This window comes from Lampetra fluviatilis, chromosome 46, assembly GCF_964198595.1.
Source record: "Lampetra fluviatilis chromosome 46, kcLamFluv1.1, whole genome shotgun sequence".
Lineage (NCBI taxonomy): Eukaryota > Metazoa > Chordata > Hyperoartia > Petromyzontiformes > Petromyzontidae > Lampetra > Lampetra fluviatilis.
The window spans coordinates 1,374,515-1,504,745 of record NC_136320.1 but is presented as its reverse complement, the minus strand read 5'-3'; the positions used below and the strand labels follow the sequence as shown (position 1 = coordinate 1,504,745).

At 49.6% G+C, this 130,231-nt stretch overlaps 5 protein-coding genes across 7 annotated transcripts; all 5 read right to left on the bottom strand.

Annotated features, from left to right (window-relative positions):
• Positions 1-5,298: 5,298 nt before the first annotated feature.
• On the bottom strand, positions 5,299-9,235 carry LOC144947590 (uncharacterized). The gene is made up of 3 exons (XM_078876802.1): positions 9,224-9,235; positions 6,165-6,271; positions 5,299-5,946 (listed from the first exon to the last, which is right to left on the bottom strand). Exons 2-3 carry the CDS (start codon positions 6,237-6,239, stop codon positions 5,527-5,529), a joined length of 495 nt encoding a protein of 164 aa, XP_078732928.1. The 5' UTR covers positions 6,240-6,271; positions 9,224-9,235; the 3' UTR covers positions 5,299-5,526.
• A 31,289-nt stretch (positions 9,236-40,524) lies between these two features.
• On the bottom strand, positions 40,525-75,411 carry SPEF2 (sperm flagellar and cilia associated 2). 3 transcript variants are annotated; one of them, XM_078876887.1, is made up of 34 exons: positions 75,141-75,411; positions 74,202-74,304; positions 73,226-73,478; positions 72,647-72,817; positions 71,973-72,113; positions 70,146-70,222; positions 69,112-69,232; positions 68,480-68,668; positions 67,813-68,000; positions 66,339-66,501; positions 65,083-65,302; positions 64,326-64,414; positions 63,612-63,683; positions 62,590-62,693; positions 61,564-61,850; positions 60,064-60,118; positions 58,607-58,776; positions 57,339-57,506; positions 56,450-56,545; positions 54,989-55,110; positions 53,885-54,012; positions 53,021-53,159; positions 51,970-52,107; positions 50,012-50,377; positions 49,567-49,726; positions 48,692-48,808; positions 47,860-47,998; positions 47,221-47,450; positions 46,171-46,277; positions 44,363-44,545; positions 43,631-43,708; positions 42,633-42,803; positions 41,996-42,136; positions 40,525-41,192 (listed from the first exon to the last, which is right to left on the bottom strand). In XM_078876887.1, exons 1-34 carry the CDS (start codon positions 75,196-75,198, stop codon positions 41,025-41,027), a joined length of 5,112 nt encoding a protein of 1,703 aa, XP_078733013.1. In that variant the 5' UTR covers positions 75,199-75,411; the 3' UTR covers positions 40,525-41,024. The 3 variants fall into 3 exon arrangements, with proteins under 3 accessions (XP_078733013.1, XP_078733014.1, XP_078733015.1); XM_078876888.1 differs by having other exon boundaries at positions 61,573-61,850; XM_078876889.1 differs by lacking the exon at positions 51,970-52,107.
• Positions 75,412-78,051: 2,640 nt separating this feature from the next.
• On the bottom strand, positions 78,052-85,154 carry LOC144947641 (thioredoxin domain-containing protein 12-like). Its single transcript, XM_078876875.1, has 7 exons — positions 84,118-85,154; positions 82,029-82,092; positions 81,490-81,542; positions 80,517-80,590; positions 79,726-79,789; positions 79,370-79,450; positions 78,052-78,433 (listed from the first exon to the last, which is right to left on the bottom strand). Exons 1-7 carry the CDS (start codon positions 84,197-84,199, stop codon positions 78,384-78,386), a joined length of 468 nt encoding a protein of 155 aa, XP_078733001.1. The 5' UTR covers positions 84,200-85,154; the 3' UTR covers positions 78,052-78,383.
• A 93-nt stretch (positions 85,155-85,247) lies between these two features.
• On the bottom strand, positions 85,248-101,701 carry NADK2 (NAD kinase 2, mitochondrial). Its single transcript, XM_078876874.1, has 12 exons — positions 100,933-101,701; positions 99,372-99,460; positions 97,507-97,595; positions 96,510-96,591; positions 95,048-95,131; positions 94,306-94,442; positions 93,262-93,349; positions 92,848-92,943; positions 91,557-91,612; positions 91,064-91,117; positions 90,025-90,148; positions 85,248-88,546 (listed from the first exon to the last, which is right to left on the bottom strand). Exons 1-12 carry the CDS (start codon positions 101,311-101,313, stop codon positions 88,408-88,410), a joined length of 1,419 nt encoding a protein of 472 aa, XP_078733000.1. The 5' UTR covers positions 101,314-101,701; the 3' UTR covers positions 85,248-88,407.
• Positions 101,702-102,563: 862 nt separating this feature from the next.
• LOC144947639 (transmembrane protein 8B-like) lies at positions 102,564-123,474 on the bottom strand. Its single transcript, XM_078876873.1, has 14 exons — positions 123,206-123,474; positions 120,932-121,121; positions 118,378-118,585; positions 117,465-117,598; positions 116,382-116,486; positions 114,878-115,059; positions 114,286-114,572; positions 113,484-113,577; positions 112,112-112,232; positions 110,669-110,814; positions 109,969-110,147; positions 107,270-107,416; positions 106,573-106,689; positions 102,564-106,281 (listed from the first exon to the last, which is right to left on the bottom strand). Exons 1-14 carry the CDS (start codon positions 123,267-123,269, stop codon positions 105,949-105,951), a joined length of 2,307 nt encoding a protein of 768 aa, XP_078732999.1. The 5' UTR covers positions 123,270-123,474; the 3' UTR covers positions 102,564-105,948.
• Positions 123,475-130,231: the final 6,757 nt, after the last annotated feature.

Here is a 130,231-nt window from a genome sequence, read left to right as displayed (position 1 = left end):
CACTCTGATGTTGTAGGAGAAAACATTTATTAAAAAGTATATTTTAATTAAGTAAAACGTGTTGTCTATATTTATTTAAAGTTGCGCATTTTGATGTGACATCACATTTCTCAAACCCCCCCCCCTCGTCACACATCGTCACAAATGTCTGACCCCCCCCCCAGGTGCGTGACGTCATTTATGGACGACCCCTTAGCAAAGGTACACTTCGTGACTCATTTCTGGGTCGAGCCTCAATTCAAATGCGGTAATAGGCACGACTTAGGAGCAACGTCAACTCTACAGCAGTGCCGGATGAAGCTAGCGCGGGGCCCGTAGTATGTTATAAAGGGGCCCTAAATAAAATAAAACAAGTATATTAAAACACACATTTTTTACTTGCACAGTAAAGTTATTGTATTTTTTCATTTGCTATACAGCCAGATAATACGACAAATCGCTAACCTAAAACACCCAGTCGTTCATAAAACTTGAAGGCGGTATAGTACTATAGTCATTGAGCAAGTGCAGAATTACTGAACCGGAATTGATATCTTGAAAGCATTTAGCGCGGGGCCCTTGAAAGGGCAGAGCTTTGTGACTTTACAAAATAAAGGTCACGGTGGCTCAGATATGTTAACTACCTCGCCTGGTATACAGGAGGACATGGGTTAGACCCTGACGCCTGCTGTATATTGGGAGTTTGCGTGTCTCTCTACCCGTGGTCTCGTGGATTTTTCTCCGGGTCCTCTGGTTTCCCCCCTCCACATTTGGAATCAACATCACGCGTGTGGAGTGTTTGGCAACTACTATCATTTTCCATAAGATAAGCCAACTTCGTTGAGCTATCACTCGTGATTGCCAGGTGGCTTCTGAAAAAGAGCTATATAGCTTAGTGGGCCTTACCTAGTAAAATAAAGAGTTTACTTTATACTGGTAGGAACCTACTGGTTACACCAGCCCACAGGGGATTATTGTGTCCGTCGTGCAGGTAGGGGCTGGGTGGGGAGGGTGGGGCTGGGCAGGGAGGGGAGGGTGGGGAGGGGCTGGGTGGGGAGGGTGGGGAGGGGCTGGGTGGGGAGGGTGGGGCTGGGTGGGGGGTGGGAGGGGTGGGGCTGGGTGGGGAGGGGCTGGTCACCCCGTGGTGCCCTTATAAAACTCAACGCACTCACAGTCGGGCATATTTGCGGAATACACCACGGGGTGTATTCCGTTGACCCTGCAGACCATTGACCGAGCAACCCAACGTTCCTACCAGCTCCCTGCGCAGGAATGTGTTACATCTGTCCCTCCAGATAAATATAATAATGTTAAAGTTTTTTTTTTACACATCCCATCCGCATGACTGTCAACCCATACGATTTGCTCAGTATTCTTGTAAAATGAATTGAGTTTTCAGGTCCATACGGCGTACAGCCGTTTCACTACGGGCAAAAACATATGTCTTTGTGTTTCTCCCCTTGTGATGGGACTTTGTAGGATGAACGTTGTGATTTCTAAGGGCACGGAGTGACCAATAAGGTCTTAATTGGTCTGTAATAAGGTCGGCATTGATAAGGGGTTGACAGGTATGCACCCGCCACACTGCGTTCTGAAAGTGCATAATTTCAGCAGCATTGGTTCATACTCTTTGGGTTTTATTCGGTAAAGTCACGTAGGTAAAACATAAAATAAAAAATAAAAACAACTAAAAAATAAAAATAAAACAACTAAAAAATGAAAACAACTAAATTAAATCACGACGTTTCGGGCGCAACACAAGAGTATGCATCCTTGCAGTCACGAAAGCTTCAAACCTAGAATCAATGCCCTCTACGGGGAGGATTTTCACTTATCTGTTAGAGCTTTTAACAGACAACGAGACAGGAAGTCGCAGCTTATCGAGACGCTAACCTTCCTCAAGAGATGCCGCGACAACAAGGTAATACCCATCGCTTTCACACTCACATCCGTTGCTGTCACATCGTTGCCTCCCAGTCGACAGCCCGCCCACACACTCACCATGGCCCCTCCCTCCATCCCCCGCGACTATATCATTCCTCGTCGCAGCCATCTCTTAGACACACTTAAGCGGTTGTGCTTTCGCTACGTTGTCCCCACCTGAAGAAGGAGGCTTGTGTTGCGCCCGAAACGTCGTGATTAAATGTAGTTGTTTTTATTTATTTTATTTTTTTAGATGTTTTCATTTATTTTATTTTTTACCTACGTGACTTTACCGGAAAAAAAACCAAAGGGTATGAATCCTTTCAGTTACGAAAGCTTAAAATCTAGAAGCATTGGTTCAACACAAGCAAAACTGGGTTTCAACATGCAATGTCGCATCAGCAGCTTGAGCACGCCTTGATTGAACCAATACAACTTGGCATAGGCAAGAACCCTCTGCAGAGCAAGGACTGTGCCAATGAGACGCTGTATGAGATGGAGCGATGGAATCAGCTTGCGTGCAGGACGCCGGGTGGATTGTTACATCGAGATGGTGATTGGCTTGTCGAGGACACATCATCAAGCAGTGGGTTGATCAAGGCCGATTGATTACGACACTTGAAACGTCAACACGTCAATAAAACGGCCAGGTTCAATGTTTCCAACGTTTATTTTTTTGTCTTCAAGTGTTTATAAATAAATACGATATTCGTATGAGTTGCCATGATAATGTAATTATAAAGAGGTCCGTATTTAACACACGTGGCATTATTACAGATGCATCAAACAAAGCGAGGGGTGGCTCAGGAGTTAAGAGACACCCGGAATCGCTAATATCCTGGGTGAAGTACAGAGGTCGCAAACGGGTTTTGATTCCTCACCCGTACCCGGCCGCACCAGGGTCGCAATCGGGTACCCATACCCGTACCCTACCCGATACCTGTCTACCCGTACCCGGCCGGTATCGGGTAGGGTACGGGTACGGGCACCCGATTGCGACCTCTGGGATGAAGCCATGTTGCAGGCGCGGGTGGGTTGATTCTAGGAACTTGAATTGTGAGAAGAGACAAGACGTTGGGAAATGAGTGACAAACGGTGACTCACCAGTGACTCACGGCCTACCCGTACCCGTACCCGGCCGCACCAGGGTCGCAAACGGGTACCCGTACTCGGCCGGGTACGGGTAGCCGGGTATCGGGTAGGGTACGGGTATCGGGTACCCGGTTGCGACCTCTGGTGAAGTATAGTCAAACAACCCCAATGACTGACATGGCGTGGGGAGGGCCTTTGTCCAGCCCCGCAGTGACAAGAGGTCTTTACCTACATACACTCATACATATCACGTGTCCTCTTAATCATAGACGAAGTGAATGTTGCTCTCAATTTAGAACAATATTTATAACTACGTAAAACATATAATTCATATTCTTGCTTCTTTCGGTAAAGTCACGTAGAAGGGAAATAATAAAAGAATAAAAATATGAAACAATTAATTTTTATTGTTGTATATTTTTATTATTTTATTATTTCCCTTCTACGTGACTTTACCGAAAGAACCAATAATATGAATCCATGCAGTCACGATAGCTTTAAATCAAAATATAATTCATACTTTAACTTGTTGGGTTAGGCTACGTAATGATCTGCCCACATTTCTGCTGGATAAAGGCCGGATCATTATGTGGCTTAAACTAAAAAATCATGACGAATACATTTGTTGGCGAAAACCTAAGGGTTAAATGAAACATGCATAATACAAAAAACCTAAGAAGACTTGATGCAAACATTTCATCATACACAGCTCACCAGAGGTGTGGACTCGAGTCATGTGACTTGGACTCGAGTCAGACTCGAGTCATGAATTTGATGACTTGAGACTCGACTTGGACTTGCATAACAATGACTTTGTCCCACCTATGAGATGTGGACTCGAGTCATGTGACTTGGACTCGAGTCAGACTCGAGTCATGAATTTGATGACTTGCGACTCGACTTGGACTTGCATAACAATGACTTTGTCCCACCTCTGCAGCTCACCAAACAATTGACTTATTTACCAAAGAAGCAACCGTGCATTGACTTATCCATTGATAATAATATTCGTAGGCTCACGATGCATTGCATCATCGAGTTGACGTTTCAAGATTTCCGTACGTTGAATTTCATGGATCCATGTGAGACCCCCTGCAGCCGCTCGTGGAGTTTTTATTTTATTTAAAATAATAATTAGCGAGTTAAATCGTGGACCTAGATGATGACAACTCATCAAATCGCCGGGTGAAGAAGCATTACAGATGTTATATATAACTACACACACATGTAAAATTAAGAATAATATATAATTAAATTAAGACTTATTTTACAAAAATAAATTGTATCTGTCACAATCAAGCAATATTTGTGTTGATATTATAAGACAATAAAAAAATCATTGCAATGAACATCGGGAAATGTAGTGCATTTCTATAATCTCAGGTGCGATATCTACACTTTTCTTTTCGACTTCACATCACACACTATCTTTGTGTTCATTTAATTGAGCTAAATCTAGCTCCGAGATTTGGGTCACGTAACAAAATTTTCTCTTAGTAGCAGAGTAGGTGGATTAGTACTGCTCTCTTGGTGTGCACAAGAGGTCACTCGGAAGACTCTCACGTAGTTCCGTGATAACTCATTCCACGGGACATTCTCTTACAGGGTATGATGATTGACGTGGGCAGTGCGAGTTCAAAATGGACACTCCATCTCTAACTTTTCACTTGGGTTGCCACATTTTCAAGGAATCAAACCTGGACACACAGGATGCCGTAGTGGTGAGACGTTAACTCCCTCGCCTCGTATGGAGAGAGGTTGTAGGTTCGATCCTGACCCTGACACTTGTATATTTGAAAGTTTTATGTTCTCCCCGTGGTCGAGTGGATTTTTCTCTGGGTCTTCCAATTTTCCCTCCACATTTAGAATCAGCACTTTTGTTGAGCTATCATTTGTGGCCAGGTCACTTGTGAAAAAGAGTTACATAGCTCAGGGGGTCTTAACTGGTAAAATAATAGTAGTTATGTTTAGTTTAATATTTCTCAGTCAGCCGAGTAGACCTAGGCTGTGCAGGACACCGTACAGTATTACAATTCAACACGATACGAGAACCAGATTTATATATAAATCAATTCCTACCACCACCGAAACACAGGTGCCAATTCCCTTTCAGTCCAGTTACAAACAAAATATATGTTTAGATGCATGTCATTAGAATTATTTTCAGCAGCTCTCCCGCTATATTTTTCACCTGATGACGATTGCTTGTGTTGCGATCGAAACGTCGTGATATTGTTATTATTTAGATTATTTGATTATTTTTATTTGTTCTATCTACGTGGCTTTACCGAAAGACCCAAAGAATATGAATTCCTGCAGTCACGAAAGCTTTAAGTCAAGATGTCATTAGAAATTTGCTTGATCACCATTGTCACCAATGTTTCATCTCAAGGGTTTTTCCAGGTCAAACGTTCTTAAATAAAATAACAAGCCGGATCGGTGGTAACCCTGTCTCACGCTGAGGCCACACATGGCATCAAATTTTGGAGAAACGACACCAAATTTGATTTCAATTATCTAATCCCCGTCCTCTCAGTCCGAATCCTCCTCGTGTTCCACCACCACCATATCCGAGTCTTTCACGTACTCATCCTCGATGAATCCATCCTCTGTGTCGTCTGCCTCCACTCCCAGGTGAGTGGGAACCGTGCCCTCAAACCCTCTGTACCCAGGGATTCGTTGAGACCCGCAGAGCCCCGAACCTTGACCTTCATCCACATCTTCCTGCTCGTCGATGTGCTTGTGTCTGTAGCTGGAGACTCGCGTGTGGTAGCGCCACGCTTTGGAGAGTAGCACCAGCAGCAGGGAGAGGCCCAGGGCCGAGCAGAGGACTGCCACCACAGGGTGCCAGGACTTTGACGCGACGGAATTTCCCCCTCGCCCGTGCACGTTGAGGATCACCGGGGTCGGCGTGGGGCTGCGCAGGTAAGGGGGGGCGCTTGTGCAGTTCACCTGTCAATTCAAGTAATCAATCAGCGTTGTGGTTAACGGGTAGCAGAAGAACAAAATCACCGGACTGCAGATTTTTGGGTAAAGCAGAATTTTGGGGAAAACCAGAATTTGGGGTAAGCCAGACCAGCTAACTAAAAAAATCATTCTATTGGCTTCAAAGACCTGCGTGTTATATTATCATAACTAAATTACATAGGGGGCTTTGGGCAGGCACAGACCTTGGATGCAGGCTCGGCACAGCTTACAACCGTCAACAGGAAAGCCCATGTCGCCAGCAGGATGATGTTCTTCATCTCCACAAAGTCCCAGCTCTTCACAAGGCACTCTGCGAAGGCCAGAAGCGAGGAAGCAGACATACATTTATTTGAGGATGAAATGATCATGAGCGCAATTGTGGAAAATATAACAAAATAAATCAGCACACAATTCGCGTCCTACAAAAATCTGTCCCTCCGCATGAAATGTAAATTCATATTTTGTACGCATTCCATCAGCCACACGGCCTTCTGATAGTGCATGATTTCAGCAACATTGCTTCAACACAAGCAAAACCTAGACCAGTTTGGACATTCAGTGTCTCACAAGCAGAGTCAGGCTCGCTTGTAACAATGTTGGTGAACTACCGGATGTGCATAAGGCAATCTAACAAAGCAGGTGAGAGACAAATTCTTGAAGAGCCTAAATGAGTCTCACGCATCTATGGCTCTCTAATGTGTTTTTAGGTAGTATCGCGTATTGTTCGAAATTATGTCTGACGTTTTGCTCCAAGTGCTTTCTCAGGAGCTGCATTTTCATAATTGTTTTCACGAATTGAATTTGCTTCACTGAATCGAGCTTCTTCGGAACTCAGCTTATCTGGTGAATGATGGCTTCGTGTGGGAGGAAAGGGACTTTCCCGGAGAAACCCCAGCAAATAAAAAAAAGATCACGACACAGATGTGTTCACGATCCCACTTGATGTACTGCCATCTCCTGTCCACCTCGCGGCCCGGCGCGATTGGGAGTTCCACAAATCTCCACGTGTCGATCCACCAATCCTCGCCTCGAAAACAATGGATCACAGACGTACGAAGACCTTCTGCCGGCAGGAGCATCATTGGCCAAGCAACACGCCTGTACTTAAAAGACACGAGTTAAATTTCGATTTGAAGCTTTCGTGACTGCAGGAATTCATCTTTTTGGTTCTTTCGGTAAAATCACGTAGAAAGGAAATAATAAAATAATAAAAACTAAAACATAATAAATTCATTCTCACGACGTTTCGGCCACAACGCAAGCAGCCGTCCCCAGGAAAAAATTCTGAGGACGGCTGCTTGCGTTGTGGCCGAAACGTCGTGAGAATGGTTTTATTATGTTTTATTTTTATTATTTTATAATTTCCCTTCTACGTGACTTTACCGAAAGAACCAAGAAGAAGACACGAGTTACATAATGGTAATGTATTAACCAAGCTTGAGTTAAGATCTTTCATTCATTAACAGTCAGGTTTTTTTTCCATCAATTGTCGTTTTTTGTAACTTTTTACGACGAACTTGTTTCGGTGTTTCCTGTTTCCTTCCATGCGAAGTCAAATGCTCATTCGTGGGATTCCTTGCCCGAACATTCCAATGGTGCAGGACCCTCCTTAAAGAGTCTTGAGACTCAGTGGAGCTTTCCTGGGTCAAGGGCATCATTATTATTATTATTGCAGTAGACTCTCGATTATCCGCGCGCGGTTTATCCGATCTGTGTATTAACCGCGCGCCGGAGACTTTTACATCAATTAATAACTCGTGGATTTTCCCTTGGGCCAAAATAATGAATCTAAAAACAGTTATACATTGTTATTCTTGGAAATATGTATCGCAAGTCACATGCTTGAACCGAACTCATTTTTCTTAACTTAAACGTAATTTATACCGATATTGGTGGTTTTTGGCATAGAGATCCGCGTAAAATTTATTTTTTGGGATTATCCACGATTTTAAATAATTCTCAGCCCTCCTTCCCGTCATTAGCGTGGTTAATCGAGAGCTTACTGTGTTAATATACCGTATTGGTATTTTCTCCATATATATAAAAGGCAAAGTTGTGATTATGTGTGCCTGTTCAAAATGTTTAGCATACCTCCCGACATGCAACAAACTTGAAATTTGCCATGTGGGTACTTTCCAGACTGTACACCATGCACAAATTATAAAAATACACTTTTGGTTTATGTGGAGGGGGGGGGGGCTCAATAATGCATATATTTTTTGTACGGCAAGTGAGCTGTGACGTCAAATCTGTCACGTGACCCGCGCATGTGGGAGCGTAACGCATTGTAGTGTAGCGGTTAGCGCGCTGCGCTACGAACCCGGCGACCCGAGTTCGATTCCCGCTCACGGCCACCACCGGTGACGATTATTTGAACCGGTCCTGGGCCTCCCCTAGGTCGACTCAGCCTCAAACGAGTAACTGGTGTGGTGTGTGAAAATCGCCACTAGCTTTCCTACCCGAAGCCGGGTAGGAAAGCTAGTTAAGAATAATACAAATACACAGATCCCCCGTATAGTCTTAACAGACTACTGCATTGGGGCAAGTGCTGTCAGTAAGCAACTAGCAAGGCAAGGCACACGACAGGGTTGGGTGGTCAACACGAATCCCGGCCGCTTTTGTCTCCCCCAGTCCTGAAGTTTACTACACACTGCACGAGGTGCTCATGTTATGGCTGAGTCGACCTTGGGGAGGACCAGGCACGGTTCAGATACTCGTTACCGATGTTGGAAGCGAGCGGGAATCGAACTCGGTGGACCGGGTGTGCGAACCACCGCGCCACCGCTGCATAAAAGACAAAGACCCCCCGTATAGCCTTGACAGATTATTGGGGCAAGTGCTGTAAGCGTGCGCCTATTGAGGCCGACACGGCGCACGAAGGGGTGGTGTGGTCAACACCACGCCCGGACGTCTTTGTTTCCCCTGTGTTGAATCTTACCGCATCAGCTGCTCGTTTAAGTCTGAGTCAATCTAGGGGAGACCCATGACCGGCATCACGAATCCCTCATCACTGATGTTAGCCGTCAACAGGTGAACTGCGCTGGATACAATACTTGAAGGGTGGTGGTGATGATGATGATGATGGTCGTGATAGTTATGATGACAGCTCCCCGATGTGTTTTCGGGTTGTACCGTACGCGCGTTGTTCGGGCACGATGTCCGACGTTTCGCTCCACGTCCCGGGAGCTTCTCCAGGAACTGAGCGAAACGTCAGACAGCAAGCCTATAACCACGAGATGACGGTGATCCATTGCTGACGTACCTGGTTACACTGGGACGGCGAAACACCGCTGATGAGCCCCAGAATTCGCGGAGCGACGGATGGAAGCACAGTCGCTGTGGATCAGGAGTAGAACAACGAACGGAGATGGGAACAGAGGCACAGGAAGACAGGAACGAAGGAACAGAGAACACGAACGGAGATGGGAACAGAGGCACAGGAAGACGGGAACGAAGGAAGAGAGAACACGAACGGAGATGGGAACAGAGGCACGGGAAGACGGGAACGAAGGAACAGAGAACACGAACGGAGATGGGAACAGAGGCACGGGAAGACGGGAACGAAGGAACAGAGAACACGAACGGAGATGGGAACAGAGGCACAGGAAGACGGGAACGAAGGAAGAGAGAACACGAACGGAGATGGGAACAGAGGCACGGGAAGACGGGAACGAAGGAACAGAGAACACGAACGGAGATGGGAACAGAGGCACGGGAAGACGGGAACGAAGGAAGAGAGAACACGAACGGAGATGGGAACAGAGGCACGGGAAGACGGGAACGAAGGAACAGAGAACACGAACGGAGATGGGAACAGAGGCACGGGAAGACGGGAACGAAGGAACAGAGAACACGAACGGAGATGGGAACAGAGGCACGGGAAGACGGGAACGAAGGAAGAGAGAACACTAACGGAGATGGGAACAGAGGCACGGGAAGACGGGAACGAAGGAACAGAGAACACGAACGGAGATGGGAACAGAGGCACGGGAAGACGGGAACGAAGGAACAGAGAACACGAACGGAGATGGGAACAGAGGCACGGGAAGACGGGAACGAAGGAACAGAGAACACGAACGGAGATGGGAACAGAGGCACAGGAAGACGGGAACGAAGGAACAGAGAACACGAACGGAGATGGGAACAGAGGCACGGGAAGACGGGAACGAAGGAAGAGAGAACACGAACGGAGATGGGAACAGAGGCACGGGAAGACGGGAACGAAGGAAGAGAGAACACGACCGGAGATGGGAACAGAGGCACAGGAAGACAGGAACGAAGGAACAGAGAACACGAACGGAGATGGGAACAGAGGCACGGGAAGACGGGAACGAAGGAACAGAGAACACGAACGGAGTTGGGAACAGAGGCACGGGAAGACGGGAACGAAGGAACAGAGAACACGAACGGAGATGGGAACAGAGGCACGGGAAGACGGGAACGAAGGAACAGAGAACACGAACGGAGTTGGGAACAGAGGCACGGGAAGACGGGAACGAAGGAACAGGGAACACGAACGGAGTTGGGAACAGAGGCACAGGAAGACGGGAACGAAGGAACAGAGAACACGAACGGAGTTGGGAACAGAGGCACGGGAAGACGAGAACGAAAAGGAGAGAACACGAACAGTAGACGGGAACGATTGGTTCAAAGGACGAGATCAGAGGAACAAATTGAGGATTCGATGAACAGAGCGACGGGAACAACTGAGCAGAGAACACGAACGGAACAGGGACAGGAACAGCTGAGCAAGGGACGCGAAGAGAGGATCAGGAGGAGAGCGAGCAGAGCGACCGGAGCAGATGAAAGACGGGGAGTGGAGAATGTTTAATTGTGAATCGGACTTTGCTCCTTGGCAGCACCAAACATCTCAGCTGTGTCAACATCGCATGACGCGGTCACTCATTGACACGGAAGTGATAAACACTGCCCCGCGAAGTGAAGTAGGCATGCAACTACATACAGCTCCTCCCCCCAAATCTACTGTTGGATGAAGACATCCTAAATCTGCAGGCATCTCTCACTGCCCTGAGAATTACGCGTTTACTTTGTGTTGTGTATTGTAGAGTTTAGCGTCGTACGCAGATCCACGTCCAACAAGGAGGGTCATTGCCCCTTATAGAGATTCTATAAACATCTGGCAGTTCATCGGCATTGAAGCGGTCGCGAGTCTGACTCTGCTGCTGATGATGATGGGACACGCTGAAATGTCGACAGCGGTCCAGAGTTTGCTTGCGTTGAACCAATACTTCTGAAATGTCGCAACTCCCAGAACGCCTTGGGGGCCGTCCATAAATGACGTCACGCGCTTTTGGACAATTGTTGACCCCCCCCCCCTTCGTCACATGGCGTCACAAAAAGTCAGACCCCCCCTCAAATATGACGTCACAAAGCTCTGCCACCCCCCCCCCCCCAAATAAAACATGCTTCAAATCGCTTTAAACTATTGTCATTGTGGTGCGTATTTAATGTGGCGCTGCACTCTGATGTTGTAGGAGAAAACATTTATAAAAAAAGTCTATTTAATTAAGTAGAACGTGTTGTCTATATTTATTTAAAGTTACGCATTTTGATGTGACGTCACATTTCTCACCCCCCACCCCCCTCGTCACACATCGTCACAAATGTCTGACACCCCCCCCCCCTAGGTGCGTGACGTCATTTATGGACGGCCCCTTGTGACTGACGGGGATGTGTAAACCACACAACGGGCGATTTTCACGCGGATGTAAAGAGACAATGATTCTTCGTGTGTTCATCTTCTTGGTTCTTTCGGTAAAGTCACGTAGAAGGGAAGTAATAAAATAATAAAAATAAAACGTAATAAAATAATTCTCACGACGTTTCGGCCACAACGCAAGCAGCCGTCCTCAGGTAAAAACCAGGTCTGTCGAGTCATTCAGACGCTGTCTGAATGACAGCGTCTGAATGAACCAAGAAGATGAATCCCTGCAGTAACGAAAGCTTTAAATCTCCGTGTGTTGTTTTCCTCTTAATCAATGTTGCCACTTTGTATTCTGCCCGGCGACGTGAATGATTAATGGACTCTACAAATCAATCGTCGCCCTTCCCCCGCTGCCAACAAGATGACAGGGCTCCTCCTCCTTCAACTACTCACGAGACTCGCTGAACCTTGCTCGGGGTGGGGGGGGACACAAGCATTAAAAACAAATAAAATACGGAAATCATGATTACATTTGCGAGCTGTCGTCGAGAGGAGGTGGAACAGTAGGGGGCGACGGTTGACACTGGGTGGGGTCGCCACAAATGAACCACCCATCCATATAGGGCGAACACTCGTCCATATAGGGCGGTCACCCATCCATATAGGGCGGCCATTCGTCCATATAGAGCGGCCACCCGTCCATATAGCCGCCCCTATATGGACGGCCACCCGTCCGTATAGGGCGAACACCCGTCCATATAGGGCGGCCACCCGTCCATATGGGCGAACGAGGCGGTCACCTAGGGCGCCAAGTTAAGTGGGGGGCGCCAAATTCGCGGGAAAAAAGAACACCGTCATAAGAAAATACAAAAAGAATAACGAAAATGTCCTCATTTCAATTCGCGTGCGCGTACAGAGGGAATATGAATTATAATACATTTCTGACAATAAATTGGTTGGACAGACGGACGGACGGAAACACCGAATAAGTATGCCTCTGTTTAAAAGACAATACACTTACAAAAAAAACCATTAAACGTAAAACAGGGGAACAAAATGTTTCCCACTTTACCAAAAAAAACCTCAGCCGAGATCTGCCTTCGGGGTTTGAGGGTGGGGGGGGGGGAGCCGATTGCACGGTTCGCCCTCGGGTGCCAGTTGCCGGCAAGCTCGTCTCGGGCCGCCCCTGGATACAACTCCGCTGTTGATCTCATCAAGGAGTCTTGAACCAACATCAAGCGAACTTCGCTCATCCTCGCAGTAGCAGCAGCAGCAGTGGGGACGGCGGCTTTTGGCTATCGCCGTCGAACAAAGACGGAGGTCACCGCTGTATCGCGTGGCGCTTTCGGATGCGCTTCAGCGGGCCGTCTGGAACGCTCTTCTCTTTCCGATATTATGAAGCCGCTAGGAGCCACGCACTTTTAAATCATCTCGATTGCAAACTCATTTGTTTAGAACTTATTTTTGCGTTTAGTTTGTTGTCCTTCCTCCGCACCTCCGATTAGCACGGTTGGCTACGTACGGTGCGATGGAAGTTCAACGCACGTACAGAGGGAGGGGGGGGTGATACTCGGTTTGATAACGATTTACATAAACCATTGGCAATGTGACCTCAAAAATAAAAAATTCAATCAGTGTTTTATTATCTGCTATGATACATGGTTCAAGAAACACCGTGAATATTCACGAAATATACGCAGTTGTACTGTACTTTCTGTGCTACCACGACGCGCCTGTGCTCCCCGCTTCCGTCAACCCGCACTGACCAGCGTGGTGAAGTATGACCAACGGAGATGTGCATGCTTAAGAAAAGCACCCAACACATTCGTCAGTGACACTGCTTCGTAGCCTTGAAATAAAATCTATTGGAAACACACAGGCGGCGATGTTTCGGGCAGTGACCTCCCACATTGCGCAAGAGCGCAGTAGCGTGGTCAACACATCTACGCCTCTATATGAGGAAGTAAACAGTTAGACTTCTTCACAAATCTGGCTGTCGCCTGATGGAGCCAGTTGTAATTACTGGCGAAACGTCGTACTCAGATTGTAAATGTTGTGGCTTGGCTCTCCAACACACCGGTTAGTGCTGTACTAGTAACGAATTGGCCACGTTCTGTTTACGTGACAAACCTTACTAGTTGGCTGTGTCGGGTGGTGGCGGGTTTTAACCACACATCTATATATTTACGCGATCTAACCCAAAAAAAACCTCTATTATGGATGATATTGGTCTCGAAAGCCTACCACGTGTTAAAGCAGGGGTGGGGAACGTCCGGCCCGCGAAATCATTTGGCCCTGCCAAGGCAACCGCAAGCGGGACTCGAAATTAAATAAATCTAGGAGCAAACCTATAAAAGCAGTTGCGAGTAGCAACATCATCAATACCAGCTAACATCACACGCCTCACCCAAAGAGAAGCAGTTCCAGCCATCACATTAGAGGTTGAGTTAATTAAACGTTTGACCAAATATAACAGGCAAATGTTTAAGTTGCTAATTTTGTATGGCCCGCGAATGATGCTATAAACATCCAAATGGCCCTTGGCAGAAAAAAGGTTCCCCACCCCTGCCTTAAAGTGACACCTCTTCAGAGCCACCACACGTCGCTTGCAAGGAAGGGGATCACGAGACCCGTGACGGAGGAGTCGCAGCTTAAGGCGGAGAGACGGAGCGATGATGGAGACGCGGCTCGCGGGATCGTGACCACGTCTTGGGCTGGTGGCTACCACGTTCAAGTTCAAGTTCATTTATTAGGTATAGCCCTGTGAGCCATTCGGCTCTTGAATCGGGTGCAACCGCAACAAACAAAAAACAAAAACACGAACAAAAAAACATCTTAAAGTGAATATGTGACTGAGTGCAAACAGAAAATCCAAGAAAAGACAGAAAAATATTGCAGAAAAAAACACCGTACACCAACGCTGTGTGCAAAAATCCCAGTGGGATGCAAGTCAAACAACCAACTACAACCACAAGACAACTTAGATTAAGGCCATCAGTCTAACTCTGTACTACAACAACACAAACATGGCCAAACCAATACACTTTTCGAAATCACCAAAATAAAGCCATGAAAGCAATGAAACAGTAATCATAGGAACTATGACGGAATTTTCACGTGGCTCGAAGGCCCTCATCTAGCAGTGGAGTTTATGTAGTTTCTCTCTCTCCCTGGTCGCGTGGATTTTTCTTGCGGGTGCTCAAGTGTTTCCCTCCACATTGAGAAACATGCGTTTCGGGTATTTGGCTACCGCTATACATTTCCAGACGATGAGCCACTTCGTTGAGCTATCATTTGTGTCCAGGTCGCTTCTGAAAAGAGATATATAGCTCAGTGGGCCTTTACCTGGTAAAATAAAATAGTGAAAAGTTTTGTTATTTTGGTTGGCGGATCACGTGGCTTCGAGGTGCCAGTACGGCAAGTGGGAGCGTGCGTGTGAACCTGTCAGTGTCACGGAGCCCTTGGATCGTGGCCGATTCGGCACCGCGTCTTGGGCTGGCGGTTAGGACCTGGCTCGGATGCCCTCATCCAGCAGTGGATTGGACGCCACGGTGGCGAGGAGATGTGAACTCCCTTCGCCTGGTCTGCAGGAAGGCGAGGGTTAGATCCTGACCCTGACGCCTGGATATTTGGAGTTTGCGTGTCTCTCTCTCTCTCTCCCCGGGGTCGCGTGGATTTTTTTTTCTCCGGATTTTCGGGGTTTTTCTTCCAGATTTAGTCAACATTCACGCGTTTAGAGTATCTGGCTGCTATAAATGACCACGTGATAAGCCACTTCGTTGAGCTATCATTTGTGGCCAGACCGCTTCTGAAAAAAGAGCTACATAGCTCAGTGGACCTTATCTGGTAAAAAAAAAACCCACTGTAGTTTAATAGTTAATAGGTTGTACGCCAACGTAGGATATATTTTTTGGGAAGGGGTAGCAGGGGATGGGGGGAGTCCTGGCAGGGTCACCCTCCCCCCCCCCGTCACCACCTCTCTTGTTTACGTGCCCACGAACTCTTGGACTGTTCTCGCCGCAAACCACAAACCCCAACCGCCAGACCTCCCCCAAGTCTGGGCCTCCTGGGCCCCCATTGTGAAACCCCCATGACAACGCCCCCCCCCCGTAGCCCCCACTAGCACCCCCCCCACCTCCCACCGCGCCCTCCCCCCCACAAGCCTTCAGGCGGGACTCAAGTGTCCAGATCATTGTTTTTGTGGAAGTTGCGTCAGACTAAGCCAGGGGATGGGGGGCGGGGGGGTGGTCATTGGGGTCGCGGTCTCAGAGATATACATTGGGGGGGGGGGGGTTGGAGGGGATGGTGGTGGGGGGGTAAACTCATTCCCTAATTCGTACGCTTGTTGATTTGATTTATTGCTTCGGTCATTCGCTCTGTGAAATATTCGAAAGCATGTTGACCAATGGGTGTTTTTTTTAGGCTGAAGCCACGTGCTTGCAGTTTTATGCCAATGTTCGAGTCATTAACCCTCCACTATCCGACAAGATGTCCACGCTTACAGAAATTATCATTATTCAGAATCTTTGTTTATATTGGAGGAGGAATCCGATGAGCTATGAAGCGCTTTTGTCACATGTGTCCAGTATGGGCGGGTCAGCGAGTTACAACAGCGAACAATACAAAAGATGATTAGTGACACGTGACGATGTGTTTAATAGAATTCTCCATCCACCCACTTAGCCATTCATCCACTAATTCACTCACTCCTGCATGCACTCACTCGCCCACTCATTCACGAGCATATTCACTCATTCACGCATCCACCCACTTAGCCATTCATCCACTAATTCACTCACTCCTGCATGCACTCACTCGCCCACTCATTCACGAGCATATTCACTCATTCACGCATCCACCCACTTAGCCATTCATCCACTAATTCACTCACTCCTGCATGCACTCACTCGCCCACTCATTCACGAGCATATTCACTCATTCACGCATCCACCCACTTAGCCATTCATCCACTAATTCACTCACTCCTGCATGCACTCACTCGCCCACTCATTCACGAACATATTCACTCATTCACGCATCCACCCACTTGCCCATTCGTCCACTAATTCACTCACTCCTGCACGCACTCACTCGCCCACTCATTCACGAGCCTATTCACTCATTCACGCATCCACCCGCTTACCTATTGAATTCACTCCTCTCTCGCTCATCAAGAGACACCTGGGCTAGGCATCTAACCCGGCTCTTCTCTCGTCAGTTGAGGTCGCAGTGCGCTGTTCAACCAGCTCACAACCCAGTCCCCTGGCGTCGGGAGCGGTGACACTGCTGAAGGTGCAGGCCCACAATCAAATTCTTATATTGAAGGGCACCCCCATTGCCAGCTGTCCCTGTGCGCCACGAGGTGACGCGGCAGCTAGCCTGTAGGCAGGCATTGGTCTGCCGGTAGGGGGCTACGATTACCACGTGGTCCAGCTGAGGCTCCAAACCCCCCGCAACAGGAGCAGTTGTCCTTGCGCGCCACGAGGCGAGTCTGTATCTTTTTTATTTTTATTTTACTTTTATTAATTTTAATTTTTTACCTACGTGACTTTACCGAAAAAACCTAAGAATATGAATCCTTGCAGTCACGAAAGCTTCAAATCTAGAATTAATGCCCTCTACGGGGAGGAATTCCACCTATCTGTTAGAGTTTTTAACAGACAACGAGACAAGAAGTCACAGCTTCTCGAGACGCTGGCCTTCCTAAAGCGATGCCGAGATAACAAGGTAATACCCATCGCTTTCACACTCACATCTGCTGACAAATACTGTTTTCTTGGAATTTCTCTCACTTGATACAGCTATCGTGCTGTGACGGTTCCACCTGAAGACGGAAGCTTCTGTTGCCTCCGAAACGTCGTGATTTGTATTTTATTTTTATTTTACTTTTATTAATTTTAATTTTTTACCTACGTGACTTTACCGAAAAAACCTAAAAATATGAGTCTGTATCTGCCTTGTAAGCAGGGGCTAGTCTGCCAATCGGTGGTGTGATTTGCTACGTGTGTGCCTGAGTAATCCCAAATGAGGAGTTTGCAGGCAACCTGTTTGCATTTGGCAAGTTTGGACCGTGGCGTCGGCACACGATGGCCCAGCTCTTGCGAATTACGCCACGGGATCTTTAACGTCCACTGCGAGCGAAGCATGGTGAACACACTCCAGCGTATAACGTATTCTAGATTTGAAATTTTCGTGACTGCAATGATCCATACTCTTTGGTTCTTTCGGTAAAGTCACGTAGATGAAAAATAAAAATAATAGTAAAAAAAATAACATTAAAATAACTAAATTAAATCACGAAGTTTCGGAGACAACACAAGCTTCCGTCATCAGGTGGAACTGCCATTTATTATTTTTACTATTATTTTTTATTTCTTATAACGTATGTTTTGTGCCGCATGAGACAAGCCCTTCGTGTTCATAATCGTACACCGGCTTCCCCAAACCCCCCTCGCCCCACCGCTCCATTCCTCCCCTACCCCCACCTCCCCCTTCACCCCCTCCCCCCCCAGACACTTCAACCACGACTCAAGATTTTGATGTGAAAGCCCCAAGCCAGCCCCAGACCTCACGCGTGCGTGTGCGGCTCCGTGATTAGCGGTGCAGGAAGCACGTGTGCTGATGGGACTGTCACTCACTGGCAGGGGGGGATGGGGGGGGGTAGAGTTCACTCAGACCACACATCATCGTCAACATCGCCATCGTGATCATTGTCATCATCATAAGCATTGTCATCACATCCATTGTCATAATTGTGATCATCATAATTCTCGTTATGATCGTCATCGGCTCATCATCATTGTCATCGTCGTCACAATCCTTATCATGGTCATTGTTATCATCATTGTCATCGTCGTCACAATCATTGTCACGGTAGTCGTCATTCGCTAATCCGAATAATAATCAGCGTGATTTGATCATCATTGTCACTGCAATCGCTTTCATGATCGTCATTATCGTCATTGCCATCATTATCATAACTGTGACCACGTCGTTGTGATCACAATCATCATTATCATCGCTATAATTTATCCAAGCGTCGTCATTAACCACAACTATTTTCACCGTAAACATCATCAACAACATCGTCACAGTAATCTGCGTAAACTTCGCAATCACGATCGTTATCATCATCATTCTGCTGAAAGCTCCGTTGCACTGACGTGTTCACACACGTGTACATACACACACGTGTACACACACACGTGTACACACACACACACACGTGTACACACACACACGTGTATACACACACGTGTACACACACGCACACACACGCACACGCGCACACGCACACGCACCCACACACACGCACCTACTTTCTGTACTGCAACGTCGAGGCCACGTGATTCACCAACGTAAATCACTAAAACATTTTTTTTGTATGTTACCAGGTAAGGCCCACTGAGCTATATAGCTCTTTTCAGAAGCGACTTGGCCGCAAATAATATCTCAACGAAGTGGCTTATCGTGTGGAAATTGATAGCAGCCAAATACTCTAAACGCGTGTTCCACGCGACCACGGGCAGAGAGACCTGCAAACTCCAAATATTGAACCGACGACCTCCTGTATACCTGGAAAGGGAGTTAACATTTCGCCACCGTGGCGCCCCACGTCGGCGAGTAGCACTGCAAGAGTAACCAGGAGGCGCGTGGAGGTGGAGCGGTGGCATTTGGCAATGAATCCGACGGCGGACCTGAGTTCGATTCCAGGCCACGGCTAACAATTGGACGAGTGACTCCTGAACTGGTCCTGGGGGCCCCGGCTCCCCCTTGCCAACCCGTATCGTGCTGAACAATGAACCCGCGGGGAGGGCACGGCGGGGAGGCCTCTATCCACGGACAAAAGCACCCAGGTACTAGAGATTCCTTCCACAGCACGGACAACGTAACTCACTCTTTGGTTTCTGCGATTCAATTTCTCACGGTGCAGTATTGCAGGCGAGAACTGAAAGGGGCCCGTATCTCCCAAATTAACACGGTTAGTTATGTACGGCGTGAAAGAAGTTCAACGTACGTACGTACAGGCCGCGATTGTCTCATTTGCAAGAGTGAGAGAGTGAGTGAATGTACGAGTGGGTGAGTGAACGATCGAGTGGGTGGATTTAAAGTTGATTTTGTTGAACCAGAGGAGAACTTCAAGAGGCTGGGATAATGTCGCATTTGCCCAGAGTGACCTGGCGCAATAGTCTGCAAGTAGGGGGCGATGATTGCCGCTGTGTATACATCTCAACTGAACAATTTGCAGGTAACATTTGAATTTGGCAATCATTGGATCCTGACGCTGGCACACAATGGCCTATACTCTTACAAATGACACGGGGGAGAATTTCGATTTAAAGCTTTCGTGACTGCAGGGATTCATCTTCTTGGTTCTTTCGGTAAAGTCACGTAGAATGGAAATAATAAATAAATAAATCCATTCTACGTGACTTTACCGAAAGAACCAAGAAGATGAGGGAGAATTTGTTTTACGTATAATTACGGTCATTGCACACCGCGATATTAATCAGAGCGGCCGCTGGGTTCGAACCGCGAACGCCTGCAACGAGCGATGAACGCGCTCTCGCTGGCTGCCCGTGTCGCACACACGCGACACGGCAACGTGGTCCGAATAGGCCGCGAAGTCGCTGAAATATGACACGGGGAAAGAGACGAGCGCGCGTGTGCTTTTTTTTTCAAAGTGTGCCCTGAGGTTTTGCGAGCGAGATAAACACAGAGGAACCGCAAACCACGAGCGTATTCCTTCATCTACCCCCCCCCTCCACCACCTTCAGCGTACCCACCACCACCACCATCATCATCACGAACATCATAATCATCTTTAGCCCACGTATGGTCCAGCCTTCGCTGGGTCACTCCGGTCGGTCGCTCGCTCGCTCACGGGCGCCTCTTCGTCACTCTTGTATCGCTGCCATCAGTCTGGGTGACCGTTCCCTCGGAGCTTCGCTCGTTGATTCCTCCACTCGTGTTCAGGGCTTGGGTCTATACCAGACACGGACTGTCTTGTCTCATCCACGACACTGTGCTCAATCACCACCACCACCACACTGCAGGTCACAGCACTCACCCACTCACTCGTCCACTCAACTCATCACACTGCGCTCAATCACCACCACCACCACCACACTGCAGGTCACAGCACTCACCCACTCACTCGTCCACCCAACTCACCACACTGCAGCTCCCAACACTTCTTTTTCTGCTTCTTCCCTCGCTACTACTCGGCTTTTGAATTCTCTCCCCCCAAGTCTTTCCAGCGATAACAATACTATTATTAGCAACAACCTTGCTGCTCAACTTGAAGAATCGCATTCGCAACCCTTGTCAATTGCAACTTTAATACGGGGGTAGTGCTGTTTGTTGCTGGCCGCTCGGTGCTTTGCAACGTTGGGTCCTGTGCTCCACAAGCGTTATCATTTAAAAATAATTTTCGCCAAATAGAGCAACCACCCACTTCCCCATCATCCCCAAGACTTGCACAAGAGCACAGGTTTGGATGTTCGTCGGACCCCTGGAGGATTCCATTGATTTCCACGTGACCTCCGTGTGACGGACTGCCGACTACGACTACCACGACCCGCGAGACCACCACCACCACCACCATCAACCACCATCAACCACCACCACCATCAACCACCACCATCAACCACCACCACCATCAACCACCACCACCATCAACCACCACCATCAACCACCACCACCATCAACCACCACCATCAACCACCACCATCAACCACCACCACCACCATCCTCCTCCTCCACGCCGGGCCATCCCACCCACGCCGCCTGCATGGCGGGCAGCCCGGTGTGTGTGGTGGCCGCGTTGTGGGCCCTGGGGCCACTGCTCGCTGCTGGATTCGTGGCTGCGGCGGCCTCGACCGAGGAGGACGGTGAGAGCCACCACAACGCGCGTTGAAGCCTCCCCCCGATCCTCCCAAGTTGACCCCTAAGGCCCGTGCAGTATCGATAGTTCAATGTTAATGGGTTGTGTTTTTAATTGAGGGACTGCGTCTGTGTGTGTTATCTTGGTGTGGTGTGGAACTGTTTTGTCGGTGTTACTGCTGCCTCGCCCAAGCTTGATACATTTTACTTGTATTATTTATTTCTACTTAGTGACTTGTTTACCCTTTTCTCTATGTTACAACTCATTATATTTTTGTTTTTATTTTGCTGTTGTAACCTGCTGACCCGCCCATACTGGAACATCTGTGAAGAAAGAGCTTCATAGCTCATCGGATTCGTTTTGGAGTCTAAATAAAGATTCCAGTGAAAGTTGATTTTGCGTTTAAACCGGGTTGAGAAAACTCAAAAGAGACGAGGAGAGGAGTCTCATTTGCAAGAGCGGTTTAACGATGAAGCGAGTGGGTGGGTGAGTGAGTGAATGAGTGGGTGAGTGAGTGAATGAGTGAGTGAATGAGTGGGTGAGTGAATGAGTGGTTGAGTGAGTGAATGAGTGGGCAAGTGAGAGGGTGAGTGAATGAGTGGGTGAGTGAGCGAATGAGTGGGTGAGTGAGTGAATGAGTGGGTGAGTGGATGGGTGAGAGGTTGAGTTCATGAGTGAGTGGGTGAGTGAATGAGAGGGTGCGTGGGTGAGTGCGTGAATGAGTGGATGGGTGAGAGGTTCAGTGAATGAGTGGGTGAGTGAATGAGAGGGTGCGTGAGTGAGTGAATGAGTGGATGAGTGAGTGAATGAGTAGGTGAATGAATGAGAGCGTGCGTGAGTGAACGAGTGGGTGGGTGAGTGGATGAGCGAGTGGGTGAATTGGTCACGTTCATTTTGCTTAACAAATGTGAGAAACTCAGGGAGACCTGGATAAACGTTTTATTTGCAACAGTGAACCTGGTTCGCTAGAGATGACAAAAGTAAAATAAATAAAAACTGCAGCAAATGAAGCAACACATCAATCCGAGCACGTGCTTCTTGCTGCGTGTTCGGGTTTTACCGCGTGGGTGCCGACGTTCCTGACCTACAAATCATATAGCCCTTTGAGCAACAATAAAAAACACAAGTATGTTCTCAGCTATGAAGAAGGGCTGTTGCCCGAAACGTCACCTATTACAATAATATGTACGGTGGGGGTGGGTTATTGACGAACGTGTTGAGCTTTTGTGAATTTCGCTCTCGCACCGCTTGCCACCGCAGTATCGCAGACACGATTCGTGTGGTGTCGCGACCAAAGCGCAGCCCCTGCAATTGCCCCCCCACGCCATTCTTATCAGTATGGTTCCTCCATCCTAGAGGGTAATTGGCCTACTCTTACCAATGGCGGAGCCAGGATTTTCAGGTAGGGGGCGGGGGGCAACCCCTCCAACAATGAAAAATTATAGGAGTTGTTAGTAAGAAAGACTTGTCCCTTGCTTTTTATTCGATGCGTGTGGGGCGATGGCGCAGCCATCGATCGAGGGTCGAATTCGAACCGCGTTGTGTGATCGGCATCGCGCTCGCTGAAGCTGTTGATGCCTTCAGGGAAGTCGTGTGCTGTATAGGCAACTGCGCACAATTCTATGAGTCACTTATAACTGCTTTGCCGTTACCTATTGCCAATTATAGACTCAGACCATCGTCCTATCATCTCATAGAGTCCCTGGCACGTAACTACATGCTATACAGTGGCAGTGGGGGTCGCAAAATGCCGATTTATTATTAATAATAAACACCAATGATCCGATCGAAATTAGGGATTTCGATCAGATCATTGGGGGGGCACGTGCCACCCGCCCCCCCCCCCCCCCCCACTGGTTTCGCCGAACATCTTGAACTTAGGTGGGAGTTACCGCACCCTTTACAACCAACAACGAAGACAAAGATCACGCCATAGCCATCGAACAAAGACGGTCGCTGCATCGCTCCGCTTTCGGATGCGTTTCTGCGGCCGTCTGGAATGTTGTTCCTTCCGATATTAGGATGCCACTAGAGCTATGCACTTTTAAATCTCTCCTCCTTTCTTTATAATTGCTTTTGGGTTTAGTTTGCTGTCCTTCCCCCTCACCAGAAACGCATCCGAGAGTCTTTTCTTGGATTTTCTGTTTGCACATAGTCACTTCAAGATGTTTTCTTGTTCATGTTTTTGTTTTCTGTTTGTTGCGGTTGCACCCGATTCAAGAGCCGAATGGCTCACAGGGCTACACCTAATAAATGAAACTTGAAACCTCGGATTACCACGGTTGGCAACGTACGGTGCGAAACAAGTTCAACATACGTAAATACACGGGCGCCACGGTGGCGAGATGTTAACTACCTCGCCTGGTATACAGGAGGTCGTGGGTTCCATCGTGACCATGACGCCTGCCTATTTGGAGCTTACATGTCTCTCTCCCCGTGATCGCGTGGATTTTTATCCGGGTCCGCCGGTGTATACCTCCACATTTAGAAACGCGCTTTTAGAGCATTTGGCTGCTATACATTTCCACATGATGAGCAACTGCATTGAGCTGTCATTCGTGATAGCCAGATCGCTTCTGAAAAAAAGCTATATATCTCAGTGCGCCTTACCTGGTAAAATACAAAATAGTTCATAGTCTTTTCGTTTAGCTTCTACAAAAGTTCTTACCTGGTTTTTAGACAAAATCGAATTGACACCGGGAGACTCTCCGCAGGCGGCGGGGTGTGTGCCATGCTCCTGCGCGCACCTGGTTGCCTGACGCGCCGTGGCTTCGACTTCGAGTGCACCTGGGATCTGCTGCGGCCCGACCTCGTCACCACCAGCTTCACGTACCACTTGTGAGTCGACGATTCCATCCACGCCACTCGCCGTCAGACGCCGCCGCCGCTTGCGAGCGACCCGGCGCTGGAGATTGTCCCGTTTTTTTCGACGCGTGGATGATTGCCCGAATCGTCGCCCGTTGTCTTTCATTTATTTTAAGGCAGAGCTCAAGAACTCGCGGCCTAAGCCACACTTTGAACCACACATTTTTTTAAATATTGTAAATTCCCCTAAAAAGATCATCCCGATCGCGCTGTCAGCACCCACATAACGAGACGAGGAATCCGTTCGGATATCTCTCGGAGCGGTGCGGAGCCCTTCTTCGTGTTAGTGAATGGCCTGCGGAAGTGGATATCACAAAACTACCTCCGAGAACCCTTCGAATGACCTCTGCGCCCACGCGCAGTCAAGGGCAGAACTTTCGCACCCGCTCTGCCATATGAGAGTAATGTTCGTCGGACGACGGTCAAACTCGCGATGGTTTTTTTCTCAGAGTCGTCATTTTTAGCCAGATAAAATTCAGAACCCAATTGAATTCCGTGCTTATTGTTGCGTGCAGTCATGAGGTGAACCAGACTGAGACGTGTAAATTGTCTCGCGGGACGATGCGAGGCATGAGCCGCATTAAACATTCCGCATCAGTTCCGTGCTTCCCGCGTGGTTACGCGGTGACTTGCCTCCCGGTGACATTTGCCACGAGGAGACTTTTTGAGGTCCCCTTTGCTTTTGAAGCAACGCTGACCCCCCTCTTTCTTCCCTCCCCCACCCCAGTGCTGGGGAGCGCCTCAATAACTGCCACGTGACCGTGCAGCGCCGTGTCGACAACACGAGCGCCAGCTACGCCTGTGCCATCCCGGCTCGCCAAGTCTCCATGTTCCAGGACCTCGTCATCGAGATGAGGGCCTGGCACGGCCAGGCGGGCTCCTCGTGTCGGACCAGGAGCACCGTGCGTGTGGAGGAGGCGGGTCCGTACCACCACCACCAGCACCACCACCACCACCACCAGCACCACCACCACCACCAGCACCACCACCACCATCACCACCAGCACCACCACTACCAGCAGCAGCACCACCACCACCACCAGCAGCACCACCACCAGCACCACCACCAGCACCACCACCACCACCAGCACCACCACCACCAGCACCACCAGCACCACCACCAGCACCACCACCAGCACCACCACCAGCACCACCAGCACCACCACCAGCACCACCACCAGCACCACCAGCACCACCACCAGCACCACCAGCACCACCACCAGCACCACCACCACCACCAGCACCACCACCACCACCAGCACCACCAGCACCACCACCAGCACCACCACCAGCACCACCAGCACCACCACCAGCACCACCAGCACCACCACCAGCACCACCACCAGCACCACCAGCACCACCACCACCACCAGCACCACCAGCACCACCATCAGCAACACCACCAGCACCACCACCACCAGCACCACCACCAGCACCACCACCACCAGCACCACCACCAGCACCACCACCACCAGCACCACCACCACCAGCACCACCACCCTCTCCCCATCTCGATAACTCACCTCCACAAACTGACCTCGCTCGAATCGGGCCCCTCTGCCACCACCTCACCTTCCCAAACCCGCAGTGATTGTCCACACAGCCCGAGTCGCCGCGAGTGTGCGCGGGGAGCGGAGGTGCAGCGGTTAGCGCAGTGCGACACGAGCCCGGGCAGGGACACGAGTTTAGTTCCCGCTCACGGCCACCACCAACAACAATGACGATTATGTGAACCGGCTTCCCCGCGGTTGACTCAGCCTTAAATAAGTACTCGCCTGTTGCGGTGTGTAAACATCAGCACGTGGGAGACAAAGGCGGCCAGGCGTGGTGTTGGCCACCCACCCCCTCGTAACTCCCTCGCCTGGTACACAGGAGGTCGTGGGTTCGATCCCGACCTTGACGCCTGCTGTATATTTGGAGTTTGCGTCTCTCTCTCATCATCATCACGGTGGCTAGGAGATGTTAACTCCCTCGTTTGGTATACAGGAGGTCGTGGGTTCGATACCGACCCTGACGCCTGCTGTATATTTGGAGTTTGCGTGTCTCTCTCTCTCCCTGTGGTCGCGTGGAATTTTCTCTGGGTCCACCGGTTTTCCCCTCCACATTTAGAATCAACATCACGCGTTTCGAGTATTTGGCTGCTATAATTATCCACGTAATAAACCACTTCGTTGAGCTGCCATTTGTGATAGCCAGCTGCACAACTCAGAGGGACCTTATCTGGTGAAATAAAAAATAGTTGATAGTTTATTCACTTTGACGCATTTTGCCCCAGACTCTTCTTCCTTGTGCGGTTGCTTAGTACAAGTCGCCCCCCCCCCCCCCCCGTGTGAGTCCAGTCCACACAGAGCCCCCCAGAGCTCTCTGGGCCAGAGACACGGAGTGGCCGGGGGAGCTGAGGGCCGGGTGGACCCCGCCAGAGGCGGACATCATCGTGACGTCCACGCTCACCTACCAGCTCTCCTACTCGCGGGAGCGCAACCGCACCAACACGGTGCCGCCACCACCTAAGCCACCACCACCACAGCCAGAGCCACCACAGCCACCACCACAGCCAATACCACCGCCACAGCCAATACCACCACCACAGCCACAACCACCACAGCCAACACCACAGCCACAACCACCACAGCCACCACCACAGCCACAACCACCGCTATCGCCACCACCACAGCCACCACCACAGCCCCTACTACTGCCACTACAATTACCGCCACTACCACCACTACAACCACCACTACCGCCACAACCACAGCTACCACCACCACAGCCACTACTACCGCCACTACAACCTACCATCACCACTGCTACCGCGACCAACAATAACCACCATTCGCCACCACCACCGAGAGACAAAGATCTCCCGAATAGCCTTAACATCATGTTGGGGCAAGTGCTGTGAGTATCTATTAAGGACAGCACGGAATTCGAGGAGGGTGGGTGGCTAGCACCACAGGTACTCGTTTAAGGTTGAGTTCACCTAGGGGAAGCTCAGGTGCGGTTCAGATTATTCATTACCGATGTTGTTGGCTGTGAGCGGGAATCGAGCTCGGGTCGCCAAAGTTGTAGCGCAGAGTACTAACCGCAACACTTCCATCACCGCCACAACCGCAAGTACCACCACTACCAGCATCACCACCACCAGCACCACCACCACCACGACAAGGCTACAGCGTCGCCCGTGCAATGAGGAGGCCAAGGTAAACGCAGTTGCCTACGTACGATGCGAAAGAAGTTCAACGTATATTCACAAAGAGGAATGGAGGCGTTGGAGGTGGCCCAAGTGACACCGTCGACGTTGAATCGAAACAAAATGGTGTCTTCCCCATGTGGGGGAGCTGGGCCCGAGGGACAGGATATAGGACGGACGTAGACTACTGGAATGCCGGACTCACGCCTCTCCATAAACCTCACCCGAACATAACCCGAACACGACACAAACTTCACCCAAAGTACGACCCAAACACGATCCCAACTTGACCCCGTATATAACTCAAACTTGACCCCAAGCATCACCCAAACCTGACCAAAAACCAACCCCCTCCCACACTCCCCCCCAACTCCTCCGGATCGCAGACGGTGCAGACCGGTGCCACGGAGCACCGTCTACGGGGGCTACGCCCCGGCATCCCCTACTGGCTGAGGGTCCGGACGGGTCCCGACGGGGAGACCCTGCGCGGGTCCTGGAGCGAGTGGTCCCAGCCCGTCATGGCCACGCCACGCGCATCGCCTGGTACGGTCCGTGCGGCTGGTACAGCCGGTGTCGAGTGGGTACAGCCGGTGTAGCGGTGTGCGAGGCGTACCGGTGTGGTGCGTGCGGTGTAGCGGTGCCTGCGGTGTAGCAGTCCAGTGTAGCGGTGCGGTGTAGCAATGTGGTGAAGTAGTGTGGTGTAGTGATGCGGTATACCGGTGCGTGTGGTGCAGGTGGGTTCCATCTGCAGTGCGCGACGCGTGACCTCCGAACCTTGCTGTGCCACTGGGCGAGTGTCAGCCCGGGCAGCAACTACTCGCTCTACTACCAGGACGAGTGAGTCCTCCCCACCACCACCACCAACACAACTGCTACTTCCACAACTACTCACCCAGCGGTAGAAATGGGTACAACCACAATTAGTCCATCGGGGGGACTCTCAAAGCGTGGGTTGTTTCCACGTCCTCCAAGGTGCCTTGCCCTGGCCAGCGCGGGATTTGTTGGCCAAATCTAAGAGGGTTCCGTAGAGCTCCCTTCGAGTGGATGGCCCGAGCAAGCAGGTATGACGACCGAGGCTTGAAGGGGGGGGGGGGGGGGGGATAGGGACAGAGCCGAGGCAGTGATAGCCGTGGAGACACAGTTCCAGCGGGGGAGTGCAGGCTGGATGTGTGGGGTGAGGAGGACAGACAGAGAGAGAGAGAGAGACGGTGACCGAGCACGCAGGCGGCATGGGAGCGGGGAGTGGGGAAGAGCGCTCGTTACAAAAAAAAACAGACGCACGAGAGAGAAAGAGAGAAAGAAAGCAGAAAAGAGGAAAATATTCCGTGGCTGTTATTTGGTTATTTTATCGAGGAGAAGTCGGACGACCGTCTGGGACCTGCGATCGGAGCAAACGTCGCACGTGAAATTCCCGTGCGAGCGAGACGACTCGTCGCACGGGGACCGCCCTGCGCTTTTGCCTCCACGCCCCCCCCCTCCCCAATTCGCCTCTTACCTCCGCCGTGTGCTGTGGCCACAGGGAGCTGGGCTCGGAGTGGAAGTGCGGCTCGGAGTCGGCGCGCTGGGGCTCCCAGGAGGAGCCCGGGTCGCGCTGCTCGCTGTCCCCGCCGTCGCCGCTGACGCGCGTGCGTCTGTCCGTGCGTCAGCGCGACCCCCCTCGGCACCGCGTCCTCATCACCGAGCCCTTCTGCATGGCCGACGTCGGTGGGTGGCCGCTGCGTTCTCGCCGGATTGAGCCAATGACCCTGGGACGACACAAAACGTCGGCACTCCTATCGTGTTTCTTTTTTAAATCCTTTATATTAAGTTCACTTGCTTGCTTGCTTGCGCGCTTACGACCGTGCAAATCTTTCGGTCGTTTTTTAACCCACTTCCCGTGATCCAATCGAGCTGACATTTTGCACACAGACTCGTTGTGCGTGACAATTTATTTTCGTGAAAATTTTTTCCCCAAAATTTTCCACTTTTTAGGAAAAAAATAATAATTCATATTTAATTTAAAATACCAATGTGATAAAAATGAAACTCTTACTCAAGAAAAACAGAAATGAATAATAAAATAAAACCGATGCCACGCATATAAAGGATTTATGGTGTGTGCGATTCGCTTGTTGCTGTTACTGTTGTGACATTTTTCGATTTAAAGCTTTCGTGACTGCAGGGATTCATCTTCTTGGTTCTTTCGGTAAAGTCACGTAGAAGGGAAATAATAAAATAATAAAAATAAAACATAATAAAATAATTCTCACGACGTTTCGGCCACAACGGCTGCTTGCGTTGTGGCCGAAACGTGACTTTACCAAAAGAACCAAGAAGATGTTGTGACATTCTTACCGCCCGTGCGTGCCCCTACTCGTAAGTGTCAATCCGTACGGTTTACCCCGTATTCTTGTGCAAGGAAACTGAGTTTTCAGGTCCATACGGCACTAAAGCCGTTTCAATACGGGCAAAAAATAATTGTTGTCTATTTGTTTGTGTTTCTCCCTTGTGATGGGACTTTGTAGGTCCCTTGTGATGGGACTTTGTAGGTCCCTTGTGATGGGACTTTGTAGGATGAACGTTGAGATTTATAAGGGCACGGGGTGACCAATAAGGTCTGAACTGGTCTGTAATCAGGTAGGCACGCATAAGAGGTTGACAGGTATGCCCTCCTGGACATCTGCGAGAAAGAGCTTTACAGCTCATCTGATTCCTCCAGTCTAAATAAAAGTTCTGATTCTTCGGCTGCTTTAGGCTCCACTCGGTGTGGGAAGATGGCTTCGTTTCTGTAGGCAGGCCGATCGCCGCACGGCATCGCACTTGTCTTCACCGCCATTCCCCGCGTCGTTCTTAGATCCGAACGGCGCCCTCCTGGGGGACCGCACGAATCCCCAAACTCCACCTGGCGGGGTCCGGACGGAGATGGGCGGAGGGGAACTGAGACTGAGTTGGTCCGAGTCCGGCTTGGGAGCGCCAGGCTGCGACGGAGGCCCGGACCAACCGTGCACGGTGAGGTGGAGGGAGGGAGTTTGTGCTGTACCGTGTAGTGGTGGTGGTGGCGGTGGCGTCTCGTTCACTTCCCATCCCAATCAAATATTTTGGTGATTTCGAAAAGATATGGGTAATCTAAATTGTATTATGGTTGTTATTGTTTGACTTGCATCACACTGGGATTTGTGCACACGGCGTTTTTTTTGTTGGAAGATTTGCTGGTTTATCCAGGATGTTTCGGTTGCGCGTCGTCGCTTTAAGATGTTCTCCGTTCATATTTTGTTTGTTGCGGTTGCACCCGACTCAAGAACCGCATGGCTCACAGGGCTATACCCAATAAAATTAAACTTGAAAATGTCCCGCACCTGTAACGTCCCCCCCCCCTCCCACGCCCCCCCACCTCCCACGCCCCCCCTCCCACACCCCCCCACGTCCTCCCCCCTCCCACTCCGCCCATAACTCCCACGGCCCCCCCAGGATGTGCGGCTCGGGGAGGGAGAGGGGTCCCACCTGCTCGAGGGTGCGGTGAAGGGGGCCGAGTCACGTGGTCTCCAGGCCCCTGACCCCTCCGAGGGGGTCGACAGAGCGGGCTGGCGTGGTGGATGGGGTGGCAGTGGAAACACGGTGGCTGTGGTCACAAACGCCTCTGAACGGCCTGGTGAGTAAGCCCACCGACTTAGTTGTGCGTGTGTTCAACTTCTTTCGCACCGTACGTGGCCAACCGTGCTTATCGAAAAAACTAACCAGCCATCTGATAATAAACATTTATTTTTTAATTGTGACAATTTCAATAGCGCTGTAAACTAGAGGCCGACCGACATTCAGTTTCGGCACCGAAAGTTGGCAAATGGCCTCTTTCAGCAGTTTCTGTTTCGGTCGAAGCAAAAAAGTAAACGTTCGGTTTACTTTCGGTTTCGGCCGAAAGTCGATTTTAAACTTTCGATTTCGGCCGAAACCAGAAATTCAGTTACGGTCGGCTTCTACCGTAAACACTGCAAGGGTGCGTGTCACGGCTTCTCGCTCACCCACCGATAACTAGTGACAAACCACGCGATTATGTATAACCAGTCGGATAGCTACTAACCAGTTCGCGCCTCCCTCACAGCCTCCAATTCAACCAGCCCACCACACAAACAGGACAAGTGAGTTGCCTCGGCCCAAGTCGTGCGCATGATGGCAGCGGCATGGTAGAAATGTGGCTCAGGAGATCCGATGTCAATGTCGAGGTCTGCTGGCCACGATGAGAGGGCTTCAGCAGAGAGAGTTCTCGTCACTTTGCTCTTGCGCCTCCTCCGTTGAAGGAGCGCAGACTCCAGGACAGTGGTGTACTATGTGATCAATAGCCCACCTCTGTGCTGGCATTTCATGGCCACCTCCCAGGCTAATCCTACAACACAACGAGAATTCCAGGGCAGTCTTCCATACCTGCTTAGCTATCCGATATGCTGATTGGGATGTTTGGCCAAATCCACATCCGGAGTTTTCCTGCGCATTGGGAAGAGAGCGGAGAGCTCGGAGAAATCCCCCACGCTCAATTGAGGAGATTAACAAACCCGAGCATCCGGGTTCATAAACCTCCTCGCCGCATTATCTCCTGGCCACTTCGCAGCCAAGTCAGCCGGTTGGAGAGTCCCACAAGAACCCTACGCGATCCACCAAAGCAGAATCAGAATATGTATTAATAGCGGAGGAATCCGATGAGCTATAAAGCTCTTTTTCACAGATCTCCGGTAGGTGCGGGTACGAACGTTACAACAACAAACCAATTTTTCGATTTAAAGCTTTCGTGACTGCAGGGATTCATCTTCTTGGTTCTTTCGGTAAAGTCACGTAGAAGGGAAGTAATAAAATAATAAAAATAAAACATAATAAAATAAAATAACTCTCACGACGTTTCGGCCACAACGCAAGCAGCCGTCCTCAGGTGAAGAACAGGTCTGTCGAGAAGACAGAGTCTATTTTATTACTTCCCTTCTACGTGACTTTACCGAAAGAACCAAGAAGAAGAACAACACACCAGTACAAAGACGTGACAGTAGTGCCAAGTACAAGAGAGGTAAACAAATCACCCAGACACATACAAATGCAACGAAACCATCCCCATCCTACCAGGCAAAGCCACGGAGCCATTTACTTATCTTTCAGAAGCGGCCTGGCAACAAATGATGGCTCAAAAAAGTGGTCCATCATTTGGACTTTTATAGCACCGAAATCATCTAAATAATCTCAATGCGTGACGTTATTTAGATTATTATTCACAGGCACCGTGGCATAGCGAGTCGATCGCGGCCACGTCGGGGGGGGGGGGGGGGCACCGACCCTGGGCGGTACTGGGGCCGTTCTCAGGCCAGGTCCATGTCGTGTTGGAGCGGCGATGACTTGCGTCGATCCCGTCCCCCCACAGGGTGGACGCTGGCCTACGTGATCCCGTTCGCCCTGCTGATGAGCGCAGTTCTGGTCGTTATCAAGGGCAGGATGAGGAGGTGAGATCCCGGACTCGGCGAGTGGATGAGTGAGTGAGTGGATGAGTGGGTGAGTGCGTGGATGAGCGGGTGAGTGAGTGTGTGAGTGAGTGGATGAGTGTGTGAGTGGGTGAGTGGATGAGTGGATGAGTGTGTGAGCGAGTGGATGAGTTGGTGAGTGATTGGGTGAGTGTGTGAGTGAGTGGATGAATGGGTGAGTGGATGGGTGGGTGAGAGAGTGGGTGAGTGGATGGGTGGGTGAGAGAGTGGATGAGTGTATGAGTGAGTGGATGATCGAGTGAGTGACTGAGTGGGTGAGTCAGTGGCTGAGCGGGTGAGTGGATGAGTGGGTGAGCGAGTGGATGGGTGGGTGAATGAATGGATGAGCTAGTGAGTGAGTAGACGAGAGAGTGGATGTGTGTGAGCGAGTGGATGGGTGGGTGAGTGAGTGGATGAGTGAGTGAGTGGATGAGCTAGTGATTGAGTGGGTGAGCGAGTGGATGAGTGAGTGGATGCATGAGTGGATGAGCGAGTGAGACGTAGTTTATTGCCGTGGTGTTGCTCGTGCGCTCGGTGTCGTGGTTGATGTGGTGTTTATCGTTGTTGTGGTTGATATTGTTGAACAATATTATAAAAGGAGGAGCATTTTAACCATTTAGGTAGCGTGATAACAGTCGATGGTAGAAGGGTTGCGTAATATAGCTGATTAGAAGAATAGCACTGGCGGAAGATACGTTTGAGAAAATGGGATTTTATATTACTCCTTGGTTCTTTCGTTAAAGTCACGTAGGTATAAAATAAATTAAATCACGACGTTGTTACAAGCAGCCCTTTTGCCCACTTCAGCAATTGTTTCTCGCTGTGGTTGTCCCACCTGATGACGGACGCTCGTGTTGCGCCCGAAACGTGGTGATTTAATTTATTTTATTTTCTACCTACGTGACTTTACCGAAAGAACCAAAGAGTATGGATCCCTGCAGTCACGAAAACTTCAAATCTAGATTGGGATTTGATATTCAAAATAAGAAGTGATGAATGGCAACGAGAATTAGACTACAACTGCGGTGTCGCGTCTATAGCGCCAAGCGCCGGGCGGGCGAGGCCACGCCGAACGCGCTGGAAACGCTTTCGATGGTCGTTGATGTTGTTGCGGATGACGATGATGATGAACCTCCCAACAGGATCAAGCAAAAAGTGTGGCCCGCCGTTCCAAACCTGGAGTCCTCCTTTGACGAACTCTTCACGGTCTTCAAGGGCAACTTCCAGGTACCAGAGCGTGGAACGATCCACGGCCATAATTACAACGATCCTCGCGCGGACATCTGTGAAAAAGAGCTTTAGAGCGCTTCGCATTCCTCCAGTATAAATAAACATTCCGATAGTCACAACGCATTACACTTGCAATCGCAGCTGAGACACGTGTCCCTTCTCCTGTGTGCGCTGCATCCCTGCGGATATCTGGTGGCAGAATTTTCGCCAGAACAGGGAGCCCGGGGTGGGGGGGGAGGGAGGTCAGCGCAGACGTCGCAAACGGGTTTTGATTCCTTACCCGTACCCGTACCCGGCCGCACCAGGGTCGCAAATGGGTACCCGTACCCGGCTGGGTACAGGTACCCGTTCCCTACCCGTACCTGTACCCTACCCGAAATGAGTGACAAACGGTTACTCACCGGTGACTCACGGCCTACCCGTACCCGTACCCGGCCGCACCAGGGTCGCAAATGGGTACCCGTACCCGTACCCGGCCAGGTACGGGTAGCCGGATATCGGGTAGGGTACGGGTATCGGGTACCCGGTTGCGACCTCTGGTTCAGCGCTCCGCTTGTTGACGCGCATCGCGGTTCGGCCTCCAGCTCCTGACCGTGCCGCCATTCGCCACGAACAGAACAGGCTTCTTTAAGCACGGGTACAATAGTCGCCCCTGAGTCTGTTCAATGTAACTTAATTTTGCAGTTGCGAATAACAATCTGCCGACTCACAAGATAGGGAATGTAATTGTTCAACGTCGATTTACGTTTGCGCTAAAATTTTAGGTTTCCCATGTGGCGATGCAGCTCTTGTTGAGCTGAATTCTTATTTTCTTCATTGCTATCCACACCTCCGATTAGCACGGTTGGCTACGTATGGTGCAAAATAAGTCCAACATACTTAGATAAAAAGTTTATTTGGTTTTCTTTTGTAATTGTAGTGACCCCGGTTAATCGCGCTTGCAAATGACTCATCTTGGTCTCTATGGAGTTCTCATCTTGTTAAACAAAATCAACTTGAAACTATAATCAGGAAAACACGACGATGTCAACTTGATATGAACACCGACCTTCTAGTGCAGTCGTTCCCCAACCATTCTGGACGTACGGACCGCTGACAAAATTGTGGGCCACCGTGCACCAATTATTATTATACTAGCCGCTTGTTTACCCAACAAAGCCTCACGGAGTCTCAAGACTGTTTTTCAGTCGGGTCCTGCCAAGTTCACCATTAGGGGGGACGATGTTGCTATGTGTAATCCCAAATTAGTAATTTGCGGTGGAATTTACCAGCAATGGGATGTTCCGCCAATACCAGTCACATTGTGTGGGGGTTTTGTTTCAGCTATAGGAGGACACTGGCCCCATGCAGAACGTGGGGGGGCGGAACGTAACAACTCCTCACGGCAGCAGCGCCCCGCTCGGGAATTGAACCGAGGGCCTTCTTGCTGTGACGCACAGGGGGCTTGCAATGTGCCCCTGGCGACTTTAGCGCTGTGCCCCCGGGCGCTTGTAATGTCGCCCCATGATTTGCGCCACGTTCTCTGCGGTCGCATGCCGGGGGCCTCTTTGAATTTCCCGCTTGCTTGCGAAGGTGGCGATCGGATCCGGCGTGTCACGGGTCGTGCGGTTTCCAGTTGAGTCGCGTGCTCTGTTGTTTTCGGAGGCGCGGGTGGTGTGGGAGCAAATCGGCACAGCGGTCACTGCTCGCGTTTTTCCGCACAGGAGTGGGCGAGGCCCGAGAGGGGCGGGCGGATCGCGGTGCGGCCGGCGTGCGAGGTGGAGGAGCGACTCATCTGCCTGGTCGAGGTCGTCTCCGAGGGAGATCAGAGGGAGGAGCAAGCGGAGCAGGCGGAGGAGGGAGAGATGGACAAGCGGGAGGAGGTGGAGAGGCGGGTGGAGGGGCGCCTTCCGCTCCACGCGTGGCCGCGTCGCAAGGCGCAGAACGCCTACGTGCTCAGGGGAGGAGACGCGGCGGGGAGGCAGCAGGCGGAGAGGGAAGCGGAGCTGCTGAGCCCGGATTTTCACGGTTACGGTGACGAAGAAGATGCCGGCGACGATGGTGGTGATGGTGATGATGTAGCAGATGCGGTAACTGTTGATGAAAACGAAGTGGGTGCCGCACACGATGATGATGATGACGACGACGATGATGAGGACGACGATGATGATGAGGATGATGCTGATGGACTTCACATTGCAACTGCTTCTGCTGGAGATGACGATTATGAAGATGCTGCTGATGAGGATAACGTTGCTGCCGCCGATGAAGATTGCAATGCTGCTGTTGATAACGAAGATGCTGATCCCACTGATGTTCGTGGGTATGATGCTGATGCCGTTGCTGAGGATGATGATCATGATGAGGATAATGATGAAATTGCTGGAAATGAAGATGCTGACTCTACATATGATTATTATGCTTATGTTGAAGATGTTGCTGATGACGATGACGAAGCTGCCGTTGGATCTGTTCATGATGTAGGTGCTGCTGCTGCAGCTACTCCTGATGAAAACAACGATGACTACAACCACCACCATCGCAGACCCACGGAATCGAGATCCGAGCCAGACGGTGAGGTCTCAGAAAATCCCAGAATTCTCCCGGTGCCCGGCAAACGCAGCCAAGACCCTTACCCAGGAGTCCAACTGCTCGCCCTCCGCTACGAGCGCGTGTGGTGGGGCATCGGAGGCGGGCAACCGGGGCTCGGATGCCGACGCAGCCCCGTCAACTCGCGGGCAGGAGGAGGCGGTGGTAAAGAAGGAGCAGGAAGATCGGCGACCCTGGAGGTCGCGGGGTCGCAAGAAATCACAAACATGGCGTACGTGATGCGCAAAGAAGCAGGAGAAGCCGGGAGTGGTGGCTACGTGAACGCTACATGAGTGCGGGAGGCAGGTCGGTTGCGGTGCAAGCGTGGCTCTCCTTTGGCTGGCGTGCGCCATCGAGTGCCACGATCACCGTTTTTTTTTCCCAGCGTGCACCGTCACGCGCAATCAACGAGCCAAGTCGCGTGTACGTGGCCCCGTGACGGCTGTCTCCACCTCACACTTTGCCGACTGACGCCGCACTCGCAGTGGACGCGTCATCATCCCAGGCCCCCCCCCCCCCCCGGGCCTGCTCGGCACACCCCGAGCCGGATTCGGACGTCTCGTTCGGCCACCTGATCACGGTTTGCTTCCGGGCTCGGCACGGCAAATATCCGGTGGAAAACCACCGGCACCATGAGGAGTCCCGCGCTGACTCGGCTCGGATGTGCCAGTGGAAAAGAGGGTATATATATGAGCGTGGATAAAGAGGCCCTTTTAGAGTGGTTCTGCGGTGGTTATCTTCCAGAGAACTGTTCTTAGCCATAAGGAGGCGCGCTGCTTTCTGGGAGAGTACTGGACAGCGAGCATCATGTCACGGTGTTCGTAGCCTATACTGAGGATATTAGTAATATTACGTGGGTTTTCATGATTCGTTTTTTAATGATAGTGTTTATTTGTTGATAAATGTTCACTCTGCTATTGATGCGTATTCACTCCATCCACTACAACTACCGCCGCCACCACCACCACCACCCCCAATCTAGCATTTAGAACCCATTGAAGGGCGGTGGAGTAACGGTTTGGACAGTTATGTACACAGCTCGGTTTCAATCTGACACAAGGATCAGCGGACTTCAGATGCTGGCCCCCTCGCAGACCAAGATACAAATCTCTGTCGGGAGTCCGAACGCCGCACTCGTGATATAAAAGGCTGTTGTGTCCCAACTTGTTGTCGCGAATACGTTTGGTTTGTGTGCATTTAGATTTTGCGTTTCCCAAACATCCAATCACAACGGTACTGTTACGCGTTGTGTGTACGGAGTTGGAGAGGGACGTGTTGCGTTGTTACGAGTTGCGCGTCGAACTTCGCGAGAAATGCAAAGCACTGTACGTGAATGCTCGCGACCATGAGTTTTTGTTTCGCGGGCTACGTGAATGGATTTAGTATGAAGCTGCCTTCAGACGCTGTCTTTCCGACAGACCTGTTCTTCACCTGAGGACGGCTGCTTGCATTGTGGCCGAAACGTCGTGAAAATTGTATTTTATTATGTTTTATTTTTATTATTTTATTATTTCTCTTCTACGTGACTTTACCGAAAGAACCAAGAAGCTGTTATAACGTTGTTGGTGATTCTGGGTGGAACGACAACATTGGTTTTTCTCTTTGTTAAGCTAATGATGCATCGTGCGCCAAATCGTGTTACTTTGCATCCCAAGTCCCAAATGTTGCACGCATGATTTTACGTGTGACCCTGCGAGCACAGGAATGAGTTTTTGCAAGTGTTTTAAAATAATAACAACGTACAAAACCATCGGTTCAGGTCTCTGTCATTATTTTTCATGGGGGAAAAAGGAGAAACGAACAAAAGGAAGGGAGACACGGAGTGTTGCTCACCAGTTAGGGCTACGAATTTCCACAAATGGAAAATTGTATCTTTCACAAATGGAATATTTTAAAAACCTCTCTGTTGTGTGGTCTCCCGGAATGGAACCGTGGAACATATAACGCAGGCTCGACGCCCGATTCACCAATACGAGTGACACCCCACTCCGTCACTCCTGACACAATCATCTGGCTCAATCACCTCAATGTACAATTACGGCTACTGCTCTACACCAACATTAGCCATACGATGAGGAAGGGCTACGATGTTGGAACAGAGAACACGATGGTAACGGAAATCATGAAAAACCATAAAACAGGTTTTGTTGAGGTTAGATCGTGTAAATATAAATGTGTCGTTAAACCCGCCACCACCCGACACAGCCAATTAGTAAGGTTTGTCACGTAAACAGAGCATGCCAATTCGTTACTAGTACAGCACACCGGTGTGTTGGAGAGCAAAGCCACAACATTTACAAACTGAGTACGACGTTTCGTCGGTAATTACAACCAGCTTCATCAGGTGACAGCCAGATGAAAAACTCGTCCAGAGCTTTTCTACTTGAGCACATGCTCTCATGCAACGTTGGTCCATATGGTCTTAGAAGCTGGTGGAATATAACAAACATATATACTCTTATCCATAAAGATTTGTCTCAATTCAATGTGGATAAGAGGACATCCGCAATATTTCACCCATCATATAAACGTCGTGCTGTTAGTGACAGACTATGCGTGCGACAGCAGAATAATGGGGGTGCGAAGCATTGTCGCCAGGCCGAGGGAAGCAAGACCGAGACGATTTAGCCACGTGGTGCGGAGTGGGGAGGGAAACGTAATGAACAGAGTGTTTAACAGAGGTGAGAGGAAGGAGGGCAAGACAGACGATGAATTGGAGAGTGGCGATGAAATGGATGGAGAGTGGAGATGAGATGGTAGGAGAGGGAGAGTGAGAAAGTTGGGAGAGGGAGAATGAAGATGAGGATGAAGGATACAAAAAACGAAGGATGTGAAAGTGGATCGAGTTACAACAACAAGGGATGGGGGTTATGCCTTCCGCAGACAGGAATGGAGAGGGGAAGCCGAGCCAATAGCAACGTCGGAACAGCAGCCATGAGAAGTAAGCATGCTGAGCTTAGACATTGGATTCAATTCTTTATTGGACACTGGATACAATAACATTTTTTTGGAATAAGACTGTAGCGCCTGTTGTATGGGAATGATTAAAATATGATTTGATATGTTACGAGGTTACCTACTGCTCTTACAATACGCTGTTACCATGAGTAAAATATGCATGCGTGGGAACGCAACCACTGTAACTGGGACCAGTGAGATCACAATTTAAATACTTGTCTCGATCAGCGGTGGCCAATACGTTGATTGCGATCCACGGGTGGATTGCAGAACATGTGTTGTGCATCTCAGGACAAACCAGAACACTACCATAAGCAAACAACAATTTTCAGTACGGATGATAGCAAACAAAAAAAAACCCACGACTAAGGATTCATTGAAAGAATACAAGATAATAACGTCTACCAATAGATGGGTGCTAGTACTTAATGTGTTATACTCTACAAGGGTAATTGTTGGTCATAGCTTTCTGGTGGATTAGCAGATCCGCCAGAGCGCATCGCACTGCTTGGTGGATTGGCCAACCTCTGCTTTAGAGTGAGACCATTTTTATGAAGAGTACCTGAAGGAGGTTGATTGCAATTCCAAAGAAGATTAGTTGTAATCTCAAAACAAAAATCCAATACATTTAAGAGAATGAGTTCTAAATTTGAAGCTTTCGTGACTGCAAGGATTCATACTCTTAGGTTTTTTCGGTAAAGTCACGTACCTACTAAAGTCACGTACCTACGTCACGTACCTACGTGACTTTACCGAAAAAACCTAAGAGTAAGAGAATGAGATTTGAAAAGCAGTCTAATTTCAATGAATTATCGATATAAATAATTATCGCGCCTGTTGCACCATCCTACATTTGGTTACTCGAGAGTTAAATGCTTCCTGTCTATCAAACCCGAATATAATCGACTCTCGGTCATCTACGATAGTGCAAAACACACGTAAATTAGACCATCAAAATATATTAATTGTTTAGCTACGTAGAATGGGCGGGGGAGGGGTAAGAACATTGAATGCGTCGTCTGTTTTCATTGCTTCCTAAAGATTGTTGGTTTTACTTGCCGTTCTGAAGCCGATCGCAGGGGCACAGAGTCACGGACCCCCAACGATTGAGGAGCAACCAACAAAATGTGCCCACGTAAAATATTAAGATTTTTTCGCATGCGCGGTTAATCTGCGGCATGGATAATCCGCCCACAGGTTAATTGAATTTAACTGCATATGACATATGTTTTAGGGTAGTACATTCGTCGGGATGAGCAAATCATCCCTGACCACTAATTTGAATTTTAAAATCAAGCTGATCATTTCTTCAATCAGTGGATGCTTGATTAGTGCCTGGAAGCGAACAGGCTCTAGGTCTTCCGATCCCAGATCTCGGAACACCTGAACGATGTGTTCCTGAAACGATAAACGGTTTAAAGTAAGCGGCGTAAATGGCTAACACATAAATCACATTAGCGGTACACGCTGCACATGTTAGAGTAAATCTGGCAAATGTCTGTTGCGATGTCCTGCAGCTCTTGTGAGAATAGGTGATTTTGTTGCCGCTTTAAAATCGTCTGGCAGAGGAGCAGGCGCGGCATATGAGCAGGAGACAGGACCAACGTAAGAGAGAGCGACTAGGCCACTCGCCTTGCATGCGGCACGAGCGATTCAATGGGTGTGGCTATGTAAAAGTACAGGGACTCCCCTACTTACGAACGTCCGACTTACGAACTTTCAGAGATACGAAGAAACCTGTCCGCATGTCCAGCTGTCTGTTCGGACTGATAGTCGTAAATTCAACCACAGCGCAATAGATGGCGGAGGTGGCATCTACTTCTGCAGAACGTGAAGAACCAGTGTCATCTACATCTACAGGAGATTATACAACTTTTAAAGCCATTCCCCGTGTTTAGTGTACATGCCGTACAACACGTTCTGAATTGGAGTAAAGTTGAACTTACGAACAGATTGACTTACGAACAGACCTCTGGAACCTAACTCGTTCGTAAGTAGAGGAGTCCCTGTAGGTGGGACTGACGAAGACAGGAGGGGCTAGCAGCTCACCGTGTGTCTCGGTTGAGCCTCCCAGAAACTCGCTGGCTTCAACTGTGTCGCGCGGGAGGCACGCAACGGATCCACTCCGTGCATCGTTAAACAAGTCCACAACAATCCTAAACACGCGTCGCTGACGCCCGGCGAGCGAGTTGTGACGATACCTCGAGGTACGGGTGTGCACGTGTCTCGTTCGGGTGGCTGAAGCGATGGGTGTCCTCGGCAATCGCCCCGGCGTGGTGGAGGACCGTGAGCAAAGCGTCCAGAGAGACAGATTCCAAAGGCCCAGAATCCAGATCCTCTGTCTGTGAGAACCCGGCAACACACAGCTCTCGAACAGGGTAATGCGTGCACGTAATTACACATGCACAGCCCTGTGTCACTCCGCACCCTGAGGGTCATGGGGATTATATCACCGTACTTCACCACTGCTGGATAGTGCGGGTTGGTCGAGTTAGGCAGCATAGAAGTACAATACAACGGATATTTCTGTACTGCCTTCCCTCTGCTCTCCACCATGTAGCCCCGGAGCCTTTAACAACAACAACCTGTTCTGGGCAGCTATTACATCCTGTTAATGCATAATGGTCACCCGTCCAGCCAACATGCAGGGTTAAACCCGCTTAGCTTCCAAGATCTTTCGAGATCAGGAGCATTGCGGGTCTGAGTCTATGCACATCACACCCACGGACACACATCCTTTGCATCTTGTAGACAACCGTAATTGGAATGTAGGGCCACATTGCAAATACAGAGTGCGCTGATAAATCGACCCGAGCCATTGCGATGGCAACACATTACCTGGGGAGGGGGAGTAGATGGATCCCCAGGCAAAGCCATTGCTGCTGCTGCTGCCGCCGCCACACTCAGTGCTCGATAGAAGCCATCCTGTCCATCTTCACCACAGGCCAAGTACAGCAACATGCTCTTGTAGTCTATCTTCTCCCCTTGTCCGAGCAAGGTAAAGAGGGCCTATACACGCACGCACCACAGGTGACTTGCCAGAACAGATTGCTTGTATGCATGTTGAACTTATTTCGCTGATCGGAGGTGCGGAGGAAGGACAACATACTAAAGACAAAGGAAGGAAGAGCATTCCAGAGGGCCGCAGAAGCGCATTTAAAAGCGTGCGATGCATTGGCCGTCTTTGTTCGACGGCTAGCCAAAAGCCGCTGGGAAGATAACCGGAGTTCGCGTGATGATGTATGGCTCCTTGACGAGATCAGCAAGGTATTGTGGTTCATTTGTGGCAAGCACTTCACTTTATAGAACCTACAGACTGTTACGCAGAGGGCACAGAGCGAATGAGACCATGGGGTTTTAAAGTGAGTTTAAAGCAAAATAGATCTCATGGAAATGGGCAGGACATGTTACGAGAGCAACTGTAGAGAGATGAGAGAGAAAATGAAAGAGGCCGAGGGAAGGGAAGAGAAGCAGCGGAATGGATTTCAAACAACACGCAAAATCGTTGAAAGCACTCGACCTTTGTGCATTCTGCGAAATACTGTCAGGATTTCCTGAAGAAGAGCATTGTGAGCCTCACAAAGGCTGAGTGCTTTTTACACGTTTCTGTGTTTTTTGGTGTCGTTGTTGTTGTTTGAAACTCATGGTTTTCTGGCCTGAATGATTGTTCTCTTATGACAGGTTTCTCTAAATCATTTACAAAAATCTAAGATTTCGGAGGCCACTAATGGACAGAAGCAATTCAGTAAATTATGGACTGGAAGAAAATAGGGGAGGCATTTACACAGCAGTGGGAAGTACCAGGATGACAATAATCATTTCGTATAATAATGTACCTGTTTGAGATTCCCCAGCCGATCGTATAAGTCACACTTATTTTCTGTTGGCACAGCATCTTTAAACCACAGTTCGATCTGTGGGGCAACACACCAAAACTCTTACTCCTGACATTCAATAATAGTATTAGTGTTAACAGCATATTCTCAGGTAACAATTGAACTTAGCAATACCATAATAATGCAAAGTGTTAGTCTCACGAACTAACTATAACTAGTTTTATTTTACCAGGAAAGGCCCACTGAGCTATATAGCTCTATTTCAGAAGCGACCTGGCCACAAATGATAGCTCAACGAAGTGATTTATGTGGAAATTTATAGCAGTCAAATACCCCAAACGCGTGTTGATTCTAAATGTGGAGGGAAAAACCGGAGGACCCAGAGAAAAATCCACATGACCTCGGGGAGAACATGAAAATTCCAAATATACAGCAGCAGGCGTCAGGGTCAGGATCGAACCCACGCGCTCATGTATACCAGGCGAGGTAGTTAACATCTCGCCACCGTGGCACACACAAATCATAAATACATTTAAATTGTTCTCATACTACACACAAGCAAAACAATTCTGATATATGTGGGAAACGGTATCTCTGCTCACATTACTCCGAGGATACGCTGTACTCTGCCGATCGTTTTGAAGCGGGGAGGGGGGGGGGGCATTTGGAGAGTGAAGGAGAAGAGTGGGTCGAGACGTGGCAAGAAATAGGGGACAACAGAGGAGCACATGCCTGGTCGTACTGCTCCTGAGTCAAGAAGCCGGAGCTTTCAGGGTCGGCTTTCCGGCAGGCTGCAAGCACCGCAAGCAGCTGGGTCACCGAGGGCAGTGGCCAGGGCCAGGCTGCCAGCACCAGCAGTCTGCGCCAGTCCAACAGCTCCACGCCGCCCTGCACTTCGTGTGCGATCGCCGCAATCTGAACACGCCGCAAACAGAATCAGAATAAATTTCGATTTAAAGCTTTCGTGACTGCAGGGATTCATCTTCTTGGTTCTTTCGGTAAAGTCACGTAGAAGGGAAGTAATAAAATAATAAAAATAAAACATAATAAAATAATTCTCATGACGTTTCGGCCACAACGCAAGCACCTGAGGACGGCTGCTTGCGTTGTGGCCAAAACGTCGTGAGAATTATTTTATTATGTTTTATTTTTATTATTTTATTACTTCCCTTCTACGTGACGTTACCGAAAGAACCAAGAAGAATCAGAATACTGTATATTCTCTGGGTCTTACGGTAAAGTCATGTAGATATAAAAAATAATAACAATCAAATAATGAAAATGAAGTGAATAAAATAATAATAAAAATATCACAACGTTTCGATCGCAACACAAGCAATCGTTATGAGGAGACGATTGCTTGTGTTGCGATCAAAACGTCGTGATATTTTTATTATTTTTTTATTCACTTTATTTTTATTCTTTTTATTGTTATTAATTTTTCTTCTATGTAAGTGGCTTTACCGAAAGACCCAAATAATATGAATTCCTGCAGTCACGAAAGCTTTAAGTCAAGATTTAGAATCAAAATATGTATTTATACTGGAGGAATCCAATGAGCTATCAAGTTCTTTTTCACAAATGTCCAGTAGGGACGGGTCAGAAAGTTACAACAACAAACAATACAAAAACACGATATGAGTGCAAATTATAGGAAATGCAAGAAATTCACAACAAACAAATAATAGTAAAACTTTACCATTTTTATTTTAACAGGTAAAGCCCACTGAGCAATTTGCTTCTTTTTCAGAAGCGACCTGGCCACAGATGATAGCTCAAAGAAGTGGCTTATCACATAGAAATGTATAGCACACAACCACGTACAGCACAAAGGGACGGTGACGCTGCCCAGCGGTCGCGCGTTCCCCCCGCTTGCTGTTGAGGAGGTTCGCGGTTCGAAATACAGCGGCCACCCTGATTAATGCTGCGAGTGTAATAACCGTCGTGATACTACGGGGGGCCATCTACTTCAACTGGGGGCGTTAAAGATTCCGTTATATTGTCCGCAAGAGTAGGCCATTGCTGGTGTCATGCTCCAAATTGATCAAATGTAAAAAAAATACCCACAAATTATATAATTGGAATTTACATCTTGGCAGGACTCTCCTGAAATAGAGTATTTGAGACTCGGCGAGGCTCCCCTGGGCGAAACAACCTCTTGGTGGCGAACGGCGGTTATTGTCATCATCTTTGCATCCCATCTCTTGCAGCATGGCCGAGGCAAATCTCAACAAGTGTATGAATAAATAAATTAATACTTAAATACACTTTACTGCATTGCTCTTGTCATTTGGCTTCATCTAAACGTATCAAGTCCTCAGAGCTGGCACAGAACAAAACTGAATGTAATGGGCTTTTTGTGCAGCCTTTGGTGGCTGGGCTGAGACCACCAACTCTATAGAATTGAGAATCAGGTTTAATCACAGGCAGATGAAACCAGGATTCGAACCCAGGATCTCAACGGTGCCAGCCACTCGGCCACATCCACAACTTGTATATATATATCGTGAGTGTCTGAATGTGACCAGGTCTCGACTCACCTGTGTGTGCGACATGTTTAGCCAGGCCTCTGGCAGAGATTCACTCCCTGTACCACCAGAACCCAGATCATGCAGGAAGTCGATGAAATCTAAAGTGGAAATATATCCTGTACCAAAAGATAGGGTTCGTTGTTAGGATTAATATTTATAGCTACATATGCATGAGAGTAAACGTGACAGATGTTGTATCTATATCTTCCAAAGGCCTACCCGTCTTCATATATTCACAAGTTGGTCAACTGCACCAAAAACAGATTCTCATCACTCGATTTACCATCACTGACCACCAAAACTCATCATACATTTTCCAGTATATTTCTGGAGCCCCCCCACGATTGTTACATTGCAGGACCCCGTGAGAGATTTTTAGGACTTGGGGAGACCTTTACCCAGCAGTGGATCAATCAAGCCTGATGATGATCACGATGATGATAACCTAAAATGATCGAACTCCGGTCTGGTTTAGTTTGGGACGTGGTCAGAAGGTTTGTTCCAGTGAGGGTTCAGACAGTGGCGCAACTATTGAGTAAACAGGTAGTGCAATTGCACCAAAGCCCACAGGATTCAGGAGCCTAGGTGCCAGGCCACGAAGAGGGGTGGGGGGGAAGGTGGACAGTGGGGTGGCCCCATTTCATTCCTTGCCCCAAGGGCCATGCCAATCACGCTACACAACTGGGTTTCGGGTAAGACAAAGATCCCCCATATAATGGAAATAATAAAATAATAATAATAAAACATTATAAAATAATGCTCACGACGTTTCGGCCACAACGCAAGCGGCCATCCTCAGGTGAAGAACAGGTCTGTCGAGAGACCTGTTCTCCACCTGAGGACGGCTGCTTGCGTTGTGGCCGAAACGTCGTGAGAATTATTTTATGTTTTATTTTTATTATTTTATTATTTCCATTCTACGTGACTTTACCGAAAGAACCAAGAAGATGAATCCCTGCAGTCACGAAAGCTTTAAATCGAAGAAAATCCCCCATAAAGCCTTAACAGACTGTAGGAGCAAGTGCACACACACATACGCAGTGAGCAAGCAGCAGCTACCTGCAGGTGCAGCCTCTAGCAGGTGCCGATGGAAGGACATCAGCTGCTCCACAGTGAAGTGCTGTGGGTGGAGAGGCTCGGAAGGCTGTGGCGGGGCGGGGGCAGGAGGCTCCTCGTACATGCGCGCCTCTATGCTTAGGTAGAAGGAGTCCTGCTGCAGCACCAGCTCGGGCTGCAGCGGAGTCCCCGACTCCACGGCGCCTTGAATCACATCCAGCAGCTGCTCAATGCTGGACAAGTGCGGCACACATGTTGCCGCGTCATCGCACGCAGTGCATACGTTACCACCACGCGTGTCGGGAAACGTCCAGACTCTCACAGAGAGAGACAACGATCTCCCGTATAGCTTACACCGACTCTAAGCCGCCGGACCGCCATTAGCGAGAAACATAATGTAGCCATATGGCACACAAGCGGGTGGTGTGGCCAGGACCACACCTGGGTGCCTTTGTCCCCCCAATGCTGATGTAGCTATGTCTGGTTCAGTTAATCGCCACTGATATTAACTGCGGCCGGGACCCGACCTCGGGTCGTATAACACTGTGGGTTGACTTTCATAGCCGCTTGTTAACGGACGCCTGCCGCCAAAAGCCTATGCAGGCCGCAGGAGGACTCGTTGTCTTGTGGCTGGTACAACACCTGTGCATCTCGGCGTGGTAGCGTTGGCCCAGCGAGTCCTGCATGGCCTGGTACGCCTCTGCACTCGCCGCGCGGAGGGCCCCGATTGCCGAAAGAGCTTGCTCCTTCACCGTGTCCAGTCGCTGTCTCAGGCAGGTTTCTATAGGCCCCGTACACAAGGGCAGAGACCACAGCTCACTTGTGTTATGCTCCAAAGCATTTCGTGAAAGCAATACAATTCGCACACAAAAGTTACTCTTCTCTGACCACCTCAGGATCGTTATTATCTTTACGGTTATTAACGTCACGAATAATGCCGTTGTCTGTATAGTTGTCATAGCGATGTGTTGGAATTGAAGCTGGGCTGTAATCCAATTATTTAAGTCATCAGATGGGCCAACTGCAGCTCCCTTGCCACAGTGAGGTTGCTGTGAGAATCCGGGCTGAGCCCGCTGGCTTATTTTGTGAACCGGAATGGCCTTATTCTCAGTGGCCAAGGCAATGAGCAATGAGCTTTAAAAAGTCCTCGTGGTCAAGTGGCGTAGCGTTCAAGTGTGCAGGTGGTGCAACTGTACCAGGACCCACAGGCCAGAGGTTCCCAGGTTCCCGGCTATGAAGAGCGGTGGGGGGGGGGGGGATTGGACAGGGGCTCCCCATTTTACTGGACATCTGTGAAAAAGAGCTTCATAGCTCATCGGATTCCTCCAGTCAAAATTAAGATTCTGAATAATTAAATTCCTTGCACTAAGGGGCCCATGCCTACAACACTATGCCACTGTTGTGGTCCCTACAATTAATGCAATGTGAATGTGCCCCTCACAGTGGGGCAGTATTGCTGTGCTTCAAGCCTCACCCTCATGCTTTAAGGCACAAGCATGCTCCTGATGCATCTTGGCTTTGCGCTCCTTCTGTGCCACCACTTCAGGATTCACTTCCTCCACTTGCATTGGCACACTGGGGCTGGGCGCTCCTGCACTCCTCAAGTACAAGTTTGGAACAACATCAATTCACTTATAATAGTTATAAAGTAAATAAATACATACCATAGCCCTTTGTCAATCCACTGCTGGATGAGGGCCTATTTATACCATGCGCGTCGTGAGAGTGTTTTTTGACCACACTAGCCAGTGCGAGTCGGTGAAGTTGGTGTCCAGGACTCGTCGAGATATCGCTCACCACTGATGTTAGCCGTGGCAGGGGATACAACCAAGGTGTACACACGGGTTTATAGCACAGAGCAATAACCACTGTGCCACTGCACCAGTTGAAGAATTTTTAATCGATAGATTATACTTACCGTCTTGGAAAACTTAATAATGTAAAAAAATCCACCTCTGTATAGAAACGCAAGAAGAGGTTTCCTCCCTCCTGGTAGAATATAATCATCCCCAGCGGTCGAAATTGTCCGATAAACGACGTTACACCGTACCAGCACTTCTCACAACACCACGCATGTAAAACGCCGGTGCTTTTCAGAACGGTTCCCGTTGCTGTGTTACGATGTTTCCGCAGAGAGGAAATGAGCACGCATGATGGGTCGCTGCAGGACGAAGAGGTTTCATACCGGCAACTTATTTTTAGAAGTACACGTCTCGCTTAACGATCTATACATGAATCCCCAGCAATGCATAATCTTTATTATACACAGCATAAGGGTGTAAAAGAGATTAATGAACATTATCCACCCATTCTGAGTATAGTTATAGCTTCTCAAAGTAATGACCTTACCCTTTTTTTTCCCAGATCCTTTTGGCTCCTTCTGCTTGGCAATCTTAGAACCTTTCGCTTTGCCAGAGGTGGGTTTTCGACTTGCAGATGCTGCCCTTTCTCCATCTATTTGTTCATCGTCTCTCCCATTCTGCTCCAAAACTGCCAGCTCCTCAGAAACCTTCCACAGGCATCCACAGCAGCAGCAAAACAACGTAATATTAATATGGGACCTATGTCGTAATGACAGGAGCTAGACAAGTAGGGCCTGGACCTCGGTGGAATATAAGAGGGCCGGTGTACTGGTTATAGCTCCAGTCTTGTATGCATGTTGAACATCTTTCGCAACGTACATAGCCAACTGTGATAATCGGACATATCATCATGTCGAACAACACGCGGTACAACCCAAGAACACATCAGAGAGCTATGCAGCGCAATGCCTTGATCATGCGGTCCGTCGTACCATCAGGGCGGCCACAGCCAGCGCCGCTTGCGAGGCCTCTTGGATGATCTCCTGGGAGGCGTGCGACGTTGGCGATTCTGCCGACAGCGCATCGCTCTTGTCGCGCCCGCCCCTGCCGCGCGACGCTCTCTCTCGGCTGCTCGGGCTGCCGGGCCCGGTGACCGTCGCGTCCGTCCCCGACTTCCCGGGGGCAGCACGCGACGCTTTCTCTTCGTCTGCTGCCGGAGCCAGCGGGGGCGGCGGAAGCAGGGGGAGGCGGAATGCCTCGCGCTCCCCTCCCAGCCCACCGGCTCCCACCCGGCCCTGAATGCCCACGTAGTAGTCCCGCAAGAACAGAACGGCGTCCTGCCAGCGCTCCATTTCCACCTGAACGCAACGCAATGCCGCACATTGTACATCAGTTTATGTTACCCGCAAGTACAACTTTCCAGCCTGCTCTCATGCAAATCTTTATTTAACCACTTTGTGCAGATCCACATTCAATAACTAGCCTAGGTATACACCAAATTTGGCAAATTTGTAAAATTACATACAAATTAACTTGATTAGAATCTACTGTGTGAGGCAATCATCACCCCCGACTGCGAAAAATAGGCAGGACCCTCCTGAAAAATAGTCATGAGACTCAGTGAGGCTTTCCTGGGTAAACAAGCTGAATAACAATGATATTCTACTGTGCTTTGCAAATGAGTCCCTCCTACAGATTGTTTAAATAGTTGTAGATGCAAAAACAACACGAATTTGTGTGAAGAATAATTTTAAAAAAAAGTATTGCTTCTTGTACTCGAATTGTACATTTTGTGGGTTTACTGTTGTGGTGGTAGGTTTAACGACGCATTTACAAGATCTAACCCAAAAACCTCGATTATGCATTTATTCTTACCTGCTACGACATATGGATCACAAACGTTGGCACTGACAAGCACGTAGAACAAAAGGTGGAAAGTATGTGTGCTTGGAATTACACCGAGAGACAGGATGAGGAATACGAGGATCAGAAATCATACGCAAGCGAGATCAATATTATTGCTAATTGAGAGGAGTATTTGGGCTTGGGCAAGACACTTCAATGGGAGGGATGACGGGCAGTGGTGGAGACTAACGATCGAGTGGCAGCCAAAGGAGGGGACACGCCCAAGAGGACATCCGCCACGGAGATGGAGCGATAAAAGCAGATCGTGTTACAGGGACGAAATGGATTGTTGCGAAGCGAGGCTGAGAGAGATGGCAACGGCTCTGCCAGGCCTTCATCCGGCATCGGCGAGACGATGGCTGTTGACGATAATGACAGTGGTGTATTGTTTAGCGTCAATATACTAAATGCCTCTGTTGATATGTAAACTCTGACTTTAACATAGCCACTTCCGTGACCAGTTACATGCTAATTCCTCATATTAACATCATGCTAATCAAATTTCGATTTAAAGCTTTCGTGACTGCAGGGATTCATCTTCTTGGTTCTTTCGGTAAAGTCACGTAGAAGGGAAATAATAAAATAATAAAATATAATAAAATACAATTCTCACGACGTTTTGGCCACAACGCAAGCAGCCGTCCTCAGGTGAAGAACAGGTTTGTCGGAAAGACAGCGTCTGAATGATAGGGGTTGGGATAGTGATAGGGGTAGTGATGGGGGTTGTGGTAGTGACAGGGGTTGGGGTAGTGATAGGGGTTGGGGTAGTGATAGAGGTTGGAATTGTGATAGTGATAATGATGGGGTTTGTGGTAGTGATAGCGGTTGGGGTAGGTCACATCTAGTTGGCCGGGCCAGGGAGAAGCAGTAACAGGATGGGCTAGGGAGAAACGATGGAGGTTGTTTTAAGAGAGGAACAGAACCAGGTGAGTGACGGTGAAAGTGTTAAGTGCTGCAGTGGGAGTTTGTAGTTGGTGCAGGGCGAGGGAGGCACAGAGATGGACAGTCGAGATGGGGGGCGTAGAGGACGGGATGGGTGGCGAACCTGCATGAGTGCGATGTGGTGGTTGGCGAATGCAGCGAGCCGTGCATTGAGCCAGCCATCATGCATCACCGACAGCAGCTCCCTCTCCGCCTCCTCCTTCCGCCCATCGGTGATGTCCCATAACTTCTCCTTCAGATCCTACACGAGTCGATCACGTTTACACGCAGACACTGCCAGGCCAACGTTTTTATAAAAATAAAACACAATGTGGTCATCTGCGGTAATATTAACATCGCTTGAAAGATTATCAAACCTACGACAAAATCACACGGAATGTGCCCAATTTTGTCAGATATTGGATGCTAAGCAGGGTTGAGTCTGGTTAGTGCTTAGATGGGCGACCATCTGCTGTGGGGCTGTGGTGTGTAGCGAAAGGCAGTGCAGCAAAATCCATTGTCGTACTGTACTTTCTATGCTCCCTCGTCTATTCTCTCCGCCTTCACCAATACGCACTGAACAGTGTGGCGAAGTAGGGTCAAACAGGCCCCATGAATCCCACGGCATGGGGAGGCACCTCATCCAACAGTGGATCGGCTAAAGGGCAATACATATATTATTGATATTGTAAAAACCGAAAACAACAGACCACTTACCTGACATGGTGTGCGTGCAGGCGCGGACAGTTAGGAAGTAAATCAAGGCCTCTGATTGGTGTGGTAAGGCCTGAAAGATTGGCTGGAGGCAGAAATTGAAGTTATTGGAGGAGAAATACAAACGTAGAAGGTGGGAAACGAGGGTTGACTGACGGGGGAACGGTTGACAACCGTCGGAGAAGGAGGACGGGGATTGGCTGAGGGAAATAGGGTGAGCAAAACTTCGAGAAAGGGGGCTCAAGGGATATAAAATGGGATAGCACAAGGGGAAGGGTCGGTTGGAGAGAAGACGAAGTTCGGGCTTCAAGAAGAGTGTTCGTGTCCACAATCAAGGCTCCTAGTAAAGCGAAGAACGTGTGGAGGTGGTCGTTGCAATATTGTTGTGTTGTAAACATGTAGGAGTATACTTCTTGACTTGGCCCAACCCTGGCTGATCACGGTGTTTGGAGGCGTCCTACCTGTGCGCGCTGATGCATCTCTGCTCGTGTGTCATCATCGCCCCTCAGGTAGCCTGGCAGCTCATTCAGCTCAATCTGCCAGCGCTGTACAAACTCCTGCTTGTGGTCGGGTCTTCGCAGAAACTCCACAAACTCCTGCCTGCACACGATTGCGTGCAGAAAACAGCGTACGCCACATGACACGATGTAAAGATGCCTCTCACTTTAAGTACCATCATTGCCAACCGTGATCTATCCACTGACGGATGAAGCCCTCCCCCAAGCCATCGCCATCTCTCCCATGTAGCGGGATGCAACGATTCACCTAGTCCCTGCACACGACTCAATTTCAAGCGTGGTGTTAAATAACCCCCCATGGCATGGAGAGGTCCTCATCCAGCACTGGTTCAACAAGGGACTCTACATGGACATGTACACATAACACAAAAATATTAATTACATGAAAGTGAAACCAAAAGTGAGATTCTATTCTTGCGTATGGCAATATGTTCAGGAGCTAACTGCCGACGTCGAGGTCTGCTAGCCACGAGAGGGCTTCAGGAGAGATGTTGCGTGATGTTGCTATTCCACCTCCATTGAAGGAGCGCAGACTACGGTGGTTTACTACGTGGTCCGTAGTTTGGGTTGCATGGCCACAGTCGCACTACTGTGGCTCGTGCCTTTAATTCACATCTTTGGAGATGTGTGCATCGGCCTGTTGATGGTCTGATGTGATTGATGGTGAGACCAATATCTTCGAGGAGGAATGATCAAAGCCAGGAGGGGTGAGGTTTGCGTCGCGAATGAGGTGTGAGATTGACCGATTTGACGCCGCTTCCTTTTTGCCAAAATGCATCGTGGGTGCGTGAAAGTGCAGAGACACACCTGATATCGTAAAGATGGTGCACGATGGCTTCTCTTTCCCGCCTTAAATTGTGAAACACCATTTTGCAGTCGGAAATGTACGTCCGTTCCATGTTGTCCCAAAAACCACTGAGGTAAGTGGCCATCTCCTACACAAAGGAAGGGTGGACATTGGTGCATGTGAAGCACTGTAAGGAGTGCTGCCGCTAGGCATAAGGTAAATCAAGTAAAAGTTTAGGGCCCAAATCGTTGAAGGGGCCTCTAATTCATGAAATAAATTAGGGTGCACCAATTATCAGCGAGATCTCAGATCCTTATAAAAAATATAAAAACAGCTCATAATGCTAACGGCAATATTGAAAAATAATTATTGCAATTATTACCTTATTTATTTTGAACAATTGTGATATCTTTACGTGGCTTGTCCATCCTATAATGTTTTTAGTCAGACGACGCACCCAAAAATAACTTCTGCTTCGGGAACCCAGCGGGCAGGGACCTCCGCTGACTGTATGTATGTGTAGTCACATAGAATCGGTCACGTAGCAGCATAGTGCTGGCTGCTGGCAGGGAAGGGGATTTGCAGCTTACAGCAGCCCTGACTGACAGAAGGCCACGTGATAGACCAGAGAGGGATCTCGGGGAAAGGTTACGGAAGGGGCACATCGAGAACCCGCTAGTAGGTTCCAGAAGGGGGCGTGGCCAGGAGCAGAGCCAGGCCACGCCCCCCAGTATAAGAGGGGCCCTGGGAGGGGACCTTGGGGCTGTCGTTTGGAGTGGGATCCTGTCGTGCTGCTGGAGTCTTCGCCGTCGTCGCCGTCTTCACCATCTCGGCGTCGCCAGTCAGGCAGTCTAACAGCTGTCCTGACTGGAAACTGTAGTTACTAAGTGTTACTGTCAGCCCGTGTTAATTAACACAGTGCCTCCTAATCTTAGTGTCTCTGAGTCACTACATATGTATGCTGAACTTCTTTCGCACTGTACGTAACCGACCGTGCTAACCGGAGGTGCAGACTGCAGGTAGCATGGCGATACAAATCCCGTATGTTTACAAATTATTTCCCGTTCGCAAACGCTTCCCCTTGGCTCTAGACGTAATGTGTTGATAACAATGTATCCAGATACCAGAGTCAGGGGCTGGTCCACATACTCCCACTCAGAGCTCCCAGGTGTTGGGCCTGGAGGGACGGTCTCGACTGCGATGGGCTCCGGAATGGCTTGCTCCTTCCCGCCACCCTTCGCTTTGCCTAAACGTTCGCGTGGCATAGTTTAACAAGTCAGACAGATTCAGGACAAACGTACGATGTAACTCAGGGGTGGGGAACCTTTTCTCTGCCAAGGGCCATTTGGATATTTATAACATCATTCGTGGGCCATACAAAATGATCAACTTAAAAATTAGCTTGTTATATTTGATCAAACATTTCATTAACTCACCCCTAATGTGATCGCTAGAACTGCTTCTCTTTGGCGAGGCGTGTGATGTTAGCCGGTATTGATGATGTTGCTACTCGCAACTGCTTTTCCAGGTTTGCTCCTAGATTTATTGAATTTCGAGTCCTGCCTGCGGTTGCCTTGGCAGGGCCAGACAAAATGATTTTGTGGGCCTTGTATGGCCCACGGGCCGGACGTTCCCAACCCCTGATATTGCAACTGGTATTAGCCAAACATCCCAATGCTGAAAGATTGCCATTACACACATCAGCAGCAACATCGCCCCCTACTGCTAAAACTTGGCAGGACCGTCCTGAAAAAGAGTTGAGACTCGGTCTTTCTTGGGTAAATAACCGCAATAATAATAATAAAACAATACATGTATTTATAATAATCACGTTTATCAGCCGTAATACAACCACTGCTGGATTAAGGCCTTTTCAAACCGTCGCCATCTGTCATGGTCCTGCAATGCAAAAATCCATATAGCACCAGCACAACAGCTGATTTCATCTCTTGATGTCTCCTATGGACATAATCTCAGTCATATAGGGGTGAAGAGGAGGCGAGGTGGTTTGCGCACTGCGCTAGGAAATCCTACAACATGAGTTCACTTCCTAGCCATGGCTAACACTGGTGGGGAGTGATATCTGAACCGGATCTTGGGGTACTCCCCTTCATGTCTTAGCAGGGGCGCTACGGCGGCGCGATGTTAACTACCTCACCTGGCATACAGGAGGTCGTGGGTTTGATCTCGACCCTGACGCCTATATATTTGGAGTTTGCATGTCTCTCTCCCCATGGACGCGTGGATCCTTCTCCAGGTCCTCCGGTTTTTCCCTTTCAAATTCATGAACGTGCGCTTAAGAGTATTTGGCTGCTATACATTTCCACGTGATAAGCCACTTTGTTGAGCGATTATTTGTGGCCAGGTCGCTTCTGAAAAAAGAGCTACGTAGCTCAAGTGGGTCTTACCTGGCAAAATAAAAAAGAGTTTAATAATTTATAAAAAAATATGTGTTTCATCATTTATAAATATTTGCTTTAACATATATAGTTTATCAATGAGAAAACAACTATGGGTCAAATAACTCCCATAACAGATTCGGCGTGGGGAGGCCTTCATTGGTAAAGCAAAGGAACAGCACCCACCAGAACGAGGGGGAGATTTCCCTTTCTTCTCCTTGCCCTTCGCCCGTTCCTTCTTGTCCGCTGATGCCGGGGACTTTGATGTTCTTCTCCGTGAGCCTGCGAAGCAATTGAGTATTCCAAACCATCGTTTCCGTATTTACAAATTCATGAGCGATAATTTACCAGCCTGTGTCAGACTAAACAAAGGATCCATTTGCACGAAATATATCTTCACCATGACCTTGCCCGTGCACGTGTTTCGTAAGGATCTGGCGTTAAGTGCTATGACGTCATCACGGCGTCACACAGCCCTATAGGTGTGTGAGATACTGCACATGATGGACAAACACTTCCACATTATACGATTGTAATGATTGTTTTAATGTCACCCTCAGGCAGAGCCAACATGTCACCACAGTGATCAGGGAGCGCTTGTCCGCATTAATTCCCTGAATCACAAGGCACCACGAGGCAATGACTACACTGAACTAATTGTTCCTTACAAGGATGAGTGCGTTATGCATAAGGTTGTCCAATTTTCCTGCTGCTGTCTAAAATATTATGACCATAATTTTGACTCTTGAGTTGGTGATCTAAAACAAGACTCAAAATTATGCTCGCTATATGCTGATGTCACGTGATACGCAAGGTATGATGGGAGGATCAATCCAATGGTCACAAACCTCTATCTCCCAGTAACATACGCTCTACACATCCAAATGGTACATAAGGCAATTGGAGGGTCACTATTGTTTGAAACTTTGCACAGCACACCTTTTGACAGATTACAACGAATTTCCGTACATTACAAAGCACACGTGAACATATTTGAGCGCTATAAGTGAATGTGGGCGTTGAAGCGAGCTGTGCAGTTGTACCAAGGGAAGATGATGCCAGCTCTGCCACCCACCTTTAGGGGATCGGCCTGGAGAGGCGCCCTTCTGCTGGGAGCTCATGGTTGGTGTGCTTGGTACTTCCCCAAGCATGCTAGGAATCTCTTCTTCTTGTGGTTGGTCACTGTCGACCATAGGAGGCTCTTGGATAATGGCTGCTGTGTTATCCTCCAACAAAGGCTCCTCTATGCACACAATCAGGCAGAAGGATTTCACAAAGGGCGTCAAGATCCAATAATTAATTGAACCATTAATATACATTCTCAAGCTCACGGTACATGTGCAGTGTTCAACACGGAGGCACACACTCTGGACTGGGAGGCAACACTTTTATTTAACAACTTCCCTAGCGGGTAAAACTGAACGTAACTCAGGTTCTATAGTAGGTCATATGGCTAACTATGAGAGTAGCGAGTTAACTCTAGACGAAGACCCGGAGACGACGAGACACGGGACCCAGGCTTGATTCCACAGACGAGCCCAGAACACTCCCGGGACTGCCCCTTGATGCTCTTCCCCCTTCGAGACCTTTCCTGAAGGATCCCGACCGAGCATCATGTGCCCCACTCACGCTACCACGTCCCCCCTTGCCCTGTCTCAGGCCATCACCAGGACTAAGCCCCTAGGGCTGGCTGAAATGCCGCACTTACTCTGGTGCTAGAGAGAGGCTCCAGACGCACAGTTGCGCTCCTGTAACAGTAGCTGGCGCGAACACCCGAGTGACACCATTTATGTCACTACACATGTATCGAATCCCATGCAGGTCTTGCTTTTCAGAACGAAGTCCTTCTTTCCAAAAACACTCCATCCTGATATCGCTCGCCTCTTCATTTCATAATTTTGTTCCCGGTCAACCTTTAATCATTGCAAGAAATATACGGTGTGTACATTATTGTTTTCCCGTTGTGTTCTTCTGCTAGTTTCTCTGTGATTTTTGTGAGTACATCGTTTAAGTTTTGCACGTATTTCTATCGAGTCCAACTGTTGCAGCAGTTTTTGTTCAAATAACCTCTTCAAACATCTCCTGCAGTTCATTCTTTCGTAATATTTAGAATTCTCAGCAAAACTTGTTATACCTGCCTTTTGTCTTACTCATATTTCCTTAAGTCCAAATGATCTGTTTACACACTGTTTAATGTGGGGGGGGCACACACGACGATCAGGATATAATTTGCGTACTCTCAGCCATGCAGTCACAATGCAAAGAATTGAACGCAATGCTGCCTCTGATGATATGTGTAAATCAATGGGCTTATGCAAATCCACTGATGGGAATTTGTATTACCTTTGGGCTTACTGATTTGCTGCTTGTGCAGAAGGGTTTGTTCAAAGATGCGCTTCATTCCCTGGTACAACAAGTCCTGATCTGTCTCGGCACACACGCTTTGCAGCACTCCGTGCCTAGGCCCAAACCACTGCTCCAGGTCAGGCCAGTGTTTTTCAAATCCTACCAGCCTACATGCACACAACACGCGCACAAAAATTTAAACATCCTCAACAGCAAATACTAGTCGCTACTCAACGGTACGTCTCTGCTCATGTGTCGTCTTCGCAATGGCTAGTGTGACAAACATTTTGAGAGCTTTCTTTTCTTTCAGTGCCAGTAAACAATATTTTCTCCACAATACAGGTTTTTTTTTGGTTTAGATCGAGTTAATATAAATGTGTCGTTAAACCCGCCACCACCCAACACATCCAATTAGTAAGGTAAGATTGTAAATCTGAGTACACAGATTGTAAATATTGTAGATTTTCTCTCCAACACACCGGTGTGCTGTACTAGTAACGAATTGGCATATTATGTTTGCTTAACAAACCTTACTAATTGGCTGTGCCGGGTGGTGGCGGCGGGTTTAACGACACATTTATATTTACGCGATCCAACCCAAAAAAAAACTATATTATGGATGATGGTCACGAAAGCCTACGTGTTAAATATTTTCTCGACCGTGCTATCACTGTCATGCAATAGAGGACGAGCATTCACTTGAATCCCTCACAGAGCAGCACGACCCCTTCGCAGTAAACGGAAGCAGATTTTACAGAGCTACCTCTGAGATCCCTTCAAGTGATTTCTGGTCCACACAGTAGACAGCAGCACTTTTAAACTCGCTCTGCCATTGAGGGTTAATATTTCGTCGCACAACTGTTTGAACTGATGTTCTTTCAATTCTTCGAGATGGAATTTAGCCAAATTAAGGACAAAATTAAATTTAATCGTAGATACTCTTTGGTTCTTTCGGTAAAGTCACGTAGGTGAAAAATTATAAATAAAAATAATAAAATAAAAATTAGAAATAAAGAAATCACGACGTTTCGATTGCAACACAAGCAAACATCATCAGGTGTGACAACCACAGCAAGGACATTTTTGGGAGAGAACCAAAGAGTATGAATCCTTGCAGTCACGAAAACTTCAAATCTAGAATTAATCGTAGATCTTTGTGCAATCTTTCCTGACCAGGATGACATCATCAACTCAATACACTTGAGAACCTGGCTTAATCAAAAGCGGCTGTCTGGGTTCAAACCCAGGATCTCAGCGGTGTGCTCTGATCTCTAAGCTACCCGGCCACCTGTCATTCAGATGGACATTATGGATGAGCAAGTAAGTAACGAGACAAAAGCTTTTAGATTGAGGAAACAACACCTTGTGACTGACCATAGGCAGACAAGAAGAATAAATAAGGGTGATACGGCGAGACTAGGGTGGTGCCAGGACTAAGTGCTGGCAAGCCTTACTTGTTGGGAAGTTGATCCAGGTCCACCTCCGCTCCGTTTTCAACAGCCTCGGCACCTGCAAGATAAACTGCGCTTAACAAATGCTCTCAATGCTCTCTTAGGTGTGTTTTGTTTTTCCGGGTCGCTCTGCGTGACGTACGACGTTTCGCTCGACGTGCCGGGAGAGTTTCATCAGCAACTGAACACTTCATTCCGAAAAAAACCCGTAACACACATCAGAGATGTGTGTTCAGCATCATCGGGCGAATTGCCCGATGATGCTGGATGCAATTACCAGCGAAACGTCGTACTCAAATTGTAAATGTTGTGGTTTCACGCTTCAACACAAAGCAGTGAACTATTTGTCTTTTGTCAACGTGACACTTTTTGACTGATTGGCCGTGTCGGGTGGTGGAGGGTTACGACACATTTATAAATAACGCGATCTAAACCCAAACACGTTGATTATGGACACATCGGAGAGCTATACAGCACCAACCGCGAAAGCCTAGGTGGTAGTACATACTCTCATTGCAAGCCACACATTCCTTGAATATACTTTTTTATTGGCCAATAATGAAGAGGCAGATAGAAGCAGGTTAGAGTGCTTTAGGAAAACTGAACGTTTCGGTGAGAAACGACATACCAACGTGCCTAGCGGAGAACGTTTTTAATCACTCTGTATTACCCGCAATCATGTACGGATCAGAAATGTGGCAAAGAAAATGGAACAAAAGCCGAAAAGTGCACAAACGAGCAGAGAGAGTTGCATGCTTGGAATTCAACTGATAGACAGGAAGTGGAGCACATCGCTTAGAGAATATAAGCAGGTTACAAACATTGCATTAACTGTTAAGAAAAATTAAGCGGGCTTGGGCAGGATACATTGCTATAGCACGGATGATGGCCAGAGTTATGAGGGACACACGCCTCAGAGGACATGCACCATGCACTGTGGAGATGGAGCGACATCAGCTCATGTGCAGGTGCTTAGATGCATTCTTGCATTGTGAGACCCTGATAGTGTCAGCGAGGCCTTTATCCAGCAGTGGGTAGGTCATGGTTGATGATGATGATGAATGAAGGGTATAGCGCTGGAAATAAATAGAGTTTAGTGCATGCCAGAGATGGTGATGGCTTTGGGAGGAAGCTATCATCAAGCAGTGGATAGATCAGGGCCTCTGATGAAGTGCTACAACTCTGGGCATGAATGAAGTGATGTGTATGACTACGGCTATTTTTATTTCAGCAGGTCTGCTGAATTATATAGTTCTTTTTCAGAAGCGACCTAGCCACAAGTGATAGCTCAACGAAGTGGCTTATGTGGAAAATTCTAAGAGTCAAATACTCCAAACCTATGTTGATTCTAAATTTGGAGGTAAAAACCAGAAGACTAGGAGTAAAATATAGGCGGCCACGGGGAGAACATGCATACTTCAATTATACAGGCGTCAGGATTTGGCATCGAACCCAAGATATCCTGTATACCAGGCCACTGTGTGTGCGCGTGTAAGTCCTCACAAGACGCACTCTCAGCTCTTTCGAACGCAGCGCTGTCGGACAGCGTGAGGACCAAAGCCAGGTCCAGAGCGGGTGGAGGAGGTGGCGCTTTGGGTGGGGCAAAGGGGTCCTGCACCAGCAGTGACACCTTTCCGCTAGCGGTGCCGCTACCCTGCTGCCCCAGCTCCTTCGAGCTTCCTTCCTCGAGGTCTTCATCCCATCCAGTGAGGGCCTTCTCCAACAGCTTAGCCTGTTGCACTGTCGCAGGAAAGCCATCTAGTATCCAGCCTGTCTGCTCCGGCAATTCCCTGGACCACCAACACACGGATACACACGGCTTTGGGTGCATCTCACCAAACCTCCGCAATGCCTGATACAGGGATAAAATCAAAACGGTATTTAATTGTTTTTTTGCCATTGAACCAGACCAATAAATGTACAAAAATAAATCTAATAGGATTGATATATGTCAATACACTTCAGGATGTATTTATAGTGTCTAAATGTAAGACAAAATAGTAGAACGTGCATCATAAAGAAAAAGGAAGCAAATACAGAAGAGCTTGCTTCTCTTTTCAGCGATGACAATGGGGCGCAATGGGCAGGTCCAAAGACCCACGCTTACCCACACATTTCACTTCTGTCATCCACATAAATAAGCGTCAATGAACATGGGAAATAGGATGGATTTCCTGCCACTTTGGGATTATTATGCATCTCATCTGTGCTTTGGACGGTGAGTGGAGCACGTCATTCATCCTATTATGGCATCCATCCTGTTAACTGCACCAAAGTACAGATAATAGTCTAGCTTCATTCTTTTCTGGCCTCATGCTCGACTCATGATACAGGCAAAGGGTAGTGTTACCCCGAGTAGTGGGCAGTGTTGGCTAATAAGTGGGTGAAAGCATAAGCAGTAGGCAGGGCCAATGCAGACAGAGGGAAGGATTGCCAGCTCCCCATGTGTCCTGGCTGAGTCTCCTATAAATGTGACGTGATTGGGTGACGTGAATGCACAGTGGCAGTCAGTGAGACTGCCCCACATACCTCAACGCCTGCAGCACAAGAAATACGAGAAGCTGGTCAGGGACCACGCCTCCCTGCGCCAGAACTTCAGACGCTTGTCTTCCCAGCTCCACGCGGCACGGCAGCTACATCAGCCACAACAACGGCAACCACAGCAGCAATTCTCCCTGGGCATAGGTGGTGGCACCACAATGATAGCCCCCCCCCCCCCCCTGACTTGCCAAATTTCTGGGGTGAACATGAGACTTTTTTTTTAACACAGTTGCTAAGCACAGGACCCAAAGGCCCAAAACCTCAAGCAGCCAGTAATAAACTGGCACATTCGAAGTTGCAATAGCTAAGGGTCTAACGCATTTCTTATATTGAATATGGTTTTTACGAGAGCTTGGAAAAATGGATGACAGTCCAAAGTGGAGGAGCAGTGTTAGGGAAGTCTGGGTGATTGAACACGGTACAGATGAGCCAAAAAAAGTCAGTGTCTGGTAGACCGAATCCTCAACACGGGTGGAGGAATCAATGAGTGACGGTGATGGGAACAGTAACAGTGTGGTAGTAGCGATAGAAGAATGATAAGGAGGCAACAGGCCACCGGTGAGCGGGTGACAGGAGTGCATCAGCGAGGGCTGGTAATTTGAGAGTGCTGGCCCCCGCAGTTATTGCTACAGAAGGAAACTGCATCTCAGCTGGATCCAAAGAGCGACCAACGTAGAAGTAAGAAAATGCTTGTACAATGAAGAAGACCTGATGCAGGCAGTGATGATAAGGAAACTGTCACTATTTGGACACATGTGTAGGATGGACAACAGGAAAATTAAAAGTGTATTATTCGTAAAAATGGATGGAACAGGAAAGAGAGGAAGACCTAACAGAATGGCTTGGCGACATAAGAGATTCACGCCAGAAAAACGTGCACTACTTGAGCATATTGGCACAAGACAGAGGAAAGTGGAAACAAATGACAAAATGTGCAGTGGACACCGACGGGCTTTCTGCCCATGGATTGTGATGATGTGATGATGCCCCACGTAGGTGCGGTACCAGACCTCAGCATGGGTCACAGGGTCGGCCTCCTCATGATTGTCATCCCCTTCTGCCACGATCCTCTCATCGTCCTCCTAACAAAAAGTTCCACAAACTTCACTTAAGCGTTCACGTAAGAACGATCCAATCCTGAACTCATGAGGCTTTCGTGACTGCAAGGATTCATATTCTTAGGTTTTTTCGGTAAAGTCACGTAGGTAAAAAATTAAAATTAATAAAAGTAAAATAAAAGTAAAATTAAAATCACGACGTAAAATTTATAAAAGTAAAATAAAATAAAAATCACGTTTCGTGATTTTTATTTTATTTTTATTAATTTCATTTTTTTACCTACGTGACTTTACCGAAAAAACCTAAGAATCTGAACTCATGACTTAGCCAACGTATCCAACTTTAAACTTAGTTTTATTATTATTAAGCAAATGATACCAGAAAACGCTGATTCAGAATGGCCATAGGCTTATGAACCAAAGTGCGATTAATATTATTATTTTATATGGCGAGAATGATTGTGTAATTTACTATATATAATTCAGCACAACAGCAGAACATGGATGTTATACAATTCAGCGGATAACAACTGTAGCTTTTTGTACATTGCTCACTCGTGTCCTCTCCTACAAACGAATGAATTTGGTAGAACAAGTGCTTTCAATTCCTGCTTATTATATTTGGTCAGAAATGAACGAGGGTGCCTTCAATCACTCAGTGGAGACCTCGTGCTCAATGGGGTAGAGGCTTGCATTGTAGGTCTCCATAGACTCGAGCAATAGAGCAGACACGTTCAACGTCACCAGCCCACAATCTGGAGGCACAGACAGCACGGCACGTCCATTAACAGAGTATCAGAAATGCACACTTAGCCACGTCGTCATGTTGAACTTCTTTCGCACCGTACGTTCAAGTTCAAGTTCAAGTTAATTTATTAGGTATAGCCCTGTGAGCCATTCGGCTCTTGAATCGGGTGCAACCGCAACAAACAAAAAACAAAAACATGAACAAAAAACATCTTAAAGTGAATATGTGACTAAGTGCAAACAGAAAATCCAAAAAAAGACAGCAAAATATTTCAGAAAAAACACCGTACACCAACGCTGTGTGCATAGCCAACTCATCGGAGGTGTGGGGGAAGGACAACAAAGAGCACACTTATACAAACGTGTGCTCAGCCACACATTCAATTGTGCCCACAAAATAAATTAATTTATGCGAGCAGGCATATTATCAACATACTTCACCACGCTGGTCAGTGCGGGTCAGTGAAGGGGAGAGCCCAAGTGCTGGTTCAGCTTGTCATGGCTTGAAATCAAACTTAGGTTGCGATGTTTGTAGCTCAGTAAGCTAACCGCAAAGTCATCACTCCCTCCAAATGCAATACATTATTCACAGTCTATGGCTTTTAGTGGGATTCATCCCTCTTACAACAGAGTAGTGCGTTGGTGTATGGCTGCGGGTGTTACACAGGCATCGTACCTTGTGACAGGCGTTGCAGACAGCTGGTTTTTCCCGAGAAGGGCTTTCCCAGAACGCAGGCACGGATGGAGGACGGAGGCAAGGCGACGGGTGGTGCGAGTGACCGTGGAGGACGCACTAATGTGCAAATATGCCGTACCACGTGACCCAAGACGGCATTGTTGGGGGGCGGCTCCACGGCTGAACTGCCATCCACAGCTTGCCACTCTCCTTTCATGCCCTGCAGGGTTAGCGATAAGGAGAAGTTTTAACTGGGCAAGTCTCCGACGCGTTTACGAGTCTTAGCACGCGTTGCCCGTCGTAACGTTCAAAGTTTCGCTCCATGTTCTGGGAATTTCATTCGGTACTGAACCAAGTGACCGATTCGATTCGGTTCACGAAGAAGCTCTCAGCATGCGCAGTGAAACGTCGAACATCGCGACAAAAACAACAGGCGGTGCAACGTGACGAAGGTTTACTTAGCTTGGCAGGGTGGTTCCGTATTAAGCGCAGCTGTACATTGCTGTTGATTTCCCTTACATTTACTCAAGACCTCCTTCACAAAATATTTTTTTGTCCCATTGAGCGCTTACCAGGTGCTAAATAAAGATCACCCATTAATGAATGGATTTTTTCCTGCAACAAACGACACGAATGTGATGTAGATTTTTCTTTCTTTCTTTCATTAATTCATTGAAGCCTTCATAAATAATGACTACAATAATAGAAATAAACCCACCGATAAACAAAGGAGCCTTACGGAAAGGCCTGACACACTTTTCCCGCTACTCTCAGGGTATTGGATAAGTTGCTTTGGTCTGGCTGTTGCGAGCCTCTGGCAGAAACACTGAATCGTAAAGACCCTAGACGTGGTCTTGGAAAACTTATGCAACTTGCAGAAATCCACATGCATTTATTAAAATACACTGCTTGTGAAGGTACCTTTCACCCTCGTTTTACCATATATGGACAGATGGATCAGAAACATCGACAATGACAAAGAAATTAGAAGAAAAGCTGAAAACTGCACAAAGAGATAACGACGCTATGAAAAGTAAGTGGCCTTGGGTAAGTGGTTGAGTATAACGACGAATTGTCAGCCCAAGGAGGAGATGGAGCGATAAAATTAGCTCATGTTCAGGTGCTAGATGGACAGCACCGTGGTCGGGCATGACGATAACTTTGGAAGGACATCATCCAGCTGTGGACTGCTTGTGGTTGATGAGGACGATTGTGGTGGTGGTGTAGTATCGTTGAAAGAAGTGTGCACGCCGCACCATGTAATCTAAGAAGTCTTGCTCATCAAGCGCTGCCTGTGCTTCCTTGTGGGCCATTGAGACAGTGGACTCGGAAGTGTCCTTTGGGTCGGGTGGGTCGTAAACAGGCAGCTCCAGCACAAACAGCTCCCTCCACTCGCGCAGCAGCTGTTTCGGGACATTCCTGTACAGCAACGCAAGTGTGCATGCTATTAATACTTGGCGTATATGAATTACCTGCAAATCACTTAATTGGGAGTACGCATAGCAAAAATTGCTCCTAAATGGCAGAATACCTATTTGCAGGCCAGGAGACAAGTCACCTTATGCTGCACAGGGACAGCTGCCACTGTGTTGAAATGAGATTTGATGTAATTGACTTATCGCGTGTGGCTAGCACCAGCACACGATGTGATGGTGTGCCCAGCACCACACCCGGCTGCCTTAGCATGGCTGGCTACGTACGGTGCGAAAGAAGTTCTAGTTTGAAGTTTGTCTCCCCAGTACAGATGCTTACACACTACAACAAGTACTCATTTAAGGGTGAGTCGACCTCGTGAAGGCTCAGAACCGGATCAAAAGTTCGGCACTGATGTTGATTGTGAGCCGAAATCGAACTCTGGTCGCCGAGTTTGTAGCATAGACCGCTACACCACTGCTCCCAAAGATCGCACATATAGTCTATAACGGACTGTTGGGGCAAGCGCTGTTCCCAAAAACCTATGAACCACACACACAAAGACAAAGATCCCCCGTATTGGCTTCAACAGACTGTTGGGGCAAGTGCTGTTAGCGAGCATCAGTGAAGGCTGCCATGGCACACGAGGGGGTAGGTGGCCAGCACCACATTCGACCGCCTTTGTCTCCCTAGTGGCGGTGTTTACACACCACACCAGGTACTCATTTGAGGCTGAGTCGACCTAGGGGAGGCCCACGACAGATTCAAATAATCGTCACTGGTGTTGGCCGTGAGCGGGAATCAAGCTAGGGTCGCCGGGCTCGTAGCACAGTGCGCTATCCACTACTCCGCCACTCCCAAGGTGGTAAGAGTAGCACGTGCAACAACAAAAGACAAAGATTCCCCATATAAATTTCGATTTAAAGCTTTCGTGACTGCAGGGATTCATCTTCTTGGTTCTTTCGGTAAAGTCACGTAGAATTGAAATAATAAAATAATAAAAATAAAACATAATAAAATAATTCTCACGACGTTTCGGCCACAACGCAAGTAGCCGTCCTCAGGTGGAGAACAGGTCTGTCGAGGAGCCAGAGTCTCATTCAGACTCGACAGACCTGTTCTCCACCTGAGGACGGCTACTTGCGTTGTGGCCCGAAACGTCGTGAGAATTATTTATTATGTTTTATTTTTATTATTTTATTATTTCAATTCTACGTGACTTTACGGAAAGAACCAAGAAGATTCCCCATATAGTCATTAACAGACTGTTGAGCCAAGTGCTGTTCCTGAAATTCTATGAAGCACACACACACACACCTGCCGGTGAGTTCCCTATACTCGGCTTGCCGGGTCGCCAGGTCCACCACATGCAGCACGATGCCCATGCACATTTGCTTGTGCCAGGCATGCCGAGCAGCCAGGCGCTCCGCCAGCAGGCGAGCGTGCAGCTCCCGCTCGCGCTCTGCCTGCTCTCGCTGCTCCTCGCTTTCCCAGCGCGAACGCGCCTGCGTACGTGCACGCACGCGCACGCATGCACACCACAACGCTTACACACGTGTACGTCCTGAAGATGCATAACAATGCCTCTCTGAACATAAAGCAGGGGCAGGGAACCTTTACCTTAGTGAGGGCCGAATAAGACTTTTATATTGCATCCAGCGGACCACACATGAACGCACATCTTAGTGCTGTTCAATAATCATAGAAAAAATAACGTTTGTATGTAACTCTGCTTTTAGTGACACAAGCGGCTGAGTGCGCAAAAATGTTAAACACTGTTGGCACGTTGAAAATATTCAAATCTATGACCCAATTACTGTTGCTAAGATGCTTACAGTGACGAATAAATGTTGTTCGTGGGGTTTTTACGGAGCGGTGGGCCTCATTTGGCTATGGGTCAGTATGAAATGTGTGGGTCAGATCTAACCCATGGGCCGTAAATTCCCCACCCCCGACGTAGTGTGTCATCTGCATACCGACTCACAGCGTCAGCGTCCAGAGCCTCCGTGAACTCGCGATGACGGCGTTCAGCGAGCTGGTAGTGGCGCTCCAGACGGTTTTGCCGCACCGTCTCCTTGTGCTGCCGCGTTAGCAGCAGCTGCACGGCAACACGCTGCTCCTGCTGGCTCTGTCTCATCAGCCGTCCCACCAGCTCCTCCACCCGATCCAGCTCCTGCACAATACAGCAACATCTTTTCCAGTGATCCCACACCCCCTGCTTATGAAACCACCCCTTCTGCGAAGGGAAAATGACCACTTCTCTGAAATGGAATCGTTACAGGAGAGAACAAGAACTGAAATGGGAGCAAAGAAACGTGGACATGTGCATGCTTGGAGTTGTACGGAGAGAAAGAGGAATACGTGGACTTCAGAAAATATGCAAAGTTAGAAGCACCAAATGGACTCTTAAGATTGAGTGAGCTTGAGCAAGAACGGATGACGGCTGATGGTCGAGATGAACAAATAATTCATAAAAATAATATGATTAACAATATTCACGATTTAATAATATTTAGCAAAACAGATGACGCCATTATCTCATACAATATTTCAGAGCATCGCCAATATCGCAGGAACCCCTCACTTAATATATATTTTATAGAGACGTTTCATAACCTCCATATCCCGCTGGGCCTGAAGTTGATGCACCAAAACCGCCCTGCGACGCTTCTCTCGCTGGTTCCGCGCTTGTCCATCCTCCTGCAGCCTGCGCCGAATCTCCCCCACGTACTCCACCCTGTTAGACAGTCAACATCGTTCATGAGGCTATTCACATATACAAACACAGAGACAATTTCAACCGAGAAGATGGATTCCGGCTTGGCAATCATTGGAAGGATTTGATCAACCATTTCGGGTCTTAATTTATTGTGTTCACGCTTACGGTGACTTTCAGACCACATTCCATGTTCTGCTCCCCCCTCCTCTTTTCCGAACATAGATGGACTCGTCCATCTGGCCAACTGCCAAATCGCTGTCTGTGGTGCTGACGTTAGGAAAAACCGCCACTTTTTTTAATTTTCTTGCTGTGGATTTCACACCTGATGATGATTGCTTGTGTTGCAGTCGAAACGTCGTGAGAATTTTTATTGTTTTATATTTATATTATTTTCTTATTTCCCTTCTACGTGACTTTACCGAAAGAACCAAGAATATGAATCCCTGCAGTCACGAAAGCTTTAAATCAAGATTTAACATCCCACTCGTAAACTTTTACGAAGCGCACTTTTGTACTTGAGCAGGTATTACAACCTCCCTGGGGCAAAGCCACCGTGTTGGGGGTCATGGGCTTGTGGACACCGCCAACATATTTAGATATTGCTTTGAGACACCCACAATGTTAAACGCAAGCTAAACAGGTCAACTGATATAATGATATTAACAATAATAATTGACACGTTAAATGCTTGTACACGTGACAATTTTATTTGTTTGGCTATGTCGGATGGTGGAGGGTTACATGTAAAAAATTTGTCCACGTAATTATGTGGTCTCACCCAAAATACCAATTATGAACCATGATGTTAAATAAGGTTTGTCAGCAGTACACAGTGTGGCAAGAGTAATTAATGATAGCACTAGCAAAATCATGAATCATTCATATTTATTCATGATTTAATTCTATGTGTAGTGTGCACCTGTATACCTACTTGTCTGGATTGTCATATCCGGTACTGACCCTCAACTTCAAGGTTTTCTCAAAGAGATGTATTTCCATCAATGTATTCTGAAAAAACAAAACATGCAGCACGCATGAATGCAGCAGGAAATAGTCAGGTATAAATATGTGAGCGCTGGACACTTGGGATGCCATGATTTACTCCCGTTTCACGATTAAATTGTGTCTAGCTAGGCAGAGTTGATCCAGAGAGGTCGATCAACGGTACAGCAGGCGGCTCACAATCAGAAGGTCGCGAGTTCAAATACTAATGAAGAGGTTGACTCAGCCCATCATCATCCAAGGTCGTTAAAAACGAATACCACCCTTGTGGGGAACGCAACAGTAGTTGGCCTCTGAATAGACTCACCTCCCGCCATAGGAATGCGGAATTGCCATAACTGGCTCAGAGCTGTAAATGAGAGGCTTGCACTGCCTCAATGCTCATTGGAGCAAGGAATCACTTTGGCTTCGACAATTCGGGCTTCTAATTTGACTCAAATTGACTCAAAGTCACATGAACCCATTACATACATGTACAAACGGAAAAAATTAACGCTTACACAATTCGATGCATTTTGGTGAGTTTAAGAGACGATTTTACTCGATTAATCCGTGCATTATACATATCAACTGGCGTAAACTTAGTTTACGACACTTTAAATATTTTAAAAAATATATACTGTTTTGCTTTTTTTCCCCAATGTTATCCTGATTGCACTATCGGAAGCATATAACGAGATGAAGAATCTATCCAGATGTGTTACAGAGCGGCAGTGCAACTCTGTGTATTATGGAATGGTCCACGGAAACGGATAACAAAGAGCTGCCTCTGAGACCCCTTAAAGTGACCTCTCGCCAAACAGTAGTGGGCAGCACTTTCCCACCCTCCCTGTCACCAAGAGTAAAGTTGGTGACATGGCAGACAAAATAATGTTCTTTTCTTTCTCAGAACTGGAGTTTACAGAAATGAAAGTGCAAAACTAAATTTAACATAATGGGGTTTTTTGCGTGCACTTGTTTGTTACCTGTTGAGACTACCTGTGAGATCTTCACTCAAAACTGCTTTAGAGGAGTTGTACACCCCTAGCTGCCACTGATATTCAGAATGGCCTGATCTTGAGTTTTAATTATAGTGTGCTGATCTTTAAAGGTGTATTGACATTTTTTTATACTGATACTCCTGCTGTTATGGAGTGACTTATGCAGCCAGCTATGGCTGCAAAGTTTGGTCGTACATGTTATGTGTATCGTGTATTGTTAAATTTGAATCACAGTTCCTATGATCACTGTTCCATTGTTTTTATAGCTTTATATCGGTGATTTTGAAAACGTTTTGGTTTAGCCATGTGTGTTTGTTGTAGTACAGAGCTAGCCTGATAACTTTAATCTAAATTGTCTTATGGGTGTTATTGTTTGACTTTCATCCCAGTGGGATTTTTGCACACAGCATTGAAATACGGCGTTTTTTCTGGAAGACTTTGCTGTTTTTTCCTGGATTTTTCTGTTGCGTGTTGTCACTTTAAGATGTTTCTTGTTCATGTTTTTGTTTGTTGCGGTTGCACCCGAGTCAAGAGCCGCATGGCTCACAGGGTTATACCTAATAAATGAAAACTGAAAAAACTGAAAAACCAGGCTAAGACCATCGACTCTCTACACTGCAGAACCTGGATTAATGACAGGCATCTGCCTGGATCAGAACCCAGGATCTCAGCCGTGCCAGCTCAGCGCTCTGACCTCTGAGCCACCCGCCATCGCAAATCCACTCATTCTCAATGTTACGCAATGCCACATCATTGTAAGTTGTGGCGCAAACTACCTGTGCGATGCGCTGCTGTTGCTGGTGCCTCCTGGCAGTGATCGCCTGGAGCGTGCGGTTGAGTGGTGGCGCGGGAAGGCGCACCGTAGCAGCCTGCAGCTGCGCCATCAGCTCATCCTGTCGTCTCCTTTTCTGGTGAAGCTGCAGCACAGGCAATATCAAAGCATTATCCACAAGCAACAGGGCCACCCACCCCCTGCTGTCGTCCAAGCATGATAGAACAACGAACGGTGACATGGCCTAGCGGTAGCGCCTGTACGTACGGTAAACTTATTTCGCACCATACGTCACCAACCATGCTAATCGGTGCTTAGCTTCTGAGGTCTAACGAGCGTGGGCACATTCCGAGTGATTTGGTCATAGGCAGTGGTTTGATAAAGGCATGCAAATTAAATATTTGTATATACAGTAAAGCCTTGGATTGCGAACATAATTCGTTCCGGAAACGTGTTTGTAATCCAAAGCACTCGTATATCAGTTGTGATCACGTGACGCTCGGCAGAAAAAGCGTATACGTGCTACTCGTATTGCAAGACCTCGCTCGTTTATCAAATGAATATTTACTTAAAATTTTTTGCTCGTCTTGCAAAACACTCGCAGACCAAGTCACTCGCAATCCAAGGTTTTACTGTATTTATTATGGCGAGGGCATTAAAACGACGGGGGTCGTGCACCTTCGTCTGCTCTCGCTTGCGCTGCTCCATGAGGGTCTGCTCGCGAGTCTCGCGCTGCTTGAGTTCCTGCATGACGCGCCCCGCCTCCCGCTCTCGGGCTCGCTGTTCAAACGTGTTGGTCAGCTGCTGCAGGTTCACCTCCACCTGGCGCGGGACTTTACCCTTCAGCTGCTGTTCACGGGCAGACAAAGGCATTATGAATATGATGATGATGATGCTGCCAACAACTCACATTCAATAGTCACTCATTCATATTTATTCATATTTATTTTCTTTAATCGGGTGAGAGCTCAAAAGAACAGGCGAGTTTAATTTCCAAGAGTGACCTGGGGTATTAATCTGCCAGTAGGGGGCGTTAACTGCTCTGTGTATAATGCTAACCAGCGGCGAATGCGCCTTAAAATTTATGGCCGATGGAATGTGTCGAGAGACAAATATGGGAAGGCGTACTGTCAACATATTGATTTTTACCTATTGTCAGAATTAGAATAAAAATATGCATTAATCTTGCAGGAATCCGATGAACTATGAAGCTTTCTTTCACAGATGTCCAGTTGTAATCTCTCCCTCTTCGTTCACCTGCTGGTACATCTCGGTGCCCAGCGCGTGAAGGCGCGCGGGCGCCAGCGGCTGCATTGCCTGCAGGGCGGCCCCCGTGAGGCCAGCGCGCCGCATGCGCTGCAGGGCCACGTGGAGCTGGTAGAGGAGGCGCGTGGCCACGCCGGGCTCGGCGCGCATCAAGCCACGCGCCACCTTCGTGTCGAACGCCACACCGAGCAGTCGCAACGGCGCCTCCACGCGGGTGAAGTTGTTGAGCTTCGCCTCGGCCGTGCTGTAAGAGATGGAGACGCACAGACGACGACGTCAAGAATCAATGTGCGTTTAAGAGTATTTGGCTGCTATACATTATATACATTTCCATATGACAAGCCTCCTACACATTTGACAAGTAGTACTAATCCCATATCTGCATTTCCCATAAATATGCTAAATTCCTCTTGATATGCAAATTATTTTGTCAAGACGCTCTTCCCACTCCAACCCAGCTTAAATATACGCTCCAAGCCTGGGGTGTTTCATTCAGACGCTGTCTTCCCGACAGACCTGTTCTTCACCTGAGGACGGCTGCTTGCGTTGTGGCCGAAACGTCATGAGAATTATTTTATTATGTTTTATTTTTATTATTTTATTATTTCCCTTCTACGTGACTTTATTTTTTATTGTTTTATTAATTTTAATTTCATTTTTTACCTACGTGACTTTACCGAAAGAACTAAGAGTATTTACCGAAAGAACCAAGAAGACAAGCCACTTCGTTGAGCAATCATTTGTGGCTAGGCCGCTTCTGAAAAAGAGCTATATAGCTCAGTGTGACTTATCTGGTAAAATAAAAATAGTTCAGTAGTTTAGTAAGATATTGTTCTGCTTGTTTAATCCAGGTGAGCTTCACTTTAGTCTCAATATGCGAAGGTTCCACAGTACTGGGGCGATCTTGCTACGTGTAATCGTATTTGAGTAATTTTCAGGTAATTTTTCAGCGTTGATGATGACACACCTTGCTTTCGAGAAGGCTGAGAAGTCATCCTGCAGTTTGTAACGGTGGAGAATCTCCCCGATTATAAACCCACTTGCCAGCTCCTGTGATATTGTCTGGGGCTCTGTAACAAATGGAAACACGTTACATGATCACACACCAACTCACTCACCTTAATTCACTTACATGCCCACTCACCTACCTGTTCACCTGGTCATTCACTCACCCTTCCACCCATACATTCACTCCCCCACCCACCCATTCGTTCACTCACGTGCACTGTCATCTACCCACTAACCCACATACTCACTCGTTCCCTTATCCACCTACTCACACACCAACTCACTCACCCCTTTCACTTACATGCCCACTCACCCACCTGTTCACCCACTCATTCACTCACCCTTCCACCCATACGCTTCCCACCCACCCATTCGCTCACTCACGTGCTCACCCATAAACTCGCTTACTCACCTACCTAATCTCCTAATTCATAACCCCCCTCATCCTCTCTCTGCCGTGTAACCTCACCAAATCGCCTCTCCCTCGACCCTCTCGCTCCTCACCCCGTCCCCGTCCCCCCGTCTCCTCACCCCTCACCCCCTCTCCTCACCCAGTCCCCTCACCCCGTCTCCTCACAACTCATCCCATCTCCTCACCCCGTCTCCTCACCCCTCACCCTCCACCAATCACCCTCCACCCCATCTCCTCACCCCTCACCCTCCACCAATCACCCCGTCTCCTCACCCCTCACCGCGTCTCCACCCCCGTCACCCCGTCTCCTCACCCCTCACCCCCACCCCTCACTCCTCACCCTCAGCCCTCACCACGTCTCCTCACCCCTCACCCCCCACCCCTCACCCCTCATCCCCACCCCTCACCCCTCACCACGTCTCCTCACCCCTCACTCTGACCCCTCACCCCTGACCCTCACCCTGACCCCTCACCCCTGACCCTCACCAAGGCGTCGCGACAGCTGCAGCTCCTCGTTGAGCCACCTGCACAGCAGCTCCGTCATCTCACCGCGCCGAACGTCGCCGTCGGCTCTCTCGCGCCGTCGCTTGCGTCCCTGCTAACGTCGGTCGACGTCGTTTGCTGACGCCGTTGTTGTTGTTGTCGTTGTTGTTGTTGTCGTGTTTGTTGTTTAGTTTGTTGTTTGTTTTTAACAACGCGCGGTGCCCGTGGCGCGAGGCCTCAACGGGGGTGGTGAGGCCTGAGACGCGTCTCCATGGCGACGGCGGCCACGCACCACGTGACCGCGGTCACAGGTTTATTTTTAAATTCTTTGGTTCTTTCGGTAAAGTCACGTAGAAGGGAAATAATAAAATAAAATAAAAAATATAAAACAAAAAAAATTCTCACGACGTTTCGACTGCAACACAAGCAATCATCAGGTGTGAAATCTACAGCAAGAAATTTTGGATTTAAAATGTGGATTTCACACCTGATGATGATTGCTTGTGTTGCAGTCGAAACGTCGTGAGAATTTTTGTTGTTTTATATTTTTATTATTTTATTATTTCCCTTCTACGTGACTTTACCGAAAGAACCAAGAATATGAATCCCTGCAGTCACGAAAGCTTTAAATCAAGATTTCTTTTTGTTTAAATTTAACAACCTCCAGAACGGCTCAATGAACAGTAGTTATTTACCGGTCTGTCCTCTGTCCTCTTCAAGTGAGCACTCACGACAACAACAACAACCGTCATTCGACGCGGTTATTGTTGTTGTTGTGACATCACCACGGTGCTCGTGCCAGGCTAGGTGCACGTGGAGTGTAGAAGGCTCGCTCGCTGACAGGTCACGGGACAGACCCAGCAGGTGCCATGGGTTGGCTGACTGAGATGACCGGTAGATGCACCACCAGCTGTACCCCCTACTGTGCCAGGCTAGGTGCAGGAGATCTCGGGACAGACCCAGCAGGTGCCATGGGTTGGCTGACTGAGATGACCGGTAAATGCACCACCAGCTGTACCCCCCTACTGTGCCAGGCTAGGTGCAGGATATCTTGGGACAGACCCAGCAGGTGCCATGGGTTGGCCGACTGAGATGCCCGGTAGATGCACCACTAGCTGTACCCCCCACCGTGCCACTTGGCTGCGTTTTATCCGCCCAGCGCTCCGCTCGTTGTGAGCGTTGCTCCTCTGCCCTCTGTTGTTGTTGGAGGGCGACTGCCTCCAACTGTCCAGCAGCTGCGTCCTTCACGAGCCTCCTCCTCCACAGAGGCCGATCTAGACACCGCTGCTACCGGTCATTGGAGGGTCCAATAATCTCCACATTCTCCTGTGCCACATCAGCCCATCTCTTCTCTAGCCCGTTACCGTGCCCGTTTAGCCCCCTGGATCCGATCAAACAGAAGCTGCTTGGGCTTGCGGTGGCTGGGCACCATGACCCAGCCAACGCAGCCTCGCCTGCCGAAGGAGTTCACCGATGGGACTGTGTCCAGATCTTTGAATGATTTTCGAGCTCCTCATACAATCCGGCCGAGTTAAACCCATGGTGAATCGTAAGCAGGCCATCCTGAAAGTTTCAAACCGTCGCAAATTTGGCCATAGAAAAGACCCCTCCAACCCCCCGTATAGCCTTAACACACTGTTGGGGGAAAGTGCTGTTGGCGAGCACCTATTAAGGCCGGCACGGCTCATAATGGGATGGGTGGCCAGCACCACGCCCGGATGATTTCGTCTTCCCGGTGCTGATATGATAACTATACGGTCCATAGTTTTGGTTGCATAACCGTAATCCCAGCAGTGTGGTTTGCCTTTAATTTTCCATTCACGAACGAGATGACATTTCAATGTATTTATTTAAAGAATACAAATTCCCTAAGCCAAGCGGTTGCTTCCCGTCCAGCTGCATTGAGGGCGAGTTGACCTCCACTGAGCTTGTGGATTGGGCAGACTTCTAGGATGTGGTACACGATTTTCTCCACCTCACAGGCACATAGAGGGCTTTGCTCTCATGTCCCAGCGCTGGACGCTGGCGAGACGTGGGCCATGAGCAGTTCTGAACCTGTTGAGGGCCCGTGACCAGTCACAGTATTTTTTTTTAAGTTAGTCCGTGTTTCTTAATCATTCTTAGCAACAACAAAAAACACCTTTGGAAGACATGGGGAAAAAACCCCACCACCGCATCCTTGATTGTTGCAACAGCTGCATATAACTGTGACTGTGGTCATCCAGCAACGTATAACGACGCAATGCCCCCAATTCGCAAATACGAAGGAGACATCACAGCGATGATACACTCCGCGACTCCTGACGCGGTTATCTGGCTTGACCCACCTGAATGTGAAATTGTAGTCGTTGCTCTGCATTTACATCAGCCGTATGAAAGAAGACGACTTCACCATTACAGTATTATTATCATCATACTCGTCATGTGTGTGCATTTTATAAGGCAAGTGGTTCTTAACCTGGGGTGTACGCACCCCCTGAGGACACGAGATGCTCTTTCTGGCGGTGCGAGACATGGCAACATTTTGTTGAGAAGGTAAATAATCGAAAACAAATTCAGCACGGGCACGTAAGTTACAATTTAGTTTCATTAAACCTCCTACGTATTTATTAACATAATACATTTTTTTAACGATCCAGAACCAAAGGGGTGCAGGCTGCAGTAAAGTTTAAGGACCACTGGTGTATCAGGAGACAGACGAACGACGGACATTGCATTTTGGTTGTATGTTTTTAATTTGCACGTTCCTTTGTACAGTGAATGGTCTATGGTGTTGTGGCCGCTGTCGCCGTGATTAGCGATCGCGATGTGGAACCACTTTGCGCGGCGCTTCTTGGTGTAACGACGCGAGTGAGTGAGGAGGTGCGCCGTTGAAATTCCACGTTACCATGACGGTTTTCTTTATTTACAGATCCTCTGCACAGCTCAGCACACACACACACGTGTGTAGGTAGGCAAGTAGAGCTTTACCCTAGTAAACCTGACCAACATTGAGCGCAATCGTTGGGCACAACAACTGGTTTTGACTACGTGCCAAATAACGTTAGCCCAACGTTGTTCAGCGTGTTCGTTGAGTTAGTGTGGCCTGCTTGAGGTGTGAACGTATCGAGACAGAGAGACGTGCGGCGATTCTGGTGATGGCTTCGCAACAAAGTAGGCAGCAGGGCAGCTGTCACGGTGGTATCACGTGGAGACGATGGTGGTCCGATGATGATGATAATGGTGGTGTTGGTTGTGGTGTAGTCACTACAGCTCACGGTAGGCCAACTCCTTCGCCTTGTCCATGGATTCCTCAACTGCGTTCAAGAGAGGGCAAAACGTTACATTATAAACGAGACGACGATTATAATTATAATGCTGTTTATATTATCCTTGTTATTGTTATAACGTTTGTTTACCCACAAAAGCCTCAGCAAGATATGAATAACCTCGCGTGGTATAGAGGAGGTTATGGGTTCGATTCCGACCCTGACAGCCTGTATATTTGGAGTTTGTGTGTCTCTCTCTCTCACTGTGGTAACATGGATTTTTGTCTGTGTCCTCCAGAGTTTGCATGCTCTCTCCCCGTGGTCATGTGGAATTTTCCCTCCACATTTAAGAAACATGCGTTTAATAGTATCTTAAACGCATGCTATACATTTCTACATGATAAGCCAATTCTTTGAGCTGTCGTTCGTGGCCAGGTCGCTTCTTAAAAATAGCGATATAGCTCAGTGGGCCTTACCTGGGGAAATAAAAAAATGTTGAGTGTTAGTTTAGGTGTTAGAAAAAGTCGTGAGTTGATGGTCCATACATTCGTGAACATGGTTTGGTAGACAGCACGAGGACATGTGGATGATTATGCAGCCTCACTTTACCTGTACAGCTGCAAAGAGTGTAAACGCCACAATAATTCGCGAAGTTCTGCAACGTTTAGTCATTGCCACCCGTGCAAACCTCGTGCTCTGTAAACAACGAGCAACTTTATTCCCGGAGTTAAGGATGTAATGTGTGGAAACAGAAAGGGACGGGAAACAGGGAAGAGAGAAGAGAAAGAATGAGAAATAAGAGGAAAAGGATGAAAACATGGGAGAAAAGGGTCAGGAGAGATGAGGATCGGGGGCGGGGAGGAGAAGGAAGGGATTCAGCGTGGGGGTGACCGCACAGAAGTCACATGGTTTACAGGAGGCTTGGGCTGATTATAGGCAGACGAGAGCAAAGCAGAAAAACGGTTCACTTGTCGAAATACTTACTTTGTTTGCTCAGAGAGTAGTAATACTTGTACTGATGGGCACTCTTGTTGTAGACCTCTTTCATCACCTGCCCATTTGGATCTGCACAGAGAACGTACCACTTGAGCCTTTCTTCCATCATGATGATACAAAAATAAAATTCAACCCTTAACGTGGCGCACAGTATTCACTCGCTCTCCAAAGCAGAAAATGGCTCAGAGGCGCGAGGAACTGCAGACAAGCAGGAAGGTAGCCACGTGGTGAGCCGGTGCCAACAGTTACCCAAGCAGGGAGTGCAACGGGTAGTGCAGCAGGGCATTCAGCAGGTAGTGCAGCAGCAGAATGTGCAGAATTTTACACCGGCGCCCATAACTCACGGAGAAACAAGATGCGTGGGGCGTAGTGTCCGTCCAGCGCAAATTGGTCTCCTTTGGGGTCCTCCTGCCCAGCACGCACACGCACACGCGTACACAACCCGTTAAATTTATTCCACTTGAGGACCCGGACCAGGATGCTCTTTCACGCGAGAGCTGAGCTGCTGTTAAAACACCTGGCGATGCCGGGTGTCGTCTCCAGCAAACCGTCGTCCAAAAAAAAGTGTCAACATTTTGCTCGGGCCTTTCAACATTCCTCATCCTCCGGGTTTGTCCTGAAAAAACAAAACCAGCCGGCTGATTCGCCCATCAGCTGGCAACTTGATTGGCTCTGTCGTTGGGTGGTGGAGGGTTATAGTTAAACATTATACCGGCACGAAGGTCTGACCCAAAAAAAACGATTTATGAATCAGCCACCATCAGATTGACCTCGCCTTCAGAGTGTGCCGATTCGACCTCTGGCCTCGTTTCCAAACGTCAGACGATCCCAAACACCACTGCTGCCACCGTCCGGCTGATTGACAGCAGCGGTGGTGGTTACGCTGCACGTGGCCTGTAATTCAGCATTTTTGGAGGCAGCAGTGAGGTTTGGTGGCTAGCAAACAAAGAGTAAAATTATTTTTGAGTGTCGATCATGTACCATACACTGGCTTGCCAGGAGAAGGCCGTGCAGTATAAGTGCGGGATAATCTTCATCTGTTCCAACTCCCTTCTTGCGTGACTTACAGGAGGCTAGAGCTGGTTTAGTTAGACAGATGATGATGATGATGGTGGTGATTACGTGTGCAACGCACCTCTGTCTGAATCATCACAAAGTCCCCGCTCATTCGATAAATCTTCGTGCTCCCGGAAATCTGAGGCTTCAAATCTGGAGACGAAAACAACAACAACAACAACACAGGTCATGCGGGGTACATACGGCAGTAACAGCCTGGACACACATGGCAGTAATGGACTGGATAGAGTCACGAGAGCGATGCTCACCGTGTCATCGTTTTGTGTCACGTTAAGAAATAAATGTCTATGGCAATGAGCGGATCACGGCTACGACTTTTTGAAAAACCGAAAAACGAAAGCAGCTGCCACGGCGGTGGGGTAACGGTCATCAGCGTGCTAGGACTTGCAACCTGAAGGTCGCCGGTTTGATTCCATCTCCGGGTGCGGCAGTTGAAAGTAATGGACAAGGGACTTAATTTCCCGCGATCTCTGTCCACCCAGCGTTATAAATGAGAATCACCACAGCTAGCCAATCGGCAGGTTGCGCGTGGTGGTGGTAAGATAAAGGGTGGGTACGTCCACCTCTTTCAAGACGTGTGGTCAGCGTGGAAGAGTAGGCCAACTACCTGACATACAGCTCGCTCGAGGAGTGGAGGCCCCTTCCGCGAGAAGTGGCGTGAGCAGGCAATTGCAGGGCTGCGCCTGTGCCTTTTATTCACCCGCACCGCTGTGGCGTTTGTACGGTCGCGAGTGCCAATCAGCGGACTCTTCACTAAAATTCAACCGACTTAATGAGTACATATTTAAAACTTGCAACGTGCCGCTGGAGTCTTCGCTCGCTCTCAGAGGTGCGAGGAGGAAACACAGACGAGCAGGAAAGAGCCACCGGTCAGCCGGTGCTGCCGACAATTACCCATGCTCTGCGGTCCTCTAGATACGAAGATATTACCTGCTAACTAGTGAGCGTTAATACACGTGGGATGAAACCTGAGCACCAGGAGAAACCCTACCACCGAGTACCATGTCAGGACGCGATGCATGGGGATTTACCCTGGCAGCGGGGACACCAATCCTTGTGCAGAACGAGCATGAGCGGCTTTCCACTGCCACAGAACAACACAGAGAGCATGTTAATTCATATTACAGTATTACGCTTGCTTACTCAGGAAAGCCTCACTCTTTGTCCAGAGGGTCCTGCCAGGTTATTGTGGGCAGTAGGGGGGGAGGGGGGAGATGTCGCTGCTGCTGTGCGATCCCAATTGGGTGATTTACAGGCGGTTCAGCATTGGGTTGTGGTTTGTCTAATACCACCGGTCTACACTGTATGGTTGTTTTAGCTATGGAGACCCACCTTACTTGGCGCCGACAAGTGAGGTGGTTCTCCGATTAGCTCGGTTGGCTGCTTACGGTGTGCGTAGGAAGTTCAACATACAGCGCAACAAATCACAACAGCTTGACTGGCCTCTCCTCCCTGTCTGGGAGGACCTGGGGCCGGGCTCGGCGACTGGATATCTGTGAAAAAAGAGCTTTACATCTCATCGGATTCCTCCAGTATGAACAAATATTCAGATTTTAGCCGCACGCAGTACCTGGCCTTGGCTTTCTCCAGACCCATCTCCAGCGTGGGCACCCAGTCGATGTGTTCCCCAAACCCTGCACGCAACGAACACAACCGAACAAATGGACATTCATTGACCGCCCCCACCCCCGTAGGACATGAAGTTAGCGTCAATGCGGTTTCATTGCTCGCGATACGACGATGCGAGATGTATCAATACAGAATCCGATGAGCTATAAAGTTATACTCTTGCTTCTTTCGGTAAAGTCACGTAGGTATAAAATAAAATAAAATAGATCACGACGTTTCGGATGCAACACAAGCGTCCGTCATCAGGTGGGAAAGTGATGACGGACGCTTTCGTTGCGCCCGAAACGTCGTGATCTATTTTATTTTACCGAAAGAACCAAAGAGTATGCATTCCTGCAGTCACGAAAGCTTCAAATCAGCTATAAAGCTCTTTGTCACAGATGTCCAGCGTGGGGCACGGGGTCAGAAGGTTACAACAAACCATACAAAAACACGATAGGAGTGCAAAGTATAGGAAAGGCAAACAAATCACTTTAAAAATATATAAAAATAAAACTCTTTTTTTTTCTCGCCAGGTAACGCCCAACGAGGTATAAACTTATTTTTCAGAAGCGACCTGGCCCCAAATGACAGCTCAACGAAGTGGCTTATCATGTGGAAATATACAGCAGCCAAATAGTCTTAAACAATCAAAACAAGGAGTATAGTGATGGCAGTTTCCCGTAAATAACTGGCGGCGGCGGGTTTGTCCAATAAACGAACGGCTGTTGACTTCGACACAAAATTTGTGCCGGTTGTTATCGACCCAGGTGGAGGGTTTAACACAGCTGTCAACCCCTTATCAGTGCCCTACCTTATTACAGACCAATTCAGACATTGTTGGTCACCCCGTGCCACTTATAAATCTCAACGTTCATCCTACAAAGTCCCATCACGAGGGAGAAACACAAACAGACACTTTTTTTTATGTCCGGATTGAAACGGCTGTACGCCGTATGGATCTGAAAACTCAATTCCCTGTACAAGAAGACGGGGTAGACCGTACGGGTTCACAGTTAATGGGTTAATAATAGGCCGAATCAACCCCCCAAACCACTCGACTACCACTGAGTCGCCTGTACCACTGACTTTACACCTCGTCGTTAGATACTATCAGCCTTGATGTTATCAGTCGCTGAACGCTTTGACGGAGCATTGCAAGGTGTAAATTGGCCTATATTTGGGCCGCAATGAAACAAGGGGGCTTTGTTAATGAGGCGGATATCGCAGGGGTACCCAACCGCCGTTGAATGAGCCCGGTATGTCAAGCACTTACTCCAGTACAGGGCTGCATCCTTTTCCACTGTAGACCAAACCCGGACAACATTTCTCTCAGTCAGCCGAGGTCAATCGAATCAAATCCTGCCACCACTACCACCACCCGAACAGAGACATCCAATGCCTGGGACTCTCCGGGTTCAACCTGGACAGGTGGCGACCCCATTAGACGGGGTGAGTGGACGAGTCTACTCAGTGACTGGGAGAATGAGTTGATGATTGCGTTAAGTCGGTGGTAGTGTAGCCACCTTTTCCATCGTAGACCAAACCCGGACTCATCACTCCGTCAGCCTCGGTCTATACAAACTGCGCGGTAGTCTGTAATCAAGTTCAATACTGCAATACCAAATCTCTAGGTTGCCAATCGACATCCTGCCAATTACCGGGCTATTTAGCTCTGAACCCTGGATCAAACCCTGGACAGCTGGTGACCCCTACTCTAATATCCCCGCACCCCACGCAGCGGCTTTTGGCTGGCCGTCAAACAAAGACGGTGGTCACCGCACCGTGTGCTTTCAGATGCGCTCCTGCGGCCATCTGGAACGCTTTTTCTTCCGATATTAGGAAGCCGCCGGGACGGCGCACTTTTAAATAATCTCGATTGACAAACTCATTTCTTTAGAACTGCCTTTTGCGTTCGAGTTTGTTGTCCTTCCCCCGGCACCTCCGATGAGCACGGTTGGCTACGTACGGGGGTGCGAAAGAAGTTCACCGTGCGCACATACAAACCACATCGGTGCAACCCCCTAAGAGTCCCCGGTGCTGTTACTCACCATCTCCCTTGGACCTCTTCTTGCGTGCCTCGCTGGCAGCCAGCAGGCCGAGTAGGAGGAAGAGCAGCACTGTCCCGCGCATGGCTTTGGTTGATGGGGTTGTCGCGGAGAAGTCCGTGGTTGTAGTCTCGGCTGTAACAGCCTGTGAGGAGGGGGTGGGGGGCACGCGGGGCCGTGCGCGGGAGCGGTTATAAAGTGAGCGGGAGGGCCCTTGTCGCCTGGGTCTATCCGGCCCGGGAGTGCGGCCGGCCGGCCCTCGTCACGGCCGCGAAGGACGTCTCGAGGGCCCTTGTGGACAAAGTACACGTAAGGCATTAGAGAAGACACACCCAAACGATCAATAGAAAGAAAATTTTTTACAAAAGTAAAGGACAACTTTACCTCGGTGATCTCGTCAAGGAGTGTAAACCATCATCACGTGAACTCCGGTCCATCCTCGCAGCGGCGGCTTTTGGCTGACCATCGAACAAAGACGGTCACCGCATCACGCGCTTTCAGATGCGCTTCTGCGGCCGTCTGGAACGTTTTTCCTTCCGATATTAAGAAGCCACTGGCGCTATGCACGTTGAAATCATCTAGATTGAAAACGCATTTCTTTACAACTGCTTGTAGTGTTTACTTTGTCCTTCCCCGCACCTCCGATTAGTGCGGTTCACTTTGTACGGTGCGAAAGCAGTTAAACACAAATACACACAGACACTACAGCGACTTCTACGTAGGATGTCGGTAGTTTGTATCACGAGTGTTGTTCGGCACGCTGGCACACCACGTCCGGCGATTCGCTCCACGTGCCGGGAGCTTGTGTAGTTCAGTTCCTGAAAGAAGCTCCCGGTAGGTGGAGCGAAACGTCAGACACCGTCCCGAACATCACGATGCGGTACGGCCGCCGAACGCACGCAGCGGTCGCCGTACACCTCCGCGGTGCGGTTTTGCGTGCGACGTCGACGTTTGTCTCCGAACGCCACTGCGAGATTTTAGTCGCTCGCCGAGTCGTGGAGCGAAACGTCGGACATCACGGTGAACGACGCCTCGGTGCAACGCGAAACCGCATCGAAAGAGGCAATCGGATGCGCGCGGCAATCCATGGAAAGAAAGAAACGGAAATGAGTTGCACGATAATCGGGGACGGATGCAGAAAACACGTGTCTTTATTTCGTAATAAAAAAAACCCAATAAAACGGTTTCAAAGTTGGCTTGGCGATGTCCCTGGCAGCAAAAAAATCACTCCCGTCTAGCCAGAGGTTGCGCGACCGTAACAATGCAGCAGCACTGCACAGTCACGGAGCACGAGACAAAAGGACCCCGTGGAGGGCCCTGCGAACTCCACGTCCGTGGAACGAAATCGCCACAAACACGCGAAAGACCAACACACGGGGAGGGATGGCTGACCCACCCCCAGTTTCCTGAAAATGCCATTGAAAATATTGTTCTTCAAAATGCGTCAAACGTCAGGGGGTGAGGGAATCCGTTTCCTTACCGAGGATTGAAAAGGAGTTTTAAATACTTTGTGGCGGGCAACCGCACATTCAACGCACACCACACTTTAAACGTGAACCAACGGCAACGCGAAAAATATATTACGGCTCACGGCGTTTCTAGAAAGTTATAAGACACGGCGTTACCAGGTCAAAAACACTCCGCCCTCTAGGACCCGATCAGCGAGGCTCAGATGCCTGCGGCGACGGATGAACTCGGTTTGCGGGCACAAGTCCGTGTGACGTTAAGTCAGGGGGGTCATGTGAAATGAAATTACGGGCTGCATTCAGCCCGGAGGCCGTCGGTTTGCAACCCCCCTGGCTTATGCGAAACAGCGGAAGGACACCACTCTGAAATATTTCTGACCGCACGCCGAATTCGTGAAACCCCACACAACTCAAAAAAATGTTTTTTTTTACTTTTAAGTGTTTGTATGAACGGAGGAATACTCAGCCAGGCAGTCTAGGAGTTCCAAACATCTCTCTGGCTGACAAGTCGAGCACATCCAATTAGTCCCACAGCTTCAGCTGGGATCGTTGAGAGCTCCGACCAAGGCACGTGTATGTCGATGACAGCTGCAGAGCAACGATCAAACTGCAGGAGTCGGGACACGTACCAACACCACACTAAGGTGTCTACAGAAGCACGTTTGTAATGAATGTATTATTACCTGCTACGTCACAATAAATGATGGCGATGATATTTAAGATGATATTGATAATCATGCATCACTCAATATACTCGTGTCGTGATTGAGAATGTAATGAATGGTATCGGTAAACAACACTGGTCAACAACACTGGTCAACACTGGTCAAAAAAAAAAAAACTTTTTTCTGGCCTGGGATTTTGCAGCTGTTTTAGACTAATTTCAGGGTGCTGATTCCAAATCTGATCTCAGATTTGCTCTATCACATCTCATTTTTATGCTATCGGCATACCCCATTTTCATTGATTTTACCCGAAATTAACTCTGTCACCTATGATTGCAAGTTGTTGCGAGTCAGTGACTGCTTTAGTGTTAAAATATGGTGCTGTATTGTTAGGATAGTGTGTTTATAATATAATTTTATGTAGATATCCACATTTATTTAATATTTTTCTTCTGCAGTTTTTATTGCAAATGCAATATTTGATATCTCAAAAACTGATGCCAGATTTGGAATCAGCACCCCAAAATCACCTTAAAACCGTTGGAATACCTTATGCCAGAAAAAGTGTGTTGACCAGTGTTATTTACCTGCTACGTCACATGGATCGCAGGGCAAAGACATTTGACAATGCAAATGGAACAAGAGCCGAAAAGTGCGCAAATAAGCATGGACAGGTTTGCGATTTCAATTGTGACGAGAAGCCGAGAGGCACGCTTGGAGGAGAGAGCACATTGAGCGGGAATGAAAGTGGGCTTGAGCAGGACACGTCACGGCTAGGTGGTGCGATTGGGCCGGTGGGCGAGACTATGAGTGGAGTGGCAGCCACCACGGAGATGTGGTGGATGCGATGAAATCGCTCGATGGATCATTAGATCGCGGGGACGGTGACGGCGCGGGGATGACTTCACCTAACAGCGGATTGATCACAGCTGCCGATGACGACGATCTTGATAACAATGAAAACCATCGTAGCTCGGGCTGGAGCTGGCTCAGGAAGCGTGCAGACCGCAAGCACGGCGACTGGTTGGCAGTTTCCCTGCCAATGTGGCACAGGCCCCGAGTTCGGCGCTGTCCCCTCCATCGCTTTGGCGGCTGACGTGATGGCCGCCCGCGGGCGTGGCGTATTGCGCAAGGTGCCACTCGACGGCGGTGGCGGCGGCAACGCGTTGAGGTAGCAGCGGTCGTAATTTCTATCCCCAGCACAAACACTTGGCACGGGAGTCAGACTTGCGAGGCAGCCGAGGAAAGGCGCCATCGGCATTAGGGTCTTCGCGGGCACGGCGTTCAGTTGTGGCGCCACTCAAAAACATGTGGCCGGTGTCAAAAAAAGTAACGCAAATGTCGTCTCTCACACAGTGAGAGACTACTAGCCTTCAACTGTTGGGGAAAGTGCCATTAGCGATCACTTTTGAGGGCAGGAACGGCACTCGAGAGGGTGGGTGGGTGGCCAACACCACGCCCAGCTGCCTTTGTCTCGCGAGTGGCGATGTTTACACACCACACAAGGTACTCATTTGAAGCCAAGTCGACCTACGGGAGGCCCAGGACCAGTTCAGATAATCGTCATTGGTGTCAACCGTGAGCACGCTAACCACTACACCACCTCACAACGCGCACACACGCACTCGCACGCACGCACGCACACACGCGCACACACACACAAAGGCGGGAAACCCCCCTACGAGCCAGGCCCAGTGCACTATGTGGCCGATGACGATGACACAGACATCGTGACCAAGACTCGTCCGTCACCGTGCGCGCGTGTGCGGGGGGCGCGGCGGTGAGACTCTTGTTCTCCGGCTGTTTTCGCGTGGATTCGATCGGTCGAGTAAACCGAGCCCGTTGACCGAGAGAGCGACCGATTACTTGAATAACCGGATCACAGCCCGGCCTGTCGCGTACTGGACATCTGTGTGAAAGAGAGCTTCACAGCCCCATCGGATTCCCCCCGCAGCATTAAATAAATATTCTGAATCTTCCGAGACACTGGAGGAGCCCTCCTGACACCGCAGACGCGATGGCGGTGAACGCCTCTCAAATCCGCCTCCGGGTCCTCCCTCCGTGTGTAACGGGGGCGGTCGGGCAGCCAGCGGCGGCTGAGCGGTCAGGGCGGGGGAGGAGGGGGAGTGGGGTAGGGGGGGGCAGGGGGTCGGCTCTCGTGGTCAGGGGTCCAGGTGCAGGGACTTGAGTGCATCGTCCGGGTGCGTGGAAAGCGTGGCCATCGCTCCGTCGTTGAACTCGAAGGAGGTCCCGCCATCGAGCACCAGGCAGGCGTCCCAGCACCGCGAGCGAATCGTCATCCTGACGATGGAGACAACAACGACGACGACGACGACGATCGGCAAGCCAGCGAGTGTGCACAACAACAATATCCGGTGACACGTGTCGCCACGGTGGCTAGGAGATGTTAACTACCTCGGCTGGTATACAGGAGGGCGTGGGTTCGATTCTACCCCTGACGTCTGTAATATTCGGAGCTTGCGTGTCTCTCTCTCTCTCTCTCCGTGATCGCGTGGATTTTTCCCCGGGTCCTACGGTTTTTCTCTCCACATTTATAATCAGCATACATTGAGAGTATTTGGCTGCTTGAAATTTCCACGTGATAAGCCACTTCGTTGAGCTATCATTTGTGGCCAGGTCGTTTCTGAACAAGAGCTATATAGCTCAGTGGGCTTTACCTGGTAAAACAAAAAAAATTGTTTAATAGTTAAATGAAAATAAATGTCATAGTTTAGTACAGCGAACCGACTATCTGGTGATGCCGCTGGTGCGTTGCAGTGGTAAGCATAATGAACAAATAACTCAACACGTTCGTCAATAAAAGCACTCTGTGTGTGTGTGTGGACTTGAAAAGAAAAACATATACAGTAGAACCCCTCTTAACGACCACCCTGTTAACGACTAATCGCTTAATGATGGGCCTCCATAGAGCCCAATGTGTAGTGAATAGTGTAGTGTGACGTGTCGTGTATAGTGTAGTGTAGAGTAGTGTATAAGTGTAGTGTATAGTAGTGCAGTGTAGAGTAGTGTATAGTCATGTAGTGCCTCCATAGAGCCAAATGTGTTCGATTACCGACCATTCCCCTGTTAACGACGGGCTGTTGTAGGTACAGTAAATATTAATTAATGCATTTATTAACCATGCTTCTCTTAATATTATGTCTTTATAATGTTGTTAGTATCTTTATGTATTAATATCAATTGTTTAAATATTATAAAGTACGTTTATTGGGTGAAAAAGGTAACTTTCGATGCTATCGGAATGAATTACGTCTTTGACGTGTATTTCTTATCCTCGCTTAACTACCAAATCACTTAAGGATCAGCTTCGTGGAACCAATTACCGTCGTTAAGAGGGCTTCTACTCCATTGGAACCTCCTTTGCCAGTAGCAAAATATGATCATTGTTTTTTTTACCCTTTAATCTGGCAACAAAACTGGAGTCATGTTTGCATTGACCACAATACCTGCGGTCGGAATGCAAACAAAAAACACAACTCTGATAATGTATGCACTGTCCTTGAAATTGATTGGTCCACACCCGAGACAGCTTTTCTTAGAGCCTAGTCTCACATGGTGTTGGACCAGATGATGCCCTTCGTCACTGGGGTGAGCTACCAGGACCCTTCACCAAATGAACCCTCAGCGCAGCCGGGGTGATGTGCCACAGGTTCATGACTGCGATAGGTGTCCAAACACCTATTGCTGCGTGGGTGGCGTGGGTAGCGTGGGTGGCGTGAGTAACGTGGGTGGCGTGGGTGACGTGCCGGGTGGCGCACCTGGTGGCGTGGCCGTGCGGGCGTGAGTTGGAGAAAACGCGGTTGACGATCGGTTCCCGGATGCTGAAGAACATCTGTGGCTCCTCGGGGTCAAACACCAGTGAGGAGCAATACCGCTCCATCACTAGCGTGGAAAGACAGAGATCCGCTGTTTCGCAAGTGCTGTTAAAGCGAGTAGCACCTATGAAGGGCCGGCACGGAACGCGAGTGGGTGGGTGGCCAGCACCTTGCCCGGCCACCTTCGTCTCCCAAATGGGCGATGTTTATGCATCGCACCAGGTACTTAATTGAGGCTGAGTCGACCTAGGCGAGGCCCAGGACCGGTTTAGATATTCGTCAACGATGTTGGCCGTGAGCGGGAATTGAATTCAGGTTGCCGGGTTCATAGCGCAGTGCGCTAACCATTGCACTACTGCTCCCCATCTAGCGCATGCACACACACACACAATCTAAGATTCTGCACACAGCCACCGACAACTACATTGAGCGATAGCCGTAGTTTGAGTCTTACCCCCCGCCCCCTGGCACGCGTGGGTTAACTCCGGGCACTCCGGCTTCCTCCCACGTGTACAAACTCTCATTGATGGCGTTGACCAAACATCCAAATATAGGATCAAGAGAACTTGGGCGATTGCTGGCAGCGGTTCCGATTGCCCTCTTCCCCGTGGTTTCCCGTGCAAAAACCTGGGCCCGTTACAAATTCTACGGCGTTTTGCGATGCAATTTTCGCGAATAACACTGTATAACATAAAACTATAATCATCACGGTGCACCGGAACGCAACACGCTGATAACACGGGGAGAGAGACATGCAAACACGAAATATAAAGGCGTCTGGGTCGGGATCGAACCCACAACCTCCTGCATACCGGGCGAGGGAGTTAACATCTCGCCACCGTGGTGCCCCAACCAAGACCCGTCAAAGGTTCCGCGTTCACTCATCCTGACGTCCTTGTGGACACGAGAAAAGGTGCGTTGCGTACAGGAGGGGTGCGCACGCGTACGGCACTGACACATAGTACGGGCACGTGGGACTGACCTGTCCTGCAGAAATCCGCGTCGTTGGGCATGGACTGTCCACTGATATCGGTAGCTGCAACGATACACAGGTTCACAGACGAGGTCAAGAATGCACGCTCCTACGCACACGTGCTATGTGGAACAGACAGCGCGCCGATCCCGGTAGATCATCCCTCCTTCGCCGTTCCACGATGGCAAACGTGGCCCGTGTGCGTGCAGCGTGTATCGCGACAGAGATGTGCATTTAGTATTACAAAAACACGGTTATATCTGTGTGGAAGGTGTTCTATTTGTATGGAATAACTAAGCAGACAAATCTCCTCCTTCACGTATCCATCCCTCCATATAAAACAAATGTATAAAAGTAAAAAAATAAATATCCCATCAGCCGTAGGGCCTTCTGGGAGTGCATCAGCTCAGCAGCATTGGTTCAACACAAGCAAACTGGACCAGGTTCCACGTCCAGCATCTCATCAGCAGTCAGGCTTGGTTGTGTAAAAAAATGGCCTTACCTATTTTTAGAACATCCTGCACCGTTTGACTGGCAATCTTATTGATGTTGTACGACCTGTGGATGACACGCAGAGCCAATGGTTATGCAGGATTATCCAATTATAGACACCCCACCGATTTCCCATGGCCCTCTTACTTCCCTTCTCTGGGTGGGGTACGGCAGCAGCCTGCAAGCGGCCCCCCTACTCTGGTTCAGTGCGGAACCACGACGAATGCCATCATATCAGCGTGGCGACCTGAACATCGATCAACGATCTCTCACCGCCTCCAGCGCATCAACAACCCGACCTTCCTTCTCAACGCTTCGTTGAACGCGGGAGTGACCGTGCTGGGCAATGCATCTTGAGATTAGTGGGATGTCTGTGGGGAGAGGCTTTGAAATCTTATATTTATACAGCGCCTTTATCTAAGGCGCTTTACAAGGGTTATGAGTGATACAATGAGGGTAGCTAAAGGTGATACAGTGAATAGGGATGGGGTGCGGGGAGGGAGATTAGTGCATACGAGAATTACGGGGGCAATCTAGAAATGGAGGGAATGATAGGCCAGGGAGAAGAGGTGGAGGCCTTGAGGTCGGAGTGGAAACTAGAAGGGAGGGTGCTTCCTTCATGCGGAGGGGAAGTTTATTTGTTCAACCCCCTCCTGCTACATGGAGGTATATTTGACCATACTTCCCCATCTGGGAGACAAATCACTCGCCACTGATATTAGTCATTGCCGCGAGCGGAACTCGGGTCGCCGGGTTTATAGCGCAACGCGCTAACCACCGCACCACTGCCCCCCCCATTAAACAGTACGGGTAGTGTCCCACACACACAGGCAAGACAAATAAAAAGATCCCCTGCGTAGCCCACGCAGGCTGTTAAGGCAAGTGCTGTTAAGCAAGCAACTGTGAAGGCCGGGGCGGTGCACGAAGGGGGTGGGGTACGGCCAGCACCACGTCCGGCACTGATGTTTTTTTACACACCGTGCACCAGGTACTCAATTCAACGCGAAGTCGACCTCGGAGAGACCCAGCACCGGTTGAGGTATTTCCCACCAATGCTGATCGTAAGACGGAATCGAACTCAGGTCTCCGGGCTCGTAGAGCAGTACGCTAGCCACTACGCCATCGCTCCCCACACTCGCGCAAACTGGCGCAGACACGCGCAGACACGCTCAGAGACGCGCAGAGACGCTCAGAGACGCGCAGAGACGCGAGCATGGCATGGGCCGCAATGCGTTGATACCACTGCAGGCCACGCTGGCGCGTAACGTGTGGGGTCTGCGGAGGCAGCAGCAATGGCCTACCAGGCGCTGGAGCCGCTGCCCGTGCACACGCTGACCCCGGAGCTCTTCTGCTTCTCCCAGGGGCCCCCGTCCACGCTCAGCTCGTAGTAGGAGGCCCTGGGTGCACACGTGAACGGGAGATGTGAACGTCTAAAAAAAGGTCACCACCGACGTTTGCTGCTCCCCGCACGCACACAGGCACACAAAGACTCCCTATGTAGCCCACGCAGGCTGTCGGGGAAGGTGCTGTTAGCGAGCACCTATGAAGGCCGGAACGGCAAACGAGGGGGGTGGGGATGGCCAGCACTGCTCCCGGCCACTTTTGCCTCCCAACCTTCCCAGTGCTGGTGTTTACACACTGCAACAGGTACTCATTTAAGGCTGAGTTCGCTGTAGACAGATGTGGGGTACACCGTGTCTCGGCATAGCAGTCACCTGGAGGAGATGGACTCGCCAATGTAGACTTCGTTTAACGCGCACACAGGAAGTCGCTTGGGCCCGCCCACCAACCCCAGTGTCGTCCCTGTCGACACAACAACACCAACGCCGAGATCGTCACCAGCCATGCTCTATCCACTGCCAGACGGAGCCCTCCTGAAGCATTCGCCAGCTATCACCAGCCGACTCCATCGCTCCATCTCTCCGCGTCGGATGTGCTCTCGGGCGCGTTCCCTCCTTTGGCTGCCGCTCCATCGCTTGTCTCCACCGTCGTCGTCTCTTCTCGCCGTGACGACGCGGCCTGCCCGATGCCGCTCCCCTTTCTCGACAGTTCACGCGATGTCCATAACGCGCGCGAACTCTTTAATCCATGCGTTCCTCTCCTCCTGCCTCTCGTTGCTAACTCCAAGCATGCATCTCTCCAGGCTCATTTGTGCCCTTTTCATCTTTCGTATGACTCCATTACCCTGGGTGCTGCATACGTCACATCCTCCCACCCTAACCCTCATTGACACACCGAGCAGCGGTGGACTCACCTTGAGACTGCACCCGAGACCAATCAAGGAAAAACAAAGCCAGCTGGGCCAGCACCCACTCCGGAGCACATGCGAATGCAGCACAACGCTTCATGAACATATATTTCACTTGTCGGTATCGCCTGCGCTGCCGTAACCTTAGCTGGTTCCAATTTATTTACGCGGCCAATAACAGTGAATCAAATGATAATAATTTGAAACTAATGGGGTTATCCAAGAGTTCCCCTTCTCTTTAACGCATAAATACATTGGCACGACTGAAGTTTTTCTACGTTAGGCGGTACCAGTTTCTGCTCTGGCCCGTGGACTACAAGGTGGCACCAAGTGGCGCAAGGCGCCCACACACCAGCCCGCCCGCCTGCCCGCCCGCCCGCCCGCCTGCCCGCCCACCCGCCTGCCCGCTCGCCCGCCTGCCCGCCCACAAGCCTGTCAGACCGCCCACCTGTCCGCCCACCCGCCTGTCCGACCGCCCACCTGTCCGCCCACCCGCCTGTCCGCCGGTCACCTGCGTGTTTGGCAGCGGCGGCCAGATGCGCCGAGCGGTGCTGCGCCAGGCTCAGCTGCTGCTCGTGGAGGTCCACGGGCACGAGGCCAAGCCCCGAGCCGTCCGTCTCAACGCGGATGCGCTGGCGCCACAGGTACCTGGCCGCGATTGGGTCGCGGGCGCGCCAACACGAGCCTGGGTCAGAGCGCCGCCTCGGGGGATGGTTACGTTGGCGAATACTCCGTCTGGTGGCCAAGAGGGGTCACACTAGTCCCGTCGTCAAAAGACTATTCTGTGATTACCAATGTTTTTGTTTCTTTGTACTTCAGAGAAGAGATAGTGATAGGCAGATGAGAACCTGAGCAGATGCATTGTGTCACAGGATTAAACCAGGAAGTCGTTGTGATTTCTTGGTTTCTGACCTGAAGTTGCTTGGCGCACACTCCAGCGAAACGCGGCGCGTAACTAATCGCGACCACATTTGATTGTGAGAACCCTTTAGCTCATGGTGAATGAGTGACCTTCATCGATAATGATCGGCATGTTAAACGCGTGCACACATGACAATTTCATTTGTTTGGCTATGTCGGGCGGTGGAGAGTTACACAAATAACTTTCGGCCAGACCCGTCATGTGGCCGAACCCAAAAAAAACTATTACAAACCGTGGCATTGGCTGTGATAAACCTACTTAGACGTTGTGTTGCAATGGGTACGCCCAATGGTTGCGGCCTCAGCGGGCCAATTGCACGCCCGACACTCACCTGAAATCACCTTTCTGTAACTTCCGCAGCGCGAGAGGCATGTTGGTGGTGTAGCAGACGGGCAGGCACAGGTGGCCCTGAGACCTACAGCAAACGGCAACAACAGCGGTAGCTTAACAACACCGGCACGCGATCCCCCGGCTCAACACGATTAGCACGGTTGGCTACGTACAGTGAGGGAAAAAAGTATTTGATCCCCTGCTGATTTTGTATGTTTGCCCACTGACAAAGAAATGATCAGTCTATAATTATTAAAATCAATTTATAACATTTTTGACATGCGTTTTTCTGGATTTTGTTGTTGTTATTCTGTCTCTCACTGTTCAAATAAACCTACAATTAAAATTATAGACTGATCATTTCTTTGTCAGTGGGCAAACGTACAAAATCAGCAGGGGATCAAATACCTTTTTCCCTCACTGTATAGTGCGAAAGAAGTTCAACATACTTACAACTGTGAATTCCTACTCAAATGAGCAATGAGGTATGAATGCTCATCTACTGTTTATGAGTGCTGAGCCAGTGGAGGGAATTCCATGTTCCTATGGCAGGGGTGGGTTTTTCCATAGGACAGCCACCACTGACTTCGCCATAAATAGATGTTCACTTTTATTGACCTCGGAGGGAAGACGATGGACCAAGTCAACCCCTGCCAACCAGGATTTGACCTTGTAACCTTCCGATTGCAAAAAAAAAAAATCGAATGTTTAGTTGTATATAGCGATGTCGTCGTTCATGCAAATTGCATCTCGCAGTCGCTGAGTAGGAACCACAGATAAGTTGTAAGGCTGGCCGTGCGGCGAGCCGTCGCCAAAGATTGCTCTGCAGTTCACTACGTTAAGATATTTTCAGTCAATTGGTGAGTGTTTATACTGCACGTGGGAGCAAACCGAAGCACCCGGAGAAAACCGACGAATGTTAGGGGGCGGGCGATCAGGATCGTGCAATACATTATTTTGATGGCAAGGCGGTGCATTGGTAACACTTGTGTGTTACAGTGAGAAGGGACTTGGGTTCGATTCCCAACTCTGGTGCTTTTCTGTAAGGAGTTCATATGTTCTCCCTGTTGTGCATGGGTTTCCTCTGGGTTCTCCGGTTTACTTCCGTAAAGAAAACGTAACTGTTATGGCCAAAACTGTTATTGGCCCAATGCTGAAAATTGACACTGCAAATTACGCATTTGGGATTACACACAGAGGAGCAACATCGCCCCCTACTGCGTAACCTTGGCAGGACCCTCCTGAAACAGTCTTGAGACTCAGTGAGGTTGTCCTGGGTAAACAAGCGTAATCATGAAAACAGTAACAATAATAATTTGCCAGTGACGTCGGCCGTGGTCGGGAATCAAACTAAAGGTTACAGCGGAGTGCGCTAACCACGGCGCCACCACTCCACACCCCCGCCTCACTGCACGGTGGCGTAGCCCTTGAAAACGTTCAAGAACAATCCGATGGGCGCGTACCTCTCTGGATCGGTGTTGACACCAATGACTAGTTTCCTGGGGTCATGGACCTTGCTGGCCGCCAAAAGTAGGGTGCCGTCGCCTGCCACGAAACCAGAGAGCAAACACAACACACGCCTCCGTGAGCACTCCCAGGGGACGCTGCCGCATGGGAATCGTAACTCATTCTGCCAGGCAGAGGTATGAGAATTCTGGGCTGGGCGGTTCTGATATCACTCACCGCCAGAGGTTGCAACCGGGTACCCGATACCGGTACCCTACCCGATACCCGGCTACCCGTACCCGGCTGGGTACGGGTTAGCCGTTTGCGAGCCTGGTGCGGCCGGGTACGGGTACGGGTGGGCCGTGAGTCACTGGTGAGTAACCGTTTGTCACTCATTTCGGGTAGGGTACGGGTACGGGTAGGGAACGGGTACCCGTACCCGGCCGGCCGGGTACGGGTACCCATTTGCGACCCTGGTGCGGCCGGGTACGGGTACGGGTAAGGAATCAAAACCCGTTTGAGACCTCTGCTCACCGCTGCGACATTCACCACGCCAGTGCACCGACACCCGCGCCACCGACCGCTCCAGGCTTGGATGTGCGACACGTAAACGATACGCCAATGCTGCATTTAGGCCAACGAATTGAACAAAACTATGCGAACGAGACGCAGCAAAGGAGGAACGATACATACGAGGTGACCAGGGGCGTAGCGTGGTTGGCATGTGCCCTGGTGCAAGAAATGATATGCCCCCCTGTCCCCCCCCATCCATTGCCCCCCCCCCCATCCACCACCTATTCGTATCCCAATGCCTGGACCCATCCGGCCCGTGGGCCACGGTGGATTTGCACCGCCCGCACACTCGATAGCTACGCCACTGTCGGCCGCCTTGACTGAGAGAAACGACTGCTCATCGCCGCGTTGGCGTAGGACCACGCACCACGATGCACTTGGGCAAGGGGACTTGGCAACGAGCACGCCGGCGCGCCCCCCCCCCCCCCCCAACACACGCACCTCCCGCAGAGATGATGGTGTCAGCCCAACTGACGTCGTGCTCGCAGTAGTCGTGCCTCTTCACCACGCGCACCTCCACGCCGCTCTCCCTGCAAGACAACGCGCGTATGATGGCGCAACAAAGATTCCTGAATCCATCTGCGTGGAGCTCTGCGTACTGCCGGGCTCTCTGAGTTTCCGTCCACATGACGCCAAACGCCCGTGAATGCAATCGGCCAAACATCGTCGATGTAGCGGGAACCTCCTGGAAATGAGTGTCGAGACTCAGTGACGGTTTGCCTGGGTGGATTCAAGGACATCACTTAACAGGGGAAACGATGGTGCATTGGTTCCTGCACCGCACGATAAACCCAGCAGCACGAGTTTGGGAGTCCCTGGCGAGCACGGTGAAGTATGGTCAAACATTCCCAATGACTGACATGGCTTGGGGAGGCCTACATCCAGCAGTGGATTGGCAGAGGGGCTGTAAATGATAAATGATTAATGTATGAAGAACATAATGCGTTAATGCAACCCCCGCAGCCACCAGGTGCACCTCGAGTCACCACAATAACTCAAACAAACGAATGAATCACTGAACCGGAATCTCTTCATTGCATCACTCGGGGAGGGGTGGAGAGAGGGAATTGATCCACTCTGCAATGTACAACCTGCCCCGAAGGGGACTTTTATAAATACATTTGGCAGGCAAGACAAAGATCCCCCGTATAGCCTTGAACAGACTGTTGGGTCAAGTGCTGTTAGCGAGCACCAATCAAGGCCAGCACCGCACACGAGGTGGGTGGGTGGTCAGCACCACGCCCGGCCGTCTTGGTAACCCGAGTGGGGATGTTTACACAACGCACCAGGTATTCATTTGAGGCTGAACCGATCTAGCGGAGGCCCAGGACCGGTTCAGATAATCGTCCCTTGGCGATGGCTGTGAGCGGGAATCGAACTCGAGTCGTCGGGTTAGTTGTGCAGCGCGCTAACCACTGCACCACCGCTCCCACTTGGTCGGCAACAACACATTAACACACACACCTTGGTGTCTGTGTTAATGTGTCACACACCCACCTTGGTGTGTGTTAATGTGTCACACACCCACCTTAGTGTGTGTGTTAATGTGTCACACACACCAACCTTGGTGTGTGTTAATGTGTCACACCCACCCACCTTTATGTGTGTTAATGTGTCACACACACCCATCTTGGTGTGTGTTAATGTGTCACACACACACACCTTGGTGACACATTAACACACCCACCTTGGTGTGTGTGTTAATGTGTCCCACTCCCATCTTGGTGACACATTAACACACACACTCCTTGGTGTGTGTTAATGTCACACACCCATCTTGGTGACACATTAACACACACACAACTTGGTGTGTGTGTTAATGTGTCACATACCCACCTTGGTGTGTGTTAATGTGTTACACACCCACCTTAGTGTGTGTGTTAATGTGTCACACACACCAACCTTGGTGTGTGTTAATGTGTTACACACCCATCTTGATGACACATTAACACACACACAACTTGGTGTGTGTGTTAATGTGTTACACACCCACCTTAGTGTGTGTGTTAATGTGTCACACACACACCTTGGTCACTTCTGTCAAGACGGTCTTTGCAGTGACACAATTGACTGACACTGACAAAATTAGAAACCCAGTGTTGTTGCCAATTTAGTGCAGCTCAAGACGCTCGGAGTGGCGCACAGACAATTTGTTGTTTGCAGGCCGTTACAAAAGCGTTCGGCCCTTTATGTGGCCGGGGCGAAGTGAAGTCTTGGGTCGTGTCTGGCCTCCCACGGTCAGTAGGGGACCCCAACCACCACCACCGCCACCGCCGTGCAAGACAGCAGCAGAGGTCGGCACGTACTGCAAGCTGCTGATGAGGTGAAGGACGTGCTTTCGGTGGACGTGGTAGCGCTCCAGAAGGCCGCCGTAGTTGGAGCCCCGCAATGCCAGCTAGCGAGAACAGGCACACGGAGAGAGACTGAACTCAACAACAAACTATAAACTACATCTTTGTTTTACTTGAGCATATTGGCACAAGACTAGAAGTGGAAACAAATGACATGTACAGAGGACTATCTGCCCAGTGATGGTGATGATTTTTTTTTTATTTTACCAGGTAAGGCCCACTGAGCAATGCAGCTCTTTTTCAGAAGCGACCTGGCCACAAATGATAACTCAACGAAGTGGCTTATCACGTGGACATTTATAGCAGTCAAACACTCTCAACGCATGTTTCTAAATATGAAGGAAGAAACCGGAGGACCCGGAGAAAAATCCACACTACCACGGGGAGTTGGACATGCAAACTCCAAAAATACAGCAGGCATCAGGATCGAACCCACGACGACCTCCTGTATACCAGGTGAGGTAGTTAACATCTTGCCACCGTGGCACCGAATTGTCAAAAGTAGCAACAGCAGACCTGTCAACCCATCCGTTTAACCCTTATTCTTGTACAGGGAAAGTTAGTTGTACAGGTCCATACGGCGTACGGCCGTTGATATACGGGCAAAGTCATGTTTGTGTCAATTTGTGTTGTGTTTCTCCCTTGTGATGGGACTTTGTAGGATGAACGTTGAGATTTGTCAGGGCACGAGATGACCAATAAAGTCTGAATTGGTCTGTAATAAGGTAGGCACTGATTAGGGGTTGACTGGTCTGCAACAGTCTGAAGAGATTGTTTTGCTCAAACGTTGCGAGTCAGGGTGAGTTAGCGTGGTGAGTGGTTTGTGCATGTGTCTGTAAGGTGAGCACAGGGTGAGGGGTCCTCACCAGTTGCCTAAAGTTCTTCCTCAAGGAGTGGGTGAGGAGTGTGGTGAGGAGCGTGGTGAGGAGCGTGGTGAGTGGTGGTGAGTGTTGTGGTGAATGTTGGTGAGTGTTGCGGTGAGTGGTGGTGAGCGTTGGTGAGTGTTGTGGTGAGTGTTGTGGTGAGTGTTGGTGAGTGTGGTGGTGAGTGTTGTGGTGAGTGTTGGTGAGTGTGGTGGTGAGTGTGGTGGTGAGCGGTGGTGAGTGTGGTGGTGAGCGGTGGTGAGTGTTGGTGAGTGGTGATGAGTGTTGTTGAGTGTTGTGGTGAGTGTTGTGGTGAGTGGTAGTGAGTGGTGTGGTGAGTGTTGTGGTGAGTGTTGGTGAGTGTTGTGGTGAGTGTTGGTGAGTGGTGTGGTGAGTGTTGGTGAGTGTTGTTGAGTGGTGATGAGCGGTGGTGAGTGTTGGCGAGTGGTGGTGAGGGTGGTGAGTGTTGTGGTGAGGTTGGTGAGTGTTGGTGAGGTTGGTGAGTGTTGGCGAGTGTGCTAAATGCACACGAAGCGTGCAGGACAAGGTGACAGAGCCGAGTCACATGCCCACTGTGAAGATGCGAGCCGCGTGTGTTGAGTATCGCTACAAAGCCGCTCCTCACATGGTGAGGGTGAGCGCCTGTTGCTCACCAGCTGCCTGAGGTCCTCCTCGGACAGGGCGGCGCATTTGTATCGCTGCTGCTCGAACTCGTAGCGGGTCGTCTTCTCGAGCACCAGAGCCCGGGCCACGCGGGGCGGCTCCGTGGAGCCTGCGCCTTTCCTGCTCGGCCCGCCGGGAAAGTGACGCCTCGCCGGGCGGGCGCAGTCCGACCGACCGCCCCCCTCGGGGTCCACGCGGCCCGATGGTTTCGCAGCAGTCGCCGCCGATGTCGTCGTCTCTCCGATAGAAGCAGACAAGCCGGGTGGTGGTGGTGGTGACGATGGTGGTGAAGTGTGGGGACAGGGAGATACACTCAGGGCTCTGCGGCCCAGAGGAGATAAGAGGAAACCCGAACAGAGAAGTCGTCTCATGGCACCGCTGAGTGAGTGCGAGGTAGTGAGATTGTCCCCTCCTCCTGCTCCACCACCTCTCCTCCTGTCACCCTTTTACGACTGTTCCCCACTTCTCTCCTTTCCTATCAGCTCGAGCCCTGCAAGTGCTCACTCACCCCCTCCACCCCCCGTGGTCTCTCCCACCACCAGTAGTTCAACCCCGTTCCTCTCTTCCTCATTCCTGGCTGCCCCAGGTCCTCTCCTCCACCCCTCCTCGGTCCTGTCCTTCGCAAGTCCTTCAGTCGTCTGAACTCTTATCCTTCAGGTCTCAAAGTCCTCACCTACTGCCCACTCTGTTCATCAAGTCTCCCGTTAACCCTCCTCCCATCTTCAACCACACCAACTCCTCTCTCATCATCCTGTCTTCCACAATAGATATTCTCTCTCTCCTCCCCCTCCCAAATCCTTTCAACAGTCAAGGACCCTGACTATACTTTAAAAACGATACATATGATAATTGTTTTTTTAACCTTTTTATCTGGCAACAAAACTGACACCTTTTTTTACAAGGAGTCATGTTTGCATAGACCACAATACCTGCAGTCGGAATGCAAACAAAAAACATAACTCTGATAATGTATGCACTGTCCTTGAAGTTGATTGGTCCACACTCGAGACAGCTTTCTTTAGAGCCTAGTCTCACATGGTGTTGGACCATATGACGCCAAAAGGCACACAACTCAAAGACAATGCACCAGAAAGCTGTCTCGGGTGTGGACCAATCAATTTCAAGGACAGTGCATACATTATCAGAGTTATGTTTTTTGTTTGCATTCCGACTGCAGGTATTGTGGTCAATGCAAACATGACTCCTTCTAAAAAAGGTGTCAGTTTTGTTGCCAGATAAAAGGGTAAAAAACCAATTATCATATTTTGCTACTGGCAAATGCGGTTCCAATAACGATACATATATTTTTTATTTTACCAGGTCAGGCTGACTGAGCTGAAGTTATTTTTAACAAGCGACCTGGCCACAAATGATTGCTCAACGGAGTGGGCTTATCGTGTGGACATTCATAGCAGCCAAATACTCTTTAAGAGAACACGCCAATATACAGCAGGCGTCAGGATCGAACCCACGGGCCTCCTGCATACCAGGCGAGGTAGTTAACATCTTATTTTGTCTTTCAATAGTCTACAGTTTTATTTCAATCACATTTAAATTGACAATCTGGGTTATTGTGGCAGACCATCAATGAGTAAAACGTCAAGAACACCCAAACGACGTATTCCCTCAAATGCTTGAAGCTGTTTAATAAGTACAGAATATTTACACACGTTAAAAGAATCATATAAATACCGAAAATGGTGATTGCAAGTCATACATTACCATTAATAAACGTATATGGTACTGTCCCTGCAGATTCATGGCAAGAAAATTGGTCTTTGATTATTACCAAAACCCTTAACTATAACCCCTAACTCCCAACTGAAACTTTGGCCTAAACCTTAAGTATAACCTTAATTCCCAACACTAACCCCTAAAACTAGGGTTAAAGATGTGCATTCAGTTTCAAGGTGGATTTGTTTAATCTGGCGAGACCAGGATGAGTCTCATTTGCAAGCGTGACCTGGAGCAAGGCATCATTCTCCTAATAATGGGGAATGAATATGGTGTAAAATCTCATTTAAACACATAGGCTTTTGCGACCAATATCTATAATAGAGGGGGGGGGGGGGGGTTGGGGCTAGATCGTGTAATTTCATTCTAACCCAAAAAAAATATGAAAAAAATCCCATTTATTTCATTTGTGGTTAACTTTAGAATTTGGCAAATTTTGGACCTTGGCGCCAGCACACAATGGCTTCCTCTTGCCAATGACATCAGGGGATCTTTAACGTCCAACGTGAAACAGATGGCATGTAGTAGTCCAGTATTCTGGTTATTACACCCACGGTAATATGCCTCAGCATCTTAAAGCGCCTTATGTAAAAAAGAAAAATCGAATTTCAACCATTCTATTCCATTGCCCTGTGGCAGTCTGGGAGAGATCAAACATTACATCAACAACGTGTGTATTATTGTGCCCCTGATGTAAGACATCTCAGAGCGCAGTTGTTTTAGTCTAGGGGACCCCAAGCGGCAACTGTCCCCACGCAGCACGTGTACGTTTGATGAACTTGTTTCACACCGTACATAGCCAACCGTGCTGATCGGAGGTGCAGCACCAGCCTGCAAATGGGTATTGTCCACCAGTCGTGTTTGTTTTTGTGCTGCCCTTTGTTAATTTCACTGCTATTTTCCTGATGAAACCCCAACACACTAAACCCTAACCCCAAACAACACTAAACCTGAACCAAAAACCAAGGAAGGTCTGTCATTGGACGAAAACCTGCAGGGACAACTGTGCCACTCAATTTATTTCACCCGCAATCTACAGAGACGGAAGGTAGTCCTCTACCTTAATAAAATACACAATCATATCACCGACAAAATGTACATGTAATCGTTTAAATAAAAAAAAACCCAGTGTACTTGCAAAATAAGTCCATTCACCAAATTTGTTACATTTTATACAGTAGTTCCATTAGTCCATTAACCTGAGCTGTAGCAGTAGGAAACACACACACAATTCACGTGCGCGTACGATTCACTCGACACTTGCATACGGTACTCAAAAAAATCCACGCACGCATGAGTCCTCGTCACGTTATGCAAAATAAATATCTTGTAGAATGTACGTAAATGATCAATGTGCAGTGATTTCCTCTCGTGCATCACAATCACCCGCCCCCCGCCCACTTAACAGATGCAAGGTTAAAAGTCAGAGGTTATACAAAAAAGAAAAAGACACCGTTCCCTGTATGTGCAACTTGTAGATACCAATAATCGCACGTCCATAGCAGCCAACAGAGAGATGTGCGGTGAAGTCGCGACTGTAATTCGCACGGTCACTTGTCGCACGCCGAATGACCAACAACGCCAGGAAAAGCACCCGATCTCATCGGAGCTTAGAAGCTAAGCGTGCCCTGGCCTGGCCGGTGCTTGGACAGGCGACCGCCACGCGCACCACAGCTTGTGTTAGGCTGTGGAGTTATGTGGTGGGCAGCACGGTGCGCCATTGCGCAGCTTTACTTCACTGCTCTCAAATACTCCCCCCTGCCTTCACCAACCCCTGCTGACCAGCATTGAAGCACGGTCAAACAAACTCCACAAGCCCGCATGGCGCGTTGATGCCTTCATCCAGCAGTGCATTGACACAGGACGGTAGAATGTACCAAACCTGTTGCACACATTTACGCGAGGCCACAACCTCGCCCAAAATCATCTGAAACTACCAATTTTCTTGGGAGGCTCCGCCAGGGCATAGTTGTGGGGGCTGGAACCCCTTCCTGGCATCGACATAAGAGTGGGCTTCACTCTTTCCGACACTGGGCCTCACCCAATGCTCATAGGCCTCGCCTACTCTTCTCTGTCGACCCTGCCCACTACTCTGCACGTATCATCACAAGTCCAGTACAAGGGGCAGAACATTCTAAACCCGCAGACAAAATCCCCATTTACACACAAGCGTCTGGAGGACACCAGGACAGCTTTTCTGATTTTGAGGAGAGTGTCCCTGCCAAATCAGAAGGTCTGGTGACATTACATAAACCCCTTGGATCAGGCACCAATTTGGAGCTACTTAGCAATCGGCTAACCTTACAAACCCTGCCGGTCCACGTCACGGCACGATGGCACGTTTGTCAGCGGCAAACACCTCGGACAGTTGTAAACATAACGCAGGAAGCCAACGCGAATGTTTCCACAGCCCGTGCGATATAGACTGAATCGATCCCAATACGGTAAGTCCACATTAAACCGTCAAATTGCATTGCATCATTGCATCAGCATTGCGACAACATCAAAAACACACAACCGACATGTCCTCTGATGGTCTAAATGTACAGCAGCCAAGGTTTGTTTTGCCTCTTCGGCCAGTGGTAGCCAGCGATTGGCCAAAATTGGGTAGCTGTATTCTCGGAGTGGAATGATTAATCCGTTCCCTGCGATTGGACGAATTGTCACGATTCTGGGTCGTGATTCAATAGTCAATTAGTATTTGTAGCACCTCTTTACATCAGAGAACAGCTCTCACCGAAGTGAGTACCACAGAAGCGGACTTTCCAACCTGCTGTGCCACAAAGAGTGGTGCTAATCGCATGACAGTAAAACCAAAACATTTAATTCTTAGAGTTGGAATTGATCCAAATTAGGTGCAAAAATAATTTAGAGTCTTGGTGACCATTAATGCACCGGGCCACCATTTTAACAAAGCATTGAATGGCAGCGCGTCTAGTGGATTTGGTGGCAATTAAAAAAACATTTACCCTTGCACAATTCAACGCATGTTTCGTGAACTTGAGAACCCATACGGACGAGTATCGATGTTGATCGCAAGCACTACCAAGGATAAAACTGCCGTAGAGTTGCCTCGTTTCCCATCTGCAGCCTAAATTTTAAAAAATGCCAGTCGCGTCTCTTGCATTGGGTGGCCATCACAAGGCTGCGCGTCAACGCTTTGACAAGGCGCACTGCAACGCGATCTCGCTGAGCGGCGGAAAAATATCTTGCGACCGCTTAATAAAAAAAACAACGCAGGCTCCGAATGAGTAAGCGGGTCACCGTCTGTGCTACAAGGGACACACGCTGTTGACGTTGAGCAGCACTGGCTCGAGAGGCTGGGTGTCGTCCGGCTCGTCGATGCACAGGCGGTAGCCGCAGCCCTTGCGCTGCACCTTCTGCAGCGGCGTGACGCGCCGGCCGCGCGGCGGCAGCAGGAAGGAGAGCGAGCCGGCGATGAGCATGTGCCAGAGCGAGTGCGTGTAGTAGTAGTTCTTGTCCGTCTCCACCACCACGTAGAGCATCACGGCCGTCAGCGCGATGACGGTGCCCGGCAGCAGGAAGAAAACCCACCGACGCCACGACGGCGGGTAGCAGTGCCGGCGCCGCACCATCCGCACCGCCTGCGCGCGGGCGCAACAACGCAAACACAAGAGCCGCATTACACCACACGCAACCTGCCAATCAACTGCGGTGTACCCACCTATACCACTGGGTAGACAGAGGTGGTGGGACATGGGGGGGGGGGAAATTTAGTAAATTAGTTTCAAATGCCATGCCAGGAGATCGAACAGAACCGGTGACTCCCGGATTGGAAAGTTCCCGTGGGGTAAAGATTCCGCCGTGGGGTGCGCACGCTCTCGTGGTGGTGTGGCTGGCTGTGGTTGCTGCACGGTGGCGGTGCGGTGCCTTGCCCAAGCGATGGCCAGCAACACGAGGGCGAAGAGCGTCGGCCCCAGCAGGTTCCACAGTCCGTGTCGGTCCATTTGCACCACCATGGCGAGCACGAGCGCTCCGAGCAAATAAAGCACCTGCGGCGGCAACGCATCAACGTCACAAGGCAGCGGGTGGCCAACATGTGGATCGCGATCAAAATCAGAACAAACACTAACATAGGCAGACAACATTCATTAGGGCTGATGGAAAATAACAATCTGCGAATAGGAATTCGTACGTAAAAAAATACGAATTTCTACCGAGAGATGACGCTAGTACATTATTGGGTAGAGGAGGGTGTACGACACAACATTTTATTTTCGTGATCTGACCAAACCAAAAGCCATTTCGATTTAAAGCTTTCGTGACTGCAGGGATTCATCTGAATGATTCAGAACAGGTCTGTCGGAAAGACAGCGTCTGAATGATTCAGACGCTGTCTTTCCGACAGACCTGTTCTTCACCTGAGGACGGCTGCTTGCGTTGTGGCCAAAACGTCGTGAGAATAATTTTATTATGTTTGATTTTTATTATTTTATTATTTCCCTTCTACGTGACTTTATCGAAAGAACCAAGAAGACAAAAGCCATTTGTTGAGTGGTGAATGTGGCCACCCACAGGAGGCGACAGGCTGACGTTGCGGCGAGCGTGTTGGCCTAGTTCCCGGGTACGAACCTCTTTGGCAACGGTCTGCAGGCGAGCCATGCAGATGAGGGTGACCCAGACGCACATGAGGGAGCCGAAGAAATCGCAGTACTGCAGCACGTCGTACTCCATGATGCACAGCACGGTCACCCCGGGCTGGTCGCAGGCGTGGTAAAACTGCAAGCAACACAAGAGATCCCCCGTGAAGCCTACATCGACTGTTGGGGCGGCAAGAGCTGGTTAGAGAGTAGTAGCTGCTGATGTTTAGACACCATCGCAACAGGTAGTCATTTAACTGGCCCAAGACCAGTTAAAATATTCGCCACTGTTATTTGATCGTGGGCGGGAATCGAACTCAGGTCACCAAATTGGTAGTGCAGCGCGCTAATCGCTCTGTCTCTGCCTCCCCATGCCCAAACACACGTATAATTCACAGTGCATTATAGTAATAGGTTTTTACCCTTTCAACTGGTACAAAAACTGACACCTTTATACAAGGGGTCATGTTTGCAATAACCACAACACAAGCAGTCAAAATGCAAACAAAAAGAAACAACTCTGATAATGATATGCACTGTCCTTGAAGTTAATTGGTCCACACCCGAGACAGTTTTTCTTAGAGCCTAGTCTCCATTGGTGTTGGACCAGATGACGCCAAATCAACATGCGGATTTTTCAACTCACACAGTAACAAGGTAATACCATAGTTTCCACCCTATGACAGAACCAATAAAGATCAAGTGACACGTGAGCTCGAGTGACAAGTTGGTTTGATTGGCTCTATCGGGTACAGATGAAAGTCGGCATTATACCTCCACGGTCTCGCCCAAGAAGTAACGAATTATAAATCAAAACGTTGGTCGTAAAAAAAGCCGACGTACAAAGCTAAAATAATGCCGTTTACATCTACGAAGGACGCCGTACATTCCTCACCTGCGGGTATTTTTACACAAGACAGCACAAGTCGAGGCATGCGCAGGGCATGCAGCTTCAGTGATTTATATTTTGCCTGTAAACAATTTACCCACCACAGTGGTTTGTTAAATTACGACGATTTGGAACTGAGATTAGATTCATGAACGGGTTATTTGTCATCTCCGTTTGTAGCATTTCTCATTTCCTCCCCCCCTCCTCATTTTGCCATCTACAGCCAATTCAATCACTTGTCAAGCACGATTCACGGTCACGATTCAATTCAAGAATCATCAGCACGTTTGGCTATGTACGGCGCGAAAGTAGCTCAACATACTTCCATACATTAATTTACTTTCATACGTGGGCTTCCGTGACCAATATCATGAATGATAATTTGTTTCTTTGAACGTGTAGTGTATAATGCTAATTTTCAACGAGGCCCTCCGTCACCCACCCGACAGAGCAAATCAAATCAAGCCGTCACGTGGGTAAACATGCCAACTGCCTTGGTTTATCAACAAACCGGTGGAGAGATGAAAAACGAGGAACGTTTTTTTAAAATATATTTTTTTACGTGTGTTTTACGTTTCGCTGGAAATTACAGCCGGCATCATCAGGTGTTGAGAAAAGCTCAGCTCTCGTGTGAGTGAGCTTCGCGGATGATCATTCTTTTCTTTCACGTGAGAGCATGTCCCCAAAGCATTCAATATATTAACTCTGAATCTAATTACAATGCACGTGATGATTCGCCAACTAGCTATTTGACAAAAAGCCACAATTTGGGATTGTGATTACATACAATAATGTGTTTTTCTAGTCATCACATTTGTATTGTTTTTATTCTTTCTCATGTGTAAAGTGTTGTCCTCCATTAGGCTTGATTGAATAGGGGTGTACAGATTCAATTAATTGTTGCTTATTCGAGCAGCGATTCATTATCTAGTCACAGAATGACCCCTGTGACTGCAGGTGGTAATGTCGACTCGTGAAAGAAAATATTTGCAAACTGAAAAACAACCATACTGCCAACAACACCTCAAGTAGGAATCGATCCCCAAAGATTCTTCGACTGTCACTTCCGAAGCTCGTGATACACGCGTTGAATCACGAGTGTAAGAATCGAGTGTTTTTGGATCTGTCTACATTTTGTAGTTCGACTCGGCCTAAAATGAGTACCTGGTGCGATGTGTAAACATCAGCACTCGGGCACGGTGCTAGCCACTCAACTCAGCACCTTGTGCGCTCTACGGGCCTTCATATGGGCTTGCGAACAGCCCTTGCCCCAAAAGTCTGTTAAGGCTAAACGGGGGATCTTTGTCTTTTTTTATTGTGTACGCGCAATGGGTTCACGAGACCCCCTGTAGCCATTGGAGGAGCTACATTCACGAGATTGTTGAACAGAGATTCGAGTCTTCAAAGCAAATGTAGTCCCCCGAATTACTACGATTCGTCAGAATCACCGAGGAAGGTGAGTGGACGAGTAGCGTTGACTTTGCGGAGGGAATAAAAACCGGGAAATATCATGGGAAGATGATTATCTCAATATCAGAAGAGGAGAGGAACGGTATGTGAATGTATTGCATTGGGTGGTATTATTATTATGAAGACTTACAGATTTCCCAGGAAAAGCTACTCGGCAAAGGTCAAACCTGGAAAAACCAGGACAGGTGGCAACCCGAACGGCGAACGAGTGAAATCGTTCCACCCATACTGCACCGCGGGCGTAGCAAGGCAACGCATGATGGCACAACCCGTGGCGTATACAAACGACGAGTCAGCCTCAGCAGGCGCAAGCCCGCACGGCGCGACCTCACCGTGGAGAAGAACATGGTGTAGGTGTAGACGGAGGCTTCCATGAGGAGGTGGTTACGCAAGGCGATGACGATGGGCGGGATGAAGAGAAGGTTGCTGAACGTGAGCAGAATCACGTGGATCATCTGCTCCCCGTAGGACAGAGCGTTGCTGCCATCCGTGCAGCCCCAGCCATCCCAATCTGCACACAACAACAGCAGCAGCAGAAGCCGCCATTCGCCACTTAGTGATGGCGATTTCACCATACCGCTTGTGCCAGGCTAGGTGCACTTTGAGGCCACTTCCAAGTGTGGTTAGGCTCGCAGTAAGGATGTCACAGGCCCGATCCCAGGTGACATGGGCTAACTTACTGAGATGACTGGAAGATGCACCGCCTGTGCTCCCCAGTGACAGTGGGCACATGCACACAAGCAGGACAAATGCAAAGATCCGGCGTATAGCCATACAGACTGTTGGGGTAGGTACTGCGAGTGAGCAACATCTATGCACAGCCAAAACAAAGAAAAATGTCACGTGGTGTGCAAGCGTCGAACGTGACAATTATCACCGTTTCGACTCGCCAAGCAGTCGCGAGCCGGCGGACGATTCTCACGAACCAAATTTAGCGACCAGGAACGCGAAGTTCCTGCTTGAAACGACGTCAAGCAATACTCAGGAAATGGTCAGAATAGAATCCAGGCAGCCGGTGCGTCGAGTGCTCACCGGCGCGGCAGCGACAGGCAGCCAGCATGTAGGAGTAGGAGCGCAAGAGGTGGCACTCCCCGTACGTCCCGCAGCTGTCGATGCACGGCGACAGGAACATGCGGAGGCTGACCTGTGCGCTCGTGTTGGCGCACTCCGCCAGGGAGCTGACAACAAAGACGCGGGGGTTAGGGGGGGGAGGCGTTGGAGCGCGCGATGTACAAGGCAGGCGCGCGCGCGTGCACACACAACGTGACTATAATGATCACACGGCCAAGTGTGTTTGGCGTCACACAGCTCGTACGCAAACACACGGAGGGACACAGAGACACACACACAGCACAGAAACACAAGCAAATTCACACAGCTACAACAGTTGCCACTAAGAGACGGCGCCTGCACCGCATCACTTGTGCCAGGCTAGGTGCACTGTGAGGCCACGTGACGTGTGGAAGACTCGCTGCTGTCAGGACATCACAGGCCAGACCCAGGCGTTGTGGGTTAACTGACTGCAAGATGTACCACCTGAGCTCCCCACTGTATGTATGTTGAACTTCTTTTGTGTCGTGCGTAGCCAACCGTGTTAATCGGAGGTGCGGATGACTGTGTCACTCACAGACGCACAAACATTCATACAAACATAGACAAAGACCCCCCCAATATAACCTTAAGAGACTGTTGGGGCAAGTGCTGTTAGCGAGCACCTCTGAAGACCGGAGCGGCACAAGAGAGGGTGAGTGGCTAGCACCAAGCCAGACCGCCTTCGTCTCCCGAGTGGCGATGCATATGCACTGGACAAGGTACTAATTTAAGGCTGAGTCTACCTAGGGGAGGCCCAGGTCCTGTTCAAATAACACTGGTCAACACACTTTTTCTGGCATAAGGTATTTCAACGGGTTAAATGTAATTTTGGGGTGCTGATTCCAAATCTGGCATCAGTTTTTGTCTATCACATCAGGTATTTGAGATATGAAATATTGCATTTTCAATAAAAACTGCAGAAGAAAAATATTAAATAAATGTGGATATCTACATAAAATGATATTATAAAAACACTATCCTAAAATACAGCACCATATTTTAACACTAAAGCAGTCACTGACTCGCAACAACTTGCAATCAAAAGTGACAGTTAATTTCAGGTAAAATCAATGAAAATGGGGTATGCCGATAGCATAAAATGAGATGTGATAGAGCAAATCTGAGATCAGATTTGGAATCAGCACCCTGAAATTAGTCTAAAACAGCTGCAAAAGTCCAGGCCAGAAAAAAATGTATTTTTTTTGTTGACCAGTGTAATCGTCCCTGTTGTTGGCCATGAGCGGGAATCGAAATCGGGTTGCCGAGTTTGTAGCGCAGCGCACTAACCGCGACACTACCGCTCCCCACACAGACGTGCACACAGACGCGCACACACACACACACCAATACGACTGTGGGTGGCTGCCAGTGTCTCATGCGTACCTGTTTGTCCCGCAGAGGGTCCGCAGCGTCACGTACCAGCGCCCCGGCTGGGGAAAGGGCAGCAGCAGGCGAGCCCGTTCGGCTCCGGGCCGAACCCACACCAGGCTGCCCTCGGAGCTCACTGCAGCGCAGGCGGCGCACAAGCAACTCCGTGAGCACAGCACACGCACCGCTCAACCGCCACCGTCTGATCCACGTTCGGATAGATAGTTTGGGTTCGGCCACTTAGTTGGTAATGGTGGCCTCTCTATATGGGGTGCCACTGTGGCGAGATGTTAACTACCTCGACTGGTATACAGGAGGTCGTGGGTTTGAGCCCGACCCCGATGCCTGCTGTATATTTAGGGTTTGCATGTTCTCCCCGTGGTCGTGTGGATTTTTCTCTGGGTCTTCCGGTTTTCCCTTCTTATTAGAATCAACGTGGGTTTAGAGTATTTGGCTGCGCTAAATTTACACGTGACAAGCCACTTCGTTGAGCTATCAGTTGTGGCCAGGTCGCTTCTGAAAAAAAGCTACATAGCTCAGTGGTGGGCCTTACCTGGTAAAGGGTCCTTTCCCGAAACGTTGCCCATTGCACAGTTGTTATTTTTAAGGTAGTTGTGATATAGATGAAGGTATTGAGGGTTGTTTTTTGCTGTTAATTGTGCTTGTGGACCGCTGCCAACGCAGCAGCATCGCCAACAGACTTTTTTGGCAGTGAGGGTTAAATGAAAAGAACTTTGGCATAAAACTACTAAATGTAGTTTTTACCCAAATAAAAAAATGTATGTGGATCAAAGCATTGACTACAAAGACCTACATTTAAACCTCCACCCTCTGTGGGCGGATTACCTGGGTTGTGGATTAACCGTGCTCACGAATTGATTTTGTATATGTATTTGTATTATTTAGCAGCTGCTATTCGTTTGTTGTGGGTGAGTCAAGCGGTGTCCACGTGGCCGCAAACACGTAGCTGGCGAGCGGGTTAAATGGATTACGACGTGATAAATACAGATGCTACACTCCACGTCTTGGGAGGGTATCAGTGTGTGGCGTCGTGGTGATGACGCGTAGGGTGTCGGTGTGGCATCGCGGTGATGATGTGTAGGGTGAGTGTCGGTGCGTGGCGTCGTGGTGATGACGCGTAGGGTGTCGGTGTGGCATCGCGGTGATGATGTGTAGGGTGAGTGTCGGTGCGTGGCGTCGTGGTGATGACGCGTAGGGTGTCGGTGTGGCATCGCGGTGATGATGTGTAGGGTGAGTGTCGGTGCGTGGCGTCGTGGTGATGACGCGTAGGGTGTCGGTGTGGCGTCGTGGTGATGACGCGTAGGATGAGTGTTGGTGTGGCGTCGTGGTGATGACGCGTAGGGTGAGTGTCGGTTGCGGTGCTCACTGGTGCTGCACGCCAGGGTGGAGTTGAGTGAGACGAGCGGCACGTCCGGGTTCAGGCAGGCGAGCACCGTCACGTTGTGGCCTTGCACGGAGCTCTGTGCACACACACACACGTGGGCATGGGGGGGGCGGGGGTACACGTGTATGTCTATGACAAAGATCCCTCCGTATAGTCTAAAACAGGCTGTTGTGGAAAATTCTGTGAGTGTGCCTACCTATGAAAGCCGGCACGGCGCAAAAGCAGGTGGGGTGTTGTTAGCACCACGCCCGACCATTTTCGTATACCCAGTGCTGATGTTTACAAACTGTGCCAGGTACTCATTGAAGGCTGAGTTGACCTAGGTGAGACCCAAGACCAGTCCAGATATTCGTCACCGATGTTTGTCGTTACAGGAAATCGAACACCCCCGCCCAAGTCGTGGTGTCGAGGTGTTAACTTCCTCGCTTGGTGTGCAGGGGGTCGTGGGTTCGATCACGACCCTGAAGCATTTATATTTGGAGTTTGCATGTTCTCCCCGTGGTCGTGTGGATATTTCTCCGGGTCCTCCGGGTTTTCCCTCCACATTTAGAATCAACATGTGTTTAGAGTATCTGGATGCTATAAATGTCCACATGATAAGCCACTTCGTTGAGCTATCATTTGTGGGTGGGTCGCTTATGAAAAAAAAGACTATACAAGCCCAGTGGGCCATACCTGTTAAAATAAAAATAGTTTCGATTTAGTCTAGTCCCCGTGCACGAGTCGACAATTGCCGCTCCATCTCCCGCCGCCTCCGAAAAAAAAAAAAAACCTCCCATCTCACCATGTTGAGCGCGATCTCAAAGTTGAGCGTGGCTCCCCCGTCAAGAAGCGGCCCCAGCTGCAGGCTGAGCGTGACGGGCGAAGCGCTGGTCACCGTCACGTTGGGGCCGTAGAACACGAAGAACTGCGTCGACAGCGTGTTGAGGTCGTTGCGCAGCGTGGGCCGCACGGGCAGGCACAGTTCGGGGACGCCGGCGGGGGCGTCCATCCTCGCGCTCCAGTTTCCCGACAGGGACAGGTCCGCGTCGCGCTGGTACCCGCTGACGACGGGGCCATACTGGGAGCAGTCTGTGAGGAGGTTGTGGGGAGGGGGGTGGGGCGGGGTGGAATGGTGGTCAACTCTGACCCTCTACATTATCCGTTTAATGACCCGAGTTCCCGCGCAGATGGCGGGAAGAAGGTGCCGTACCCCGATGGCATAATCGACCCGCGTACTAACCAGGTTCAACTCAGCTTAGCTTCCGCTGCCAAACAAGACGTGGCGCGCACGCGCATGTATTCGGTACGATTCCGCTGTAGCGGCAAATGGCGGACGGGTGCGGACACCCCGCTCCACCACCCCACACCCCCCTTCCCCCGACGCGCGGGCGCACCTGTGACGAGCGCGGAGATGAGGAAGGTGACGTTGCCGTTTGTGGCGAGCTTCTCCACGGAGATGTAGTACCACACGCCCCACAGGGGCGACACGGAGAGCGAGCACTCGGCTCCTCCGCTCCTCGGGCAGTCCCGGGCGCTCGAGTTGCTCACCGGCGGGGCTTTGGGGCGGAGCTGAATTCTGAATTCGGGGTCGGGTTACAAAAACGGGCAAAAGAGATTTTGCGACGCGAAAGCGTGTTTGCAATTTAACTCATTTAAATTAGTTTACAGTATATATATACAGTAAAAGCTTTGATTGCGAGCATCATTCGTTCCGGAAACGTGTTTGGAATCCAAAGCACTTGTATATCAAAGCACTCGTATATCATATTCTTAGTTTTTTCGGTAAAGTCACGTAGGTAAAAAAATGAAATTAAAATTAATAAAAGTAATAATATAAAAAATTTTTATAATAATAAACCTCCTTTAATTTCTATTATTACTTTTATTAATTTTAATTTAATTATTTACCTACGTGACTTTACCGAAAAAACTAAGAGTATGAATCCTTGCAGTCACGAAAGCTTCAAATCTAGAATCACTCGTATATCAGTTGTGATCACGTGACGCTCGGAAGACAAAGCGTAAACACGTGCTACTCGTATTGCAAGACCTCGCTCGTTTATCAAATTAATATTTATTTAAAAATTTTGCTCGTCTTGCAAAACACTCGCAGACCAAGTTACTCGCAATCCAAGGTTTTACTGTGTATTCATCTATAGGTCTCCCACGTGTTTTCTGGTCGTTACCGAGCGGCATTGTTTGACGTTTCTCTCTTGCTTTGCCGGGCGGCTTCTTCAGTTGCACCAAACGACGCCACGCGGTACGACATCGGAGAGCCCGACAGCGCAGCCACGAATAGCGACGTAGCAGTGAAACGAATTTTGTCACTCCCCCCCCCTCCCCCTCCCGATTGAGTGATCGGTGCCACGTCACGAGATGAAAAACCAATTCGGAATTCTCACAACAGCGCTGGAATCTTTTCACGTGAAAAGAACGGCCCACGGGAGTGGGTATCGCAGAGTCGTTGCCTCTTGAGATTCCTTCAAGTGAGCTCTGATCCGCATGGTAGGGGGTTGCACTTTTTCATCCCACACTGCTCACAGAGAGTAATCTCTATCACACGACAGTCGATCCAATATTTTTAATATTCTGAGATGAAATTTGAACAAATTAATTGGAGATCATATTTTTTGGGGGGGGCGGGGGGGGTGTGACCAGGCTGAGACCATCATCTCACTCAACTTGAGAAGCGGGTCTGTAACCACAGGCAGTGGCTTAAACCTGGATTCGAACCCAGGCTCTCGGCGGTGCCGGCTCAACGCTCCAACCTCCGAGACACCCGGCCACCCACTCCGCCATTTCATCTTTGAAGCTTTGCATTTAAAAGAACCGTCAACGCTGAGCACAATCAGAGGCGAGTTTGCGTCGTGTTGACGCATCTCTTTACGCCCGCCCTACCTGACGGGACAGCTGGTAAGGGAGCCATTCCCCGCCTGGCTGCCAGCCACGGAACAGTTGGTGACGGAGAGAGTCAGGAGGGTGGAGAACTCTGGTACGTACACCCTGCAGAGACACGCGGTCACACCGCTAAACATAAGTGCATTGCGACACTGAACATAAATGTCACGCCTGATTGCAGGCAAATTATAGGTTTCATTTAGAGGACACGCCGCTACATCTGCGCCGTGCTCCCAATTGGACGATATTTTCCAAACCCAATCACCATTCAAAGACCCCTGACGTCATCACGTATTTGGAAACTAAAGGAAGGTTGAGCACGGTTAGTACTTGCGTGGGTGACTGCCCGGGAATAGCAGCCGCTGTAGGCTTGGGCTTCGAGGTGGTGAGATGGCCGCAGTTTTATGCGCATCCCTTTGACGTGCACGGTGCAATCACATGGGGTTCTCCGGTTGTTGTCTTCCCAAATTAATCCATTGGCCTCCCCCGCACTGTGATTCTGAGTCTCGAGTACGATCAAAGATAAGGATTAGCCGGAACGTGATGCTTTGGGAGGGAATATTTACGCGACTCGCCCACTGTGCGCTCTATCCGGCTGTGCCGATCTCTCAGTATAAACCCTCAGCGTGTGTGTGTGGGTTTTTTCCGAGTCCTCGCGTTTCTTCCCGCACGAGGCCAAACAGTTGAAGGAATTGGCCAACCATCTGAATTTGGCCCTCTTGAAAACAAGTCTCAAGCCTTAGTTATGAGGCTTTCATCATCAGTAAATAAAATGCATTATGGTTAGTCATTATTCTCAGTGGCTATGATCAATCAAACCACCTGGAATGCATTCCATCTCATCAGACAAACGCTTAGTGGTGAATGGCGGTTGTTGTTGTTGTTGTTACAGGCTGCCGTGGGGTTTTGTTGTGACCAAGAGGGAGAGACAGCGCAACATACTTCCGTTGCTGTTCTCTGTTCGATGTTTTAGCTTCACCATTCTTCGCTTAATGCGGCCCTTTTCAGGAACGCGTCCGTAACGTGTCAAACGCAGAGCCACCGTCACGAAAAACGAATCCACGTGGGGATCGAGCCACTCACTTGCTCAGCACACTGCTGTTGCCATTTAAAATTTCCAGCGGCAGGGGCGAGTGCGGGTAAAGGATGGGCAGCCCCGTGACGCGTTGCACAATCAGCTGTGGCTGAAACAAGTAGTGGCACTCGGCCGTGAGGCCCTGTGGGGTTCCACGCACACAAACAATACGCAGAATAAATACACACAGCAACAATAGTAACAACAACCCCAGCACAGAGTCTTACAATAGCCCCCCCATGCACAAATGCATACGAACTTCAGTGTTAAACAAGCGTGTAAGACTCCATTACAAGCCTGGACGTGTGCATTGTTTATCCCGTCTCGCCAAGAAATGCCTATCGACCGTCTCAGAAACTTGTGCTCGAATGCCATTAATTGATTTTCGGGCTGTTTAGTTCGGGTCCAAGCTCTCCGATTAACACAGTAAAAACAGATATCACCCCTGCCTCAAATACCCTTTTCTTTACACACAGAGATCCTCCATATAACCTTGACAGAATGTTGGAGCAAGTGCTGTTAGCGAGCACTTATGAAGGCCGGCACGGCACACGAGGGGGTGGGTGGCCAGCACCACGCCCGGCCGCCTTTGTCTCCCAAGTGGCGATGTTTACACACCGTACCAGCTACTCATTTTGAGACGGAGTTGACCGAGAGGAGGCCAAGGACCGGTTCAGATAATCGTCACTGGTGTTGGCCGCGAGCGGGAATTGCACTCGGGAGGCCGGGTTCGTAGCACAGCGTGCTAACCTCTACACTACACACATATACACTTATCTCTCTTCTCTTTTCAAGTGCGATTTCAAACTAAAACCTACCCTGCTAAAACAATACGCCTCTTGAATTCCTTCTCAGAGCCCACTGCATCAAAGTCCTCCACGCCAACTCAACCTTTTCTCAGGTCCCCCCCTCCGCACGTACCTTGACCGAAATCTTGCCGTCGTCACGCGGCAGATGGGCAGCCAGGAACCACGGGCCGGGCAGTGGGGCGGTGATGTTGAGGCTACCCGTGGTCTTGTTGGGCGACACCCAAGGCAACGTGAGGCTCAGCAGGCCGGGCACGAGCGTGTTGTCGGGAAAGCTGGTGTTGAGGGGGTTTACAACCGGAGGTGCCCCCGCCCGCAGGTACCTGCACGCAGCGCCACGCGCAAAAAAATTACACGCTGCAGTTGTAATCGAAGCGCCTCGGTATCACGCAGAGAGGCGGCCCAAGAAATGACTCAGTCGGTATAAACGCATGGGAATCATCGCCCACCTAGTGACTTAATCCCCGCTGGCTGGGCAGGCGCCAAGTCAACTTGTGCCACACAGGGGCGGACAGCTGCCACTGGGGGTTGTCGCCCTTTCAAAAGTGTTGAGTGGGAGCCGCGACGCAAGTCGTTTATCGTGCCCAATATGCCGGGGCGTCTTTGAGCGAGCGCTTAAAAAAAAAGTATCATTAATATTAACACGTCACATGCCACCTCAACTATTCCATTGCCCTGTGGGGGTCGAGCCTAAGGCAACTCCAGTGGCAATCACACCTCAAGAGGCACAAGGTCTGCGCAGCACAGGATTGCAAAATGAGTACAGTATATGCCAAAAAGGGGGCTTATGTTGCCAGGCGAGTTTTACAACCCGAATAATTTGGCAAGTTTGGGGCCATGACTCTGGCACACATCACCTACACTATAAAAAATTACTTGCCAACGATATTTAACATCCACTATAAAGCAGATACCACATGTTTTGTTAAAAATACACCAGCAGTATTATTTATTTTCCCAGGTAAGGCCCACTGAGCTATGCAACTCTTTTTCACAAGAGACCTGGCCACAAATAATGGTAGCTTAACGAAGTGGCTTATCACGAGGAAATGTATAGCAGCCAAATCCACGCTAAATGCACATTGATTCTAGATGTAGAGGGAAAAACCGGAGGACCCGGAAAAAAATCCACACGACCATTGGGAAAACATGCAAACTTCAAATATACAGCAAGTGTCAGGGTCGAAATAGAACCCATGACCTCCTGCATACCAGGCGGGGTAGTTAACATTTCACCATGTGGCGACCGCAGAGCTCAAACAAAGGGGGGCAGGGGGCATGGAAGTGAGAGGTGGCGTGCGATAGATTTTGCCAAGCTGTCTTCTGCTGCCCACAACGTGGCCCTGCAGCCTGTAACACCTGTTATGCACATAGGGCACCCATCAAAGCACAACCCAGGCTCAACCCTGCTTTGGCTTCCGAGAGTGGTCACGATCGGGCGCGTTCCAGTTATTTAGCAAAAGCCAGCGAACACACGGGGCTAAGAAAATCGAGGCACGTAATGATGCATCGATTAAAATGCATCAACATTGATTCCTATCCCTAAGATTAGGGGTTTAAAGTTACAACGAGTGATTCATCACTTGAAATAAATTCTTGTTCTCGTAATTGCGAACATCAACTCGTTGTGTGGGCGAAAATCAATACGAATAGTCAACATGACTCACAGTGCCGATTCAAATATTGATTTCGTTTTACATAAAGGTGAATGTCCAGGCCAGCCGTAAGCAGCAGAGATTACGTGAATACATTTACGTCTAATTGATACAAATGTATTCTTATTGTTAGGTTTTTTTTTTTTCGGTAAAGTCACGTAGGTAAAATTTTTTTATAAAAGTAAAATAAAATAAAAATCACGACGTTTCGGAGGCAACACAAGCTTCCGTCTTCAGGTGGAACCGTCACAGCCACGACAGCTGTATCAAGTAAATGAGAGATTACAAGAGCTACCACTCCGTATATATAATGGTTGGAGAGGGGAAGGGCCAAGTACGGCACACTTTTTATTAATATGGTAAGATGAGGCTTAAGACTAAGAATAGACTGCATAACAAAAGACTGAGCCTTTGCTATGGAGAGGTGCGGTTTGTGACTACGATTCTTACTTCCTGCGATTCGACGTGTGAACTGATGCAACGTTTTAACACCTCCATGAAGACAAACACACGATAACATTTACTACATTCTTGACTCCAACCACAAACCCATATATCAATGAATTCGAATCGCTCGGAGGAATGTGAAGGGTTATTTACAATACCGGCACTGCCGGTTTAAGGACACCAAGTTCCATCATAGCGAGAGGTGGTCCAAGCGACTCAAGAGGTCAGAGAGATGAGCAACCGCCGTGAACCTGTGTTCGAATACGGGCAGCCGCTTGCGATTAAACCGAGTTCTCAAGGCTCCGCGAGGCAATGGGTGTCAGCCCGACCACCAATGGCTGCACACACAACAACAAATGCAACTCAATTGCATTTGTAAGTGTGCCGAGTACTGACACACTTATATAACTACAATGCACACAACGGCATTGACAGAAGCGCATGATCTCGTTGATGGGATGGGGGGGGGGAACTCTGTATTTCTGCCAGTGCCGTTTTTACACAATCGGCATAACCACTGGCGAAGACGACAAAAAATTTAGTTTTTCAAGTGCGGAGATCACGTACACGAATATGTCATGGTCGGGGCAGTCTTGTCCCAGCCCTGCGCCTCTCTCTTTAAACGCCACCAGGTTCCAAAGCGCCAGCGTCGTGTCCTCGGGCAGCGAGAAGTGGAAGAGCTTCACGTTGGTGTAGAAGTGGTAAAAGGAGAGTTTCTCGGGACCTTGGGTGAAGTATTCAGTGACGACTCGCAATCCTGAGCGTGGGAGGGTGTCAGGGGGACAGAGAGTTGGGGAGAGGTGAGTCACGAAAACATTGTCCGTACACAGTCGCCATCGTCAATCCACTGCTGATGAACGACTCCCCACACCGTGCAGACTGTGGGGGTTGTTTGATTGTACTTCAGTGTGGGTTGATAACAACGGCCACGAGACAACACAAAAACAACACCCAGTCGCGTACACAACATCCAGCACACACACAAGACAACACCCGGCACCACACAACACCCAGAACCACCACGACACCCAGCACCACCACAACACCCAGCACCACCACAACAATCAGCACCACCACAACAGTCAGCACCACCACAACAATCAGCACCACCACAATACCCAGCACCACCACAAGAATCAGCACCACCACAACAACAGTCAGCACCACCACAACAATCAGCACCACCACAACAATCAGCACCACCACAATACCCAGCACCACCACAACAATCAGCACCACCACAACAACAGTCAGCACCACCACAACAGTCAGCACCACCACAAGTCAGCACCACCACAACAATCAGCACCACCACAACAATCAGCACCACCACGACAATCAGCACCACCACAACAATCAGCACCACCACAACAATCAGCACCACCACAACAATCAGCACCACCACAACAATCAGCACCACCACGACACCCAGCACCACCACAACAATCACCACCACCACAACAATCACCACCACCACGACAATCAGCACCACCACAACAATCAGCACCACCACAACAATCAGCACCACCACGACACCCAGCACCACCACAACAATCAGCACCACCACCACCACCACAACAATCAGCACCACCACAACAATCAGCACCACCACAACAATCAGCACCACCACGACACCCAGCACCACCACAACAATCACCACCACCACAACAATCAGCACCACCACAACAATCAGCACCACCACAACAATCAGCACCACCACAACAATCAGCACCACCACGACACCCAGCACCACCACAACAATCAGCACCACCACAACAATCAGCACCACCACAATACCCAGCACCACCACAACAATCAGCACCACCACAACAACAGTCAGTACCACCACAACAATCAGCACCACCACAACAATCAGCACCACCACAACAATCAGCACCACCACAATACCCAGCACCACCACAACAATCAGCACCACCACAACAACAGTCAGCACCACCACAACAATCAGCACCACCACAACAATCAGCACCACCACAATACCCAGCACCACCACAACAATCAGCACCACCACAACAATCAGCACCACCACAACAATCAGCACCACCACAACAATCAGCACCACCACGACACCCAGCACCACCACAACAATCACCACCACCACAACAATCACCACCACCACGACAATCAGCACCACCACAACAATCAGCACCACCACAACAATCAGCACCACCACCACAATACCCAGCACCACCACGACACCCAGCACCACCACAACAATCAGCACCACCACCACCACCACCACAACAATCAGCACCACCACAACAATCAGCACCACCACGACACCCAGCACCACCACAACAATCAGCACCACCACAACAATCACCACCACCACCACAACAATCAGCACCACCACAACAATCAGCACCACCACGACACCCAGCACCATCACAACAATCACCACCACCACAATACCCAGCACCACCACGACAATCAGCACCACCACAACAATCAGCACCACCACAACAATCAGCACCACCACGACACCCAGCACCACCACAACAATCAGCACCACCACCACCACCACAACAATCAGCACCACCACAACACCCAGCACCACCACCATAACAATCAGCACCGCACAACAAAATGACACGATGACAACACCCAGGCCCATATGTAACGCTAAGTATACGAGGCAACACCAGTCACCACACAACGCACAGACAGCACCACCACCACAACACCCAACGACCCCACCAACCTTTGTCTCCCCTCTGCCCCCCCCCCCAATCCACCCTTCGACCCCCTTCCATTCCCCGTCAGCCCTTTTGCCCGCGTCCCCGACCGGCCCATCTCCCCCCCCCACGCCACTGCCCTCACCTGAGCCGGCACGCAGGCACAGCGCGAGGCTCAGGACGAGGCCCAGGAAGAGCCTCGAGTCCATGGCCACTCGGAACGGTCGCGGCGGCGGTGGTGGTCGAGAGCTCACGGGGTCACTGGGCTACCTGGGCACTCCTCACTGATCGACGCACCACCACCTCCACCACCTCATCATCATCGTCGTCGTCCTCCTCTTCGTGCCGCCTGCCGCTTCGCGTTCCTCATCGCCCGGAAGCCGCACCTGCGCGTGACGTCACCGCGGCCGGCGCCGCCACGTGACCGTCGCGGGGTTGCCAATGGCAGCGCGGTGACGTCACGATCCCCTCCCCCATCCATCCCTTACCCCCCCCACCCCCCCTTACCCCACCCCTTACACCCCCCCACCCCTTACACCCCCCCACCCCTTACACCCCCCCCACCCCTTACACCCCCCCCCACCCCTTACACCCCCCCACCCCTTACACCCCCCACCCCTTACACCCCCCACCCCTTACACCCCCCCACCCCTTACACCCCCCACCCCTTACACCCCCCCCACCCCTTACACCCCCCCACCCCTTACACCCCCCCCACCCCTTACACCCCCCCCACCCCTTACACCCCCACCCCTTACACCCCCCCCCACCCCTTACACCCCCCACCCCTTACACCCCCCACCCCTTACACCCCCCCACCCCTTACACCCCCCCCACCCCTTACACCCCCCCACCCCTTACACCCCCCCCACCCCTTACACCCCCCCCCACCCCTTACACCCCCCCCACCCCTTACACCCCCCCACCCCTTACACCCCCCACCCCTTACACCCCCCCCACCCCTTACACCCCCCCACCCCTTACACCCCCCCCCACCCCTTACACCCCCCCCCACCCCTTACACCCCCCCCACCCCTTACACCCCCCCCACCCCTTACACCCCCCCCCCACCCCTTACACCCCCCCCCACCCCTTACACCCCCCCCACCCCTTACACCCCCCACCCCTTACACCCCCCACCCCTTACACCCCCCCACCCCTTACACCCCCCACCCCTTACACCCCCCCACTCCTTACACCCCCCCACCCCTTACACCCCCCCACCCCTTACACCCCCCACCCCTTACACCCCCCCCCACCCCTTACACCCCCCACCCCTTACACCCCCCCACCCCTTACACCCCCCACCCCTTACACCCCCCCACTCCTTACACCCCCCCACCCCTTACACCCCCCCACCCCTTACACCCCCCACCCCTTACACCCCCCACCCCTTACACCCCCCCACCCCTTACACCCCCCACCCCTTACACCCCCCCACTCCTTACACCCCCCCACCCCTTACACCCCCCCACCCCTTACACCCCCCACCCCTTACACCCCCCCCCACCCCTTACACCCCCCACCCCTTACACCCCCCCACTCCTTACACCCCCCCACCCCTTACACCCCCCCACCCCTTACACCCCCCACCCCTTACACCCCCCCACCCCTTACCCCGACACCCCTCCCCCCTACCTTGGCTCCTCCCCCCCCCTCTTACCCTATATCGTCGCGTTTCTCTATAAGCTCTCTTCACTTATCACAGTGAATTTGGCTGTGACGGTTCCACCTGAAGACGGAAGCTTGTGTTGCCTCCGAACCGCCGTGATTTAATTTAGTTGTTTTTTCATTTATTTATGTTTTACCTACGTGACTTTACCAAAAAAAACCAGAGTATGATATATCGTGAAATGTATAAGCCGCCATTCGCCACGAAATGGCGGTGACGTCACCACAGCGCTTGTGCCAGGCTACGTGCACATTGAGGCCACGTGAAGTGTCGAAGGCTCGCTGCCAGGTCATGGGATAGACCCAGGTGCCATGGGTTGACCGACCGAGATGACTGGCAGATGCAGCAGCTATGCCCCCTACTGTGCCATGTAAATTAACTTAACTCACACAGACGGGGCATTACTCGCCAAGATCCGCTCAGTTGGAAAAGTGAACGCGTGGAAGTCCATGGGTGAATCACGTAAATATTCCAAAATCACATTTTGGCTCATCTGGCTCTCAATGCATGCAAGACGGCTCAGGATGGTGCCGGGAGGGACGAATGGAAACGCCGCGGTGGCGAGATGTTGACTACCTCGCCTGGTATACAGGAGGTCGTGGGGTCGATCCTGACGCCTGCTGTATATTTGGAGTTTGCGTGTCTCTCATCATCATCACGGCGGCTAGATGTTGACTACCTCGCCTGGTATACAGGAGGTCGTGGGTTCGATCCTGTCGCCAGCTGTATATTTGGAGTTTGCGTGCCTCTCTCTCATCATCAGTGGCTGGGAGATGTTAACTACCTCGCCTGGTATACAGGAGGTCGTGGGTTCGGTCCCGACCCTGACGCCTGCTGCTGTATATTTGGAGTTTGCGTGTCTCTCTCTCTCTCCATGGTCGCGTGAGTTTTTTTCTCTGGGTCGTCCGGTTTTCCCCTCCACATTTATAAACATGCGTTTCAGAGTTTGGCTGCTATAAATGTCCACCGTGTTTGATGCCCAGGTCGCTTTTGAAAAAGATACACACAGAGCTCAGTGTGCCTTGCCAGTTAGAAAAAAACTATTTGTAACTGGGGACCATTGTGGCTGTGGCCAATCATCAAGAGCGATGGCTATTGGATGTTCCTGAACGGTGTGAACCCAAGGTAATGCGCATCTGCTACACGCCGTAGTACACAACAATGGTCAGCAGGGGGCGTGTTGAACAAATGTCACGCGGTTCTCAAAACTCGCGGCTCGGACGCTCACGCCGCCGTGCATGGGGCCATCCATTTAGGACGTACGCATGGAGAGGGGGGAGGGGTTAACCCAAATGTGTCGGTTTGCGTATGGGGGGTCTACTGACATTGTACGTACGGATAGGTAACGGGGGGGGAGGGGTTGAAGCCTCGATAATTACACTGGTCAACAAAAAAATCATTTTTTTCTGGCCTCGACTTTTGCAGCTGTTCTAGACTAATTTCAGGGTGCCGATTCCAAATCTGATCTCAGATTTGCTCTATCACATCTAATTTTTATGCTATCGCCATACCCCATTTTCTTTGATTTTACCCGAAATTAACTCTGTCACTTATGATTGCAAGTTGTTGCGAGTCAGTGACTGCTTTAGTGCTAAAATATGGTGCTGTATTTTTAGGATAGTGTTTATATAATTTAATGTAGATATCCACATTTATTTAATATTTTTCTTCTGCAGTTTTTTTGAAAATGCAATATTTGACATCTCAAAAACCTGATGTGATAGACAAAAACTGATGCCAGATTTGGAATCAGCACCCCAAAATTACCTTAACACCTTTGGAATACCTTATGCCAGAAAACGTGTGTTGACAAGTGTTATTTGTCGACATTGGCCTTCAAATGAGCCACAGTTCAGTTTCTTCAGCTGTCAGCCCAAGTACTAGCGGGAGACGTGGGATTTTGGTAGAGATGTCACGTGTCACCGTGCCCCTGACTGCAGCAATCACTCTGCTGTGCTTCAGTCTGACACTGCACGTGTTGACCAAATCCCAACAATGAGTCACCTGTTCGACTGGGTTCAGTCGGCGTTTGAACACGTTAATATTATACTGGTAGGAACCTCCTGGTTACACCAGCCCACAGGGGATTATTGTGTCCGTCGTGCAGGGAGGGGCTGGGTGGGGATGGTGGGGCTGGGTGGGGAGGGGCAGGTCACCCCGTGGTGCCCTTATAAAACTCAACGTTTAACCTACTCACGCCGGCTTGTGCCCGCCCGCACAGTCGGGCATATTTGCAGAATACACCACGCCGCCGTTGACCCTGGCCATTGACCGAGCAACCCAACGTTCCTCCCAGCTCCCTCCGCAGGAACCCTTGATCGTTTTTGCGTGGAATAAATATCGGCCGTTCTATAGGATTCGGGGGGGGGGGGTGTGAGTCAGGCGAACGTACGCAGGTGAAAGGTGTAAAAAGTCCGCCTGCGTACAGGGGGGGGTAAAGTTGACACTAAATGGATGGCCCCATACGGCAGCAAAAACTTGGAACGTTCGCCTAACGGTTCCCAACCACGTTGCTGCATGTTTATCGGGAATATTTTTTTTTATTCTTAAAGTACGCAATCGAGTCGTCCACGCCTGTAGTTATTAAAGGCGCCGCGGCCATCAACTTCAATGTTTTTGTCTACCCCCCTCCCTGCAAAGGTTTGCTCTCGCCTCAAGAGCATCGCGGTGTCCCCCCGTCGTGAGAAAACCGATCCGCGGAACGTGCCATCAGAGAGCTACTTCCGAGATTCCGACAACCGATGTCTTATCAACACTCGGGGCAGGGCTAGCACTTTTCCCACCTTGACCTGCCGCACAATAATAACATTTCGTTCCGTGGCGAACTGACATTGCAAAATCTCGGGAACCCGAATTTGACCAAACCACGTGTGGAACAAAGGGCTTTGTAAGTCATTGGTGACCGCACTCATGTAAGTCATCTGCCTCGGATTACACTTGGACATGAGCGCAGCTGTACAGCGAACATGGAACACCACACCCTCCCTCCCCTGCCCTCTGCTGCGACGCAACCTGAGTAAAGATTTGCATGAAATCCCACCACCGCAGCCGAAACGCGTCTTGCATCATCACGTCTCAATCATTTCGATGGCCAACGGGAGTTGTTTTATTATGGGCCGAAGGCACCCCCCACCGATGACAGCTGCCCCACCCCCCCCCCCCCCCATAAGAAAAAAAACATAGTCGGGGTAAAACCAGGCAAAGGTGTAAGATTTGCGAGAGGCAGCCCCCCAAATTGGGGGGCCCGGGACAGACAACACAGCTACCGACAACAAAAGATGTTTATTTAATTGTTGGTAGTTCATGGCTCCGCGAGAAAGCAAGAAATAACAGCATATTACACAGCATGGAAATAGAACTGAAGAACGCACAGGCGCAAACATGCCTAAGGGTTGTGTACACTGAAATATACATGACACTGTCGGTAACAGAGAACGTGTACACGGGATGAACGACGCAGCAGCCCCCTCGCCGCGCCTCCCCGTGGAGCCGGGGGTCTTTTTTCTCCTGCCAAAATTGGGTCCCCCCCCTATCCCCGAGAGCCGTCGCCATGGAAACAAGGTCCAACGGGAACCAGTTGACTCGTATCGATGTTGCCACGGAAGCAGTTCACGCTCGTCGCTGTTCTCGTGCGGGCGGGCCGAATAGAACCGGTTCACGCAGAGTCTTGTTCTGATGTAAAACAATAACAGTCCACCAACGCGACCGTGCCCATGAACACTGTTGACTTGTGCCCACAGACACAGGTCCAGAGTGGAACCAGTTTACAGAGTCTGTTCCCATGGAAACGCGTTCACATGGAAACAAGTCCATTGGAAGCAGTTGGCATGGAGACCGTTCTCGTGGAAACAGGTCCAATTGAAGCAGTTCAAGTGGAGCTTGTTTCTATGGAAACATGTTGATCCAATGGAATCAATGGACGTTGAGCCTGCTGCCATGGAAACAGATACAATGAAAGCAATTCGCCAATACCCCTTGTTTACTGGCACAATCGAGACGTGCCCTTGCGGGGTTCCTCACTGCACGCGTGGTTTTACACTGGCTATTAGTCCAGCTGAGCAGGAAACAAACTATTATATTTTACCAGGTAAAAGCTTTTTTTTCAGAAGCGACCTGGCCACAGATGATAGCCCAATCAAGTGGCTTGTGGAAATTTACAGCAGCCCGATACGCTAAACGCGTGACGCCGGTTCTAAACGCAGAGGGAGGACCCGGAGAAAAACCCACGCGACCACGGGGAGAGCATGCAAACTCCAAATATACAGCAGGCATTAGGGCTGGGATGGAACCCACGACCTCCTGTATACAAGGCGAGGTAGTTAACATCTCGCCACCGCGGCAATCACGGGGGGGGGGGGGCGCAAGCAGGGCCAGAGTTAATAATTTTCGCCAAAAGCACTGGCTACGTGCCATTCGACTCGCTGTGCCGTGTCAGCGGCAGGTCTCGGCTTCTGCAGTGGGAAAAAAAAAGAATCTGGGTAGTGGGACATGGCCCCAGCGCAGCTCGGTTGTACGGTGGAAAAAGGAGGTATAGAAGCCCATTGCCATGGCAACAGGTCCACGTAGAACCGGGTCCACGGGATTCTGGGCCTGTGTGGACCGAGGCTGCAACGGGACCATGGGGACCAGGTCCCTCCCGACTCCACCTCCTCCACCACTAACCACCCCCCACTCCCCATCGACATGGAGGCTTCGCGCACTTGCACCGGCGGCTGGCGGCATTATACACCGTCCATCTACGTTACCTTTGGGTTTTGCGATTTTTTATTTTTTTTTATATTAAAATGTACTTGCACCATCACTAACACATCAAATTGAATAATAATGATGATTAAAAAAAATACTTGTAATTGAACCCTGTGCCGCCCCAGGACTGGCGCACGAGGTTTCCCCGCCCCACCCTGACCCCCCTCCTCATGGTGGGCTGTGAGAGGAGGGGGGGGGGGACACACCTCTGACCGCCAAAGGGGGGACCTCTTCTAGGGGGGTCCATCATCCCGGTTGGCGGCTGGGTACCCTGTATAAACAACGCAGCTAAGCCAAAGAGAGGGGGGACGCCAACAAATACGCAACTACAGGGAGGGGAGGCTTAAATGACGAACTACGGTACAGAACAAAACTAATTCGACATGCAGTACGCTTAAAAATATCTCACTAAACAGGGCAATTCATGGGGAGGAATATTACGTTTGTTATCTCAATTGGTTAGGTAATTATTTAACGTTAACACTTATTTCGTGGACATCATTGCACCCTTGCGGTATGGCTTCTGGTTGCCACGGAGGCAACTTGCCATCGGTACGCCGAGTGGTTACTGTGGAGATGAGAGCACTGGCATCGCCACGGATACAGATTTTTCATCAATTCTTTTTTTTTAGAAAAGTGTGTGCGAGGGGGGGGGGGCAGGGCAGGGTAACGTGTCGGGGAGGGGGGGGGGGGAGGCACCGTGTGAGTTGCCAAATTTGATGTCGTTCAGCTTTTAAGTTCGCGACCAAACAG

Excerpts from the sequence above, each read along its gene's own strand:
- LOC144947590 (XM_078876802.1), bottom strand. The coding sequence starts at position 6,239 with ATGAAGAACATCATCCTGCTGGCGACATGGGCTTTCCTGTTGACGGTT. Across the intron at positions 5,947-6,164 it reads GTGCCGAGCCTGCATCCAAG|GTGAACTGCACAAGCGCCCC; the intron begins GTCTGTGCCTGC and ends TTGAATTGACAG.
- SPEF2 (XM_078876887.1), bottom strand. The coding sequence starts at position 75,198 with ATGACGGAGCTGCTGTGCAGGTGGCTCAACGAGGAGCTGCAGCTGTCG. Across the intron at positions 73,479-74,201 it reads TCAGCCTTCTCGAAAGCAAG|CACGGCCGAGGCGAAGCTCA; the intron begins GTGTGTCATCAT and ends CATCTCTTACAG. Across the intron at positions 70,223-71,972 it reads AACAGCAGCGCATCGCACAG|AATACATTGATGGAAATACA; the intron begins GTAGTTTGCGCC and ends TTGTTTTTTCAG.
- LOC144947641 (XM_078876875.1), bottom strand. The coding sequence starts at position 84,199 with ATGCGCGGGACAGTGCTGCTCTTCCTCCTACTCGGCCTGCTGGCTGCC. Across the intron at positions 79,790-80,516 it reads TTGTGATGATTCAGACAGAG|GAGGACCCCAAAGGAGACCA; the intron begins GTGCGTTGCACA and ends CGTGCTGGGCAG. Across the intron at positions 78,434-79,369 it reads CTACTCTCTGAGCAAACAAA|TTGAGGAATCCATGGACAAG; the intron begins GTAAGTATTTCG and ends TCTTGAACGCAG.
- NADK2 (XM_078876874.1), bottom strand. The coding sequence starts at position 101,313 with ATGAGACGACTTCTCTGTTCGGGTTTCCTCTTATCTCCTCTGGGCCGC. Across the intron at positions 96,592-97,506 it reads CACCATCATCTCTGCGGGAG|GCGACGGCACCCTACTTTTG; the intron begins GTGCGTGTGTTG and ends GTTTCGTGGCAG. Across the intron at positions 92,944-93,261 it reads GGCGAGTCCATCTCCTCCAG|GGCCTCCTACTACGAGCTGA; the intron begins GTGACTGCTATG and ends GTGTGCACCCAG.
- LOC144947639 (XM_078876873.1), bottom strand. The coding sequence starts at position 123,269 with ATGGACTCGAGGCTCTTCCTGGGCCTCGTCCTGAGCCTCGCGCTGTGC. Across the intron at positions 118,586-120,931 it reads CCCGACCATGACATATTCGT|GTACCTGCGGGCGGGGGCAC; the intron begins GTACGTGATCTC and ends CGCTGCGTGCAG. Across the intron at positions 107,417-109,968 it reads ACACCATGTTCTTCTCCACG|TTTTACCACGCCTGCGACCA; the intron begins GTGAGGTCGCGC and ends TGTTGCTTGCAG.